The 121,896-nt window shown below is 40.4% G+C and overlaps 4 protein-coding genes, 2 long non-coding RNA genes and 1 other non-coding gene across 8 annotated transcripts in view; 4 read left to right on the top strand and 3 right to left on the bottom strand.

Moving 5' to 3' along the window:
* Positions 1-2,759: 2,759 nt before the first annotated feature.
* Positions 2,760-60,298, bottom strand: LOC109426897 (ADP-ribosylation factor 1). 2 transcript variants are annotated; one of them, XM_062842603.1, is made up of 5 exons: positions 59,822-60,298; positions 18,130-18,540; positions 17,952-18,061; positions 17,749-17,874; positions 2,760-4,668 (listed from the first exon to the last, which is right to left on the bottom strand). In XM_062842603.1, the coding sequence occupies exons 2-5, from the start codon at positions 18,275-18,277 to the stop codon at positions 4,504-4,506; spliced, it is 549 nt and encodes a 182-aa protein (XP_062698587.1). In that variant the 5' UTR covers positions 18,278-18,540; positions 59,822-60,298; the 3' UTR covers positions 2,760-4,503. The 2 variants fall into 2 exon arrangements, with proteins under 2 accessions (XP_062698587.1, XP_062698586.1); XM_062842602.1 differs by lacking the exon at positions 59,822-60,298 and adding an exon at positions 50,368-50,859.
* Trnav-aac (transfer RNA valine (anticodon AAC)) lies at positions 26,848-26,921 on the top strand. Its single transcript has one exon. It is a non-coding gene; the product is annotated as a tRNA-Val (tRNA).
* LOC134284180 (uncharacterized) lies at positions 54,566-59,565 on the top strand. Its single transcript, XR_009995676.1, has 2 exons — positions 54,566-59,304; positions 59,371-59,565. It is a non-coding gene; the product is annotated as an uncharacterized LOC134284180 (long non-coding RNA).
* A 9,463-nt stretch (positions 60,299-69,761) lies between the features above and the next one.
* LOC109426895 (uncharacterized) lies at positions 69,762-89,445 on the bottom strand. The gene is made up of 8 exons (XM_062842668.1): positions 89,118-89,445; positions 85,798-86,186; positions 85,643-85,718; positions 84,681-84,876; positions 83,139-84,555; positions 75,906-76,457; positions 70,411-70,555; positions 69,762-70,342 (listed from the first exon to the last, which is right to left on the bottom strand). The coding sequence occupies exons 2-8, from the start codon at positions 86,167-86,169 to the stop codon at positions 70,245-70,247; spliced, it is 2,856 nt and encodes a 951-aa protein (XP_062698652.1). The 5' UTR covers positions 86,170-86,186; positions 89,118-89,445; the 3' UTR covers positions 69,762-70,244.
* A 2,852-nt stretch (positions 89,446-92,297) lies between these two features.
* Positions 92,298-93,862, top strand: LOC109413631 (general transcription factor IIH subunit 2). Its single transcript, XM_019687345.3, has 3 exons — positions 92,298-92,504; positions 92,571-93,298; positions 93,378-93,862. The coding sequence occupies exons 1-3, from the start codon at positions 92,446-92,448 to the stop codon at positions 93,812-93,814; spliced, it is 1,224 nt and encodes a 407-aa protein (XP_019542890.3). The 5' UTR covers positions 92,298-92,445; the 3' UTR covers positions 93,815-93,862.
* A 7,472-nt stretch (positions 93,863-101,334) lies between these two features.
* LOC134284183 (uncharacterized) overlaps positions 101,335-121,896 on the top strand; it is a 531,430-nt gene continuing 510,868 nt past the window's right edge. Inside the window, exon 1 of the long non-coding RNA XR_009995677.1 lies at positions 101,335-102,638. This is a non-coding gene — a long non-coding RNA (uncharacterized LOC134284183). The remainder of the gene's footprint in view (positions 102,639-121,896) is intronic.
* LOC109413647 (uncharacterized) lies at positions 108,759-109,853 on the bottom strand. The gene is made up of 3 exons (XM_062859305.1): positions 109,620-109,853; positions 109,410-109,540; positions 108,759-109,340 (listed from the first exon to the last, which is right to left on the bottom strand). The coding sequence occupies exons 1-3, from the start codon at positions 109,723-109,725 to the stop codon at positions 108,885-108,887; spliced, it is 693 nt and encodes a 230-aa protein (XP_062715289.1). The 5' UTR covers positions 109,726-109,853; the 3' UTR covers positions 108,759-108,884.

The following is a 121,896-nucleotide window of genomic DNA, read 5'->3' as shown; positions in this document are numbered from 1 at the left end:
TTGTTAATTAAACCATCAAAACAAAGGTATTGGAATCCAATAAAATCACGTTATACTCAGAAAAATTAACTCTTTCGATAAGGCTATAGAAAATAGCAATATCACAGACAAACAGACGTAGCACTTGCGAAATTTCCATCGACCACGCTTTTAACGATCATTTTAAATTTTCATAATTGTGGCTTTCACAACCAGAGGCGCGCGCATCATTTTTCTATGCGTTTGACGCTTCACACTAGCGCCCTCTGTTGACGATATTGCACAACACAGTGATTCGTGCAACTTTTCCACCAGGTGATGGTAGTGTGAACTGGGCGATGGATTTCCATGAAAATTGTTCAAGATGTTACGTCTGTTTGTCTGTGGCAATATTTTATTCACTAAACAACCCAATTGTGGCCAAACGAACTGTCAGTTCGTGTAGCCAAACGAGCATAACGTCACGATTTCAATGGTTTGCGTTACGTCATATTTGCTCGGTACACTCTAAATTCACGGTAAAACACACTGAAATCGCATTGCTCAACCATATGTCTTCGCGAGTCTATGGTATCTATAGGTCTATAACTCGTACAGGCGAGATGATCCTGGAGCTGAAGCGCGATAAGGAGCGCAAGGGCGCCGCCTACGAAAGTTTGGCGAAGAGGTCCTTGGTGAAGGGGTAGAGGTGAGGGCTCTCAGCTCGTCACGGCACTGTATGACGCCTGTGCTAACAAAAGCGAAAGCCGGTGGTAATAGCGGGTGACTTTAATGCCTGAGCCGTGGAATGGGGAAGCCGTTCCACGAACCAGCGGGTCAGATTTTGCTAGAAGTAAATACTGGTTATGCTAGATGATGTCGATCTGGCTAATGTCGGTACAAAAAAATAAATACCTGCCAAAGTCGCGCTGAAGACTGAGATAAGTGCAAGCAGAAAGGCCTGCTTTGAGGCGTTCTGTCAGAGTGCCAATGCGAATCCGTAGAGTGATGCCGAGATGGCAATGGCTCCTACAGAGGGCCTGTCCATAAACAACGTAGACTGGTCAAAGTCTACACTCCATACAAGCTTCGAAAATTTCGTATGGGCAAAAGTCTAGTTTAAGGGCTGAAAGTCTCTTTTAAAAGACAAATCAATCAATCAATTTACCGTCAAACGGAGTGACTTGCAACGGCGGGGTGACTTGCAACACTTGATGTCTTCTGTCTATGTTCATCAACAAAACATAAAAATCGGACGTTTACATACCAAAACTCAGTTGAACTGAGAAGTACACATACTATCTGAGTAGTAGCCACGAATTTTACTTTTATGAAAATAGTTCCAACAAAATATTCATTAATTTAACATTAGTCTAAAAAAGCAACAGAATCGTTACCTGCAAAAGAATGAAAACAAAATTTCCCAAAAATAATATTCTATTTGCGGATTCTATACATAATGAGGTAGGGTGACAATGGGTATTATCGGCAGGTTTGTTCTCTTCGTCATGGGGAGTTTTTGTCAGCCAAATTGCCTGAAACTTGGCTATATAATTTAGCTTAGTTGGGAAGGATTTGAGACCAACTCTGAGTTCAATAGGTTTCAAAAAACCCCCAAAGACGAAGAGAACAAAACGGACGAGAATAGGTAATTTCCCCTATATGATTTTCCATTTTATGCTAGGTATGAACCTCAAACGGAATCGCTCAAGTAATTTTCTTGCGATCTCCGTACTACCCATTACTTTATAAAAATATTACAATATCTTTGTTATATTCATATGTTTTGAAATATTGTATCTAGATATTGTGACTTGCAACACTCATTTTTTTAAACAAAAACGAAATATTGTTGTTTAACTTATAATTTACCAGCAAAAGTCTGAAGAATCATCACATGAACTGAAAAATACATTAAAACTTATGTTAAATTAACAATTAGTAACTTGGTGTTTTTGAGCCCAATATTTCCATATAAAAATTCACAATTCAATTTCCTATGTAAAAACATATGTAAAAATAAGTAAGTCAGCCCAAACGATATCACAATAGTAGCAAGAATACCTATCAAATATGCTTGAAACTAAAAATTAATATCTGCGTGTTTGAAAAGGGATTTAGATTGGGTGTTGCAAGTCACCCCGCACGACGTCTTGTATCAAAAACGACCTTATTTGGCTTTTTCAACATGAAAAAATAAATCAACCTATAACTTGTTCACTCTATTTTATAGAGAAGCCGGCTATTAAAACTATTAAAAATAGTTTGAATTTTAAAATTGAGTTTAATCAACATTTTTTGTTAGTTGAAGCTGAAACGTGTTGCAAGTCGTTTGACGGTACGTAGTTTATGGATAGCGCTAGAGCAGCCTCCAGAGATTTTGGAGAGGACCATCGATGAGCTTTATCGCCGTCATGATCCTAGTCTAGTCATCAAAAATTGAGTTTATGCCATTGCCATCGGTTTTAAAAACCGGGCCTCTGCCTAGTATATCGACCAGTTAGACTGGTTCAAAATGAACGTACCTGATGTATGGTTGCCTAAATAGGGTGCGAGTGCCATCAATAATCTCACGCTCCCATATTCATGCTTGAAAACAAGTGGTTACGACACCGATTCTTTTTGGTTTCATGCGTGCTCACTTCTAACAAAAAAATACAAAAATAAGAAACAGAACAAGCAGCGCTTCAATCCTTTGTTTTTAGTAGGATAAAAATGGAAACCTCATGCTTAATAAGGGAACCAATACCGTAGTTGGACAAAGGATAGTTTCTTTCGTAAAACCAGTTCCCTGGTTGCTCTTCGTCTATATATAGTGTTTTTATTCATCTTAATTAAACGTAACTGTTACACTTGTAGCTGTTCTTTTTGTTTTTTCTTCTTAAACTGATCTGAATGAATGTGTTCGGATGTGTCACTTCCGGGATATCTTTTAGTCTCCTTCGTTTGCTCTTCTGTTCTTTTTTTTTATTCAGCCGTTACGGTTAATCCTTCATTAAACTTTTTTTCAGCGTTTCTCAATCTGGTAGCGTCTTTTATTGGTTTCTGTTTTTAGCAGTTTTTTTCTGTGTCAATCCAGCAGCTGTGTTATTGCAGTCTAAATTCCTCGTTCGGCCTTCGCAAAACACAATCTGATGAGACAGTGATATATCGTTTTTAATGGTTAGCCTTTTTCCTGTTCTCTTGGTTGGTTGCACTTGCGTGTGGTGTGTAAATTGTTATGTTAAGTGTGTGTGTGTGAACCCAAAAAGTCTAATCCATCCTAGACCGGAAAGCCATCCAGACGCACCCACAGCAGCATGGTTTCGCTCGCAAACAATTTGGAACAAACTCATACAACTTTCTCTAAGATCCTTATCCATATGCGAATGTTTAATTTCCTCTTAATAACTGTATCTTAGCCATATCGAGTACTAAAATAAGAAGGAGCGATAATAAATAAAAAAAACTAGCATACTTCATTTCCTCATTATAATCCTGAATCATCAATAGGTGAAACAAAAAAAAAACGTATCCTTTGCACAGTGAAATAAATTTCTCGCTAAACAATAGTTGATTAAGGCAGCCCCTACACAATAATCCTTGAAGGTAGCAGTAGTACACACTAGTAAAATCCACAATCTCGGAGTTGGGGTTCTGGCAGGTCATACCGAGCTTCGGAAAGCGCTACCTAACATCTGGTAAATTTTACCGAAATTTCCTTTAAACCACAACACCGAAGTCGGAGTTTTTCCCAGTGTGTCGTGTCAGCAGGCAAAAGCAGTAGCGACCGAGGAGACAGGAGACGCAAAACATGGAATAATATGGGAGGAATAATCGCGACCGGCCGGTGCATGTACCTACACAGAATGCGTTCACTTTCACCTCGCCCCGCAAATATACACGCGCGTCACGCAACAGGTTGTGATTTCTTCGGTAGCACACTCAATAATAAGCACATGTTTGTTTTGTTTTCAGTATTCCGATAACGCCCATTTTATTTCAGCTCACTTGTATTCCATAATTCTTGCACAGCTTAGCGTATTGTGTTTTATCCTCTCATGCTAAATTATTTAATACGTTTCAGCTTCTGTTTGTTTTCAGTGTGTTTTTACTTTATTTTTATCATTATATTACTTTATATTATTTTCTTCATATTTTCCCAATATAATCATCCACACACACGTTACCTGGCTGGCTTATTCTGCTTATTACTGTGTTTTGTTTGTTTCTTTGTTTTAAAGAGGGAGTTGGTTTTCGGTTTTCCTTATTTTTGCTACTTTTATTTGTTGGTTTCGGTTTTCCTATCTCAATTATCAACGGAGCTCTTCTGTTCTTTCGTCTTTTCCCTTATCGATCTTCTGCTCTCTCTCTAATTGTCTTGTCCCGATCTCGCTCGCTCGCAATTGCTCGTCCGTCTGTTTCCGTTCCCTCTTGTCCCCGTCATCATCAACACATCATGCTGCTTATTCTTCGCCTGCGCTGAGGCTGCTTTCCCCTTACTTTTACATCTAGTTTCTTCTGTCGCCCACCTGCCTGCCACCCTGCGCACACAACATACACAACTTAACGGTTAGCGTTCTTCAGCTGGTTGGATAGCCAGTCGAGACCCTCGTATAAACCGTCGCCGCTTGTTGCACAGGTCGCCTGAATGTACCAGTTGCGGTTTCTCAGCGAATGCAGACCCAGCTTGTCGGTGATTTCTGCGGCGTTCATCGCGTTCGGTAGATCCTAAACAAGGGGGAAGGAAATGCGAAAGTGTAAAGCAATGTTCTGGTGCCAGTAAGGAATCCTGAATAAATACGATAAGATCTTATCCCAAGTAACAGAACTAGTTGAATAACAGTAGAAAAACAGCTAAAGTTTGCTTAAGAGTGGTTTGTTCCACTCTTATACATCAAAAATGTTGGTTAGAATCTTTCCTAATCTGGGTATTGAAAAGTGAATCATTGAACAATAGTGAGTTGGGGCCAGTATAGGGCACTGCATGAAATTCTCTTTTTCTCTTTCACTCCTACAGAAATTTTGTAAACAAGGCCAAGAAACGACAAAATCCCATACAAAATCAAAATAGTGCAGTGCCCTATAACCTAGTGAGGGGTATGTGTCTTTGGAGTCATTTGGTATAAGGTCACTTAGCATAAAGACTTTTGCAATAACGGTTATTTGGCATAATGGACACTTGGCATAACAAAGAAGGGTGCATTAAGGTTATGCTAAATGTCCATTATGCCAAAACTGACCGTTATGCCAAACGTCCCGCTCCTCCTATCGAGGTATCAGTAGGTCGGCTCAAGAGGCACGTTCTCCTCCATTTGGGAAATTTGTGCCATTTCCTATCGAGGTATCTTAGTAGGGCTAACTCATACTAGATTAGCATTCAGAATAACTGGAACTATGGAGGGCACCTGAATAGAGGTTTGTGCCATTTGGCATAAGGTCACTTGGCATAATAAAGAAGGGTGCATTTCGATTATGCAAATGCCCATTATACCAAGTGACTTTCAGGGATTGGCGGCATGCACCGTGCGGTGCGAAAAAAGCGTGTGTTTCACACAATCGCAGGTGCTCGTCTCCCGTTTTGCCGAGAGACAAGAGAAGTATGAGTGAGAGCTTTCGTAATTGTGCGAGAGACAATCGCAGCACTAGCTCTACGGCGCATGGAGTAATGCGCGGTGCTTGGCACTGTGCTCGTCTCCAAACAGAAAAAATCAATTAATAAATTAGTTGAAGAGTTTGTGTTTTCGGCAAAGTTGTTAAGCTTGTCAAGGGCTGACAAGTGATGGGTCGTTTGATTCGAATTTTTTCTAATCATGCGTAGTATCAAGCCAAGTGCAAAGCACGGAGACAAGCACCGAGAGAGTGCATACGACAGAGCGTGAGAGACAGGAGAGCTCCAGCGCGCGGCAAAGTAAGCGAGCAACACACAACCGATTGCGCGTACTCGTCTCCTTCTAGTTTGTTGTGCTGTCTCGTAGCAGAGTGTGCGGCACGCAAAGAGTTTTGAGTCGCACCCTATCCCTGGTGACTTTATGCCAAACGACCTTATGCCAAATGTCCCGCTCCTCCTAAATAGGTACAAGGTACCCTCTATAAGCAACCTTGAGGCAAAGCTCTGTGGCATTGGAATAAGCTTGGACACGAATGCTAACTTATCTGATAGTTCCGTTTTTGTCAACACGATCCACGATTTAGTATTGCCTCGGACTTTGTGATCCGAAATTTTTTGTTCACATACCTAATAAATTTCTTTGTCAAAATAGGGTTGCAATCGGGTTTGGAACTACTTGGGCACCCGCACCAATTCCCGGCACCTCCCAGCAAAACAAATCAAAATATCACTTGCCGCATATTTCCCAAACGCTCTTCCGTAGGTAATCATCTCCCGCAACATTTCCGCAACGGGATCCACAGTCAATGAGCTACACTTTCACTCTGAAGCCGCACAAGTGCTCAAAACAAAAATTACACACAGAAGAGTGCACTTCGCCAGCACAAAGATGGGTGCCGAAGTGATTTCCCATTTGGTTTTGTTGAAAGTTCGGCACTGGTGCCGAGAATCGGCGCTGGACTAGGTGCGTTTACTGATCACACATTTAATTTACACCACAGATAACAGATGTTTATGATAGTACAATTTTTTTGCAGAATCCTGTGTAAATGTTCAAAACGATATACGTTGGCTCACTACCGCCATCTACTCAACTTATTGCGACAATGCAAGAATAGTTCAAAGTTCCAGTTTCATTCAAGATCGAATACAATCTTGAATGTAAAATTGCGTAGTGCATGCAATCTTGAAAGCGATCACTGACTATCGATCACTGCGCCATCTCTAAATGATTGCCACATGAGTTTCAGCTGCTCGTTACATACAAAATGGCTGTTGAGCATTTTTACACACATTGCCAATATAAGCATAAACGTCTGTTATCTGTGATTACACAATTCCGGAAGGCATTACTCCAAGAGTTTCCACTAGTTTTTCCTTCACTAATTCCAATAGGGGGAATCTGTTTCTATGCAGTCACTCGGACCTTCTTCAGAACTTTTTAAAAGTTTTTTTCAAGGAGTGCCCACTGGTAGAGCAATTCCTTATTATTCCGCTTGATTGTCTCTAGAAATTCGATCGATATTTTATTTCCAAAAAAGCAGTTTCTAACATTTGAGATTTCTTCTGGAGTTGCTTCTCGGATCGCTTCGGATGCCACTTTTCAAATTCCTTTTAGTTTCTTCGGGAATTCTTTCAGGAATTCCACCTGGAATCGGAATTCAGTAAGAAAATCAATATGTGATTCAAGCAAGACATTCTCTTGAAGTTGCTCTCTGAGTGTTGCTTCTGAGAATCACCAAGATGTACCGTAATCCGGGGTCAAATTGATCACTTTAAACCAACTTTTGCGGATAACATCAGTGCCTGTTCAAATATTGCCAAAAGAATTTCTGTAAAACCAGTACCCAGAGGATCTTCATGGAACCATGTGACAGAATTTTGTTCAACAAATTTAAACTTTAAGTTAAATAACTTCAAATATCAAAATATTGGAAATGCCACTTTGGGGCGAAATTGATCAGTATACAATTAAGCATCGGTTGGAAAGGAAAATTTCCTTCACCGCTTAATTTTGCTCTTCTAAAACCGAATAACGCGTCTAAAATCTAACAACTAGTGAATTTATTACTATAAATGCAAAATTAAATTTTGAAATTTCCCCTTAAACGCCTAAAGGTAGGCAATCTCATTTAAAATATAAATCACTTATTTATCCCAAAAAATGACTATTTCTTCAAAAAATGAACTTTTTATGACTATTTCATTTTCTGATTAGCTGCATTACATCCCTACGAAGGCTCCACAAAAATGTTAAAACAGAGAATTCACGGGAAGTCCTATTAGCAATAGGAAGCAATCAGTGAAGTACTAGATTGAAAGTAGTGAGCTGGATTTTTGTATGGTGAGATAATCAATTCTCCGTTTCTGCAAAGAAATGCTGCAAACAGCGTGGGTTATATGATTTCTTGCCTAATTTGATGCTGTTTGAGCAAAACTGTGGGTAACTGTGTTGTTGAAGTTGCAAGAAATAAATAATACAACAACACAGTTACCCAAACTTTTGCTCAAACAGCATCAAATTAGGCAAGAAATCATATAACCCACGTCGTTTGCAGCATTTCTTTGCAGAAACGGAGAATTGATCATCTCACCATACAAAAATCCAGCTCACTACTTTCAATCTAGTACTTCACTGATTGCTTCTTATTGGCGATAACTTGAAAATGGTCAAACTTATCGAAGTTTTTTGACCCTTATTAGAAAGATGATTGAATTTTCTATCAAATGGCATCTTTGAATCGATTGGTTTAGTTAAATAACTAAGTTTTCTAGAGCAAAATAGCTAAAAAATAGTGTATTTTTATTGGTTTTTGTCAATTATCTTGGAAACATGCGTAATAAATTAAAATTCTTCTTTAGCAAAGTTGTGACCCCTGTTACACTCTACAATTCGTTCTTTGGCATTAAACCGCTAGCTCTTATCGTTTTCTTGCAATTCTGATTTAAATGTGCGGCACAATGCCCAAAAAATTGCTTTCCATGACAGTTGCAAATTTATGATCTGAAATACGATGTTAAAATCGAAATTCAGGCCAAACATTTCAATAGGTCCTATCTGCATTTTAAAGGTTCTCTTTGTTCATTTTCTCTTTCAATTATTGCAACGTAATGGTACCACTTTTCAACTATTTTTACAGTACAAATCAAAAGACGATTGTTTTGACCATCGTTCAAAACAAATAAACAGCTGAGATTTTAATGAAAGAGAGGGAAACCAAAGAGAGCCTCTCTTCTGCAGATACGACCTTTAGACATGTTTGATGTCAAAGAACTAGGGTAGGGCGGGGCAAGATGAGCACCCTAAGGATCACGTTGAGTTTATTGAAAATGAACACATTTTTTCATAGTACCTCTCAGTAGTTCTTTTCTATATCATGTTTTCTACCCCCCATAAAAATGGCAGAGTTTAAAATTCACAATAAGGATGATTTATTTGACTAAACAAAAAAGATGTTTTATGGTCAGTTCGAACAAGCTACGGGGCAAAACGAGCACCCCTACGGGGCAAGAAGAGCGCATCATTAAAATCTCAATATTTTAACAATAAATTGATTATACAGTGATTGAAACAGTAAACCTTGTTTATAGCTATGGTTTCACGTTCTAAAATTATTATTTTTTTCCGATTATTGAAAAAAAAAAATGCGGTTTTATAATACTTTACACAAAATGACCCGAAAAACAATAAACGATTATTAGATTGCTTATTTTTAGGAATTTACGCAACCAAATAGTTGCAGAGGATACAGAAACCTATATTCGGCACTATTGAGTGGATTACAATAATTTCAAAATATTTTCTATATTCCCATCAGGGGTGCTCATCTTGCCCCGGGTGGCCATCTTGCCCCGTCCTACCCTAATTGTAGAGTGGAACAGGGACCACAACTTTGCCTAAGAAAGAATTTTAAATTATTACCGTCAAGTCGCCATTCACCGTGGGGGCTCCATTCACCGTGGGCCTTCGAATATTTTTTCATTATTTCCATATTACAATGGAATGGTTTGACAATTTTATTTTAATTTCACCAATACAACACTAATGGATTGTTACCATGTCAAAACACGGGTTAGAAACTTTTTATAGTATAATTTAGACACTAAACTGTGTTTATATGAAGCAATATTTAGCTCAGTCACTGCATTCGTAGTAAAAAAACAAAAACTGCGCTTACGTGATTTAAGCGATTAACTAAATGTAGTAACGATATTTTTTCACCAAGAAGCAATTAAATTCACCTATCAGGTATCTATTTTGCATTATCGAAGCAAGTTTACCAAGAAAGTACGATTCCACTCATTTTTTTATTCAAACAAAAGGGCACGGTAAATGGGTACCGTCAAACGGGGTTACTTGCAACAGCGGTGTAACTTGCAACACGATGACATACACTAAATGTGAAGCATTTTCTAATAATAATGAAAACTAGTATACCCTACTATTTCGGTTATAGAGATTATGTGTATCAAAGATCGATTTAGTATAAAAATTAGCTTTGTTTTACCCTTCTTACACCCATAAGAAGGGTATAAATATCGCTCGAAAAACCGACTTTCGATCCGAGGCCCGGAGGGCCGAGTCTCATATACCAATGAACTCAGCTCGACGAACTGAGCAAATGTCTGTATGTGTGTGTGTGTGTGTATGTGTGTATGTGTGTGTGTGTATGTGCGTTACAAAAAAAAGTCACGCACGTTTCTCAGCCGTCTGTCAACCGATTTGAGTTCTCTTGGAAGCAAATGAAAGCTACTACATCCTAGTAGAACGCTATTGAATTTTTTTTTTTGATTGGACGTTTGGTTACCGAGATATCTCTCGAAGAGTACTTATGAGTCATATTTCTAAACTTTTTAAGATTTTTGACCAAGTGTATCATAATAAATATTTCGGCCGTTTGTTAATCGATTTAAGTTCTCTTGGCACCAAATGAAAGCTACAGCATCCTAGTAGATCACCCAGAAATTTTATTTCGATTGGACATTTGGTTACAGAGATATCTTTCGAAGAGTACTTGGGATTTATACAACTAAACTTTTTGAGATTTTTGACCAAATGTGTAATAATAAATATCTTAGCCGTCTGTCAACCGATTTCGGTTACCCTGGCATCAAATGAAAGCTACAACGTTCTAGTAGAACCCTATACAATTTCATTAGGATTGGACATTTGATTATCGAGAAATCTTTCAAAGAGTACTTAGGAGTAATACAGGTTAACTTTTTGAAAGATTTTGGACCAAGGGTACCATAATAAATATCTCAGCCATCTGTCAACCGATTTGGGTTCTCTAAGCACCAAATGAAAGCTACAATATCCTTGTATAAGGCCCTGAAATTTTATTTCGATTCGACATTTGATTACTGAGATATCTTACGAAGAATATTTCAATAAATTCTTTTTTTTATTATTATATTCACTTGTTATCTTGCATTAGTTTTACACCAGTCTATGGGAAATTATTTTTCAATAAATAATGCTGATCTCATACAAAGTGTATTCTAGCAGGGTATTTGTTTTCAACAAAATTATAATTAACAAATTACAAATACAAAGGAATTTTATGAAAACTAACAATATGTTAAATGAAAGCTTTGAATTTATATATTGTGGGAAAAATGCAAGAACCGGATAGCCAAAATAACTAGCTAATGCCAAAACTGATTAACTTAGTAGATATGTCATTTTTGTCCTTTTTACACCATAACCATGAATACCAAGTACTTCGGAGCTAATTTATTCGACTGATTAAGAGATATTAGACAAAGTGCATCTCGCTGATTTTCTTATCCATTTGTTAATCGATTCAAGATTATTTGGCAGTTAACAAAAGATACAATATTCCAGAATATGAAAGCTATTTTTTAACATTCCATATAAGATTCTAGGAGGTGTCTGGTATTTCTGGTAAGTCCATGGTCTGATGCTATTTAGGGAACCAATTCACTAGATGTCAAATCCACAATATTTTCTAGAACTTTTGATCAATCACATAAAATAAATTTGCTTAATACGCATAATACATCAATATTTTTAATAAGTGTAAGAAGGGTTCTGTTCACCATAGGTGGATTAAATCGGGTTTTTTTGTTTATGGTTTAACTACACTGTTAAAACGGATTGCTCATTTTATGCCATAAAAACAAGTATGAAAATCGTGCTTGACCTCTCCCTTATGGTAAGTGCGATAAGTCTGATGACCTTGCTTGCAGTTAGGGTACCTAATAGTAAGCTTAGCTAAACGATAAAGGTTTGATAAACTTATTGACTAAGTAATGCAAAAAATCATTATTATATTCGACAACCACTGTGGGGTAACTTGCAACAGTTGAATTTGACGAAACCTTCTATTATCTATCTTCATTTCACGATATATTTGACAGAAATAACCGAAATGGATCATTTATTGATTACGTAACGCGGTTATTTTCAAATAACAATTCATTTTTTACATTTTTTTGCACGTGACCTTCAAACATTGTTAGGAAATACCACAATTTGAAGTTTCATTCATGTTTCATCATGTTAAAAGTTCAATTTTTGTTTATGAACGCTGTAAAGACATCACCAACATCAATTCTGAATGGATGGAGTAAATTATTTCAGTTATATGCCCAAATTAGCGAGTTTGCCATTTACAAAGTAGAATAGGTGTGTTTCAATCATGTTAATGTAGCTGAAATTGCCAAACACCACTTCAAACTGAAAACTACTTGAAGATGACTTACTCTATCTTTTCAAGAAATGACAATAATCATTGTTGACATTTTGTAATGAATGCTAAGTCACGAGAATCATATATATATATTGTGTTTGAGGGACGTGAGACCTGTTGCTAAACGATATACTCTAGCTTGCAATAACTATCAATCCTTTCATGAAAAATTATATGTCAATTGGTTGGTGTACATCTTTTCATGGTATGTTTCATGCATAACATCAAAAATGTACAATACGACTATATACTAGAATGTTAGTGCTGTTTAATGATAGCTAACTTGGCTTCATGTCCTATGTTGCAAGTTACCCCACAGATGGGGAAACTTGCAACAAGCATGTATTTCGCACCTCCTGATTAAGTGGCAACGTATTTTGGTAAACCAAGTGCTGCATAGTATTCTACTCGGGGTAATTAGCGTACATGATGCTTCACAGGATGTTTCAAATGTTTAACTTTTCAATGATATTGCTTCAAAGTCGAAAAGTGTTGCAAGTTACCCCATTTGACGGTACCCTAAAAATCAATGGTCTCCATTCACCGTGACCCATGTTGCCGCATATAAGTAGAAAAAAATGAAGATTTGAAAATTCGTTTTTCTAAATAAATCTTGCAAATTATTGCTTAAAATGAATACAAGCGAAGAGAATTGACTTTGCTAGGTGGTTTTGATCATTTTAAAACAAAAGAAAAAAAAAAACTTCTGATACACGGTGAATGGGTACCTACTACCACGGTGAATGGTGACCTACCACGGAATTAGGCGACCTTCCCATCATCTACTAAATGTACTATATAATCCATTTTTGTGAAAAATTTTCTACTTTTGTGGTTATTACTTTAATTCTAACCTATAATGAAGGCAATTAACAGCGGTACCAACAATGTTTATAAGATTGGTGTAAAACGACAGCCTTTATTCGCCTCAAATTTTCTTAAATCCACGGTGAATGGTGACTTGACGGTACGCATTTTTCAAAGATAATTGACAAAAATAAATTACACACTACTTTTGAGCTATTTGCTCTAGAAAACTTAGTTTTTTAACTAAACCAATCGATTCAAAGATGCCATTTGATAGAAAATTCATTAATCCTTCGAATAAGGGTAAAAGAACTTCGATAAGTTTGACCATTTTCAAGTTATAGCCAGTTAAGGTAATAAGGGTCAAAAACATGGGAGGTTCAATAACTACGTAACGGTTGAGATTTGACCATATGCGTAGAACATTTTTTTTCTCCATTTATGGTCCTCTAACACCCTTCAAAAAGTTTGCACTCAGGAATCTAACACCCTGTATATTCATTAGCGTGGTTCAAAAAATCGTTTTTGCTCCACACCGCTTATTCGATTCCTAACCAGATTACATGCGTTCTCCCAAAATTTGAACTCATTTGGGTCAAAATTGAGACTGCACAAGCCCTTCAAAGTTTGTATGGGAATTACTATGGGAAAACGATGTTTTTCATTCAATCGACCGTAGCATTCCCCCAAGTGCCTTAGTGGGTTAGTCGACCCTTGGTTATCCTAGGCTACTCTATCAGCTACAACTTTGCCGAAGAACGCATTCAAATCGGACGCCTCATTGATTACCCCACGTCTCCACTAGACAGAAATGTCTTGCCATTTTGCTGGACAGATGTGTCATGACAGAAATGTTCCCTCGATGTTTGCATGGAAAGCAGCGGTGTCCATCATTTCTGTTACGTTTTCTCTTTCTGGCAGCAAAATGGCAAGACATTTCTGTCTAGTGGAGACGTGGGGTTAGTTATCGATTTGTATCCAACTGGACAAACTTTAACAGTGATCCTTCAGCTTTCCAGCAGGCAACATTGCTGCGCATGGCGCCAAAGATAGCACACTGAAATCATGGCTACTATGTTTCACTGCAAAATGCAGTGATGCCCACCGAATAGTTTAATCATCATGAGTAAAGATTTCGATTCTGAATGAAAATCGGTAACTAATTAATGAGGTGTCCGATTTGAATGCGGTCTTCGGCAAAGTTGTAGCTGATAGAGTAGCCTAGCATTACCAAGAGTCGACTAACCCACTAGGGCACTTGGGGGAATGCTACGGTCGATTGAATGAAAAACATCGTTTTTCCATAGTAATTCCCATACAAACTTTGAAGGGCTTGTGCAGTCTTAATTTTCAACCAAATAAGCTCAAATTATGGGAGAAGGCATATAATCTGGTTAAGAATCGAATAAGCGGTGTGGAGCAAAAACGATTTTTTTGAACCACACTAATATTCATCTTTGGAATTGCTGTTCAGATTAATTCTGGAGTTCCTTAAGCAAGTCCTCCAGAGTCCAGAAGTTCCTTCTGGGAGCTCTCCTTTTGTTCCTTATAGAAATCTTCTAGGATTTGTTTATGGAAATCCTCCAGTAGTTCATTCTGAAGATCCTCCAGGAGTTCCTTGTGGTTATCCTTCAGAAGTTCCATCTAGGAATGCTGCAGAAGCTCTTTCAAGAAATCTTTCAAGAGTGCCTTCTGGGACACCTTCTGGATTGATGGGATTCCTTTAAGAGTTTCTCCTGGAAATCCTTAAGGAGTTCCAAGATCGAATTCCTGGATTCCAAACTAAACTCCTGTTCCCTGAAGGAACTGACGCCGTACTAGCACTGACCATCGTTCTTCTCGTCACCGCTAAGTGAAGAAAAAAAAAAGAAATGATCTTCGTTCAAAAGAATAACGTTGACGACTAGCGTTTTCGTCACCGACAAAGAACTAAATGTTGCGTGGCTCTCTAAATCTTGCTTTTCGCCGGTATATACGGCAATGAATATACAGTTTCCGCTCTATAACTGGGCTTTGACGACAGTTCCGTTAGCGAGCGCTACTCTGAGGACTGAGCTGCCGGAGCCGGAGGCTTTTGTTTTATTTTGTTTTGTTTATCGATTTGCAGAACGTGAGCACAGAGAAACAGACGTAACACTTAGAACAAATTTCATTAAAAAGCATCGTCACGGAAACGTAATCGCCCAATGCTAAACCTACTGTGCTTCGCCGGGCCACCACTAGGTGGCGGTAGTGAGCAATCGTCAAACCGGACCAAAAACGATGCCAACGCCGTGAGTGGTCAATTGACCACTTACTGAATTTTTGAATCATTCGTTAAAAAGGTAATCGATTGGAAGTGATCAGAGTGTGACGTCTGTTTCTCTGTGATGTGAGGTTCTATTATGTTTTTTTTTGACAGACAACTGCTTTTTAGCTGGACTTTGGCATAGTTATCGATTAAACAGAAGTCCAGTTATCGAGCGGATGCTGTACTTCATTTTTATTGTGTTATTACAGTGCAAATGACATAAACGCATATTAAATGTATTGTAATAATCATTTCCAACATGTCGTTACCGACAAAATGATTGTTTTTACAAGTTTTGATGAACAAATAAATCCATTGAATCATTTCCGCATGTTCTCCTTCATCGCAGCAAGTGAGAACGAATGGTCTCTAGCAAGTTTTCTTCACCAGCCCACCGACCGATGAGCAACAGCCGTCGCAGTTGGTTCGGTTTCTCTTTGCTCCCTGTGCGTGTTCGTTCGTAGTGGTGGTCGGCGCTGATAACTGATCGTATTTTTCATATTCACTCGGATTCAAGCACTGCCTAACAGACTAAACTTCTAGATTCCCAAACCGAATTTTAACTACTAGTTCTGAGTACAGGTTGTGTACAATATCGTAGTGTTCCAAGAAATTTTGTTAACAACTACGAGGAAAAGCCTGAAACTCTAAAAGAAATCAAGGGAAGAACTTCATGAGAAACATCAGCAATAGTTCTGCAGCAATAGTAAGAAATCAAAGCTTGTTTTTCTCAGAGATGGCGCCACCACATTAAAAGTAAAATCATTTTTCTTGTATGGACAAATCGCTGGCTTTCACTTGTTCCGCTTCACAACGATTTGTACCCTGGGGCAAAAAGTTGCAAATTAGAAACAAAATCATTATACCTACGCGTTTCTTCCGGATTCATTACAGTAACAGAGAATTTATTACATCACCATACAAATGTCAAGCTGTTTACTTCTTTTTTTCTGACTGGCATTTTCCACCCGTGCTGCGCATGATGTTTCCGAGTGGATAGGTGCAGGCGGCGCCGCTGTATATGTGGAAAACACGTGGAACACGAGCGCCATCTATGATTCCGTAGCGCAAACTTTTCTGCTTGTTTACACTGTTATCATGTTTACCGCATTTATCAGAAAAGCGCCTCTACCGGCACTCTAGCTAAAACGCAGCTGATTACTTCCTATTCCAAATGGAACTTGACAAGAAACCCCGGAAAAACTTCACGGGAGGTCCAGGATAAACCTAAAAACTCTAAGGTATCCCAGAAGCAGCACCTGGAGGAATCTCCTAAAAGTAGTCTCAGAAGAAGCTCCGAGAGAACTACAAGAGAAATCTTGCGAGAATATTTAACCCTAAAAGGGATACCTGGGGTCCATTGGATCCCAAGCGCCTTTCAGAGCTCGTCTTTGATGGAACACACTCAGCGAGGTGACGAAACTGAGGCCATGAAGGTATCCCTTTTAGGGTTAGGAAACACCCAAAGCAACTTTAGGAGAAAACCCATGGAAATTTTTTGCAGAAATTGCTGTAGAAATTTCTAAAAAAAATCCCAGGAGGAATTCCTGCAAAAAATCGTGTTAAAATCCCAGGAATAATTCCTGTATGGACTCTTGAAGGATAATCGGAAAGATCTCTCGGGCAAATCTCAAACGGAACATCAGAAAAAAATAGCAGAAAATCATTCAAGAAGGAATTTTGTACAAAATCCTGGAAGGCATTCTAAGAGGTACATATTCCCAAAAAGTTCCAGAAAAAAAGATGACGGAACTTCTGGAGAAATCCTTGTGTAGGGATTCCTAGATGGATTTTCAACTTTTAGACTCATTTGATATTGATCCATATGAATTTGCAACAAACCATAAACAGGGTGAGCAACGCAAACACGTGAACTTAACTATTACGCTTATCATTTGCAGTCGCTTAGTGTTTTGCTCGGCGAAAATACTATAGGTTGATAACGACACATGTCACACACATAGTTGCGCAACCTACAAACGCCCAAATGGAAAACGATAAGAAAGCACCCCTGCTAGCTGATGGTAAAAGTTTTGTATGTGAAAAAAGATACGTCATCAATGGTTGGACATGTATTGAAATCAATCATTTTTCTTGGTTGAATGTGAAAAGTCTCTCAACTGTCTGATAGCCTAGTCATACTCTTATCACCACACAGAATATGCGTGTTTCAGGTCAGCTGAACGATTTCAGTCGTCCGCCAAATGAGTAGGTATCAATTCGTTTATTGGACGACTGTTTTCCGTGTCAAACAAAGAACTGACAATGAATGCTGATAGCTACTGTGGACAATTAGCGCACGATGAGCAGATTGTTCCAATTAGGTACGCGTCTTGTACTTGGTAGGTACAATCGTTAGTATTGTTCTGTTGACCCAAGTCACCTACCTGTTTGTTGGCGAATATAAGTAGAACGGCATCTCTGAGTTCATCTTCCGCCAGCATTCGCATCAGTTCTTCGCGGGCTTCGCCGATACGTTCCCGATCGTTACTGTCCACGACGAAGATAAGTCCCTACAATGGATGATGGGTGATGAAGTAGTGAGTAATCTGCGTCTGGGGAATTATAACCGGTCCCGAGCGAAACTTACTTGTGTGTTCTGGAAGTAATGCCTCCACAGTGGTCGGATCTTGTCTTGACCGCCTACGTCCCATACGGTAAAACTAATGTTTTTGTATTCTACAGTCTCCACGTTGAAACCTGTGTGATCAAACATAAAGAAGCAGCTTAGAATCCATCCTAGATATGCAAACCATTTTCCATCTCACCAATGGTAGGAATCGTTGTAACAATTTCTCCTAATTTTAGTTTATACAGGATTGTGGTTTTACCGGCGGCGTCCAATCCGACCATCAGTATTCTCATCTCCTTCTTGCCGAACAGTCCCTTGAACAAATTTGCGAACACGTTCCCCATGCTGACTGCTTCTGGTTTTACCTTATCTTTTCACTAGTTTCTTGTCGGCGTTAGGGTTTTGGAAGGTGCTTCTCCTTAACAACTTATCCAGAAGCTAATAAAAAAATCCTAACCTAAGGAGAACGGAATTGGGGGGTTGTTTGCCTTTTTGTGTTGAGTCTGCTTTTTTTTCTTCTAATTAAGTAAGAGTGCGTGTGTGGGCGCTACGTTTATGATGCTCTTCTAGTTTTGGTTGGTTTTACACTACAATTAGAATGTTAGACCTGCAAAGAGAAAACGGAGACCACTATTAGGACAGTGCATGAAATGAATAAAATAAACTGGACATGTACGCTGAATGAGAACATTGAGAAAACAACAGTCACTTTTGCTAGTTGAATCACGTATACTCACAATTCATTCAAAATAAACAATTTGAATAGTCTGAACAGATCCATGGCGTAGATAGGTACAAGTTTGTAGAGACACTACTAACCGTCAGAAGCATCAACTCACAACAAAGTAGGGTTTTGGTCGAGGATGAATCAACCTCGGGCTGAATTTCCCCATAATGAAGAGCTAATAATAATAATAGGGTTTTGGTGCTAATAATAGACCCTTTAAAGAACCGAAGTTTATTTCTTCAGCTTTTTAGCAAGTGCACTTGCATGCATATGCTCATAAACTTTGTTTTCGATCGAACGAAAATGAGAGCACTTTGCTTAACCCGGGAGCGGAAGCGTGGTATTGCTGAGGGTGGTCGAAGACGCGACTGCTCGAGGTTGAGTATGGGTTCCATTCCCCTAAATGAAATTGTTCCAAGGTGAAATTTGATTGTCATACCTCGACATAACGGAACTCCATTTTTATTTTCGTTACATTACATTATAGCAAAGACAATTTTTGACAGTTTTTGTTTTAAATCTATTTTTTGAAGATGAAGTTTAAGACAATTAATATGATGCTCGAGCTGTTAAATTACCGAACATGGCGTATCAGCAAAGAAAAAAATAGAAAGAATGCCCTCTCTTGCCTTTTTCTATGTAAACGTCAAGCTGTCAGTGGCGCTCTTTAAGCGTATTAAGGTGGAAGCTATCTTTTTTTTTTTTTTGAAAGGTTCCTAGCGGCACGCCGACGGACGTAGAAACCTCTCCCATCACTGTACGCACAAGCGTCTCGCGTTTGCGCGGACAACGACAGTTCACTAGGCCTTTGGATAGGATAGAGTACGTAATCCTTCAGAAGCAGTTCACCAGCCGTGCACGGAACATGTCGTCCAGTAAGACACTGTTGCGTACTGACTCAGAAGGTTACGGTAAGAAGGTGTGAAAGTTTCGGTTTTGTCATATGGTCAATTTTGTATTTGTTTTTTTTTGTCATGTCAAGCTTTAAAGAATGTTATCTATCTATATATATAAAAATGAGTTTGAAGTTCCTTTGAGGCAATAAAACTCAATAACGGGTGGGCCGATCAGCATGAGTCTTGCATGGTTCGATTCGTATTCGTGGTGGCAGTGTTTATATGTACAAAAAGTTACGAAAATCCACTAGAAAAGTAAAAAAAAAAATGATAAAGTGCTGATTTTGTATGAGCTGGGAAGAAAATCAACACGATCGAAAAGAAACCAATCTAGAGTGCGGTGCCTTGATCAACTCAAAAGCTGTCAAACCACCACAAGTTTGGCAAGACAAAGTTTGCCGGGACAGCTAGTCTATATATAAAAATGAGTTTGAAATTCCTTTGAGGCAACAAAACTCAAGAACGGATGAACCGATCAGCATGACTCTTGCACGATTCGGTTAGTATTCGTGGTGACTGTGTTTATATGTACAAAAAGTTACGAAAATTATTTATAAAAGAAACAAAAATGATAAAGAACTGATTTTCCATGAGCTGGGAAGAAAATCAACACGACCGAAATGAAATCAATCTAAGAGTGCGTTGCTGCGATGACCTCAACAGTTGTCAAACACCACCACATCTTGGCAAGACAAAGTTTGCCGGGACAGCTAGTTGTTCATATTTATGCTGTGCCCTATAATTCAGTAATCTTTGGTGTGCCTGTTAGATAGTCGATGTGTTTGTTATGTCCATTTTCGTTGATCCTCATTTTAGTATTGTTTTTATTATCTTTGAAAGTTGTCTTTCGTCCACATCCCTTTCAACACTATCAGCATCGGTCCAAATCTATATACACTGAAACCTCCATTTAAGTCGCTGCATGGCTGATCGAAAATAATTTTTACCATGCATGCAATGACGAAACTATAGGCTTTTATATTTTTTAACACTTCGCATGACAAAGGAGATTTGTCAAAAAATATAAAACTGTATAGTTTAGTCATTGCCTGTACGGTAAAAATTATTTTTGATCAGCCATGCATCGACTTAAATGGAGGTTTCAGTGTATATAAAAATGCAGTGGCATACGTGAGACCGCGCATAACTTGCGAACGGAAGGTCTGATTTTGGTCGTCTTAGTTTTGTTCTGTTAGTTTTCACCCAAGGAAGGTTTATGAGGCGAAAGACATGGAAAAATCGAGAGTTTTCGAAAATTGATTTTCCATACCTATTTGACCGGGGATTTGGTCTTGGCTAGAAACTTGAAATGTCAAAAAACGCAGTAGGCAAGACAAAGTTTGCCGGGTACAGCTAGTAAGTCCATATTAAAGAAAACCTTTCATACACTCAGTCGAAAAATCTTCATAAATAGTCTACGTTAGTCAAAGTCGAAGTAGTCAGTTTTTGTCGATTTCGTCTTGATCACACGTTAGCTTCGAATCTATAAGCAAGCACTGTTAAATGCTGCACTTCCCACTATTAGTTACTTAGTTATTTTAAATTGATATTGAAAATTATAGAGAAAATTGAATCACGAAAGCACATCAAATGTTGAGAACTATGTATTAGCAAATTGAATACGCGAGATACTACTAATTATTTCATATTTGAATTGAATTTGTATTTGTATAGTGTATTTGTTAAAATTAACCGAATAGTGGGAAGCCCAGGAAACAGTTCAAAGTCTGCTGACTCAAAAAAGATTCCGAGACTCGTCACAAAACACAAAAAATTGCATTATGATTCACAACGACTCTCGAAACCTTCCCAGACTCAATAGACCAGAACTGTTTTCTGGGTATAGAAACTACTAGGCCCCAGCAGGTCCCTCCTGTTTATCGAGCATTTCTGATAAATCAGCCATACTCCATCTGTAGCAGCCGGTTCGCAATGAACCGTTGGAGGCGCATTAAAGTGTTAAAGGTGATATTTTCATTACAAGAATTACAATTAACATCCTTCACTTTAATACCGTCGAACCCTGTGATCTTGGCCAGGGTATTAAGGTGGAAGCTATCTGTAACAGTATTCGTGATTTGTCATAAAAGAAGGTGGTGTGCGTATGTTTTGGTATGCGCATACTATCAGTAACGCACACTACCTCATGAAGGTTGAACTTTCATCCACAGATAGCGCTGCGGTAGTGTCCCCCCGAGCATCAGCGGAGTGGGCATTCTTGATATTCTTATTCTTTGGTAAAGACCGGTCCAGAAAGTATGGACGCAGTAAGAGAATACTGGCATTTCAAAACTGTTGATGACTAGTTCTTTTTGAAAGTTACATCCTGTTAGTCAACCTATTTTCTCAACATTTGTGTAGCGGTTTTTGCGATTCCAACAGTGTGTTTCAAAATACATGAACTTTCAGCGGAACATCATCTAAAAAATGTGCACAAACGATGTACAGAGTTTGAAAGGTCACTTAGGAAATGAACAAAATATGGTGCGAGTAAGTGAGAAAATCGTGCAAGCAGCAATCAGCAATCACGGTGGGGATAACACGTTTAAGCATAGGCAAAAAATGGGTAAAAAATAAAGGTCCTGCTAACCCTCGTTTGGATAAACAAATAATGAAGGTGTTTGAGCACAAGAAAAAACCTTCTAACTTACACAAAGCGGGGAATGGCCAAAAAAGTTATCATTTCGAATTCCAAGGTTCATCGTGGCAAAGAACGTTTGAATTTTCGATCCTATAGTAAGCAGAAACAGCCAAAACGAAGCCCGAAACAAGAACCCTCGGTCAGGCCCAGACAACTGAAGACTAGGTGCGTCCATACTTTCTGGGGCAGTCTTTATCAGCCTATCTTTAAATTCTAAACAGTAATGTATAATCACAGTTTTTTTCAATTTTTTTACTCGATTTTGATAACTTTTTCAACTAGAAAAAATGTGCTTTTCACTCAGTATTACATTTTATAATTCTATCTAGGGTGCGAGCACCGGTTTTGGCCAGTCTAAGGGAAGTCATTTTCTTTAAATAGTCCATAATCCTATGAAATTTTATAGGATTTAAACTACCAATGTGTCTAATGAAAGGTTTCAATCTATATTTTGAAGGAAAAATACAGAAATCAAGCTAATACTTCATTTCTGCATTTTGTCACTATTAATAAGAAGCACAGCATCAGTTTTGGCCATATTGTCAACTTTGATTTCTATTTTGTCCAATCACGTGTATTTCTTATGTGAGTGGCCAAAATAGAAGCACCCTGGCTAAAATAGATATATGGGAGCTGATCTTTTAATGAAAAAAAAAATTCTACCATTTTTTTTATATATAAATTTATGGTTTACAGCTGTAATAATCTGCCTACATTCGCACAACAGTCCCATGAGAATTGAAAACCCAGCAAACATGGGACTGTTATGCGAATAGGGGCAGTAATCATCATATCACATTAGGTTCTACTCGTGAAATAGTTATTTATGTGACGAGTTGCAAAAAGTAGATTTTTTCAGCACAAGTCGTACATTTATCCAACGGGGCTTGCCGAGTTGGATAAATCGATGAGTGCTGAAAAAATCGAGTTTTGCAACGAGTTGCATACAAAATTTTATGCAATGATTTTTTCATTATACAACTCAATGTTCATAATGCAACTCAAATTTCGTCGGAAACTTTTCCAGGAATTCTTCGGAGATTCCATAACAATCCGTTCAGTTGTTTCCCTACAAGATTTTTCCATTTTTGTTGGTATTCCTGCATTACTTTTGCCAAAAATTACTACATGAACTCCTACAGCGATGTATTCAGGAGTTTCTCTAAGGATTTCTCCAATAATACCTCCTAGAATTATTACGTGGATTTATCCAGGGAGTTTTCTAGGGATTTTCCTAGGTATTCTTTCGAGAAATCCTTCTGCGATTTCTCCATGATACGCCAGGGATTCCTCAGAGATTTCTGTAAATATTTCTGCAATAATCTCTTTATGAATTACTTCGTGCATTCATCCATGAATAAATCTACGGATGTCACAAATTTTCCCAAATGGAGGAGAACGTGCTTCTGGAGCCGACCTACTGATGAATAAATATAGGAATTTTCCTAAAGATTTTTGCATGAAATCCTCATGAGACTTCTTCAAGGATCTTTATAGAAATCTTTTGAAAGGTATTCGTCTAGAGATTTCACTAGGATTCCTCTATTAGATTTCCCAAATGGGCATCCTCTACGGATTTCCCAGGGATTCCTCTTGGGATTTCTCTAGGTATTCCTATTTGAAAACCTCGTAGTATTGGGTTTCTTATTAATGTTTAGACTACTGTGATAATTTGAGAATCCACTGAATCATCATTTCCCAGCAAAATTTCACACTAATCAAACTTATTTTGTTTACCTGTTGAGCATCCGACGCCCCTGTCATGAACTCAACCGAACTTGTGTATGCCAGCCGCTGCGAAGTAGTGTGCGAAATTCGACTGTGATGATAATGAATTTCGGCCGAGTCTAAATGGGTGCAAATGTCGCAATATTGCTTCTGAAATTCTTGTAGAAAATTCTCCTGAAATTCATGCCTGAGTTTATCAACCTAATTCTGCTGTGATTCCTACTGGAACTGCTGCAGATATTTCCCCAGTATTTTGGTTTTGTTTGAAATTCCTCCATGGATTTCTCAACTAATTTTCTCCAGAGATTTTCTAGAGCTTTAAGCTCTAGACAGACGAGAATATCTAAATCATATCTCAAATCGAACAAACAATTTTTGCTGTCATAGCTCGATGTGATTTTGATGTGTTATTCAAAATATGCTAAATATTCTATTCATTAGATGTTTTCACCTACTCGGGTGAAAATTAAAGTGGAAAGGCAGCGAAACGTAGACAATTATTCAGGTAATATGAGTTATGACATACTTGTCAATCAGATGTTGGTTCATTTTCATTCGTTGACCATACGTTCTTCTGTAGACTACAATAGCTTACAGCAAGGCGATTTCTCCCAAGATTCCTTCAAAAAATGCTTTCAGAGATTTTCCTAGGAATCCAAAGATTTTTTGTATAATTTCTCAAGGAATACCTGCTGATATTTACCCAGTACTTCTTGACGGAAACTCCTTCTCAGATTCATTAGAAGGGTGTTATGACGGTTTTCGTCTCAGAAATAGTTATTGAAACTGGCAACACTGAAAATAATCTTCCGGTGGATTTATATTAGGTTCTCTACTATTTGAGTTTGAGGATCTGTTGTCAATAAGTGTTTTATTCCGAACTGTCCCAACAAAGGGATTCCTTGAGAAACTGTTACTGCAATTTTCAAAGGGATTTCCGAAAGAATTTTTTATGAAATTCATCCTGAGTTTTTTTATTTTCTGTTAGAAATCTAGCACTCGCTGACTACTAAGGTTTGCACATCACAGCAACCGAAGCATATGTAGTTTTGTAATTTTTGTTCATTCCAACTTTTACCGTCATCCTGACAAGTCACTAATAAATTAGTTTAACTGTTCAAACTGCGTTTTCAATTTTCGCCCTCAAGAAGTTCCACCATATTCAAGAGGTTATGGGCGACAGCAAGAAGGAAGTGGCCGTTCACGGAATCCCGCAGTTTTCCGGAACCGGTTATGACACCTGGAAGTTCCGCGTGCAAGTCTACCTGGAAGCATCGAAGGTGTGGGACGCAGTCGTGAAGGATGTTCCACCAGAAGCCGGAGAAGCAGCCAAGTTCAAGGACATGGACTGTAAGGCGAAGTCCCTGCTGGTGAGCCTTATCTCGGACGAGTATCTGGGATGTATCCGGGAGAAGTCTACAACGAAGGAAATGTGGAAGGTTCTCGAAGATACGTTCGCCAGGAAGTCTGCCGGTAAGCAAACGGTAATTCGGAAGCAAATCGCTCGTCTGCAGCTGAAGGAAGGGACATCGTTGCGCGCCCACCTGCTGAAGTTTGAGGACCTCGTTCGGCAACTCAGAGTGGCCGGTTCAAACCTGGAAGAGAGCGACGTGTGTGCGGCACTCAGTTTGACCCTCCCGGAATCTTTCGACCCCCTGATGACAGCTTTAGAAAACCTACCGGAAAACGAGTTGACGTACGAGTTGATGAAAACCCGGTTGCTAAGCGACGAGTCGAAGCGTTTGGACAGGATACATAGCAACGAAGAAAAACCAACTGCGTTTGCCGGGGATCAACGGAAGAAGCAAGGAGGTGAGAAGTTTAACGGGAAGTGCCATGGCTGTGGCAAACGTGGCCATATGAAGAAGACGTAAAAACTTGAAGTATTTTTAGGCAAAGTACGTTTAATTGGCAAATTGAGAGATAAATTTGTGAAAAAATTACCACTTGTTTTGGTGGGATTCGAACCCACGACTCCGTTATCGCTAGTCCGGCGCTTTAACCAACTAAGCTACAGAACAAGTTACAACTCTGCAGAATAGAAAGTCAAACTGGATTCGAAGCACCACCCTAAACCGGGTCCGTCTTTCACAACTTTATCTCTCTTTCGGCTCTTAGATGCCAATCTCCCGCACTCTCGCGGCCTACGAACGACAAGTGTGCGCGTATTGTTTTTAGAATGTTGATATTGAAGCTCGACTGACACATACTTCGTCACCAACCATATGATCGGTGCAAACTCAGTATGCGTTGAGCGCTCAACGTGGACGGACGCACGGCCGTCGTTCGTAGGCCGCGAGAGTGCGGGAGATTGGCATCTAAGAGCCGAAAGAGAGATAAAGTTGTGAAAGACGGACCCGGTTTAGGGTGGTGCTTCGAATCCAGTTTGACTTTCTATTCTGCAGAGTTGTAACTTGTTCTGTAGCTTAGTTGGTTAAAGCGCCGGACTAGCGATAACGGAGTCGTGGGTTCGAATCCCACCAAAACAAGTGGTAATTTTTTCACAAATTTATCTCTCAATTTGCCAATTAAACGTACTTTGCCTAAAAATACTTCAAGTTTTTACGTCTATTTCAGACATACTAGCCGACTGGTATAGCCGGAAAAGGGCAATAAAATCATTGTCATACATGAGTTGCGTTCTCTCTAGCGCAGTTTGGACGGCCGTGCGTCCGTCCACGTTGAGCGCTCAACGCATACTGAGTTTGCACCGATCATATGGTTGGTGACGAAGTATGTGTCAGTCGAGCTTCAATATCAACATTCTAAAAACAATACGCGCACACTTGTCGTTCGTAGGCCGCGAGAGTGCGGGAGATTGGCATCTAAGAGCCGAAAGAGAGATAAAGTTGTGAAAGACGGACCCGGTTTAGGGTGGTGCTTCGAATCCAGTTTGACTTTCTATTCTGCAGAGTTGTAACTTGTTCTGTAGCTTAGTTGGTTAAAGCGCCGGACTAACGATAACGGAGTCGTGGGTTCGAATCCCACCAAAACAAGTGGTAATTTTATCACAAATTTATCTCTCAATTTGCCAATTAAACGTACTTTGCCTAAAAATACTTCAAGTTTTTACGTCTATTTCAGACATACTAGCCGACTGGTATAGCCGGAAAAGGGCAATAAAATCATTGTCATATGAAGAAGGATTGCCGGAAGAAGACGAACGCTCACGTTGCCACCGAACCAAGATCGGTTGTGTACATGGCGGGCGGCCGTGCGGACGAATGTGCAGGTAAGCAGCAATGCGGTAAGAAGGTCGAATTCCTGCTGGACTCGGGGGCCAGTGACCACATGGTCAACACGAAGCAGCATTTCTCGTCCGTCGAAGTTTTGAAGCAACCCGTGCATATCGATGTAGCGAAAAGCGGAGAATCCCTGGTGGCCAAGGAATCAGGTGTCGTCAGTGGCATGAGCAACCGTGGCGTAATGATGCATGCGAAGGATGTCCTGTATGTTCCGTCTCTCAGGGACAATCTCATGTCCGTGAAGAAGCTAACGAAGGCTGGTGTGGAAGTCATCTTCAACGAAAGGTACGTAACACTGAAGAAGGACGGAGAGACGATTGGGACGGCGCATATGCGGGGCAACCTCTACGTCATGGAGATTGCAGTGCAACGAGCCAATGCAAGCTTGGCTGAAGCGGATAGTGCGGATCTCTGGCACCGACGTCTCGGCCACATCAGTGAAACTGGAATGGCCGCTCTAATGCGTGAGAAGCTGGTCCTTGGTGTGTCCTTCAAGCCGGAGAAGATCAAGTTCTGCGATGTGTGCGTCCTGGGAAAACAAAGCCGGGACCCGTTCAATGGTGCACGAGACAGGGCGACGCGACCGTTGGAGCGTATCCACTCGGATGTGTGTGGGCCGATCGAGCCTGCATCATGGGAAAGACATCGCTACCTCGTCTCCTTCATTGATGACTACTCGCATTTCGCTGTGGTGTACCTGATTAGGAAGAAATCGGAAGTGTTTGAAAAATTCAAGGAGTTTGAAGCGATGGCAACAGCGGCGTGTGGCACGAAGATTTCGAAGCTTACTATCGACCAGGGACGTGAGTATTTCTCCAACAGTCAGAAGACCTACTACAAGGAGAAGGGCATTCAAGTCGAGCCAACTGTAGCCTACTCACCGCAGCAAAACGGAGTGGCGGAAAGGTTTAACAGGACCCTCATCGAGAAAGTACGTACCATGCTGATCCAGTCCCATGCTCCAAAATTGTTCTGGTGTGAAGCTGTGCTTTCGGCCGTGTTCCTGATTAACCGAAGCCCAACCTCGGCGGTTCCAAGAAACGTTACCCCTGCTGAACTATGGTATGGTAGGAAGCCAAATTTGGAGAAGGCTCGTGTTTTTGGATGTCAAGCCTTTGCCTGGATACCGAGTCAACGGAGGAAGAAGCTCGACGCGAAGAGTCGACAGCTGGTCATGGTCGGTTACGCGCCAAATGGCTACCGACTGTGGGACAAGGACGAAAGGAGAATCGTAATTGCTCGTGACGTCAAGTTCGAAGAAAACTCGTTTCCGTGGGCCAACGATGCAAGAGATCGTGTGGAAGAAAGACTGGTGGTACCCCTAATCTACGAGCAAGAGGGGGAAGAACAAACCTTTCCACATCCAGAGGAAGGTGTCCAATCTGACGATGAATCTGTTCCGGAAAATGAAGATGAAGTTTTAACCGATGATGTCACCGACGAAGAAGATGCAGCGGAACCAGCCCACCCCGCGCTCCCTTCGCAATCAGATCTGGACTTGTCTTCCGGCCGTGCAGGCGAGCAGTCCGAGAGGCGCAGCGAACGGGAGCGCCGATTTCCGGGTAAGTTCCTTGACTATCTTACTGGATTTAGAGCAAGTACTGTTGGCCCTCATTCTCCTCCAGACATTCCTGAGACGTTTGATGAAATTAGTACCCGTGATGACCGTGACCTCTGGAACCAGGCGGTACAGGATGAGCTCCGCTCTATGAAGGCCAATGATGTGTGGAAGCTGATGGCGTGTCCCGCCGGCGTGAAGCTGCTCAAAACGAAATGGGTTTTCCGACTCAAGGAGGATGAGACCGGTCGATTGGTTCGGCGTAAGGCGCGACTGATCGTTAAAGGTTTCCTGCAACGTCCTGGAGTCGACTTCGAGGATACGTTCGCACCAGTAGCCAAGCTGTCTACCGTGCGGGTGGTGCTGGCTGTTGCGATACATCATGGTTTTCGAGTACATCATATGGACGTTAAGACGGCATTCCTCCACGGAGTGCTGAAGGAAGATTTGTACATGGAAGTACCTCAAGGCGTAAGGGCGAAACCAGGCAGCGTGTGCAAGCTGCAGAGATCTCTATACGGGTTAAAACAAGCACCACGTTGCTGGAACGAGAGGTTTAACGCAACTCTACTGAAGCTGGGATTCCGAAGGTCGAACCGCGACTACTGTCTCTACGTGTGCAACACTGAAGGCGATGAAGTTTATCTGGTGCTGTACGTGGATGACCTCCTGATAGTCGGACGAAACATCCGAACAATCGAGAAGCTGAAAGCCCGTCTTTCCGATGAGTTCGAGATGACTGATTGCGGCGAAGCGAAGTTTTTCCTGGGGATGCGACTCGTTTACAATCCGGAGCGTGGAGACCTGAAATTGACTCAAGAGACCGCTGTTAATAAAATCCTGGAGAAGTTCGGCATGGCCGAGTGCAATCCCACCAAGAACCCGATGGAGAAAGGACTCCAGCTGTGCCAAGAAGGATGTCGTACTTCCCAGCCGTATCGGAAGTTGTTGGGCAGCCTGATGTATCAGATGCTCTGCGTTCGCCCGCATTTGTGCTACCCCGTCAGCTACCTTGGCAGATTCCAGCAATCCCCAACGGAAAATCATTGGCAGGCACTGAAGCGGGTTGTAAGATACCTCAAAGGAACCGCTACCATGGGACTACAGTTCAAGCGAAATGCAGACAGCAGACCACTCGTGGGATTTGTAGACGCCGACTGGGCATCCGACACGGAAGATCGCAAGTCGGTAACGGGTTACCTGTTCAAAGTTTACGGCTCAACAGTGTCCTGGGCAAGTCGGAAGCAACCAACAGTCTCCATGTCTTCAAGCGAGGCCGAATATGTTGCGCTAGCTGCAGCCGTATCCGAAGCCATCTGGTTGGCTGGAATTTTGGAAGACCTCAACTGCAAGAAACCGACGGATCCTGTGCCAATCTACGAGGATAACCGAGGGTGTATAGGGCTGGCCAAGAATGCTGAATCGAAGCGTATCAAGCACCTCGACATTAAACACCATTTCATCAAGGACCATGTGGCTGCCGGGACCGTCAAGATCGAACCGATCAGTACCACCGAGCAGCAAGCAGATCTTTTTACGAAGGCGTTAGATGTTACCCGATTCCAGTCCCTCAGGAGCAAGATCGGAGTCATCGATTGAGAGGGGGTGTTAGAAATCTAGCACTCGCTGACTGCTAAGGTTTGCACATCACAGCAACCGAAGCATATGTAGTTTTGTAATTTTTGTTCATTCCAACTTTTACCGTCATCCTGACAAGTCACTAATAAATTAGTTTAACTGTTCAAGCTGCGTTTTCAATTTTCGCCCTCAAGAAGTTCCACCATATTCAAGATTTTCATTTGTTTCTGAAACTCTTCAGAAATTCCGTTCTTTAGAAATCATTCTCGGGATGGTTTCGGGAAATTGACACATCCTCAATTCCTCGATTTTATCAGCCCAAAATACAACTAGAGGTGGGCAAATCGCGCATTCACTGTGCTGCATGAAACATACAGGCAGTATGCTGCCGTTCTACGCATAATTGTCCCATGTTATATGGGACTTTGGATAATTGGTTTTAGAACGGCAGTATGTACAATACACAACTATCTGTGTGCCTTCTGTGGAGCTAAGAAAGAAAGATATGCACGCCTCAACGCAACGCTATAATAAGTGAGTTTATGTGATCCATGACACGGTACAAGATTGCTTGATTCTTGACGAATTGCTGTAGAAAGTCCCAGGCGAATGCTTATCTGAGGGTGAGGAGTAGTAAATTAAACTGCATATCTGATCCTTCTGAGTTATCTTTTTTCAAAAATCAAAATGCAATTTTGTAAGCACATGGACGTTCACCTCGTGTGATAAGATAGCCGTGACCGTGAAATCAGGTGAGTAATATTTGCCGCATGGTAGCCAATCTGCCATTCGATGAACTTTTCGCGTACGGAAGTTCTACACAGCTACGCTACAAAATTACCTCTGAAAGGTATACAATCAATACTTGATGATTTTATAAAGTCACGATAGATAGCAAAACCTGTCTAGTTTTAACGGCATATGTACAGCTCGATAACTCTTCTAATCCTCAAACAGCATATTGACTGACAGCTCACGCGGTTATCAAGAAATGCTCTTCTTATGTTTGACCGCGCTTTCATCAAAACCCACTGCAACGGCAGGCATAATTATTATTATTGCCCCTTGTACGTACACAACAGCACAACACAGAAGTTAACTTAATTAAGCCGCGGATCGCGACGTCGTGTCCATAGTGAACATCGGTTTTAAAAGAAAGCACATCTTTCGTATTACTTGTCTGTCGGTGGTCCTCTTCCACCCCACCACAGCACTACGTGTGCAATGTGGTTTCCGGGCACGAAATGAAAAGAAGGAAACGTCTCGTTTGACTCTCGTTTTCTTACTTGGATAGATGGAAGCTAGAAGTGATGTGAGTGAAACAATGGAAAATGCTTGATTTTTTAGTTTTTCTAATTGGTCAAACTCAAATCTTAGTCCAATAATTATAGATTCAGATGAACAAGGAGAATTTTGAAAATCCTCCGAGATAATCATCGGATCTAATAAGCAAAGAAAATTGATCGAGAAATAATCAACCTAATGGGGCACGTTCGGTGAGGTACTAGATTTGTAGTAATGAGCTGAATTTTAGTATGGCGAGAAGGTCAATTCTCCGTTACTGCAAGGAAATGGTGCAAAAAGCGTGGGTATTATGATTCCTTGCCTAATTTGATGCTGTTTGAGCAAAACTTTCTATAACTATGTTGTTTATGTTGCAAGAAATGGAGAAAACAACAACACTGTTGCCCAAAGTTTTGCTCAAACAGCATCAAATTAGGCAAGGAATCATAATACCCACGCTTTTTGCACCATTTCCTTGCAGTAACGGCGAATTGACCTTCTCGCCATACATAAATTGAGCTCATTACTACAAATCTAGTACTTCACCGATCTGTCCTATTCAGTGGATATAACTCCGGAATGGGGCACGTTCGACGTAGTACTAGATTTGTAGTAATGAGCTGAACTTTAGTATGGTGAGAAGGTCAGTTCTCTGTTTCTGCAATGAAATGATACAGAAAGCGTGGGTATTGTAATGGGGCACGTTCGGTGTAGTACTAGATTTGTAGTAATGAGCTGAATTTTAGTATGGTGAGAAGGTCAATTCTCCGTTTCTGCAATGAAATGGTGCAAAAAGCGTGGGTATTATGATTCCTTGCCTAATTTGATGCTGTTTGAGCAAAACTTTCTATAACTATGTTGTTTATGTTGCAAGAAATGGAGAAAACAACAACACTGTTGCCCAAAGTTTTGCTCAAACAGCATCAAATTAGGCAAGGAATCATAATACCCACGCTTTTTGCACCATTTCATTGCAGAAACGGAGAATTGACCTTCTCACCATACTAAAATTCAGCTCATTACTACAAATCTAGTACTTCACCGACCTGTCCTATTCCTTGCCTAATTTGATGCTGTTTGAGCAAAACTTTGGATAACTATGTTATTTATGTTGCATGAAATGGGAAAAACAACAACATTGTTGCCCGAAGTTTTGCTCATACAGCATCGAATAGGAAGCAATCAGTGAAGTACTAGATTGAAAGTAGTGAGCTGGATTTTTGTATGGTGAGATGATTAATTCTCCGTTTCTGCAATGAAATGCTGCGAACAGCGTGGGTTATATGATTTCTTGCCAAATTTGATGCTGTTTGAGCAAAACTTTGGGTAACTGTGTTGTTGAAGTTGCAAGAAATAAATAATACAGCAACACAGTTACCCAAACTTTTGCTCAAACAGCATCAAATTAGGCAAGAAATCAAATAACCAAAGCTGTTTGCACCATTTCATTGCAGAAACGGAGAATTGATCATCTCACCATACAAAAATCCAGCTCACTACTTTCAATCTAGTACTTCACTGATTGCTTCCTATTAGGCAAGGAATCATAATATCCACGCTTTTTGCACCATTTCACTGTAGAAACGGGGAATTGACCTTCTCACCATACTAAAATTGAGCTCATTACTAAAAATCTAGTACTTCACCGATCTGTCCTTGCTTTCTTTTGTCAGTGACAAAACAAAAGGAGAATTTGTTGCGTTCGGTTCAATTCGTGATTAAACAATCATGAATAATATAAATCAGAACAGTTTGGTATTAGTTTTTCAACTATGGTAGAATGTTATTAATTTGACATTCAGGCCGCAACAAGTGCAAATTGCTACATCATCGATATTGTTGTACAATGTTCGGAAATTTATTCACTGATCTAGTTACTATGAATAGGATGCAATCAATGAAGTACTAGATTGAAAGTAGTGAGCTGGATTTTTGTATGATGAGATGATCAGTTCTCCATTTCTGCAATGAAAGCGTGGGTTATATGGTTTCTTGCCTAATTTGATGCTGTTTGAGCAAAACTTTGGGTAACTGTGTTGTTGAAGTTGCAAGAAATAAATAATACAACATCGCAGTTACCCAAACTTTTGCTCAAATAGCATCAAATTAGTCTAGAAATCATATAACCCACGCTGTTTGGACCATTTCATTACAGAAATGGAGAACTGGTCATCTCACCATACAAAAATCCAGCTCACTACTTTCAATCTAGTACTTCACTGATTGCTTCCTATTAAGATACAAGCTCGCATACCTTTCTAGAAGTTCAAAGAAAGAACTGTACTCGTTTTCAAACGTGCAAGTAGTGTTTGTTCTGTAACTTGGTTATTGCCAGTTTGAGTCAGCCCAAGAAAGGCAATTAATTGATTACAGTTTTACTATTCCTGCTTCAATTATAGACACCAAATCAGTTATTCGATAAGAGTCCCATGGAAAAAGCAGGATAACAACTTGAAAACGGCGCAGATCCACTTGAACTGCTGAAGACAGCGTCTCATACCATCGTGTAAAACTCAAGTTAACCCGTTGGACCCCAGGTAAAAAATAAAAGTTCAAAAAATCGCCAACAGTTCATTTCTCAACAGAATTTAACCAAATTTTGCACACAAACTCGCACAACACTATAGTTTTGGAAATATACGGGATCAACATTTTCTTGGACTTCTGGACGGAGTAAGGCCGGTGGGTCACTGGGTCAAGTCAGGCCAAGTACGATTTGCACCCCCATAACTTTCTTCTTTATGCATTTTTTCAATGGAAAATTGCACATTCCGTTGCCTAACGATAGTTGATGTTGCTACAGGTTCGAATTTGAGATTTTCCTATGGGTTTCTTTTGAGTTCTTGAGATATTCAACATTTCTGAACCATCCAAGTCTTCATTTACGTTTGTTGTTTTCAAAGGAAATTAAACACGAGATATTATTCCCTTATTGACCCCATAGGCCATCAGAGACATCTTTAGAACATGTGTTGCCCTTGTAGTACTATTAATATTTCCTGAATATCTCGATGGATTGTTCGAATCCGTCCTTACAAAATATGAACACTCGAAATAATCACCAAGGATTATTTACAATTATTGTTATCGCTTTTATTTGCACCAATATTTGAACATCTGTATAATATTTGTTATATCAACGAACAGTAGAAACTTTGGACGATCTGATTGAAGTCATGCCTTGATTACAGAGAACCGTAGATCGACTACAATTTGACCTATTTGCATGCGGAAAACAACGGTTAGCTCCATAAATCAATACTACATCGAACAGGAGTAAGTAAAAGCCTCAACTAGATTCCTGAGTACCTGGGAAGGCGTGGCTGAAATCAGGCCTTGAGTTCATTGAGCTGTAGATAAACTGTAATCACATGTTTTACCTATGTAAAACCTCTGTGCACTACACAAATTCATATTCTATCATGTGTCAGGAACAAAAGGTTTCGCACAACTATTCCAAGGAAAATTTGATGACCTAAGCGAAGTCATGCCTTGACTTCAGAGAACCATAGACGGACAACAATGAGAGTTTTTTACACGCGGAAACAATGGTTAGCTCCAGAAACCAATAGTTCATCAAACTGGAGTAAGTCAATCCCTCCCTGAGATGAGTACTCAGGATATCTTGATTGAAGTCAGGCCTTGAGCTGTTCATGAATTGTAATCACATGTTTTACCTGTGTGGAACCTCTTTGGACTACATAAACTCATAATCTATCATGTGTCAATGAGCAGGTCTCTTAAAACTATTCCTAGGGAAATTTGATAAACTAAGCGAATTCATGCCTTGACTACAAAGAACCGTAGATGGATTACAATTAGACCTGTTTGCATGCTGAAAACAATGATTGCCTCCAGAAACCAATACTACATCGAATAGCAGTAGGAAAAGTGAAGGCATGAGGGAATTGAGGCATGAGCGAATGAGTTTATCAAATATTCCTAGAAATAGTTTTGAGAGACCTACTCATTGACACATGGTGGAATATGCGTTTATGAAGTGCACAGAGATTCCACACAGGTAAAACATGTGATAACAGTTTAACTACAGCTCAATGAACTCAAAGCCTAACTTTTGCCAGGCCATCCCGAGTACTCAGGAATCTAGTTGAGAAATTAACTTACTCCTGTTCGATGTAGTGTTGGTTTCTGGAGCTAACCATTGTTTTCCGCGTGCAAATAACTCTCATTGTTGTCCATCCACGGTTCTCTGAAGTCAAGGCATGACTTCGCTTAGGTCATGACATTTTCCTAGGAATAGTTGTGCGAGACCTTCTCATTGACACATGATAGAATATGAATTTATGTAGTGAACAAAAGTTACACATAGTTAAAACATGTGATTACAGATTATCTACAGCTCAATGAACTCAAGGCCTGACTTCAGCCAGGCCATCCCGTGTACTCAGGAATCTAGTCGAGGCTTTTACTTACTCTTGTTCGATGTAGTATTGGTTTCTGGAGGCAATCATGTTTTCCGCATGCAAATAGGTTTAATTGTAGTCCATCTACGGTTCTCTGTAGTTAAGGCATGACTTCGCTTAGCTTATCAAATTTCCCTAGGAATTGTTGTGCGAGACCTTTTCCCTGACGGAATGATGGAATGTGAGTTTATGTAGTCAATAGAGATTCTACACTGGCAAAACATGTGATTACAGTTCATCAGCAGCTCATAGAACTCAAGGCCTGACTTCAATAAAAATGTCCGGTGTATTCAGGAATCTACTCGAGGAATTCACTTATTCCAGTTCTCAGTTATTCAGTTATTTCCAGTTCTGGTTTCTGGAGCTAACCATTGCTTTCCGCGTGCATAAAACTCTAATTGTTTTCCGTCTATAGTTCCCTGAAGTCAAAGCATGCAGGCTTATTCTGCGCGGCGTGTGAGGTGAGACGAGTCTAATGAGGTGACAAAAGTCGACTCGCCCCATTTGATTTACATTAGTCGTCTCACGTCACGTGAGACGAAACCGTCCGTCTCACCTCACACGCCGCGCAGAATAAGCCTGATGAAATCGCTTAGCTCATCATATTTTCCTAGGAATAGTTGTGCGAGACCTTTTTTGATACATGATAGAATATGAGTTAATGTAGTGCACAGAGGTTCCACATAGGTAAAACATGTGATTACAGTTTATCTACAGCTCAATGAACTCAAGGCCTGATTTCAGCCACACCATCCCAGGTACTCAGGAATCTAGTCGAGGCTTATACTTACTCCTGTTCGATGTAGTATTGATTTCTGGAGCTAACCGTTGTTTTCCGCATGCAAATAGGTCAAATTGTAGTCGATCTACGGTTCTCTGTAATCAAGGCATGACTTCAATCAGATTGTCCAAAATTTCTACTGTTCGTTGATATAACAAATATTATACAGATGTTCAAATATTGGTGCAAATACAAGCGATAACAATAATTGAAAATAATCCTTAGTGGTTATTTCGAGTGTTCATGTTTTGTAAGGACGGATTCGGACAATCCACCGAGATATTCAGGAAATATTAATAGTACTACAAGGGCAACACATGTTCTAATGATGTCTCTGATGACCTATGGGGTCAATAAGGGAATAATATCTCGTGTTTAATTTCATTTGAAAACAACAAACGTAGATGAAAACTTGAATGGTTCAGAAATGTTGAATATCTCAAGAACTCAAAAGAAACCTATCGGAAAATCTCAAATTCGAACCTGTAGAAACATCAACTATCGTTAGGCAACGGAATGTGCAAATTCCCATTGAAAAACTTCATAAAGAAGAAAGTTATGGGGGTGCAAATCGTACTTGGTCTTAATTTTGCCCGACTTGACCCAGTAACCCACCGGCCTTACTCCGTCCAGAAGTCCAAGAAAATGTTGATCCCGTATATTTCCAAAACTATAGTGTTGTGCAAGTTTGTGTGCAAAATTTGGTTGAATTCTGTTGAGAAATGTGCTGTTGGCGATTTTTTGAACTTTTATATTTTACCTGGGGTTCAACGGGTTAACGTAATGGGTAACTCTCGCTGAGACCGTCCCACTATTTACACCATGTCTTCAAAAATGTTTAAGGTGGCGATTTTCTGAAAGTCCTCCCCAAAAAAGTAAGGAAAATGCATTTGGTTAATCAAATTGGTGGACCCGCCGATAGTTAGAGCCACAAGCATTTTGGTGAACCCCTCGATTTTGGTCAATTGTTGACTCATTTAAACCGTTATAACTCGAAAATTTCGCCAGAAACCACTTAAAATCTATAGGTTGTTGGAAAGAGAAAAGATAGAGGTACTCTTTGCAGTAATAAAAAGTTTGGTCGGCCATATTGATTTCGGCCGCCATCTTGAATTTATCTACCAAAACTTTTTTTTCACCATGTTGGCAACCACCGATTTTCAAATTTCTTGCGTCAATCGAAAGCTGGGACATTTTTACACAACATATCCAAAATTTAGAGATGTATCTTTTTCCTATCAAAAGTTATCTGCACTTTTGTAAATCATGACACGTTTTCTCCATACATTTCCATGCGCACCGGCAATGACACCCAACAGCATCAAAGTTGGCGCCTGTTTGTATACACAAACGCACCTACAGCAAAATTAGGGCAAATCGGAGGTTCGTTCTCATTTTTAACTCTTTATCAACGATGCGGGCATTGCTTTTTAAACTTTTTTGGTGTTTTGATAAGCTGAAACTTTCAACTTTTCATTAGTGGATTCAGATTTAGAATAAATGTTCATAAACACTGTGAAATAACGCTGCATTTATGTAAACAATCGGCACCTGGCCCAGTGCGCAAAAGTGGCATGATTCACAAAAGTGCAGATAGCTTTTGATAGAAAAAAGATACATCTCTAAATTTTTGATATGTTGTGTAAAAATGTCCCCGCTTTCGATTGACGCAAAAATTTTGAAAATCGGTGGTTGCCAACATGGTGAAAAAACAGTTTGGGTATAAAAATCCAAGATGGCGGCCAAAATCAATATGGCCGACCAAACTTTTTATAACTGTAAATAGTAGCCCTATCTTCTCTCTTTTCAACAGCCTATAGTTTTTAGGTGGTTTCTGGCGAAACTTTCGAGTTATAACGGTTTAAATGAACCAAAAATTGACAAAAATCGAGGGGTCCGCCAAAATGCTTGTGGCTCTAACTAACCGGGGGTCCACCAATTTGATTAACCAAATGCATTTTCCTTGCTTTTTTGGGGAGGACTTTCAGAAAATCGCAACCTTAAACATTTTTGAAGACATGGTGTAAATAGTGGGACGGTCTCAGCGAGAGTTACCCTAATGTCAATTCCGGAGTTTCTCAACCTGATGCACTGAATCAATTTCCAACGATCGCGTAACAACAATGACAATATTATAATCTGCATTTTTGTTGTGACAATCAACTCAAAGTGACATGAGTTTGTCCCAACTTGAACAAAAAATGGTAAAGATCGCGATCTCATTCTTTTTCATGGCGTAAGGTTTCCATTGGGACAAAGCCTGCTTCTCAGTTTAATGTTCTATGAGCATTTCCACAGTTATTCAATGAGAGCTTCCTCTACCAATGAACATTTTGCATGCTTAGGAAATGTCCTCTACGACTTTGAACACGCAAGAAATTTATTTATTCTCAGGCAAACATTTTCGCGATTAATAAGGCATTCGATGGGATTCTAGTGAAGTATGACGTCTGTTTCTCTGTGGTTCTGCTAGCTATTGCGAGATGTAATGTACTGCAACTTGGTTAGTACCAACTTGAAAGATTTCAAAGAAGGTAGTTAATTGATTGCAGATTTTGCTCTTCCTGTTCTAATAATAGACCTCGGATCTCTTATCGAATCCGTGTCCCATGGAAAACAGGGTGACTTGAGTCATGAACTTGTATGTGTTGATTCTCCTATGACGTTCGAGGACAGCCGAATGGAATATGAACTCGTGAACAAGGCCCGTGGATACGTGTTGAACTCTGAACTGAGTTGCAGCGAAGACGACTAATAACAAGACAGACATCTACCTTCTTGCTCCATATACTTTGGGAGCTACAAGCACACTAGCGCCGCGAACGACTTCAGGGAACAACACCATGAATGAGTGTGCGTGCGATGCTACAATTTCCATGTGCGTATTGGCATGCACACGCACACAATCATGTTTTAAGGACAGACTTGTTAGAATCCCAAAATGGCCGCCACAATGGCCGACTTTGGTATCTACACAGGATTTTGAGGGCACAAATCTCTTCGTAAACAAAACCAGCGCACCTGATCTTCTTATTTTAAGCTTATTACGAGTGAGCAAGAACAGAATAATGAAATGCACTGTTGTGTGAAGCTTGCTTCTTGAGATTTGTGCGTTTGAAGTTCTGATGCACTGTTGAAGCGGGATTTCGAGACGTTTGTCCTTAATGTTCCTGTGAATCGTTGAGGGCGTTTCAACCATGTCGCCTGCTACGGGGTGGGAGCTGTCTGTCTTGCTATTAGCCGTCTTCGGTTGCAGGTTCTTTGCAGTGCCAAGAAAAGAATTTACGCTTTGTTTGGACGCGAGGTAAGTGCTTCATTGCATAGTGTCACTGCTGAAGTGATACTGTACTGCAACTTGGTTAGTGCCTACCTTGAGGATTTCAGAGAAGGCATTTAATTGATTGCAGGCTTTAGTCTTCCTGTTCTAATAATAGACCAGCAATTAGTTACACAATCGAGGTCCCATGGAAAAACAGGTACAACATTTGACAGTTAACAGCTATGCAATAAGGATCAATCAGTAAAGCACTAGATTGAAAGTAGTGAGCTGGATTTTTGTATGGTGAGATGATCAATTCTCCGTTTCTGCCATGAAATGGAGCAAATAGCGCGTGCATTAGATTTTCTTGCCTAATTGATGCAATTTGTACCATTTCATCCATGATTATTCAAAAAGTTAGGAAGTACGCAGCAAGTTTATCCTTAGGCAAGCGAAAGTGTTTCGATGGGAAGTGAGATGTAATGTACTGCAACTTGGTTAGTACCAACTTGAAAAATTTCAAAGAAGGTACTTAATTGATTGCAGATTTTGCTCTTCCTGTTCTAATAATAGACTTCGGATCACTTATCAAATCCGTGTCCCATGGAAAACAGGGTCACTCGAGTCATGAACTTCTTTGTGTTCACTCTTATGACGTTCGAGGGCTGCCAAATGAACTATGAACTCCTGAACAAGACCCATGGAAACGTGTAAAGCTCTGAACTGAATGGCATTCTTTTCAGTCGAGTTACAGTACCAATAAAAGGAGTTAGGTACGCTTTGTTTGGACGCATGTTTCATTGCAAAGTGTCACTGCTGAAGTGGTGCTGTACTGCAACTTGGTTAGTGCCTACCTTGAAGATTTCACAGAAGGCATTTAATTGATTGCAGGCTTTAGTCTTCCTGTCCTAATAATAGACCAGCGATTAGTTACACAATCGAGGTCCCATGGAAAAACAGGTGCAAAACTTGACAGTGACTGGTAACCATACAAAAAATCAGCTCATTACAGTGACACAACACCGATGAATCACCTTAATTTTTGTACACTATTTATGAATCACCATGTTGATCAAATGGAGTGATCCATAAACTGTGGTCATTTTTGCCGATTCATAAATTGTGGGGTCACTGTACTACACATCTAGTACTACGCCGAACGTGTCCTATAGGAAGCAATCAGTGAAGCACTAGATTGAAAGTAGTGAGCTGGATTTTATATGGTGAGATGATTAATTCTCCATTTCTGCAATGAAATGGTGCAAACAGCATAGGTATTATGATTTCTTGGATTTGTACGTCTGTTTCTCTGTGGTTCTGCTATTGCGAGATGTAATGTACTGCAACTTGGTTAGTACCAACTTGCAAGATTTCAAAGAAGGTACTTAATTGATTGCAGATTTTACTGTTCCTGTTCAAATAATAGACCTCGGATCACTTATCAAATCCGTGTCCCATGGAAAACAGGGTGATTTTAGTCATGAACTTCTTTGTGTTCACTCGTATGACGAACTATGAACTCGTGAACGAGCCCCATGGATACGTATCGAACTCTGAACTGAGTTGCAAATTTTTTATGTAGAGTTGCACTGCCAAGAAAAGGATTTGGACGCGAGATATGTATTTCATTGCATATAGTGTCACTGCTGAAGCAGTACTGTACTGCAACTTGGTTAGTGCCTACCTTGAGGATTTCAGAGAAGGCATTTAATTGATTGCAGGCTTTAGTCTTCCTGTTCTAATAATAGACCAGCGATTAGTTACGCAATCGAGGTCCCATGAAAAAACAGGTACTAGACTTCACAGTGACTGGTCATACAATTATTTATACCTACTCCAATCATAAGTTGTACAATTTTATTCAATTCATATTTTGTTCTGGTTAAAAATGTAAAGTATTCAAACATAATATTAAACCATTTTTTTCCTTTTTTTGGCATTACATTCCGAAGGGGGATCGATTTGGCTGCTTAGACTAAAATATATAGGGAGGTTTTAGAAGTCTTCTTTACTTTATTCTACGTATGTCATATTTCAAGCAAAAAGAATCAAATTACTAGGAGAACGTGAAAATTTTCAAAATTTAATTGATCTTCAAACGAACTTCGCTTTCCGGCGAGCTTTGCGCAGAGTTGCCAGACAATTATAAACGTAAGGTGCATCACTTTAACGTAGTACATTTTCTATAAGCCTTTTTCTTTCTGTTGTTACGTCTAAATTGGGATATAGAAGTTGTTCCTCAGAGTGAGCATGTCCACAGTTATCAACTGAGAGTTTTCTCTACCACATGATCACTTTTCATTCGTGAATCGGTTAGCAAGGGAATTCCCATTATGTTTAAGTTCCTGCAACTTAAATAGCACAGTTTCGCAAAGTTTTGCTCAAATAGCATCAAATCAAGCAAGGAATCATAATTCCCACGCTTTTTGAACCAATCAATTGTAGAAACGGAGAATTGACCTTCTCGTTTTCATCATACAAAACATCAGCTCATTACTTCAATTCTAGTACTTCAGCGATTGTGTCATATTGGGATTCGAACCTCAACACTCATAGGTTTGGTTTGTAATAATCCGCTATTCATCTTAATTAATATATTTAAGGTTCCACAGAAAAATCATCAAAGTGTTCTACTAAACTTGACTGATCCAGATTGGCATTGCAAAGTCTCATCACCTGCGACATATTAAAAAAAAAATCCTCCAACGAAATGAGCAATCAATTATCGCACAACTTTCGAAACAAAGCCACAAACCATACCCCGTCCCAACTTTTACCCCACAGCCAGCCGTTAGGTTATCGCTGGCAGCACTGATTGACCAGGTTCCTCATTCGCTTCATTCATGGATTGAATCCTACCCTACGAAGCAAGCGAAGCCGGCAGCAGCACAAGCACGCAAACGACGATGATGGCGGACGGACGGACGAGAGCTTTTGCGTCACCACTGTTACTCTACCCATGGCTATAAACTTATGCCCATTCCTCTCTCTGGCCTGATCGTCGGCCGGCGTGATTCTGTCTGTCGGTCGATGACGAACTCAAGACGACAGGTATGATTCAGCGCCGGTAGAAATATCAAGACCAACAATTGAAAAGGCCGCATCAACATTTTGTAAACAAACATGTTTCTGTCGACTTGAGGCCTTTCGAACTCCACCCACACACCTCACCACCACTAACAGAAAGCGCAAACATCAAGCTTTCTGTTAACCCACGAGCGATCGTGCTGTTGTATTTTGTACAACACGCTGAAAAAATCTCGCTTTTTGTACTCAGCATTAGCGTGGTGCTGACGCAGGTAGTCAACCGCGCGAGTTACGGAAGGTTAATGGTGGTGAAATGCGTGGGTGGATCCCAGAAGGCCCGTAGTCGACTGAAACGTGTTTGTTTACACAATGTTGATGCGGCCTTTTCAATTGTTGGTCTTGAATATAGGTCTAACCTAGCAAAATCGTAACATTAATATGATAGCAAAGCTTTAGAATACACTCAGGCAAATAAACCTAAGATTATCATAAGGTCTAACTTATGAAATGGCCTTTAAACAATTTATAACGGCTAGAACGATTTTCATAAGGTCGGTCTATGACGCAGAATCGACTTACAGTTTGGCTTTTATACACATTTAGCAACACGATATTCTCAAGCGTCGATAGCCGCGTGGGTTGGGCACGAGCTCAGTGATCTCGACGTTCATGGATCGATTTCAGTCTGCATCCATTTTGTGATTTTTCTGCTCTTTTCATAAGTTTATCTTATGTAATTAGGTCATAATAAGTATGTTCAATTTTCATAAGCCATAAGGTATTCTTATGGCATCCATACTTTACAATTATGGCTAAATTTCATAAGGTATTTTGATGAATTTCGGTAGTTTACTTCCCTGAGTGTATGTGTAATAGGGTATTGGTTCCCTAAGGGAACTTCCCTTATTAAGCATGTGGCTCCCATTTTCATCCTATGAAAAACAAAGGGTTGAAGCGCTGTTTGTTTTGTCTCTTATTTTTGTATTTTTTGTTAGAAGTGAGCACTCATGTAAACAAAAAAAAAACGGAATCAATCGGTGCCGTAATCGCTTGTTTTCGAATAGGATGGATATGGAAGCATGAGATTAATGATGGCACTCGTATCCTACATGAAGTTATGAACCCTAATAGCTATGTTTGTAAGAGAACAAGTGTAAGTGTACAATTTTGTTTGCAATGGGGCACGTTCGGTGTAGTACTAGATTTGTAGTAATGAGTTGAATTTTTGTATGGTGAGAAGGTCAATTCTCCGTTTCTGCAATGAAATGGTGCAAAAAGTGTTGGTATTATGATTCCTTGCCTAATTTGATGCTGTTTGAGCAAAACTTTGGATAACTATGTTGTTTATGTTGCAAGAAATGGAGAAAACTACAATACTGTTACCCAAAGTTTTGCTCAAACAGCATCAATTTAGGCAAGGAATCATAATACCCACGCTTTTTGCACCATTTCATTGCAGAAACGGAGAATGGGGCACGTTCGGTGTAGTACTAGATTTGTAGTGTTGAGCTGAATTTTTGTATGGTGAGAAGGTCAATTCTCCGTTTCTGCAAAGAAATGGTGCAAAAAGCGTGGGTATTATGATTCCTTGTCTAATTTGATGCTGTTTGAGCAAAACTTTGTTCAACAGTGTTGTTGTTTTCTCCATTTCTTGCAACATAAACAACATAGTTATCCAAAGTTTTGCTCAAACAGCATCAAATTAGGCAAGGAATCATAATACCTACGCTTTTCGCATCATTTCATTGCAGAAACGGAGAATTGACCTTCTCACCATACAAAAATTCAGCTCATTACTACAAATCTAGTACTTTGCCGATCTGTCCTATTGACCTTCTCACCATACTAAAATTCAGCTCATTACTACAAATCTAGTACTTCACCGATCTGTCCTATTGTATGTAATGATTTTCCATTATATGAACAATTCATTTGAGTTGGTATAATTAAACGTTACGAAAAAGTTGATTATGAGATACCGAAATGAATGGGGCACGTTCGGTGTAGTACTAGATTTGTAGTAATGAGCTGAATTTTAGTATGGTGAGAAGGTAAATTCTCCATTTCTGCAATGAAATAGTGCAAAAAGCGTGGGCATTATGATTCCTTGCCTAATTTAATGCTGTTTGAGCAAAACTTTTGTTAACAATGTTGTTTATGTTGCAAGAAATGGAGAAAACAACAACACTGTTGTCCAAAGTTTTGCTCAAACAGCATCAAATTAGGCAAGGAATCATAATACCCACGTTTTTTGCACCATTTCATTGCAGAAACGGAGAATTGACCTTCTCACCATACTAAAATTCAGCTCATTACTACAAATCTAGTACTTCACTGATCTGTCCTATTATATAAAATATAAAGTAAGATGCTCGTCCACGGAGAGGGAGGTACACTCAGAAAAAAAAAAAATATTGAAAATCATCAAAATACCTTATGAATTTGAGTTATAACTTAAAATTATGGATGCCATAAACATAGCTTACAAAAATAAAATCACAGACAAACAGACGTAACACTTCGAACATTGTTCGATTCAAATTATAGTCACGGAAGCATATTCGCTCAATGCTAAAAGGACTGAGTTTGGCCCACTACCAACTAGATGGCGGTAGTGGGCAAATGTCAAACTCGAACAAAAACGATGTGAGCGCTACGGGTGGTTTGTTGGCTAACTAATCAGGAGGTGCTAGCTTTGTAGTAATGAGCTTAATATTTGCAATGATGAGAAGGTGAATTCTCCGTTTCTGTAATTATAGTGCAAAAAGCGTGAATATTATGATTCGTTGCCTAATTTGATGTATTTTGAGCAAAAGTTTGGGCAATAATGTTGTTGTTGTCTTTATTTCTTGCAATTTGACAAAACAATTACCCATAGTTTTGCTCAAACAGCATCAAATTAGACAGGGAATCATAATGTCCACTCTATAAGCACCATTTTATTGCAGAAACGGAGGAATAACCTTCTCACCATACCAAAATTCTGCTCATTATTTACTACAATAGGACACGATCGGTGAAGTACTAGATATGTAGTAATGAGCTGAATTGTTGTATGGTGAAAAGGTGAATTCTCCGTTTCTGCAAGGAAATCGTGCAAAAAGCGTGGGTATTCTGATTCCGTGCCAAATTTGATGCTGTTTGAGCAAAACTTTGGAAAACTGTACTGTTCAAGGGACAGGAAATAGCCAAAACAACAACACAGTTTTCTAAAGTTTTGCTCAAACAGCATCAAATTAGGCAAGGAACCATAATACCCACGCTTTTTGGGCGATTTCCTTGCAGAAACGGAGAATTCACCTTCTCACCATACAAAAATTCAGCTCATTACTACAAATCTAGTACTTCACCGATCGTGTCCTATTAGTGAAGCCTCGTGGCCGTGTGGTTAGCGTCACCAAGCGCATAAACGTACCATGTCATGGGGTAAGGGTTCGATTCTTGCTCCGAGTGATGAAGCTTTTCGCGAGAAATGCTACTTCCTCGTATCCACTGGTGCTCGTAATATTTGTCGTGTCCGTTGTCTAGTTTTAAGTTTCGTTCAGTCTGTACAGCCTCTGGCTGAAGACGGTGTCCGTGTCTTTAAATCTAGTACTACACCGAACTACATAAGAGAACATTGAAATTTGTGTCAGCCTAATATCATTCGATGGCCTACATTTAGGTAATTTTGGGCAATGAAAATACCTGAAAGACATGTATAGACCCTTCCCTAAAAGGGTCATCAAAGTGTAGGTTGACGTCTCACATTAAAATCTGATTCAGGATGCCGGCAGGATGCGGGGCCCCCTTAGGATTATAAATTCCTAGACAGAACTCAAGCTATGAAAGCAACTAATGCTGCGAACGAAAGGCAACCTGCCAGAGAAAATGCGATTACCGGATTGACTGATGGACCAACGACATTAAGAGGAAACAAACCATCATCGTTTAGCAAAAATTCAAAAGCAGTTTTCTCGCTGAATTCTCAACCAATGTTAATAAAAATTTATCACTGCACTCTGGCCACCATCTGGATGACAGTGAAATAATTTTCAATTACGGTTTTGTGACTTAGAGGAAGAAAACTGCTTTTGAATATTTGATGATTGCTGATGACTGAATGATGGTTATTTGAACCTTAATGAAACCTCGTCATCTTGTGATAGGAAATGGTTATCCATTAATTTATGTTCTGTGTTGTATACAGTCAGTTTTTTTATGCGGTTTTCATTTACGCGGCCGCATAAATGAAAACTCCATACAAAAAAAAAATCATCATCTTATTTATGTATGATTCGTCGAGAAATAGTTAAACTTTTTTTACGCGGTTTTTTTTTTGAATTTTGAACTGAGATTTTTTTTACGCGGTACGTATCCCCCGCGTAAAAAAAACCTAACTGTATGTCCATATGTGTTGTCCTGTCCTAGCTTATTACGCATTTCTAGACGAAGATTTGAAAAGGGCCTATCTGCTTTGCGTAAACAAACATGTGTTTGTCTCTGTAGGGTCCATCTGCATCCACCCACGCACATCAACAACCTTATCAGAAAGAGTGTTCTTCAAGCTATCTGTTAAGGATGTTGATGTGCGTGGGTGGATGCAGATGGGCCCTACAGAGACAGAAACATGTTTGTTTACAAGCAGATAGGCCCTTTTCAAATGTTCATCTAGATTTGTTAGTGTTCCACTGCAAAATATTAATATGCATTAGTAGTAGTGCTTTATTATTTTTCGTAATAAAGTGCGGTTCACACCAAGGAGTATTGCCGCAAGCTGTCCGGAAAGAACATGGAGAAATCTTGGCGGAAGTTAGGACGAGGCGAAAGTTGCAGCAGTGGAAGAGAAATTCATTTGTTTTGCGGTACGCAACGACCGACTCATATGCTGATGATGAAAGCCAACGAGTGTCGGGTTGGATTCCCAATCGGTCCAGGAACTTTTCATAATTGAAATTTCTCGGACATTGAGTAACTTCGTGCCTGCTACACATGGAAAACGGTCATTGACAGAGGAAGCTCTCACTTAATTATACTTGTGAAAGTGCTCATGCTCATAGAACACAGAAGCATAGAAGTTGGCTTTGTCCCAGTTGCAAGGTGACGCCAAGAAAAAGACTAATAACGAAAGACATACGGATGCTGTCTGGGTCGTCGATTCCGGACCAGAGACATGTGCAAATAAGAGTTTTTTTCAAGCACTACAAAAACAGTCAGGACATGGCCAGCACAGTTTCCGGAAGTTAACGAAGTCACGTTTTTTTCAGTTCTACACGTCCCGAATACGACGAACCTGATGTCCGTTGTCTCTTCAAAACGGCTTGGCACATGCATTTAACGATCAATTCAAATTTCATTTCATTTGCGCGATCCTTCCATCAGATGCGCTAGTGTTCGATCGCTTTGACGTTTGCCAGTGTACATGTTGCTGAATGATGCAAATGACAATTACAGGCAATTTGTGTAGTGGTGTGCGTGTTAGACACACGACAAATCGTAATCCATCATGGCCGACATATCTCGCGCGGTTCTACCGAAGGGTGGCCGTATGCTCATGAAAAAGACACCGGGCAAAAGCTTTTGATGAATTTCCTCTAAGAGTTACATCTGTTTGTCTGTGGTTAGAGTGTACTGGTTTTGGCTACTAGAAATCGCAGAGTACTCTGCGTCCCCACAACCCGCACGGACTGGGGTATATTTGTAGTGTTCGTAAAAGTTGATAGATTGTGTGGTTAATACTTTGAAGGTCAAGCGGCACAGTTCGCTTTTATTGCATAACTTGTAGGCGTTATATACACTACCCCCCATAAATATGGAATCGCATATTGCAACACTCATACTAAATATTGCAGCACCCAAAAAAGTTTGGCGTCACCCTAAAATGTGATTATTTCAGGTCTTTGAGGCACAAATCACTTATGACCCCCCTAATTCTCTTTCAAAATGAAACTCGTACTCACAACCTAATTGGTTCTAGGTTTACTCTATTTTTCCTCCTTATATTGGGTGATGCCAAACTTCTTGGGTGCTGCAATACTGAGTATTGCAACGATTCCATATTATTGGCGGGTAGTGTACACTGCTGTGGAAGTGGGAAGGAAGGTAAGGACTTTTTCAATTCGTTTCTGGTTCTAGCGATGGCTATTGACATATGAATATGAATACAGCTTCCGCTCGATAACTGGGCTTTGACGACAGTTCAGTTAGCGAGCGTCGCTCGATAACTGGACTGAGCTCCCGAAGCCGGAGGCTATTGTTATATCTTTTGTTTACTGGTTTGCAAAATGTGAGGTTAAATTTCGTTTATTTTTGACAGACAATTGCTTTTTGACTGGACTTTGGCCCAGTTATCGAGCGCCCAATTAAAAAGCAGTCCAGTTAAACAGCAGTCAGTAACTGACTGTTATCGAGCGGAGGGGGCGGGGGGTCTAAGATGACAAAATTTTGGTCTACGTGGTTTATGAACAGCCCCTTTATCATTATGAGAAATAAATAGAACATTATAAATGCACAATAAAATATAACAGCACGAACCAACCCCCAACCCAAAGCATAAACATGCCAGGTTACAGTAATAATATACTATCACAGGATGACGAGGTTTCATTTATTGGTTCGGGTTCATCAGTCAATCCTGGGTTGTTCGCTTATTATACTATAGTTGAATCGCTGCTCCTTTCATAGCTGGATTTTGTCTAGAAATACTTTCTTGCAGTTTTTCATCAGAAATAAATTAAAATATGCAACCATTGCCGTTGTTGGGGAATGCATATATTCCACCTGAGCGCTAAAGGAGCCTTATAAATGCTTATTAAGTTATGAAAATATTTACAACTTAAAATAGAACATACAACACAGAAATAAAACTACTAACAACTATCATTTCAGAGAACAAATCGCAGCCAGGACTTGAAAATCCTGATTTGGCCTATTTTGACCCACTCTTTCTGCTGTTCGCCGTTCTCCATGGTCCATCTTGCTCCCAGAAGCACTGTTACACTTTTTTTTAGTCATAGCTACGATAAAGCCTGCTTTATCACGAGCATTGCCAACATATTTCACTTGATCTGCTACGACAAGCCAATCCACTTTATTCTGGATTCTTCCCGTAAATACGGATGCCTCATCGCTTAAAAAAATGAAATTTACCACCCAACAGTAACACGTACTTCTAGCTCGCTGAGACATGACGTCTTCTCTCCCTTTCTCTCATTCAGCACCTGTCACCACGAAGAAGAAAAAAAAAAACCTTCCGGGTGGATTCCAGTCCGGAAAATCCTCCCGGCTGCAATCTGCGTCACACTTACACAGCTTTTCTTTTTCCTGCGAAGAAATCGTACTTTTCTGCAGGACGTCTTCGGCTGATTCATTCACCAGGGTCCACACCGAACCAATCCAGGGAGAACAACGAACGGATACGCCGAACAAAACCGGGACCCGGACAGAGTAGTGCTTCTCTGCCGCAATCCTTTGCTGGGGGAAAAACAGTTTTGGTCCAGGTCACACTCTCTACAGCAGCGCCACCACACTCTAGGCTGGAACAGCACAACACAGGACACTCCGCGCGACGGAACCGAACCGAACCCAAAACGGCCGACCGACAAAAGATCCGGAGTTTTTTCAGTCAAGAACGCACGGAACGACGACGAACTTCACACACGTCAAGATGGCGGCGAAATTTTCTTCCGAGCTTTTTTTCTTCCCTTGGCCGCTGCTCTCACCGCACCTTCGGCTGATGGCTCTGCTTCGGACGGAACGGAGCTACACGTAGGCGAAAAGAAAGACGAAAGCGAAAGAGACCAACGAACGAACTGTCAAAATTGTGTGGGAGTGTGCGTTTCGGGCGAAATCTCACAGGCGCACTAGCACAGTCTGGTGATGCAAATAGAAAACAATCTCAAGATTGTGCAACCGAAAACTTGCAACAAAATGACTACAAAAGATTCAGCAACATGCAAAATTGAAGTACAATCAAATTGACATAGAACATTATTCAACCACCGTAAACCATAATGAAATGGATTGATAATGAATCATGGGACGCGACTTTCAAGTGAGTCACAGCAAAACGCGTAAAATTTGCGTGTTTTGCTTCTTTCCCGTTCTCTCGTTGTGCCACGTCTTCCGCGCAGCGAAATCTGACCAAATTTCGCCGGTCGAATTCGATGTACTAAAAAAAAAATGGCATTCCGTTGTTGTCGACTGCAGGGGTGTGCAATATGTTTGATGGGATCAGCAATTGACTGCGTGCTTGAAAGGAATCTAACATCTCGCGTTACATTTGAAAAGGCCTTTCCCTAAAATGTAAACAAATCGATTTTGATACCATTCCATAGCATCCCCCAACAGTAACCTACTGTGCAAAGATCACCTAGCTAATCGTTAATTTTATCAGAATAAACTCACTACCAAGGATGTTTTCGATCATCTGGCAATCATTTGACTCATTTGAGATATTTGAGATATAGTTCTCACTTGAGATATAGTTCTGAAGCCTAATATTAAAATGTGATGTTCGACAAACTTGTAGATTATTGTTTTTCCTACAATTATTACCAAGGAAGCCATATTCTAATTCTTATATTTACGGCGTAAAAATGTTAGTATCACGAATTTTTCGATCGTATAGGGCACTGCACTGTTTTGAATTTGTATGGGATTTTGACGTTTCTTGGCCTTGTTGTTTACAAAATTTCTGTAAGAGTAAAAGAGAAGGAGAGAATTTCATGCAGTGCCCTATATATGAGAGTTAGGATATGGCGTTCTTGGTGATAATGGGGCACGTTCGGTGTAGTACTAGATTTGTAGTAATGAGCTGAATTTTTGTATGGTGAGAAGGTCCATTCTCCGTTTCTGCAATGAAATGGTGCAAAAAGCGTGGGTATTATGATTCCTTGCCTAATTTGATGCTGCTTGAGCGAAAATTTGGATAACTATGTTGTTTATGTTGCAAGAAATGGAGAAAACAACAACACTATTGCCCAAAGTTTTGCTCAAACAGCATCAAATTAGGCAAGGAATCATAATACCCACGCTTTTTGCACCTTTTCACTGCAGAAACGGAAAATTGACCTTCTCACCATACTAAAATTCAGCTCATTACTACAAATCTAGTACTACACCGAACGTGTCCCATAGGACAGATCGGCGAAGTACTAGATTTGTAGTATTATATTTCCAGTTCAAAACCGAATTAGCGACATTTTTTCTTTGACTTCCGCTGCTTTTGCCTTGCGTTAAACACAATGTCGGAAGTGGGGCGCTGTATTGTACACCTGGTGCTCTATACAGCGCCCCACTTCCGACATTGTGTTTAACGCAAGGCAAAAGCAGCGGAAGTCAAAGAAAAAATGTCGCTAATTCGGTTTTGAACTGGAAACATAATAATGAGCTGAATTTTAGTATGGTGAGAAGGTCAATCCTCCGTTTCTGCAATAAAATGGTGCAAAAAGCGTGGGTGTTATGATTCCTTGCCTAATTTGATGCTGTTTGAGCAAAACTTTGGATAACTACAGTGCGGATTCGTTGGTTGGGAGCTCGTTTGTTGGGTTGGCCCGATGGTTGGGTGCTCGCTAGTTGGGTCAAATCCAGGCCCCTGGCATCAATGAAATTTATCGTAGCCAACATCTAACTGCCTTATACTCATATTCGTGCAAATTTAAACGAGCGTGTAATCAACAAACGCAACTTTTGTTTGATGTTGTGAGCTACAAACGAAATCACATTCACAATGCGTGTTTGTTGGGTTACTTTATTCAACCAATCGCATGTTCCTCTTACCGTACATTAATATTAAAGCGAGTTTGAAGTGTTTTGTGATCATAAGAGGTGGAAAAAATGATTCCAAAAACTGATCAATAAACCAAAACAAACGTTAAACAAAAATTTGTTGATGTTTTCGCATTTGACAGTGGGCGCTATTTATTAGCGCCCAGGGCATCCTGTCTACCATGATTCCAATGCATTGATATAGGCCGTGTCAGGGGCCTGGTCAAATCCCAACTAAAAAGCACTCTAATGTCATAATGTTATGTCAAAATGATTTTGACATTTCAAGGACGCAGCCGTTTTAGTACATTTATGCTTGTGTGCACTGATTTATAAGTAACTGATGTGCATGTGTGCAATGTTAGCACAATTTGGACAGCTGTCATTTGCACCAACTAACGAATACGATTCGGTAATCGGGGCGCAATCGTGGCCCAACTAACGAATCCCCACTGTATTTTGTTTATGTTGCAAGAAATGGAGAAAACAATAACACTGTTGCCCAAAGTAATGCTCAAACAGCATCAAATTAGGCAAGGAATCATAATACCCACGCTTTTTGCACCATTTCATTGCAGAAATAGAGAATTAACCTTCTCACCATACAAACATTCAGCTCATTACTACAAATCTAGTACTTTACCGTGTTTCGCGGTAACACGAAGTTAACTAGGTGAACTTACGTATTTTCGGCAGTTTTGTTCTCTTCGCATGGGGGGTTTTTTGAAACCTGTTGGTTTCAGAGTTGGCCTCAAGTCCTTCCCAACCAAGCTGAGTTGTATGCCCAAATTTCAAGCGATTCGGCCCACAAAAACCCCCCATGACGAAGAGAACAAACCTGCCGACAATACCCTTTCTCACCCTATATACAAAACGCTGATTAGACCGGTAGTTCTCTATGGGCACGAAACATGGACCCTACGTGTAGAGGACCAACGCGCCCTTGGAGTTTTCGAACGGAAGGTGTTGCGTACCATCTACGGCGGAGTGCAGATGGAAGACGGGACTTGGAGAAGGCGAATGAACCACAAGCTGCATCAGCTGCTGAGAGAACCAACCATTGTCCAAACCGCGAAAATTGGGAGGCTACGGTGGGCGGGTCATGTCGCCAGGATATCGGATAGCAACACGATTAAAATGGTTCTCGAGAGTCATCCGGCCGGTACAAGAAGACGTGGAGCGCAGCAAGCTAGGTGGGTCGACCAAGTGGAGGACGATCTGCGGACCCTACGCAGAGTGCGGAACCAGAGACAAACAGCTATGGACCGAGTGGAATGGAGACGGCTACTATGTACAGTAGTATGGGACAAACATCAAATTCTCGCTCCAGTCGACTTTTTAGATCCCATTTAAGTCCCATATGAACTGTGCAAAATTTCAGCGCAATCGGTGAAACTATAATTTAGCGCAAGCGGTTCAAAGTTTTCATAGGATTTACTATGGGAAAAGTTACACTTTCAGATAAAAAATCCCAGAGGTCGCCTCTTGTCTCCTTAATTCAAATCAATTAACGCTTCTTGTAGGAAAATCATTTATGAAACTTTCCTTCGAAGACCGCAAAACAATTGGATGCTTGTGGAAAAAGTTATTGATTTATTACCGATTACTAATCCAACGAACGGCTTTTTGTTTTATTTTATCAGCAGCACTGCTGCTGCCGTTGTTGCATGGGGTGGCGGGAGGCATCACCACCCCCTGAAATAGCAGCAGCCAAGGCAGCACCTACAGTGCTGCTGATAAAATAAAACAGAAAGCCGTTCGTTGGATCAGTATTTAATCGGTAATAAATCAATAACTTTTTCCACAAGCATCCAATTGTTTTGCGGTCTTCGAAGGAAAGTTTCATAAATGATTTTCCTACAAGGAGCAATGATCGATGTGAATTAAGGAGACAGAGGGCGCCCTCTGGGATTTTTTGTTTAAAAGTGTAACTTTTTCCATAGTAAATCCTATGGAAACTTTGAACCACTTGCGCTAAATTATAGTTTCACCGATTGCGCTGAAATTTTGTGCAGTTCATATGGGACCTAAATGGGATCTGAAAAGTCGACTGGAGCGAGGATTTATTTTTTTCCATACAAGCGTGTCCCATACTAATGTACAGCAGAGGCCACCCCGGCTTTAGCCTGATCAGTTAGGTTCATCGATTTCAAATCGGCGTATGTTACAATCGATCGAGAACAGCTATGGCAGATTATGCACGATGGATTCCCGGATAAACTGATACGATTGATCAAGGCGACGATGGATCGTATGATGTTCGAGTATCAGGGACACTCTCGAGTCCCTTTGAATCTCGCAGAGGGTTACGGCAAGGTGATGGTCTTTTGTGCTTGCTGTTCAACGTAGCGTTAGAATGTGTAATAAGGAGAGCGGGGATAAACTCGAGTGGGACGATTTTCATGAAGTCCGTTCAGCTGCTTGATTTTGCTGATGATTTTGATATTATCTCGTAAATTTGAGACGATGGCGGAAACGTACATTCGAATTAAGAGTGAAGCCAGGTGAATCGGGTTAGTCGTTAATGTGTCGAAGACAAAGTACATGATGGCAAAGGGCTCCAGGGAAGAATCACCGCGCCCGCCACCCCGAATTTATATCGACGGTGATGAAATCCAGACGGTTGAAGAATTCGTGTACTTGGGCTCACTGATGACCGCCGACAACGACACCAGCAGAGAAATTCAGAGGCGCATTGTGATAGGAAATCGTGCTTACTTTGGATTCTACAGAATTCTACGATCGAATAAGTTTCGCGGTAACACGAAGTTAACTATATACAAAACGCTGATTAGACCGGTAGTTCTCTATGGGCACGAAACATGGACCCTACGTGCAGAGGACCAACGCGCCCTTGAAGTATTCGAACGGAAGGTGTTGCGTACCATCTACGGCGGAGTGCAGATGGAAGACGGGACATGAAGAAGGCGAATAAACCACGAGCTGCACCAGCTGCTAAGAGAATCAACCATCGTCCATACCGCGAAAATCGGGAGGCTCGGTGTGCGGTTCACGTCATCAGAATGACGGATAGCAACCCGACTAAAATGGTTCTCGATAGTCATCCGACCGGTACAAGAAGACGTGAAGCGTAGCGAGTTAGGTGGGTCGACCAAGTGGAGGACGATCTGCGGACCCTACGCAGAGTGCGGAACTGGAGACAAATAGCCATGGACCGAGTGGAATGGAGACGGCTACTATGTACAGCAGAAGGCACCCGGCCTTAGCCTGATCGGTTAGGTAGGTATTAGGAATTTTATCAGGCGTTCCTTCTAAAAATTCTCCAAGAAGTATATCGAGAATTCCCCCAGAAAATGCTTCAGGCTTTCTGTCGGGAGGAATGCCCGAAGGAAATGCAGAAAGAACTCCTGAAGTAACGCCTGGAGTAATTTTCGAAGGAAGGCCTGGAGGAATTCCCAAAGGAACTTTTTGAAGAATTTCCGAAGGAACTTCGGGAAGGATTCCAGAAGGAGAAATTTCCGAAGGAACTACTGAAGGAATTCCCGGAGGAACTCCTAGAGATATTTCCGAAGAATCGCCTTGAGGAACTCCAGATGGAATGCCTAAAAGAATTACAGACGAAGTGCGTGATGGAACTTCCGATGGAGTTGTTGGAGAAATTCCCGATCCGTCGGAATACCTGAACTCTCAAAGGAAACCCTAATGGCATTCTCGAAGGAACATCTCAAAAAATTCTCGCAGAGATTCCCGGAGGAGTTCCCGATGGAATACCTGGAGGAATTCCTGAAAAAAAAACTCCTGGAGGGATGCCCGAAGGAATTAATTGCAGGAAGAATTCCTAATTGGAAATTAGTACAGAAATTATACATTAAATTGGACTCTGAAAACACATTACAATAAATTTGCATGAAAACTTTCCCAAAATACTCATGACATCTGATTTTCGAGTCAAGTACAAGACACTGAAGACGACCTTACAGATGAGGTCGAAATACGTATCTGTCAAAGGATGCAAATTCTTAGTGGAATTAAAAGGAACAGTACTTAACGCGATTTTCTTTTTATTTACAGATATTCCCCTAACAAGCCCAGGTTAATCATCATCTGATTTTACGTTGGGCATCAAATGATATTCTTAGAAAAACACGTCAATAGAAATTCTAGTAAAATATCTGAAGAGATTCTCAACGGAACTTCTAGAGGAATTCATTATGCTGCTCCTGGAGAGTTTATCGAAAGAAATCCTGGTAGAATTCTCAGAAAAACTTTTGGAGAAATCCACGAAGGAACTCATGTGAAAATTCTCGATGGAACTCCTGAAGAAATTTTCGAAGGATCTCCTGGTAAAAAAGAGACAATTACACCGTCTTCGACCTTGCGGCCTCTACAGACTGAACAATACTAACATTTGACAACAGACAACACATACAGAGCGTTAGGTTCCTGAGTGCAAACTTTTTAAAGGGTGATAGAGGACCATAAATGGAGAAAAAAATTGTTCTACGCATATGGTCAAATCTTAACCGTTACGTAGTTTGACTCTTATTGCCTTAACTGGCTATAACTTGAAAATGGTCAAACTTATCGAAGTTTTTTGACCCTTATTCAATAGATTATTGAATTTTCTATTAAATGGCATCTTTGAATCGATTGGTTTAGTTAAATAACTAAGTTTTCTAGAGCAAAATAGCTAAAAATAGTGTATTTTTATTAGTTTTTGACAATTATCTTTGGAACATGCGTAATAAATTAAAATTAATTCTTAGGCAAAGTTGTGGTCCCTGTTTCACTTTACAATTCGTACTTTGACATTAAACTTCTATCTCTTATCGTTTTGTTGAAATTTCGATTTGAACATCGCATTTCAGATTATAAATTTGCAACTGCCATGCAAAGCACTTTTTGCGCATTGTGCCGCACATTTAAATCAAAACTGCAAGAAAACGATAAGAGCTAGAAGTTTAGTGTCAAAGAAAGAATTGTAGAGTGTAACAGGGGCCACAACTTTGCCTAAGAAAGAATTTATTACGCATGTTTCAAAGATAATTGACAAAAACCAATAAAAATACACTATTTTCAGCTATTTTGCTCTAAAAAACTAAGCTATTTAACTAAACCAATCGATTCAAAGACGCTATTTGATAGAAAATTCACTAGTCTCTTGAATAAGGGTAAAAAAACTTCGAAAAGTTTGACCATTTTCAAGTTATTACCAGTTAAGGCAATAAGAGTCAAAAACATGGGAAGTTCAATAACGACGTAACGGTTGAGATTTGACCATATGCGCAGAACAATTTTTTTTCACCATTTATGGTCCTCTATCACCCTTTAAAAAGTTTGCGCTCAGGAACCTAACACCCTGTATAACACCCAGTGGCCCAGTGAAGAATTTTTCGTCCGACGAAAAGTTTTCCCCGACTGGAGCGGGAATCGAACCCACACTCCGAGGCTTACGAGACACCTAAACGACTGACGCCGCTAACCGCTCGGCCACGAAGCCCACAATCTCCTGGTAAGATTCCCAAAACAACTCCTGCAGGAATCCTCGAAGAGGATTTTCAAGAAACTTCTAGAGTAATTATTGAAGGGACTCCTCAAGAAATTCTTAAGAAAGCTCCTAAAGAAATTTCTGAAATAGTTCTCTAAAGAATTTATGACATGACTTATGAAGAATTTGAATTTCTGGAGAAATTCCCGCAGGAAGTCCTGGAGGAATTCTCGAAGGAAATCCAAGAGAAATTTCCAAATGATGTCCTTGAGGAGTTCCCAAAAAAAAATCCTACAGCAATTTTCAAGGGAACTTCCGAAAGAATTTCCGAAAGAGCTATTGAAGGAATTCTTGATGGAACTTCGGAAAAAATTCCCGAAGGATCACCTGATGAATTCTCAAAGGAACTCCTTTAGTAAATGAAATGGGACTCCTCAAGGAATTCTAGAAGAAACTCCTGGAAGAAATCTCGAAAGAACTCCGGAGAGGGAAATTTCCGGGGGAATTCCTGGAGGAATTTCCGGAGGATCTACTGATGGAATTTCTAAAGGCATTTATAACGGAGCACCTGGAGGAATTTCCGATTGAACTTCTGGAGGTACTCCTGATGCAATACCTAGCGGGATTTCCGATAAAACACCTAATGGAATTCTCGAAGGAACTCCTGGATAAATTGCTGAAAGAATACCACCCGATGGAATACCTAGCGGAGTTTTTAAACACCTGAAAGAATTTCCAATGAAATACCTGGAGGAATTCCCGAAGGAATATCTGATGGAATTCACGACGGAATTCTTTTAGTATACCGTCTACCCCCGTTGGTTTGAACGACACCTAATGCAAACCAGCGAGGTTCATTTTTAATTTGAACATCTAGTAACACCGAAAATACACTGCTAGCAACCATATTTGCTGTTTTATTTTGATTCTGCGTTCCGTTTTATTAGCAGGATGACGTTTGGACCATTTTAAGTTTGAACGATGTGCAGAGCATGGGTCAAATTAAAAAATTATCAGATTATGTGAGGTCATTTTAAGTTTGAACGATGTGCAGAGCATGAGTCAAATTAAAAAAATGATCAGATTATGTGAGGTCAAACCAACGGGGGTAGGGTAGGCGGATTGTTGGCTGAAACGCGACTATGATGCAGTTGTTAAAAACCATACATATAAGTCTCCGAGAAACGTGCGGCTAAATTCAGATAAATCCTCGAAAATCGCGACCAAATTTTAAGGATCCGCGAAATCCACGTTGTGTGTGGCACATAAAACCGCGAAAATCGTGATATTTGCATGTAAAAGCTGAGGAGAAGCAGGTTTAGCCCCAGCATGGACGTTACGCCAAGAAAAAAATCATTGCAAATAGTGATGTTGTTTTGCTTTTAATGTGTTTTTGTTTCACCCTAATCATTGAAACGAAACTAGTCGCGAGGAATCGCAAACAGTGAGCTATCAATCGTCCCATGATGAGACGTGAGAAGCGAACCCAACATACCATATTGTACTTTGACCCAAAGATGAAAATGTTTATTTTTTCCACTTACCAATGCAAATCTGGATTTCAACAGCCAATCCAAAAGTTTACCACAATCACTACACTTTCCTGCAGTTTCCGCAACCCACGGATAATGCACAAACGTGAGTTAGGATATCACTAATTTTCCGACTGCTTTCCGCACAAAATAACCTGTCCAGGTCCACCCTTTTCCACTGTAGGCCAAATCACTAGCTCACACACACGCACTTGCACTCCTCTGGACGTGGATCAATCCGCAATGACGTGAACGCCTTTTCTCGGCGGTGGCGACGAGGCACTACAAAACGACGGAATTCCCGACGAAGCACTAACCTCCGGTCCTGGATCGAACGCGCTTTTGTAGCCAAATCACCGTTCAATCACTTTGAATCACAGTGGATTAGCGAACGGAATGTTTCACGGCGTAAATTTACCAAAAATCACCCTGCACGACAAACAGCGCGATGGTGATGATGCGAGTGAAAAACTGACAAGTGGACGACATCGCACGAAGTCGCGGTGCGGTTGGTGTTCGATGACGGACGATGATGATTATCGGGCGAACGAGGGAGAGTTTGACGTTTTCGCGGCTGCGTGCTGATGTTTTGGTAAAGGCGAAAACGAGGGATACAATACGCGAGTTGTACTAAAATGTCGAGTCTCCGGATTTTTTTTAACACGCATTCAATGAAGTATTATGAATTCGATTGGAAATCAAAAAACTTTTTTATAGAAAAATATTTTTGCTAATTTTGAGTTGTTTACAACATACATCGGAAGTGACGTATATGATAGTGCATCATTGAACGCACACAGCGCACCCCACCCGGTACTGAAAAAAAGTGTCGCTAGTCGAAAAGTGTCGCTAGTTAAAACGTCGCTATTCGGTTTGGTGCTGGCGCCATAATACTATATTATGGCGCCAGCACCAAACCGAATAGCGACGTTTTGACTAGCGACACTTTTCGACTAGCGACACTTTTTTTCAGTACCGGGTGGGGTGCGCTGTGTGCGTTCAATGATGCACTATCATATCCACTTATCCGCGAGCGGTAATGGCGGCGGCGGGCATAACCAACCGATTCGAATTTTGACGTTTCGTGGGGATCGCAACCGGTTGGCGCCACCGATCGGTGGGTGAAGGGGTGAGGAGGAGTATGAAACTGTTTTGACTTTCCCCCAAGAAACGTCAAAATCCGAACCGGTTGTACATGCCCGCCGCCGCCATTACCGCTCGCGGATAAGTGGATACGTCACTTCCGATGTATGTTGTAAACAACCCAAAATTAGCAAAAATATTTTTTCTCAAAAAAGTTATTTGATTTCCAATCGAACTCATAATATATGATTTATATTTTCAGTTCAAAACCGATAGGAAACAATCGGTGAAGTACTAGAATTGAAGTAATGAGCTGGATTTTTGGGTTCTGCTACTTTTCCCCGAACGCCGATTCCCCGAATGTCGTTTCCCCGAATGGCACTTTTCCCCGAATCACTCCCTTCTTTATTTTATAGGCGGTTCTTTCAAGTTCTATTACACCTCGGACCCGCTGAAACACTTCTGAATGAAGAATGGTAATATGCATCCTTCTTTTCATTGCTGCTCGTTCTTTCTAGAACCAATAGGAAGCAATCAGTGAAGTACTAGATTGAAAGTAGTGAGCTGGATTTTTGTATGGTGAGATGATCAGTTCTTCGTTTCTGCAATAAAATGGTGCAAACAGCTTGGGTTATATGATTTTTTGCCTAATTTGATGCTGTTTGAGCAAAAGTTTGGGTAACTGCGTTGTTGTATTATTTATTTCTTGTAACTTCAACAACACAGTTACCCAAACTTTTGCTCAAACAGCATCAAATCAGGCAATGAATCATATAACCCACGCTGTTTACACCATTTCATTGCAGAAACGGAGAACTGATCATCTCACCATACAAAAATCCAGCTCACTACTTTCAATCTAGTACTTCACTGATTGCTTCCTATAGGAGGCAATCAGTGAAGTACTAGATTGAAAGTAGTGAGCTGGATTTTTGTATGATGAGATGATCAATTCTCCATTTCTACAATGAAATGGTGCAAACAGCGTAGGTCATATGATTTATTGGCTAATGGGGCACGTTCGGTGTCGTAGTAGATTTGTAGTAATGAGCTGAATTTTTGTATGGTGAGAAGGTCAATTCTCCGTTTCTGCAAAGAAATGGTACAAAAAGCGTGGGTATTATGATTCCTTGCCTAATTTGATGCTGTTTGAGCAAAACTTTGAATAACTATGTTGCTTATGTTGCAAGAAATGGAGAAAACAACAACACTGTTGCCCAAAGTTTTGCTCAAACGGCATCAAATTAGGCAAGGAATCATAATACCCCCGCTTTTTGCACCATTTTATTGCAGAAACGGAGAATAGGAGGCAATCAGTGAAGTACTAGATTGAAAGTAATGAGCTGGATTTTTGTATGGTGAGATGATCGATTCTCCATTTCTGCAATGAAATGGTGCAAACAGCGTGGGTTATATGACTTCTTGCCTAATTTAATGCTATTTGAGCAAAAGTTTGGATAACTGTGTGGTTGAATTTGCAAGAAATAAATAATACAACAACACAGTTACCCAAACTTTTGCTCAACCAGCATCAAATTAGGCAAGATATCATATAACCCACGCTGTTTGCACCATTTCATTGCAGAAATGGAGAATCGATCATCTCACCATACAAAAATCCAGCTCACTACTTTCAATCCAGTACTACACTGATTGCCTCCTATTGACCTTCTCACCATACTAAAATTCAGCGCATTACTAGAAATCTAGTACTACATCGAACGTGCCCCATTTGATGCTATTTGAGCAAAAGTTTGAATAACTGTGTTGTTGTATAATTTTTTCCTGCAACTTCATCAACACAGTTATCCAAACTTTTGCTCAAACAGCATCAAATTAGTCAATAAATCATATAACCCACGCTGTTTGCACCATTTCATTGCAGAAATGGAGAATTGATCATCTCGCCATACAAAAATCCAGCTCACTACTTTCAATTTAGTACTTCACTGATTGCCTCCTATTAACCCTAACGACTTGTCAAATTGTGATCGGTTAATATTTTTGGGCAACCTAGTCAACCGGAGACGAACATTTTGTGGCAAGTGATCATTTAGAACAAGAATGTAATGTATATTATTTTCGGGGAAACGGGTCATTCGGGGAACTGGCTGTCGGGGAAAAGGACCATTCGGGGACCTGGCATTCGGGGAAAAGTAGCACAATCGGATTTTTGTATGGTGAGAAGGTCCATTCTCCGTTTCTGCCATGAAATGGTTCAAAAAGCGTGCGTATTATTGCGCATTTAGTTCACCACTGCAGTGGTGGACCGCGCACTCAGTCCAGTTGATGTCTTCGGCGCACTATTTCTTTGATTTTTGCTGAATATGTGCTCTGAACACACCGAGTTGAATGTTGCAATCGCGCACTTTTATTTACGTTTTCGCACTCTTGAAAACTCATGCGATAGTCCAGTGGTAAACTTAATGCGCTATATGATTCCTTGCCTAATTTGATGCTGTTTGAACAAAACTTTGGGTAACTATGTTGTTTATGTTACAAGAAATGGAGATTAAAACAACAACACGGTTACCCAAAGTTTTGCTCAAACAGCATCAAATTAGACAAAGAATCATAATACCAACATTTTTTGAAACATTTCATTGCAGAAACGGAGAATAGGATGCAATGAGTGAAGTACTAGATTGGAAGCAGTGAGCTGGATTTTTGTATGGTGAGATGATCAGTTCTCCATTTCTGTAATGAAATGGTGTGAACAGCGTGGGTGTTATGATTGCTTGTCTAATTTGATGCTGTTTGAGCAAAAGTTTGGGTAACTGCGATATTAAAGTGACAATAAATATGTAATTCAATAACACGGTTACCCAAACTTTTGCTCAAACAGCATCAAATTAGTCGAGAAATCATAATGTGGCACGTTCGGTGTAGTACTAGATTTGTAGTAATGAGCTGAATTTTTGTATGGTGAGAAGGTCAAGTTTCTGCAAAGAAATGGTGCAAAAAGCGTGGGTATTATGATTCCTTGCCTAATTTGATGCTGTTTGAGTAAAACTTTGGATAACTATGTTGTTTATGTTGCAAGAAATGGTGAAAATAACAACACTGTTGCCCAAAGTTTTGCTCAAACAACATCAAATTAGACAAGGAATCATAATTCCCACGCTTTTTGCACCATTTTATTGTAGAAACGGAGAATTGACCTTCTCACCATACTGACATTCAGCTCATTACTACAAATCTAGTACTTCACCGATCTGTCCTATTGATGCTGTTTGAGCAAAACTTTGGACAACAGTGTTATGGGACACGCTCGGTGTAGTACTAGATTTGTAGTAATGAGCTAAATTTTGCTCAAACAGCATCAAATTAGGCAAGGAATCATAATACCCACGCTTTTTGTACCATTTTATTACAGAACCGAAGAATTGACCTTCTCACCATACTAAAATTCAGCTCATTACTACAAATCTAGTACTACACCGAACGTGCCCCATTGGGACATCCAACAGTTAGAATGACATAAGTCGTCGAACTAAATACACCTAGCTGCCTGACAATAAGTGACCCTGATAAAAATTTCCCATAAAATCACAATAAACTACCATTGGATATTGATTGACTGTATCAACAACAAATTAGGTAGGGTGGGGCGGGGCAAGATGGGTCACCAAATGATGGATCACCATAACTTTGTAAATACAAATTGTATTGGTTTGTATTGGCGATTAAAATTAGAGGTTGTCGTGAAAATTTGGAAGTTTGAGAGGGAAATACCAGTTCCCCATCAGTTTTATCATCAATTTTTTTGGTAAATTTATCAATAGGAAGCAATCAGTGAAGTACTAGATTGAAAGTAGTGAGCTGGATTTTTGTATGGTGAGATGATCAGTTCTCCGTTTCTGCAATGAAATGGTGCAAACAGCGTGGGTTATATGATTCCTTACCTAATTTGATGCTGTTTGAGCAAAAGTTTGGGTAACTGTGTTGTTGAAGTTACAAGAAATAAATAATACAACAACACAGTTACCCAAACTTTTGCTCAAACAGCATCAAATTAGGCAAGGAATCATATAACCCACGCTGTTTGCACCATTTCATTGCAGAAACGGAGAACTGATCATCTCACCATACAAAAATCCAGCTCACTACTTTCAATCTAGTACTTCACTGATTGCTTCCTATAGGACATATCGGTGAAGTACTAGATTTGTAGTAATGAGCTGAATTTTAGTATGGTGAGAAGGTGAATTCTCCGTTTCTGCAATGAAATGGTGCAAAAAGCGTGGGTATTATGATTCCTTGCCTAATTTGATGCTGTTTGAGCAAAACTTTGGGCAACAGTGTTGTCGTTTTCTCCATTTCTTGCAACATAAACAATATAGTTATCCAAAGTTTTGCTCAAACAGCTTCAAATTAGGCAAGGAATCATAATACCCACGCTTTTTGTACCATTTCATTGCAGAAACAGAGAACTGACCTTCTCACCATACTAAAATTCAGCTCATTACTACAAATCTAGTACTACACCGAACGTGCCCCATTTTCTACCCCGATCCCACATTAAATTTTATCTGGAACGACTCAATCACTAAAATACGAAATGGGATTTCACAAAACTTAACCTCACTTTAGGAGGCCAATTCGTCCGCTACTCTTTAATACACTAGTTTGCTATGCTAAAAATCGATAAAAAGTTCATTAAATACAAAATATGATAAATAAAAAGAAAATCGGGTTAAGTACGGTTCCTTTGAATTCCACTAAGAATTTGCATCCTTTGACAGATACGTATTTCGACCTCAACTGTAAGGTCGTATTCAGTGTCTTGTACTTGACTCGACTCGAGGTCGAAATACGTATCTGTCAAAGGATGCAAATTCTTAGTGGAATAGGGCACTGCACTGTTTTGATTTTGTATGGGATTTTGACGTTTCGTGGCCTTGTTGTTTACAAAATTTCTGTAAGAGTGAAAGAGAAGGAGATAATTTCATGCACTGCCCTATTCAAAGGAACCGTACTTAACCCGATTTTCATTTTATTTACAGATATTCGCCTAACAAGCCCAGGTTAATCATCATTACAAAATATGATGTTAAACAAGCCCTCTCAGTTAAAAACTGTGGAAGTACTCATAGAACACTAAGCTGAGAAGCAGGCTTTGTCCCAGTGAGGACGTTACGCCAAGAAGAAGAGGAGAGGAGGATGTTAAACAAGCAGTTTTGAAAAGTGATCGATTTTGCGCCGTGAAAAAAGTGCGGGGCAAGATGGGTCACCTTTTAAGTAATTCACATTTTCTCAACGAAAAACGTCAACATATAAGATTTGTTCCGCATTCATATATGCTCCATATCCATACTGAGTAAACAAGAGCTAGTTACTAGTAAACATTTCATAAATTTATTTGGAATATAAACAACTTTACGATTTGAGTGGTCCTAAGGCGGCTTGAAAATCGACGTTTTCACCAAAAAATTATCATAATTTTATGTTAGAATTTTGAGCGTCCATTCCGCTTGATTGAAGTCATTTCGGCACCAACATTTCAAAAGGGCGTAACTGCATTTGGAAGTACAGTGAGGATTCGCTCGTTGGGTCACGACTGCGCCCCGATTAGCGAATCGTGTTCGTTCGTTGGGGCAACTGACAACTGATCAAAATGCTGTAGACACACGCAAGTGACGAAAAATATGTCACGAAACACTCACATACTTGCAAAAACGTTCTGTATATAGGAGCTGCGATGCGACGGCGGTCAGACGTCAAACTCTTTTTGACATCGATTTTGACATTGACAGTGCTTTTTAGTTGGGGTTTGCCCCAACCAGTGAACATTCAACTATCGAGACAACCCATCTAACGAGCCGCCAACGAACGAATCGGGACTGTAATACCTTCTTTCAAAGCTGTAGGTCGTACTGCCTCCCTTACACTCAAACCACCGTGGTTGTCGGAAAGAGGAGAGTTTTTCCCATCTGGTACTTGTTGTGAAAAACATGGAAATCATAACACATGATCCACAGCTTTAAAAGAAGGTGATGATTTCAAAAGCAGTTACGCCCTTTTGAAATGTTGGTGTCGATTTATGAGATAGTCTTGTAATAAAAAATAAATAACTTATGAATGCTCCAAAAATACGTTCAAAATGGGGCACATTCGGTGTAGTACTAGATTTGTAGTAATGAGCTGAATTTTAGTATGGTGAGAAGGTCAATGGGGCACGTTCGGTGTAGTAGTAGATTTGTAGTAATGAGCTGAATTTTTGTATGGTGAGAAGGTCAATTCTCCGTTTCTGCAATGAAATGGTGCAAAAAGCGTGGGTATTATGATTCCTTGCCTAATTTGATGCTGTTTGAGCAAAACTTTGGATAACTATGTTGTTTATGTTGCAAGAAATGGAGAAAACAACAACACTGTTGCCCAAAATTTTGTTCAAACAGCATAAAATTAGACAAGGAATCATAATACCCACGCTTTTTGCGCCATTTCATTGCAGAAACGGAGAATTGACCTTCTCACCATACAACAATTCAGCTCATTACTACAAATCTAGTACTTCATCGATTTGCCTTATTCTCCGTTTCTGCAATGAAGTGGTGCAAAAAGCATGGGTATTAGAGTGGGTCAACGTTGTATGGAGAAACTTTTAATTTGATCGTATCAACCCGGAACAAAGCTTTTTCAATCTATATTAGCGCCCAAAACAACTGTGTAAAATTTGGGATCGATTGGTTGCGTCTCCGTATTCCGCATTGCGATTGAAATTTGTATGGAAATTAGTATGGGAAAACGTACTTTTTTGCATTTTACTCATAAGTTGTATTCTTTTGTCTAATACCGTATAACTAATGACGTTAAAAAGCATAACCTAGGATATGCCGAAAAACTTTGTCGAAGACCGCGAAGTGATCCGACGCTTGTGAAAAAAGTTATTTGCCTGGTAACTTGGGCCAAAATTTGAGATTTTATTATTGATGTTATTCCTTTACATGTTAAACGTTAAGCACCACCGAGCAATCTGTACGTTATAACTTTTTTCACAAGTGTCGGATCACTTTGCAGTCTTCGGCAAAGTTGTTCGGCATATTCTAGGCTATACTTCAACATCATTAGTTAGATTGTTTTAGACGAAAAATTTCAATTTATGAGAAAAATGCAAAAAAGTACGTATTCCCATACTAAATTCCATACAAATTTCAATCGCAATGCGGAATACGGGGAAGCAATCAATCGCTCCCAAATTTTGCACAGTTGTTTAGGATGCTAAAAGGAATCGAAAAAGCTTTGTTCCAAAAAATCGACTTTGTTGACCCAGTCTAATGGGTATTATGATTCCTTGCCTAATTTGATGCTGTTTGAGCAAAACTTTGGGTAATTATGTTGTCTATGTTGCAAAAAGTGGAGAAAACAATAATGCTGTAGCCCAAATTTTTGCACAAACAGCATCAAATTAAGCAAGGACTCATAATACCCACGCTTTTTGCACCATTTCATTACAGAAACGGAGAATTGACCTTCTCACCATACTAAAATTCAGCCCATTACTACAAATCTAGTACTACACCGAACGTGCCCCATAGGACAGATCGGTGAATTACTAGATTTGTAGTAATGAGCTGAATTTTAGTATAGTGAGAAGGTCAATTCTAGGTTTCTGCAATGAAATGGTGTAAAAAGCGTAGGTATTATGATTCCTTGCCTAATTTCATGCTGTTTGAGCAAAACTTTGGGCAACAGTGTTGTTTTCTCCATTTCTTGCAACATAAACAACATAGTTATTCAAAGAAACGGAGAACTGACCTTCTCACCATACTAAAATTCAGCTCATTGCTTCAAATCTAGTACTTCACCGATCTGTTCTATTGACCTTCTCACCATACAAAAATTCAGCTCATTACTACAAATCTAGTACTACGCCGAACGTTCCCCATTGATCTTCTCACCATACAAAAATGCAGCTCATTACTACAAATCTAGTACTACACTGATCGTATTCTATAGGAAGCAATCAGTGAAGTACTAGATTGAAAGTAGTGAGCTGGATTTTTGTATGGTGAGATGATCAATTCTCCGTTTCTGCAATGAAATGGTGCAAACAGCTTGGGTTATATGATTTCTTGCCTAATTTGATGCTGTTTGAGCAAAACTTTGGGTAACTGTGTTGTTGAAGTTGCAAGAAATAAATAATACAACAACACAGTTACCCAAACTTTTGCTCAAACAGCATCAAATTAGGCAAGAAATCATATAACCCAAGCTGTTTGCACCATTTCATTGCAGAAACGGAGAATTGATCATCTCACCATACAAAAATCCAGCTCACTACTTTCAATCTAGTACTTCACTGATTGCTGCCTATTGTATGGTAGTTGACTGGGACACGTTCGGTGTAGTACTAGATTTGTAATAATGAGCTGAATTTTAGTATGGTGAGAAGGTCAATAGGACAGATCGGTGAAGTACTAGATTTGTAGTAATGAGCTGAATTTTTGTATGGTGAGAAGGTCAATTCTCCGTTTATGCAATGAAATGGTGCAAAAAGCGTGGGTATTATGATTCCTTGCCTAATTTGATGCTGTTTGAGCAAAACTTTGGGCAACAGTGTTGTTGTTTTCTCCATTTCTTGCAAAATAAACAACATAGTTATCCAAAGTTTTACTCAAACAGCATCAAATTAGGCAAGGAATCATAATACCCACGCTTTCTGCACCATTTCATTGCAGAAACGGAGAACTGACCTTCTCACCATACTAAAATTCAGCTCATTACTACAAATCTAGTACTACACCGAACGTGCCCCATTGAATCAATGTTAGCTACCATTCGTTTCAGCGTGTTGTAACAATATATTTTGTTGTATCTCTATGATCTTTTTTCAGAGGAATTTCGGACAACAAAAATAAACGTTAAATAAACTTTATGTAAGCTTTAATTTAACTTGATTATATTCACTGTTCTATTTTGACACTATCTCATAAATCAAACAATCTAATATCCTTAATTTAAAATTTAGTAGTTGTTGCTTAGGTATATTCGAACTTTTCGGGCAGCAGTTTCATAATAAATGTTTCTCAACATTCTAGAACGTCATAATAAGGTTCATTGCCGTAATATTATCCAGTGAGTTCACAGTCTACAACTAAACGAGCATATATGTATAATAGTAGACAGAAAGCAAGTGGTATGCCATTCTAAGCATCTGTACACTAGTCAATAAGGGGACTTTGTATTGTTAAATAAAGATCAAAAATTAATACACGCAATCTTAACTTAAAACTACACGGTCTGACAAAATAAATTCTAGCGTGTATACCTAAATCGACATACGCAGCGGCGTAAGAAGAAATAATTTATCCCTAGTTAACATTCTAAGAGCCACAACACATTCGCACCTTTAGTTTACCAAATTCAGCGATTGGTACTGTTCCTCGTTTACCTCGGTCATCATGAAACTGCCATCGGGTAGCAGTAGAACCACTCGCCGGGTGCCACCTGTTTGGAAATTGAAATCTATCGTTAGAACATCGTTTGCCAATTTTCGTTGTTGTGTGCCAACTTACCGGGCGATGGCTGATCGGCTTGCACCACTTCGGCCGTAATTTGACCGTCTTGAGAATCTTCCGTTTGGATTGTCAGCTGCTGGTTGGGGTCGACGCCTTCCTGCATTTTGTACTGGGCAGCTTGCTCTTCGGTCATCTGTTGTCCCTTTGGATTTTGGAAAGAGATAGATGATCATTAGTGCCATTTACACCTATCAATAAGTTGATTCAACCAAGAGGTTCAATCTTTCCTTCAACTTCATCAAGAAACATAATTTGATGGAAATATTGCTAAATGTATTGCTTGCATTTTTATTGCGGAGAAGATGGATGATAATGTTGAATCTTGATATAAATACTGATCAACCTGCAAAAGCGAGGATTGAGGTTGATGTTCATATCCTCAATATTTCCCCTCCGAAAGATTGATCCAACCACCACTATCATCCAGTCCATCAAGATCATCCAAGTCCGTCAAACTTTCCCCTCAAGTTGTTTCATTCGATCAATCCAGCAGGGTAAAAGAGTCAGCAGATTGAACGAAGACCATTCCATCAGTGAGGAAGAGATAGCAATTCACCAACGTTCAGCGCGTGGTTCACGGCGTTCATGGTGGCCAGTTCAATTGAATTTTATGGAATGCTTTGAAAACAAATTTCTAGAAATAAAGTGTCACGTTTTTTGCATTGTAAATATTATAAAGACTTGATCATTGAGAAAGTGCCAATTTCGATGCTTATTCAGTTCCATTAATTATTATGAAAAAATAATATTTTGATAATTTTGGTCATTTACCAAGCCATATTCGATTGTTTTTGTAAGCATTCATAAACTCTTATTTATTGAACCCAATATTTCGGATAAATATGATGAATTGGTAAATAGTGGATCTATTTACTAATTCATCATGCTATTTTTCCTAATGTCTTGAGAAGGTTTATGTGTCTTAATTTCTAACACAAGTTATGAACTTCTACCGTTGAACCAAAATATTTCATACAAAATGTAGCTTAAACAATAAGTATAACAGTTACGTTCGAACAAGATTTAATTTTTGCTAATGTCATAGTGAATATGTAAAGGAGTATAGGTTTGGAAAACAAAGACTGATAAGAGGTTATCCATATTGATTTGTTTGTTTCGCTCATTATTGAAAATGTTTGCTTTATCCGTTATTATTAAAACAGGTTTCTCTATAGCTAGATTGATTACTGAACGATAATTAAATTATATGATTTGAGAGTGACTGAGGGTATTTTTGGCAGTTTTTCTCTCTTTGCCATAAGTTTTTTTTGTCTTCCAAATTCCTTGAAACCTATTTGTGTACAGTTTGATTGGCAAAGATGTGACGCCAACTTTAAGTTTATCAGGCTTTAGATAACACCCCATGACGAAGAGAAAAAGCTGTCGAAAATATACAGAGTTTCCCATGGAGTTTCCCTATATCGTTCTAGCATTTTATGCTGAAGGCACTAGAAAATCGCATATGCGCATAAATTAAAGATGTGATATAAAACATCATAAACCAATGTTAAATATTAAACATCATTTCTAAATAATCTAATGAAAATTTACGATACGCCACTTACTTGTACTTGAAAATGTTTATTTGGCAACGCTTTCTTGTTTCCTTTATTCCACCATTCCATCAATTATTTCTTTCTCAAGGATTATTGATGGAATCACGAGGATCAAACCAAGTATCAATCCAATATCTTCAACATTACCCCTTTGCAGAGAGATGGATCTAGCCGAGGTTCGAGCAGAGAGAAAATCTCCCGGCAGTATGAGAGAAGTTAATGCATAAAGAGAGAAAAAAACAAGTGTCCGTGCATGCTTAACATTCGTACACAGCTCGCAAAGCAAAGCCTTTTATTGAATCAATGCGTCGTCGTCGGTGGGTGCGGGGTTGGTTTTCAGTCCTACCGATCCCAATAGGACAGATCGGTGAAGTACTAGATTTGTAGTAATGAGCTGAATTTTAGTATGGTGAGAAGGTCAATTCTCCGTTTCTGCAATGAAATGGTGCAAAAAGCGTGGGTATTATGATTCCTTGCCTAATTTGATGCTGCTTGAGCAACACTTTGAGCAACAGTGTTGTTGTTTTCTCCATTTCTTGCAACATAAACAACATAGTTATCCAAAGTTTTGCTCAAACAGCATCAAATTAGGCAAGAAATCATAATACCCACGCTTTTTGCACCATTTCATTGCAGAAACGGAGAATTGACCTTCTCACCATACTAAAATTCAGCTCATTACTACAAATCTAGTACTACACCGAACGTGCCCCATTCCAATAATGCGGAAGATAATGTATACACCGCATTTCTGTCAAAATTGTATTTTTTTTAATAAAATTTCTATTCACATTAATTCTTCTTCTAAGCTTGAACATTATTACATATTCAAACACTCCCGAATAAAAGTTTAGGGTCACTCTCTCAAATACATGTCATTTTTTTAGGATCATATCTCCGCCTATTTGCGTCCGATTTCAAAAAACTAGATCTCATTCAAAAGATAATATGTCAAAGAAACTTTGGATTTAAATGGAAAAAATACAAAAATGTTTGTATGTAAACTTAAGTTTTCTAAAAAAATGAATAAAAACTTATGGCAGCGTCGCTGGAAATTGGGTCAACATAATTTTATGATGAGAGCGGTAATATAACCTATTTTCTATCAGCTTTCAATCGCTTTTTACCGAACTTAACTAAAAAATCTTGAAAAAAAGTTTTAAGTAAATTAAATCTTGATGTCATTGACCAAAAGTTTGTGGTCACCCCTCAAAATGATGTATCGGCCAAAAGTTTGCGATCACTTTCGTAAAACATAAAACAGTGATTTGTTGATATCTTTGCCATCTTTCGTTCATTTTTAATTCTGCTTGGCTTATTTGAAACATAACAAATGGTACTTACTACATAGACATTGAACCACACATATTTTTTTAAATTTAGATTCTAAAACATAATGTAAAATTGCTTTATTTTTTGCAATTTGGTGAAATGTGTTAACTTCACATAAAATTTTTATATATAAAAATCGTTGAATACGTTAATTTAGTTATTTTCTTTGAAATGATCCAAAATAAATTGAAATTGAACTAAAGATAACGAAGATATCACCAAATCACTTGTTTTACGACTCCAAACTTTTGGCTGATACATCATCTTGAGGAGTGGTGACCCCAAACTTTTGGTCAATAGCATCAAGAAGTAATTTATTTAATAACTTTTTTTTCTGGATTTTTAGCCAAGTTTGGCAAAAATCAGTTGAAAGCTTATAGAAAATAGGTTATATTATGTACCGCTCTCATCATAAAATTTGTGGACCCATTTTCCAGCGACACTGCCGTAAGTTCATGCTTATTTATTAGGTAGAACATTTGGCAACTTTGGGTTATGTTTACATACAAACATTTTTGTGAAAGTTTCACCTGAATCATGTTCAAAGTTACTTTGACTTATTATCTTTTGAATGAGACCTATGGTTTTGAAATCGGGCGCAAATTGGCGGAGATATGGGCCTAAAAAATGACATGTTTTTGAGGGGGTGGCCCTAAACTTTTGATCAGGAGTGTATTGTACATATGTTTTTTTTTGACGAAAAGTTTTTGGACAGCCCATGGGAAAATTACAAAATTACTACTGAAAGGTGTTTTTATTCGGTGAATTCAATGCAGCTTATATTTACATCTGAAAAACTTCGGTGAAGTCACCAGACAGACAAACAGGCTATCTGTGTTATTTCCAGCAACTTCTGCATTCGGTTGTCCTAGAGGGACACATTTTTTTTTCTACATTCTAAAAAATCAAAATTTTCAACGTCTGTTGTCTGTGATTTTTTTCATAAAATGCTGTGTCTGGTTGTTTAAGGTTGTCACTGGTTTTTATTTCCAGTAACTGCTGCATTCGGTTGCCTAAGAGTAAGAGTGACAGATTTTTTTCTGCGATAAAAGAATCAATTTTTTCAACGTCTATGATTTTTTTTCATCAAATGCTGAGTCTGGTTATCTAAGGTTATCACTGGTTTTGTTTTCTGCATCTGATAGTAAAAGAGAATTGAGGTGTCAAATATTTAAAAAGATCAAAATTTTCAACGTCTGTTGTCTGTGGTTTTTTTTTTCATGAAATGCTGCGTCTGGTTGTCTAATGTTGTCATTGGTTTTGTTATCTGCATCTGATAGTAAAAAAGAATTGAAGTGTCAAATATCTAAAAAAAAATCAAAATTTTCAACGTCTGTTGTCTGTGATTTTTTGCATAAAATGCTGTGTCTAGTTGTCTAAGGTTGTCACTGATTTTGTTTTCTGCATCTGCAAAAAAAAAAATCAACGGCTGTTGTCTGTGATTTTTTTTTCATCAAATGCTGTGTCTGGTTATCTAAGAATGTCACTGATTTTATTTTCTGCATCTGACGAATTGAAGCGTCAAATATAAAAAAATATAAATTTTCAACGTCTATTGTCTGTGATTTTTTTTCATCAAATACTGTGTCTGGTTGTCTAAGGTTGTCGCTGATTTTGTTCTGTGAATCTGATAGTGAAAAGGAATTGAAATGTCAATTTTTTTTGTGAGAATTTCCCCGCGTGCTGCGTCTGGTTGACTAGTCACCGGACAGACAAACAGGGCTATTATATATATGTGTGATGTGATTTAAAAAAAAAATGGCAACACGGCAGAATGTTCTGCAATAATGATGCTCTCGTTCACGCGCTGCTGCATTGAAAGGTTGATATGGAGGGGAAATATTGAACCAATCATTTGATCCATGGAATAATTTGACCCATGGTTTGAGCAATCTTCGAGAGGATTGATGAAACAATTTTGAAGGTGGGGAAATATTGTAGAGAAAATTGAAGTAAAATGCGCTATGGAGGGGAAATATTGCTGCGTGGTTGATCAAACGGAAGATAGGGGAAAAGTTGAATGATTGATATCAATCTATTTTCGAACAATAATATACATTCAATGTTTCCATAAAACGGTCAACTATTGATCAATATATGCATCGTGTGACTGGCGCTATTAACGTGATATACTGCCATGAATCGCATACTTGTCCCATTTGCATAGGAAATCCAGCAAAGGTGGGACTGATATGCGATTCACGGCAATATAGTTCTGTATGTTTTTTTAGATAGGGTTTTAGACTAATGGTCTAATGACTTTTGTCTGTACAACTAAAACAGGAACAGGAACAGGAGATCCTAGACAAATTCTGGAAGCTCGTTCAGCGGTTCATGCAGAATACACGAATGCAAAAATGGTAAATTGCAAAGGAAACCATCAGAAGTACTAATAGAGCTGAGACGCATGACAGTAGTCTGCAAGTGGGATCGTTACGCCAAGAAGAAGGCCTCTAGATTCACCATCTGATTTTGTTTTTAGCTAGAAGCAGCGTATTCACGATTCAGTGAAAATAAAATAATCTGTGACATATAATGTCATGAGCATGGTTTTCCGGCAAAACTAATTAGGCAGATCAAATATTCGAATCACAAACGACTTACCTCCTGTGGAACTCCAATCTGGGCGACGGCCTCGGAAACGGCCGCATCCAGTGTTAGCACGCCACCGGCGCCACCTTCCTCGCCTTCGCCTTCCTGCGAGGCCACCAGGACGCACTGCTGCTCTCCGTCGGCACCCTGAGCGATCAGGATGGTTTGACCTTCGGCGTTCTTGCCGGCCACTTGGTACAGTGTGCCGTCCTCTCCGGCCACAATGATCGGCGACCCATCCTCGTTGGTCAGAATCTGCTGGACCTGGGTGTCCTGCTCCTGCTGCTGCTGAGCGTCATGCTGCTCTTGCTGGGATAGTAACTGATGGTGCTGCTGCTGCTGCTGTTGATGACCTGGGAGTTTCTTCAGTTTGGTTTTGTCGTCTTCCGGAACCGGTGCCGGTTCTCCTTCGGCTTGACCGAGCACTTTTCCTGTGACGGGGCAGAGGGTCATGGCTCGCGGAGGCGACTGTGGAACCGGATTGGCAAAGTTGGACGGGAATGGATCCGCGATGCCGTCGTCTTCGTCTTCTTCGTGACCTCCGATCGCGGGTTTCTGTTCCACCTGTATGCCATTGGAAGAGAAGTTTTCTCTTTAGGTTGGTTGTGGATGGATGAATCCTAATAGGACGCAATCAGTGAAGTACTAGATTGAAAGTAGTGAGCTGGGTTTTTGTATGGTGAGATGATCAATTCTCCATTTCTGCAGTGAAATGGTGCAAACGGCGTGGGTATTATGATTTCTTGACTTATTTGATGCTGTTTGAGCAAAAGTTTGGGTAACTGTATTGTTGTATTGCTTATCCAGAGAAATCTTCCAACCTGGCGGAGTGAAGAAGACAAAGAAGACCTGTTCCGCAAACGTCAAACTGCTGCACACTTCAAAAATTATGCACACAACCTTGAAACAAAAATAAATAGTTGAGAATCTAAATTATGTTTAATGGCGTAAAGCTGCATACTAAAGTGCTAAAACTACACCTAATATAGTTTAGAAATAAGTTACATGTTGTGGCAGCAATTGCGATTACATAAACCATAAATGAAACAATTTTCATTATTTTTGAATTTTATGGCAACCAAGTAAGTGAGAGCTTTTTAGCGTGAACCGAGCACTTTTGACGTTTGCGGAATGACTGCGGCGGTCGAAACCACCGCAACCCCGTTGGATTTTTTCTATTTTACCGCAATATTATTTATTTCTCGCAACTTCAACAACACAGTTATCCAAACTTTTGCTCAAACAGCATCAAATTAGGCAAGAAATCATAATACCCACGCTGTTTGCACCATTTCACTGCAGAAATTGAGAATTGATCATCTCACTATACAAAAATCCAGCTCACTACTTTCAATCTAGTACTTCACTGATTGCGTCCTAATCATAATAGGACAGATCGGCGAAGTACTAGATGTGTAGTAATGAGCTGAATTTCAGTATGGTGAGAAGGTCATAGGACGCAATCAGTGAAGTACTAGACTGAAAGTAGTGAGCTGATTTTTTGTATGTTGAGATGATCAATAGGAAGCAATCAGTGAAGTACTAGATTGAAAGTAGTGAGCTGGATTTTTGTATGGTGAGATGATCAATTCTCCGTTTCTGCAATAAAATGGTGCAAACAGCTTGGGTTATATGATTTCTTGCCTAATTTGATGCTGTTTCAGCAAAAGTTTGGGTAACTGTGTTGTTGTATTATTAATTTCTTGCAATTTCAACAACATAGTTACCCAAAGTTTTGCTCAAACAGCATCAAATTGGGCAAGAAATCATATAACCCACGCTGTTTGCAGCATTTCTTTGCAGAAACGGAGAATTGATCATCTCACCATACAAAAATCCAGCTCACTACTTGCAATCTAGTACTTCACTGATTGCTTCCTATTCTCCATTTCTGCAATGAAATGGTGCTAACAACGTATGTATTACGATTTCTTGACTAATTTGATGTTGTTTGAGCAAAAGTTTGGGTAACTGTGTTGTTGAAGTTGCAAGAAATAAATAATATGTAATCAAGTAGCCAACCAGTAAGTTGTGTAACAACGCTACCCTAGAAACCCCCTAGTTACTTAAGTTATAAATGTTCATTAGTCAATTTGCTATCGCCAAGCTCAGACGTTTTCTTCAAACCCTCCGGAGTTTTCCCAACAAGTAGCACCACTACTCTACAGGTTATGGGCTCGACCAAGGATTCGGCGCACGGAATACCCCAGTTCAGCGGAGGTCCTGGATTCCACAACTGGAGATTTCGGGTGCGGATGTTCCTGGACGCAAGCGGAGTGGTCAACACTTTAACGGAAGATCCCCCGGCGGTGGCCGCCGAGAAAATCAAGTTCGATGAAGCGGACAGGTTGATCGGTTTCCTGGGAGACGACTGTTTGGAGATCGTACGGGACAAGACTACAGCGAAGCAAATGTGGCGAGCTCTGGAGAATTCTTTTGCCAAGAAGTCTCTGGTAACGCAAAACCTAGTGCGGAAGCAGCTGGGACGGTTAAGAATGAAGGAAGGCCATTCCATGCGAAGTCATTTGGTGGTGTTCGAAGACCTGATTCGGCAACTCAAACTGCCGTCGCGGTACTGGCGGAAGCGGACTTGATCGTGACGCTGTTCGGAACCCTTCCGGAAACTTATGATCCGTTGATCACGGCGCTTGAAAATCTGGGTGATGACGAGTTAACGCTGGATACCGTGAAGCAAAGGCTCCTAGGAGAAGAAGTGAAGCAGCGAGACCGGCAGCAGGATATGACGGAGAAATCGACAGCGTTCGCCGGCGAGAAGGGCAAGATGAAACCCAAGACAACGTTCAACGGAAAGTGCCATAAATGCGGTCGGAAGGGCCACATGAAGAAAGACTGTCGCCAGAAGGACGGTAGTGAAGCCAACGTTGCTGCGGGAAACAAAGCCGTAAGTTTTATGGTCAACCGTGAGGAGAAGATTCCGACCCGAGGTGAGAAGTTAATTTTCAAGCTGGACTCAGGATCAAGCGACCATTTGGTTAACGACATCAGGGTGTTCTCGCGGTCATCAAGATTATCCAGTCCGATCGTCATTCAAGTGGCAAAGGATGGGGAAAGTCTCGTTGCGAAGACCAAGGGAGTGATAAATGGATGCAGCAACAAAGGAGTTCCGGTCAACATCAACGACGTACTGTACATCCCTGATTTGAGGGACAATCTAATGTCGGTCAAGCGATTGGCGAGTGCTGGAATTTCCGTGCTGTTCGATGGACGTCAAGCTGTGATGCGGAAGGAAGGCCAAGCTATTGCTACAGCTCACCTGAACGGCAGTTTGTATGAACTAGCGGTTAGCGTCGACTCATCTACGGCGAACGTGTGCCAAGCGGAGACCAGCGGATTGTGGCATCGTCGACTCGGCCACCTCAACGAGCAAGCTATGACGAAATTGGTCCAACAGAACATGGTTGAAGGAATCAACATGAAGCCAAGACCCCTCGAATTCTGCGATCCCTGCGTACAAGGTGAGCAATGCCGTGAACCCTTCTGCGGAACCAGGCAACGAGCGACACGGGTGCTGGAGCGAATTCACTCGGACGTCTGTGGTCCGATTGATCCACCGGCGTGGGACGGTTCGCGATATTTTGTATCATTCATAGATGACTACACCCACTTTTCGGTCATCTACTTGATGAACAAGAAGTCCTAAGTTTTCGAGAAGTTTCGCGAGTTTGAAGCCATGGCAACCGCAGCGACTGGAAAATCAATATCAAGGCTCACAGTGGATCAAGGAAGAGAATATTGTTCCAACGTGCAGAAGATGTGGTACAAGGCCAAAGGTATTCAAGTCGAGCCGACGATTGCATATACTCCTCAACAAAACGGCGTGGCCGAACGCTTCAATAGGACGCTCATTGAGAAGGTTCGTGCCATGATGTTGGACTCCCAAACACCGAAAAACTTGTGGTCGGAAGCAGCCTACACAGGTGTGTACCTTCTTAACCGGAGCCCTACGACGAGTTTGTCGTGCAAGATGACACCAGCGGAGCTGTGGTTCGGTACGAAGCCAAACTTAGAGAAGGTACGTATATTCGGCTGTAAAGCTTTTGCGTGGATACCAAGCCAATCAAGAAAGAAGCTCGATCCGAAAAGCGTAGAAGTGATCATGATGGGCTATGCACCGAATGGCTACAGACTCTGGGACCGCAAACACCGAAGAATCATCGTAGCCCGCGATGTCAAGTTTGACGAGACAAGGTTCCCTTATGCTGCTGAACCGGACGAAACGTCGCAGAAACCATTGGTGGTAGTATTCCCGGTCGAACAAGAGGAGGAAGATGGAAGTGTTCAACCTGCCGAAGTCGAGGCCGGTGACGATTTTGAAGATGCAGATGATCAACTCTACCACGATGAAGCTCGAACCGATGATCCAACACCGTCAGCGCTCCCTTCGCATCTAGAACACTGCGAGTCCGGCGGACAAACGTTAGTGAGGCGCAGCGAACGGGAGCGCACGCTCCCCGGTAAGTTTTTGGATTACTTTGTTGGCTACGGAGCAACTTCTGGCAGTTCACTTTACACAGATATCCCCCAAACCTATGACGAGATTGCCGGACGAGAAGACAGCGAGGACTGGTTACGAGCGGTGGACAGCGAGCTCAAATCCCTAAAGGCGAACAACGTGTAGCAGCTAACGACGTGTCCAGCAGGCGTTAAACCTCTCAAGTCAAAATGGGTGTTCCGGTTGAAGGAGGACGAGAACGGAAGGCCGGTCCGGTACAAAGCCAGATTAGTGGCGAAAGGCTATCTCCAAAAACCAGGACGAGATTTCGAGGAAACCTACGCACCAGTGGTAAGGCTGGCCACGATTCGAGCTGTTCTAGCCGTCGGAGTACACCGCAAGTTCTACTTTCATCAAATGGACGTACGGACTACGTTCCTGCATGGCCGTCTCAAGGAAACCATCTACATGGATGTTCCGGCCGGTGTTCAAGCAAAGCCTGGTCAAGCGTGCCGGTTGATCAAGTCCTTATACGGTTTGAAACAATCACCTCGATGCTGGAATGAGCGGTTCAACGAGGAGCTTCTCAAAATGGGATTTACCAGATCGAAGCATGATTATTGCCTTTACGTCAAGCTGAACCCCAATGATGAGCTGATCCTTATCCTGTACGTGGACGATCTGATGGTTGCAGGACGGAATCTATCTTCGATTGAGAAGCTGAAGCAAGACCTGGCCAAGATTTTCGAGATGTCCGACTGTGGAGAACTTCGTCACTTCTTAGGAATCAAGATTGCCTACGATTATGAGGCTGGAGTGATGCAGCTATCGCAAGCCACAAGCATTGACCGACTGATGAATCGTTTCGGAATGAGTGACTGCAATCCGGTTCGAACACCGATGGAGAAAGGGTTATCACTGGAGCTGACGGGGCAACGTACCGATGAACCATACCGAGAGCTGTTAGGATCGTTGATGTACCTCATGTTGTGCGTACGGCCAGATGTTTGCTTTCCGGTTGGATACCTGGGCCGTTTCCAGCAAAACCCTGCTACTCAACATTGGCAAGCCCTGAAGCGCGTAGTTCGGTACATGCAAGGAACAAAGGACACGAAGCAACTATTTCGACGGGATGCATCAAGTTCACCGTTAACCGGGTATGCGGATGCAGATTGGGCGTCGGACACGAATGACCGGAAATCGGTAAGCGGTTATCTGTTCCAAGTGTTTGGATGTTCCGTATCCTGGTGCAGTAAAAAACAGCCTACCGTAGCAACGTCATCCAGCGAGGCCGAGTATGTTGCTTTAAGCATGGCTGCAACTGAAGCAATTTGGCTGCAAGGGATTTTGGAGGATCTACAAGAAACTGCCAAGCCTGTTACCATCTACGAAGACAACAGGGGCTGTATCTGCATGGCGAAAAATTTCGAAACAAAGCGGACAAAACACATTGATATCAAGTATCATTTTCTGCGTGACCATGTGGCTTCTGGATCTCTGAATATAGAACCCATCAGGACCCAGGACCAATTAGCCGACATTTTTACGAAGCCGTTGGAGTTCTCAAGATTCAAGACTCTTCGGACTAACCTAGGATTAACTGTTTGAGAGGGGGTGTAATCAAGTAGCCAACCAGTAAGTTGTGTAACAACGCTACCCTAGAAACCCCCTAGTTACTTAAGTTGTTTATACCAAATGAATGTTCATTAGTCAATTTGCTATCGCCAAGCTCAGACGTTTTCTTCAAACCCTCCGGAGTTTTCCCAACAAGTAGCACCACTACTCTACATAATACAATAACACAGTTAACCAAACTTCTTCTCAAACAGCATCAAATTAGTCAAGAAATCATAATACCTACGCAATTTCCACCATTTCATTGCAGAAATGGAGAATTGAGCATTTCACCATACAATTGGGCACGCTCGGTGTAGTACTAGATTTGAAGTAATGAGCTAAATTTTAGTATGGTGAGAAGGTGAATTCTCCGTTTCTGCAATGAAATGATACAAAAATCGTGGGTATTATCATTTCTTGCCTAATAGGAGGCAATCAGTGAAGTACTAGATTGAAAGTAGTGAGCTGGATTTTTGTATGGTGAGATGATCCATTTCCGCAATGTAATGGTGCAAACAGCGTGGGTTATATGATTTCTTGCCTAATTTGATGCTGGTTGAGCAAAAGTTTGGGTATCTTTGTTGTTGTATTATTTTTTCTTGCAACTTCAACAACACAGTTACCCAAACTTTTGCTCAAACAGCATCAAATTAGGCAAGAAATCATATAACCCACGCTGTTTGCACCATTTCATTGCAGAAATGGAGAATCGATCATCTCACTATACAAAAATCCAGCTCACTACTTTCAATCTAGTACTTCACTGATTGCCTCCTATTTGATGCTGTTTGAGCAACATTTTGGGCAACAGTGTTGTTGTTTTCTCCATTTCTTGCAACATAAACAACATAGTTATCCAAAGTTTTGCTCAAACAGAATCAAATTAGGCAAGGAATCATAATACCCTAGCTTTTTGCACCATTTCATTGCAGAAACGGAGAATTGACCTCCGACATACTAAAATTCAGCTCATAACTACAAATCTAGTACTATACCGAACGTGCCCCATTGCATTTGGTACCCTACCGGCCACACTAGAGTTAATCGCTACAAGAAGCGTTCCAGTTACTTAGATACTTGCTGTATGGCACCGCGTGCAAGGACTTTGTGTGCATGCAACGCATACAAATGACCCCCATGTGAGATCACGCTAGTAAATTTCCCCGGTTACGTACCTGTGTAGCAGGAGACACCACTCGCTTGACAACGTTGAGACCCTGCTTGCGGAGCGCGTTGATCTTCTGCTCCGGCGTTGTGGTCTTGGAAGCGGGAGCACTTCGAATGTTGCGATTGATTGGCGGCTTGCCGGTTTGAACGTTGGGTGAAAGAGAGCTCCGTTGAACGATGTTGGTGGTAACCTTGGGAATGGGAGCGCCACCAACCGGACTGCTGTTGTTGACCACCTTCTGCAATGGTTGTCGTTGCTGTGCGGCCTGAGCTTGAGCTTGTTGCTGTGCTTGCTGGATGGGCACGGTAGTTCGGACTACCTGTTTCACGAGCTGTTGAGTTCCACCGATGTTCTTCCGAACGATTCGTGTAGTCGTGGTCGTGGTCATACCTGGTGGGGTTGGCCTCAGCGGAGGAACTGGCGATGGCTGTGGGGAAGGAGTATTGGCGTTAACCTTGAAGACTCCTTGCTTCGAAACCTCACCGCGATTCACAATTTGAATCTGAGCCTCCCCGGCAACATTCTTGGCGCCAGTGAATCCAGGCTTCTTCACCACTCCGCTGGCTGTTCCATCTTTCACTGTTTTAACGATGACTTCCGCCGCATTGCCTTCGTCCTTCTTGACCACTCCGCCGACACCGTTAACAATCTTCACTGGGGACTTCGCCCCAACAGAGACGATTTTCACATTACCACTCTGTTGAGCCTTGGCCAGTGCCTGGTTCACCGCTCCGCTATCGGCTCTCACTCTCTTGATGGTCACTTCCTCTTCTTCCTCGGGTTCGTAGTCACTGTCAAGCTTCCGCTTGCCGTACGTTTCTTCGTTGCCAGAACTCCCCGCTGTGGTCAATGGGTTGCTCCCGACCCACTGTTTGACCTTATCCATGGCATTGACCTTCGAATTACGGGACGGCCTTCCCCCTAGTGGTGAGGTTAGTGCTACCGGAACGGTTGTGGGAGTTGGCAAGGCTTGGGTCGTCGTTACACCCGTAGGAGCCGGAGAAGCGGTTTTGGTTACGGTGACCGTTAAATTTGGAGCTGGCGAGATTGTAACGGTTATTGGACCCGAAGTAGGGGCCGTGCTAACCGGGGTGGACACAGTAGTCACACCGGGAGCGGCCGTCACTGGCGTTACCGTCTTGGCTTTCTCCGCCTGTTGTTGCTGCAGAGTTCGAGCGGCGGCCGCTGCCCGTTGTTCCTTCTGCTTGGCCAGCTGTACTTCGAAGTACTCCAGTACGCTCTGGCACGTCTGCAGATGGATCAGCGGTTCCCAGGTGTTCTGGTCGTGAGCAAACTTGGTCCACTTGACCAGGTATTCGTGCTCCTTGCGTCGAGGGTTGAAGCGCTTGGCCAAAATCTTTTCGACTTCCTCCTCGACGACCTCGCCGCTACCAGGAGTAGTCCGTTTGGCAACGGAGCGTTTGCTGTGGAAGAGGATATTCTGCTTAGAGTGTTCGAAAGGTTGATATCAAGTATAAATCAGTATCAAGCAGATCCACCAAGAATGCTTAGAGCTTAGTCTACCAGAAGTTGTCCATACTTCACTTACCCCGCTGGTTTGTTGACGAGATTTGGTTCCGGTTTCTTGACCTGGGTGGAGATCGGCGGTTTCTTTACCTCCGGTTCGACGGGCCTGGCCGGTGTCGAAGTGGCCACCGGAGACGAACCGACTTTAATTTCCGGCTTGCGGTTCGGCGTGAACCGATTTGGCTGAGCCGGCGGAGAAGCAATGGCATTGATGGGTTCTGAAAAAAAAGAAAACTCATCTTATGAAGACGCCATAAACTGTTGTACCAATGTTTTATTGTCCATCTCGCTAAACGGATTTCTGAGAATTCTCAGCTCAACAGTTGAAACTTAAATCACAGGCAAACAGACGTCATACATAACTCGCTTTTCGTCGTTCAGCTTTTCAAATACTCTGACGTTCTACTCACAATCGCTCAGCGCGTTTTTGCTTTTCTTTGACGATTGCCCAATAAGGATTTGAAAACAAGGCGTAATAGGACGCAATCAGTGAAGTACTAGATTAAAAGTCAGAAAAGAAGGCAAGAAATCATAACTCACGCTGTTTGCAGCGTTTTATTGCAAAAATGGAGAATAGGACAGATCGGTGTAGTACTAGATTTGTAGTAATAAGCTGAATTTCAGTATGGTGAGAAGGTCAATTCTCCGTTTCTGCAATGAAATGGTGCAAAAAGAGTGGGTATTATGATTGCTTGCCTAGTTTGATGCTGTTTGAGCAAAACTTTGGGTAACAATGTTGTTGTTTTCTCAATTTCTTGCAACATAAACAACATTGTTATCCAAAGTTTTGCTCAAACAGCATCAAATTAGGCAAGGAATCATAATACCCACGCTTTTTCCACCATTTTATTGCAGAGACGGAGAATTGACCTTCTCACCATACTAAAATTCTGTCCTATTGGCGAGATTAAGGTGTGCAATATTAGCGATCTACCCTAGCAGAAATCGAAGAAATTTCCCAAGTCTGTTAGCCCAGACACCTACTTTTTTCTTCCGGTCCACTTTCGATGATGGTTTTAGTGATCTTTACAGGCATTTCCTGTAGGTTTCCTTGTCCCATCTGCGAAAGAAAAGCAACAAAACCGTTGAATTCAGATAAATCATTCGTCCGTTTATTTCTCATTCATGCGATGCCATACCCGGGCGAACGATTGGATGGTGCGGCCCGCTACGATCCAGGTCTCCCGAACCGATTCCTCCAGCTTGACCCACGTCTGGTACAGCTTCCAGGAGTTGACGTTGCCGGTGCCCGCTTCCGCCCCATCGCTGTTCAGCTGGGCAGCCTTCCAGAGCAAGAACGCCCAAACCTTGGCCTTAGTTTCGCGGCAGTCCTTCAGGGTGGACTCCTTGCGGCACTCTTGCTCTTTGTGCTCCTTGAACAGCTCGATGAAGTGGAACACGCTGTGGCACCGGCCGCACACCAGCACGTCGCTTTGCGTCATTTCCGCTTGAGCCTTGCGGATCAGATCCGGATGCTTACCGATATCGGCCGGGTCGATTTCCTTGCCCATAGTTCAATGAGATTTGCCTGTGGGAAAACGTATACACATTAGCATTAATAGAGAAGTATTTGTTAGTGCAATGGGCACGATCGGTGTAGTACTAGATTTGTAGTAATGAGCGGAATTTTACTATGGTGAGAAGGTTAGTTCACTGTTTTTGCAATGAAATGGGACAAATAGCGTGGGTATTATGATTCCTTGCCTAATTTGATGCTGTTTGAGCAAAACTTTGGATAACTATGTTGTTTGTGTTGCAAGAAATGGAGAAACCAACAACACTGTTGCCCAAAGTTATGCTCAAACAGCATCAAATTAGGCAAGGAATCGTAATACCCACGTTTTTTGTTTCATTTCACTGCAGAAACTGAGAATAGGACAGATCGGTGAAGTACTAGATTTGTAGTAATGGTAAAAAACGAGGATATTATGATTCCTTGTCTAACTTGATGCTGTTTGAGCAAAACTTTAGGTAACTGTATTGTTTAAGTTGCAAGAAATCGAGAAATCAACGACGCAGTTTCCCAAAGTTTTACTGAAACAGCACCAAATTAGACAAAGAATGGGGAACGTTCGGTGTGGTACTAGATTTGTAGTAATGAGCTTAATTTTTGTATGGTGAGAAGGTAAATTCTCCGTTTCTGCAATAACATTGTGCAAAAAGTGTGGGTATTATGATTCCTTGCCTAATTTGATGCTGTATGAGCAAAACTTTGGATAACTATGTTGTTTATGTTGCAAGAAATGAAGAAAACAACAACACTGTTGCCCAAAGTTTTGCTCAAACAGCATCAAATTAGGCAAGGAATCATAATACCCACGCTTATTGCACCATTTCATTGCAGAAACGGAGCGTTGACCTTCTCACCATACTAAAATTCAGCTCATTACTACAAATCTAGTACTTCACCGATCTGTCCTATTATAATACCCATACTGTTTGTACCATTTCCTTGCAGGAGCGGAGGATTCACCTTCTCACCATACAAAAATTCAGCTCATTACTACATTCTAGTACTACACCGTCCGTTCCTATTTTTGTATAGTAAGGCAAATTCTCCGTTCTTTGCCTAATAGGACAGGTCGGTGAAGTACTAGATTTGTAGTAATGAGCTGAATTTTAGTATGGTGAGAAGGTCAATGGGGCACGTTCGGTGTAGTAATAGATTTGTAGTAATGAGCTAAATTTTAGTATGGTGAGAAGGTCAATGGGGCGCGTTCGGTGTAGTACTAGATTTGAAGTAATGAGCTGAATTTTAGTATGGTGAGAAGGTCAATTCTCCGTTTCTGCAATGAAATGGTCCAAAAAGCGTGGGTATTATGATTCCTTGCCTAATTTGATGCTGTTTGAGCAAAACTTTGGATAACCATGTTCTTTATGTTGCAAGAAATGGAGAAAACAACAACACTGTTGTCCAAAGTTTTGCTCAAACAGCATCAAATAAGGCAAGGAATCATAATATCCACGCTTTTTGCACCATTTCATTGCAGAAACGAAGAATTGACCTTCTCACCATACTCAAATTCAGCTCATTACTACAAATCTAGTACTTCATCGATCTGTCCTATTCTCCGTTTCTGCAATAAAATGGTGCAAAAAGCATGGGTATTATGATTCCTTACCTAATTTGATGCTGTTTAGGTAAAACTTTGGATAACTATGTTGTTTATGTTGCAAAAAGTGGAGAAAACAACAATGAGCCTCTGCACGAATTTGCCCTGTCCTGCTCACTCCCACAGAACATTTGAAAACAGCGCGCACAGTAAAAGTCAAATTTGACTTTTACTGTGCGCGCTGTTTTCAAATTTCCTGTGGGAGTGAGCAGTAGGCGAGATTCGTGCAAAGGCTCATACTGTAGCCCAAATTTTTGCTCAAACAGCATCAAATTAGGCAAGGAATCATAATACCCACACTTTTTGTCCCATTTCATTGCAGAAACGGAGAATTTACCTTCTCACCATACAAAAATTTAGCTCATTACTACCTGAGAGAGAGGAGACAGCTGGCTTCGATTGTGTGCTACTTAATGTCAAGGAGGACCTGTCACAAACTGTCACCGCGAACCCATCTGAAAACCGCACATTAATGGTGTAAGGTGGTCAAATTTCCAAAATTTCTTTTTAAAATACGGCTCCGTTCTTTGTAATTAAAAAAGATAAAATAATGATGGTCAGTTTTCCCAAACCAGCGCAACGAATCCATTAATTGTTCATGGTTTGTAGCAGCGAACTCAATATGAAAATCATTTTTGACCAATTTTATATTTTCAAACCATTGTGCGGCGCCTAAAGTTGTGCAAACAAGTAAGAAGAAGAAATGTAAACATCGTGACTGTCAGTGAGCTGTCTCCTCTCTCTCAGATTACTACAAATCTACTACTTCACGGATTGCGTCTTTTTTTCTCTTGGACGGGCTAAAACAGGTACACGTACCCTATACAATAGCTATAGGACAGATCGGTGAAGTACTAGATTTGTGGTAATGAGCTGAATTTTAGTATGGTGAGAAGGTCAATAGGACAGATTGGTGAAGTACTAGATTTGTAGTAATGAGCTAAATTTTAGTATGGTGAGAAGGTCAATTCTCCGTTTGTGCAATGAAATGGCGCAAAAAGCGCGGGTATTATGATTCCTTGCCTAATTTGATGCTGTTTGAGCAAAACTTTGGGCAACAGTGTTGTTGTTTTCTCCATTTCTTGCAACATAAACAACATAGTTATCCAAAGTTTTGCTCAAACGGCATCAAATTAGGCAACGAATCATAATACCCACGCTTTTTGTACCATTTCATTGTAGAAACAGAGAACTGACCTTCTCACCATACTAAAATTCAGCTCATTACTACAAATCTAGTACTACACCGAACGTGCCCCATTGGAGTCTGGTTTTAGCAGCATTTTCAAAATAGTAAATGATCCGTGTTTATGTTAAAACATCCCACAAACCCCCCTTTTTCTTACCGATAAAGTCGCCGCCTCTGGCTTGGGGGGGAAATCCGCTGATGGTTGAGAGAAATCGCTTTCGGACAAGCTTCACTGTTTAGTGCTGTGCGCCCAAAGTTCCGAAAACAAGCGCAGCTTTCACGCACGATAACTACGCCAACGGAAGCAAATTTCACCTGCACTTCACTACACGACACTGCCGGGCACTTGGTACGACACTTACAACCCGTTCGGGTGGGATTTTTCACTAATTTTCACGGAAAAATACGGTCCGAAAACGGAGGGAGATTTGCCTTTTGCTTGGGATTTTGGCTCGTCGCTTGATGGTTCGTTCGCTAATTTTGTACCGCGTACAAATGGTGCCCGAATCGGAACCCCTGTGGCGAAGCCGAATGAGGCCGAAATGCGTCGACCCAGGTGGCATTTTTTGGCACTTTGAAAAGACGGTTTCAAGATCTAGGGGAATGACACTGAGCCATTTAACGAGATGACATTGATGAACCAAGTGAAAAGAAAAAAACAGTTTTGACATCCAAGCTGTGTGCCGTTTACATCCATCGACCAATCAGCAACTCCGATCACATCGACGGCACATCGCTCGGATGTCAAAACTGTTTCTTCTTTTTCCTTTAAGCATCGATCAATTAGCCTGTGCACTTTTTGATGCTACAGTGCCGATTCGTTCGTTGGAGGCTCGTTAGATGGACTGTCTCGATGGTTGAATGTTCACTGGTTGGGGCAAAACCCAACTAAAATGTCCAATTTCACTCATCATTCAAGTTCAATCATTTATGCATTTTCTACCCGCATCTCTCTGACTATCTCTCTGTATTCATGCTATTATCAATCCAGCTGGAACCCGGTATTTTCGACTAGCGAAGTTGATTTTTTCTCCAAATCCGTGCGTCGGACCCAAGGTCGGACCTAACTTCGGAAGTGGTGCGCTGTATAGAGTTTTGCATCGAAATTTAACTTCAATTTTCTCCCCGAGAGAGAGAGAAAAGAACGGCAACGAATGAGAATCAAAACAAACCACCAGAAAATGTCAAAATTCGTGTGGGAGAGAAAAGGAAGGGACGAACGAGAATGAACCAAACGTTCATTCGTGACGTCATCTTGCAGTATCCTACCCAGGTAACCACTAAGCATTTAAACAAGCCGTATTTCTGCATTATATCTTCATTCCACCTGCTTTCTGCTCTATCATAGCAGTTCAACTGCTAAACTGTACTAAATTAGCAACTGAACTGCTACTGAAAATGTGACAGCTGTTGCGTAGCATTTCAAATGCACGATCTTTTGGGGTCTTCTAGCATGAAAATACTGCCCAGCAAATTCGAAATTGCATGAATTACCTCTTTTGGAAGCGCAAAGTGAAGAAAAGAGAAATGGGAGAGAGATAGAAAATACGGCGAGATGAGAAATGTGGAATTATACACATATTTTTGTTTTCATTTTCGATAGTCTGAGAGATAAGCATTAAATCAGCCGTATATTGGGCCAAAACCTGCATTTAAGCAGCACTTATGGCGCATATACGACTTATTTCCATTTTTTGACCTGCTGTAAAGGCGCATTTCAACTGCTTACTGGTTACCTGGGTATATATAGTGGAATACAGCGCCCCACTTCCGAAGTTAAGCTTGGAACACATAGCGTCCGTTCCGTCGAGGTTTGCGTTTTTTTACAGTTTTCCCATGAGAAATGTGTCAAACTACTGTCACGCACACGCATGCATTGTGTGGCGCACTTTAGGTCCGACGCACTAGACTGTTGTATATATAGAGACATGCAAAGACGACTTCGTTTGATTGTTGTTCTTCTTCTTCGCCAGACTTTGTTTTCATAATTTTGCTGGCGTGCTCGATAGGTAGCCGATTTGACAGTTCGATAGGTAGATTTCAGGGTAGATTTGGTTTCATTTTTTTAAATTTCTTTGTATTTGTGGATTTTAACATAATGCTAATTCTTCACACAGATTTGGTTTCACTCTTTGCGGGACTGTATTATAAACAGACTGTACGACGCACGAGTTTGGAGAAAAATCCAACTTCGCTGGTTTGCTCTCTCCAGGATGGGCATAATCAATTGAAGCATAATTTTTCAATCCGACGTAACTCGAGAATGTAAACAAATCCGGGTTAACTGCTGCATGCATGATTCATAAAGCAAATTGAAGAACCCACATCACTGTTTGATGATTTATTGCTTAATTTGTTTAACTAAGCATATTTTTCGAAACGACGTATCTAACTATTTTGATGTTTACAACTTTACTGATAGATACACCGTTTTGATATATGAGAAAACCAAACGACGTATCTAGCCAAAATCAAAAGTAACAGATACACCAAACTGGCACCATACAAAAGCGACGTATCTGGCATGACGTATCTCTGACCAACCCGGTGTATGTGTATTTTTGTCAAAATTCATTGTGAAAATGATATGGAATGAGTAGGTTTTGTTTCTTACCTAGTGCGTGCTATATCCCTGGTGATGTTAAGCACGAAAAAACTTATGAAAAGTCTTTTTATAAAAAACTATTTTAGTGAAATGGTCGTCAACATTGACCATGAATTTACTCAGATCAGTGAAAAAGTTAGATACGTCGATTTGAAAAATTATGCTTGAATTTTACTAACGACAACAGTTGATGTTGTCACGCTCACGGGCTACGCGACCTCCTGTTAATTTTTCAAAATGGCTCATACACGGAGAAATCAAACTACCTAATTTTTGGGTCGATTTTACTCAAAGCTGAGTATATCGAATAAACTAGTTACCCAAAATTAGGTTGTTTTCCCTCTTTCCCCCACCGATGTTGTCAAAAACAAACAGAGATGCATCTACCCAATGGGGGTCCTTGAGCCCAATAAGCCAATTTTGAGTAAATGTAGGTATACTCAAATTTGGGTTGAATGAGGGGGGGTCTTGGGTTGAATTTACCTACTCTTTAGTATATTTTTTTGCTGGAGGTAAAGGCAATTTACCTAGTGCGAGTTTAATCGATTTACTCAAATTTGGCTTATTGGGCGGAACTATGGGATTGCGTCAAAAGAACTTAATTTTGGGTAGTTTGGCGGTTCCGTGTAGATGTTAATATTGGGTCTGGCCCTTTTAAAAAAATCCATCCATATTTTACAGAATCCGTCTCAACATCAGATTTACCACAAGGGTCAGCTGTCAATTCACAAATCACAACAAAAACACGCATTCCGCGGGCCGGACAGTCGAATTTTATTAAAAACCGAATAATTTTCAGTTATAAACAGCTTAAAAATATCTAAAAATTGCTTTTTAGTATTTAATAGGTCATTAAATTATCCTTGAAGCTTCCAGAACAATGGCGGAGGAAGATGAAATCAAAGAATACCGCTGGGAAACCGGCTACGAGAAAACATGGTAAGAGCACTCGGTCGGGAGAAAAAGCTGGCGCGTAGATTGTAATTTTTGGTTCTTGTCCCACAGGGAAGCAATCAAGGAGGACGACGATGGCTTGGTGGAGGGTTCGGTGGCCGACATAATCCAAAAGGCCAAACGAAAACGCCAGGCCATGAAGAAAGGCTTCAGCAAACTGGGGATGATGCGTCATTTGTATGTGCTGTTGGATTGCTCCGAGGCGATGACCGTTCCGGATTTGAAGCCAACCCGGTTTTTGTGCACGCTGAAGCTGCTGGAAATTTTCATCGAGGAATTCTTTGACCAGAACCCCATCTCGCAGCTGGGCGTGATCGCCATGAAGGCCAAGCGGGCGGAGAAAATTTCCGAGCTGGGGGGAAGCTGCCGGAAGCACGTGAAGGCCGTGGCCGGTTTGAACAAGCTCAATTTGACGGGGGAACCGTCGCTGCAGAATGGGTTGGACCTGGCACTGAAGACGTTGAAAATGGTTCCGGCCCATGCCAGTCGAGAAGTGCTGGTAGTGATGGGCAGCTTGACCACCTGCGATCCGACCGATATTCACATCACGATTGAGGCGCTCAAAGCCGAGGGGATTCGCTGCTCGGTGGTCAGCCTGTCGGCGGAGATTCGGGTGTGCAAGTTTTTGTGCACCGAAACGGGCGGAGTGTACGGGGCAGTGCTGGATGATGCCCATTTTAAGGATCAACTGTTGCAGCATATCGATCCACCGCAGGCCGGCAGTCAGCAGGAGTTTTCGTTGATCAAAATGGGATTCCCGCATGGGAAAACGGAAGAAGGTGATTGCTATTGCATTATCTGAAACTTTGGATATAATTTACCTGTCGTCATATTCATCTCTTATTTATCCGCCCACAGGTAAAGATCCGCCGCTGACGATGTGCATGTGCCACATCGACAGCACAGACGAACCGTCCAAGTTGACATCCGGTGGATACCACTGCCCCCAGTGCTACAGCAAATACTGCGATCTGCCGGTGGAATGCGCATCGTGTGGTCTAACCTTAGCATCTGCGCCGCATTTGGCCCGGTCCTATCATCACCTGTTTCCGGTGCCACACTTCCAGGAGATGCCTTTCGAGAATCAGGCTAGCATTTGCTATGGCTGTCAGAAACCGTTTGCCGACAGTACGGACAAAACGGTGTACCAGTGCGGAACCTGCCAGCAGGTGTTCTGTATAGATTGTGACATTTTCATACACGAAACGATGCACTCGTGTGTGGGCTGTACGACGATACCGGCCTCGGTGCAGGCTTTACACGCACGGAAACCCGTTGCTCCGCCGATTCCGTAAAACGTGAGATGTGCATTGTGATTGTCAAAATATAGGTTGTAAACCTAATGCTGGAAGTGAAATTTACTGTTTTCCGAAATAATCCCTTATCAGTCTGGATCCTAAACAGCGCAGGCGGTAGACGCAGCGCATTCGGTTGAGGATACTTCACCAGCTCTGGCGATGGCCTTGTACAATACAAATTTGTTTGACGACATGACTCCAAACTATTCCAGTATTGCTTGTGTTGAGTGGCAGCCCAGGTATCTTAATTGATTGATTGATTTGTCTTTATTAAAGAGACTTTCCCCCCAGGTATCTTAGCTTTATTCAACACTGGCTTATGTCCAATGAATAGTTATGTACGAGCTAACTCATCAGCCAATTATTCATTTCCAGCGATTGAAGAATGGCCAATACATGGTGAACAACGTTTACTGAATTCAGTTCCTCGATTTGAGTTGGACAAGCGATAACTAACTTCGACCTAGACTTGGTCGAAGTAATGCAGTGTCAACAAAGTGAGTAGGACTGGTGTAGCCTTAGTTCACGAGAGTGTACATCGTCATCACTGTAGGAATGAGAAGTCTTGACTGCTTGGTGGTTGAAACAAGAATGAATATTTTATTGTCTGTCATCATTAGTACTACTTCTACATGGCTACCTAGATTGTTCCAGCATACTGAGATCCTACATTCTCTCCCTTTTTTCAATAATGAAAACTTATGTCTAATTTTTCTAAGTAAGTATAACAACTGCCAGAATATTTTTTTTTATATTCGTTTGGAAGGATTAGTTCGGCGTTCTGATGACTAATTCCGGCGATTCACATATTCGTTTGCGGTGCGTAGTATAATAATATTCTTGAAGTTCTCTTGTCTATCTTATGCATCTGAAATGATATTGCTTGAAGATTTGAAAAGAAAAATAAAATTACTGAGAGACACACCGCATTATAACATTTTGACAAATGTTATTTTAATAATCAAAAGTATTTTTTCTCTTATATTTTTTATAACTTTCTGAAAACAATTGTATTTTCTCTATATTTTCTTTTCCTTTACCTGAGTTTTTTTTTCTAACACAATTTGACCTACATTTAAATTTCTTCGATTGTTTTCTTTTTCTATTGAATGATTAAATGATTGTTAATAGTAATATATGTAGCTTTTACACGAAGCTCCGAAGGATATATACACTGTTTATTCTGTTAGTTGCAAAATTCACGTCAATAAAACACAATATGTATTTCGACGGTCTACTGAACAAGTGAAAATATAAAATACTAGTTTTATAGATATTAATGAACCTTCTTAAACAGAATGCCTAACTTCGTAGATAAATTCTTTGGTACTTATTACCTATCACAATATATTTCCATTGCAGTATACCACTTGATTAAATTTACAGGAAAAATTTGTACACATCGACTGAAGTGGTTCATAATAATAATGATACTTCTCCAGTTGTAAAGCGTGATTCACATTGTTCCAAACGCGGGCCAAATAATCATTGAAACAAAAATTCAATGATTCCTATAAAAATTCAGTTATGTATAGGTTTTTCTTAATTTTTTTTTCTTCCGTATTTTAACATTGTTTTCGCATACATGTTTTAATTATTTTATTCATTACAAGTAAACAAATGGATTGATCCATTTTTTTTTAATACTGGTTCCTCACATATAAGCTTAAGATATAAAAATTTTAATCTACAAAATATCTGTCCTGTCAGTTGAGTGATACTTATAGCACCATTTTATTTATTTTTACGTGAGAACGATCAATATTGAAACAGTAATGTCATCCAATGACTCAATATTGGTTCACGCAATTAGTTTGACATATTGCTTTAGCTGTTTAATCATATATATTTCTTTTCAGACAGCCTTCAATATTATTGTTTAAGTTAGTTTTCCAGCGATATAAATGCAAAACTAATAATAGTATATATTACTGATATGATGTATGAAACGATGATGAATCCAAGAAGATGCCCTTTAAAATCATCCTCGAGATAGTATCGAAGATATAAAGCGAGTAATAATGACTTTCATACTTAAAGATTGGTGCACTAGATAACATCAGTGACTAGATCCACATACAACATCTGATGCAATTGTTCTTGCATTGTTTGTCCTTTTATTAATAATATGGGCTAGAATTTTCAAGACTCTTATAACCTTTCTGTAAATAATAAGTAGTGGACCGAAAGAATACAAATCCATATACAATACTCTAAGTACTACGAGCTTTGAAACTACTCATTCGATTGTACATTCATTCGTTAGATTTGTTGTCGTTATGGTTATCAAATATGTGAAGTGACGTTGAACTTTCACACCACGAACACCACGGTGTGTTTATAGAGCAACTTTAAAACAAAAAAATAAGTAAGTCTGAAATTTTGCCCAGTGATACTTTGGACCATTCCCTTCAATTTGCTGGGTCGGTTGAAAACATCCATCGGGGGGTCTAGAACAAAAATTTTTTTTGAAGGTTTTTCATGCAAAAACTGTTAAAAGCGCATATTGTAAATTATTGCATCTCCTACAAATAGTCACAACTTTTTTGTCTTTGAAGATAGAACCATACAATTTTTAGACGTTTCGAAGTAGTATGCGTAGATGACTGTGTAAAAATTTCATTGAAATATGTTGAATGGTTTTCAAGTAATAGCAAAACTATCAAACGCATTCTAAAATACTAAGCTTAGTAGCAAACGATCAACAAAATATCTATATTTTTTTATACAATAATACATGAAAAATATTTTATTCTAAACACCTTGAGTCATTATAATGGCGGTACTGTGAAAACTTGTTTTTTTAAATGATGACCAGAAACATAGAAAAAAAAAACATGAAAGGAAAACACACACTGTCATTATGTAGCTTTTCACTAAAGTATTAATTATTTATTTCAAGAACGTGGTTTTGCGTATACATGTTCACAAGTACAAGTATGCCTCTATTACGAATCCTATAATAAACACAATTATCATGATTGCTGAGCATGTCGGCCTTCCCTAAAGAAAATATTTGAATGTTATTTGGTAAGCCAACAAAAGCACTCGAGGATTGGGAACATCTCTGTTTCGAAGAAAAAGTATAGAAACTTAATTATTTTGGAATTAATGTTTACAAGCTCAAAATTAAATATTATTTAACCTTAGTCAATGAATAAAAACAAATTAACTCTGTTAAAGACCTCATAATAACATTGAAGTTGTGGGTATGAGTCCACATTAAACCAAGACAGGACACAATAACGAGAACTGAAATCAAAACAGAATTCAGTTGGGCAATATTCGATCAAGGGCAACTTTACGGTACTAAACATAGTTTTCGAATTATTCCACGATATTTGACATAGCTGTTGGACCTAAACTTAGGTTTGTCTTTGAATTTAATAGCAATATGATGCTTATTACTTATGCCACCATTTATTAACAAATAACTGATAATAAGTTCTGAAAGAAGAGTTAAAAGAACGGAATACTTATTGAAAATGTTTCTACATTAGGCATGAAAATTAGGCTGTTCAGCATAAAGCCAAGGAAAAACAATTTGATAACAATGGTTTAAATAGTCTTATCGATTTGCATATGATATCTCAAAAATATTTTCTGTGGTTTCCTCCAAGCATGAGGAAGAGTGATTGATCATTGTTAGGGCGTCGTTGACTAGTAGAATATTTTCAACATAAATCTATATCTTTCGAAAAAATAACAAACCGTTTTTTTGTAATCCAAATTATTGCGCCACGCTTTCCTAAAGCCTTTCGCTTTCAATCTGATACTTAGATAAGACCTTAATCATTAGAAAAAAATGGAAAAAAATGAACATGTATACGCAAAACCGCGTTCTTGAGATAAATAGGGGATACTGAGGAGACTTGATCCCTGGGGAGACTTGTTCCCCCCATATTTTCTCGGAATCAAAAACAGTTTTCTTCTAGCATAATTTTTCCAAAACAACATCTGGACAGACGACAATGTTTTGGCTACAATTGATTTTAATTGTGTATTGCATTATTTTTTAATGGCTGATGGTTTGTTTTCAGTCCTTCAGAAATCTTTTAGGCGATTCCGAAAAATCTCAATAACTTTGTGAAAATTGAACCAAATCGTGTCAAAATTTCACTGCACATAGTATAAATAAAGTACTATCAAACGTATTTATCCAAATAAGGTTGTTATATAAATATTTCAATTATTGTAGCTTAGTGTATACAGCAGTGACATGGGGAGACTTGATCCCTCGAGGATTACACACACATTATACATGTGAAAAATAAAATTCTATTTGGAAGCTTCTATTTACTCGGAATTCTAGTATATTCAATGAAAAAACGTGTCAGATAATTATTATTTTATTACACACCATTAAAAGGGCGATTAAGTCTCCCCATTTTCAAAATACGGCATATCCTTAAGAATTTAAGGAAATCTTATAATTTCAAATACACCATATTCATCAAAAATGCAAGAAAACTTGAAAAGAAAATGAACAGGAAGCTTCTGGAGTTATTTTCCCTTTAAATTAAACATGTGCTCAAAAGGGGATCAATTGTGACCCATTTTTGAAAAATACATCATAAGACATGCTTCCATAAAAACACAGTTTTGAAAACTTTGTCCTTAACTAAAGTCCTTATGTTGTGTATAAGCTTGCAATAGATGTTTGCCTGCCATTCTGTACGAAAAATGGATCTAGTTTTGTGTTTTTTCTTAATGTTACAGGCAAATTAAGAAAAAGGGATCAAGTCTCCCCAGTCTCCCCTAATCAATACTTTAGTCAAAAGCTACATAATGGCAATGTGTGTGTTTTCCTTTCATGTATTTGACTATGTAATTGTTCATTATTTGAAAAACAAGTTTTCACAGTATCGTAAACCGGGGTCAAATTGATCTTCGGGTCGAAATTGATCAGAAGTTTTTCCGTTAGAAAAATAATATTTTCAATAATTTCCTTTTAAGTATCGTGCTGTTGGAATCTGATACTTAGTGCTATTTGTAAGGAAACTCTTCAAAAAATTCTTTATCTATTTGAAAAACGGCTGATCAATTTCAACCCGGAGATAAATTTGACCCTGGTTTACGGTACATACCGCCATCATGACTCAAGGTCCTAAGAATTAAATTTTTTTCATGTATTATTATATAAAAAATATAGATATTTTGTTGGATTTTTGCTACTAAGCTTAGTATTTTAGAATGCGTTTGATAGTTTTGCTATTATTTGAAAACCATTCAACATATTTTAATGAAATTTTCACACAGTCATCTACGCATACTACTTCGAAACGCCTGAAAATTTTATGGTTCTATCCAGACAAAAAAGTTGTGAATATTTGTAGGAGATGCAATAATTTACAATATGCGCTTTTAACTGTTTTTGCATGAAAAACCTTCAAAAAAAATTTTTGTTCTAGACCCCCCGATGGATGTTTTCAACCGACCCAGCAAATTGAAGGGAATGGCCCAAAGTATCACTGGGCAAAATTTCAGACTTACTTATTTTTTTTATTATAAAGTTGTTCTACACAACACACCGTGACACATGTTGAACTTGTCGATAACACATACTTAGTGTCTCAGAGTTTAATAATTGTGAACTACATTTTCCAATGGGGTATGTAGCATATCAACGACGTTCTGCATTAGAAGCCTTAATAAATGAAGCATTTTCCTCAGCAATAGATTAAAGATGCAAAGTACTATGTTCAAAATGTCATCAAACAGAAATCGTACGAAAAATTTTCAGTACTTCTGTTAGATTAGAATTTCTAAAGGCTCAATTTATTATAATTAAATCCAAGGACTTATTTCTTGCGGCTTCGAGATGGAAGCTTTCACAAACACATTTCATTTTGTTAGAAAAAATAATGAATCACTTTTACAATAGTTATGGAATCAATATGGAAATATTTACTATCATGACGAAACACGAAAATAGCCTATAACACTTTCACGTTAAGATTGGAGGATTGCTTTCCAATGGCCAATGCCAAAGGACGGTTAATACAGCTAAGTGTTAGTTTTCGGCATGAGTTCGTTATTACAATCATCAAAAGCATGCTTAAGATTGGGGGTATTTATCTCCATCATCATTTGATAACCTAAGTACCGCTCTTACCTTAGCCACAGATAACAGACGTTTATGCTTATATTGGCAATGTGTGTAAAATTGCTCAACAGCCATTTTGTATGTAACGAGCAGCTGAAACTCATGTGGCAATCATTTAGAGATGGCGCAGTGATCGATAGTCAGTGATCGCTTTCAAGATTGCATGCACTACGCAATTTTACATTCAAGATTGTATTCGATCTTGAATGAAAGTGGAACTTTGAACTATTCTTGGATTCAAGTTAGATGTAATGTCGCAATCAGTTGAGTAGATGGCGGTAGTGAGCCAACGTATATCGATTCGAACATTTACACAGGATTCTGCGAAAAATTTGTACTAGCATAAACATCTGTTATCTGTGCCTTAGCATTTCCAGAAGTGTAGTCGATGACGTTCAGATTTTTCAATCACACGCTTTGTCATCATGACTTGCCGAAATCGCAGTAGCTCTTGTATTCTTGTTGAGTGACATTTGGTATAAAATCTCCCGTTGCACTCAATTCAATATTACCTCATGGCAGCTCCATTTACCTTGAACAGGACACGCATTTTCAAGCATGTATACTAATACAGGCACTAAGGATCACGAACATGAAAATTATATTCGAATCTCTACTGACCACTGCTCATTTTGCTCAACCGTTAGGTACCGTGAGGTGCCCATATTTCGTGCACTTAAGAATTCTCAAAGTTTGATAAACGACTGAAATTTTACCATAAAGTATATCAGATTAATTTCTTCGATAATATTTCGTGCTGGCACTGTAGCTCCTAAGAAAAATATAAATTAGGCAACTTCACATTATACAAGATAGTTACAGCATTAGTTTTGATTTGTTAGAAAGTGCCAAATTTCGTGCACGGGTTCCAAATTTCGTTCAAAATGGGTCCAAATTTCGCTCACTCTAAAAGACGTACAATTCGCCTAAATATGTTAATTTGCAAAACGTAGCATACTCGTACAATACCAATGAAACCATAACGTGTAGATAAAATCGATCGTCACAGAAATATGAGTGAATATTTGATGTTTCCGGATCCGTCCCGGATGTTAACATTAAGATTTTCAAAATCCTTCTGTAGTTTTAAGGGTTATTATTTTTGACGTTTGTTTTGCTGTTTTATTGAAATCTTAATAAAACAATATATTGTTTGCTATTTGAATTAAATGTTCACTAACTTTACTGATGGTCAGTAATGTGAATTAATTCTTTTTTTTTAATTGTAGCTTTTTACCTTTCTATTATGTGCCATTAATAGGTAATTAATAGGAATTCCTCGGGAGGTTAGTTCTAGTAAAGTGTCGTCTTCCAAATTTGTGTTCTGGCAATAAAACTTACGTCAATAATTTGCTTGAATAAAACTAGCGGCTGTGAGCTACTACTCCCAATGTTTTGGTAAATAAAATCATCCCGAGCTTACTAAGTATTCCCACATTAATAAATTTGTTTATTTTTTTTCTACGTAGTGTATGAGCAGTCCCTAGCTAATTTTAAACCAATTAAAATAGTTATTAGAACTATTATTAATAACCGAATCATGCGATGGATTTGTAGCCATTTGTGTCCACATGAACCTCTAAAACAAAGTTATGAAAAAGAGTGCACGAAATTAGGGACCCATACAAATTGTGGGTTCCTAATTTCGCCAACAACAAAAATGTTGAAACAAAATAAGAAAATTACATTTTTAAGTAATATTATTGCGTATTACAATAAAACATATTGAATTGAAATAATCATACATAAATTGGAATATTTACCTTTGATAGAGATCGAAATATTTGTTCACTTCCGTGAGTGTTGATTTTCTCGTATCTCTGAATATGGCATATGCTATTTGAATACATTTGCAATTTATTTTTCAATCTTTGACATAAATCAAATTTTTCATATCTTTTTTTGTGAATTGTATTGAGATTAAATGCAGTTTTGAGGTTAAAACAAATTTTGGATGATTCCGCTGTTAATTAGATAATAATGCTCTCAGATGTCAGAAGTTAACGAAGTTTGGGCCCGCACGAAATTAGGGCACCACACGGTAGTTTCCCCTGGTGTCTTGCAAACATTTTCCTCAAATGTCTGTTTTAGCTCAACCTTGTGTTATGCATTCATGCATTCTTGCCGAGATCCATAACCGTGGTATCTTGCTTTAAGCAGAACTATTGTCTTGGAATGTTCAATCTCCGCTCAACCTTCCATTATGGACTACCGTCAGTGTACCAGTAGCCGCTCATGACCCAATAGCCGCTCACTGTTGCAAAAATCAAGTTTACACGCCTAAATACACTCTTTTCGGTGCTGATATTCTTGGACAATATCAATTAGACGAGAGCAAAGCCATTTTATGAAATATTTACCGGATAACATAAATTTTAAAAACAAAACAATGAATTTTTTTGAGCGGCTATTGGGCCCAAAAAATCTGTAGCTAATTTTATGTGTTCCAATAACCGCTCACGCAAGAAAATACATCAAAATCGTAAAATCTGCCGATTTTAGTACACAGTTTGTTTAACCCCTATTATACACTCCTACGGAACAGGAAAAAATAATTGTAAAAACATAGAGTTGCAAAAATAATGCACTTTTCCGCAAAAGTCTATTTAAAAGATGGCATAAATTTGTTCGTGAGCGGAATTAGGACCACTTTGGTCTCACACCAAATGTAATAAAATCATACTTTTATGAAAAGTTTTACATAAGTCTTGATTTGTATCTGTTTGTACTTAGATTGAACTAACATAAAATGGAAAAACATTACAAATTGGCTTAACAGTCATTCAACAGATGATGTTTTTCTCTGAAACTGGCCTTAGATGAGCGGAATCTGGTACCCTGATGGTACATCCTGCATATTTGCCAGGATCCATAATTCTCGGTATCTTGCTCAGATTTCCTCAAATTTCCTCTCCCTTTGCTCAACCAGCGTTGGTGTCTTGCATGGAGTAGAAACATTATCTTGGATTTCTATAGCTTCCGCTCAACCTTCCATTATGGACACCAATCGAGGTTCCATAACTCTCGGTGTCTTGCCAGAAGCTTCCTACTCTCTGCTCAACCTTTCCATTATGAAAATCACCCTGCAAAATTGCCAGTTTTCACAATTCTAGGTATCTTGCCAGGCGTACTTATACCATCGGTCCAGAAAGGTCCTCCTCTTCTTGGCGTAACGTCCTCACTGGGACAAAGCCTGCTTCTCAGCTTAGTGTTCTATGAGCACTTCCACAGTTATTAACTGAGAGCTTTCTCTGCCAATGACCATTTTGCATGTGTATATCGTGTGGCAGGCACGAAGATACTCTATGCCCAAGGAAGTCAAGGAAATTTCCAGTCCAGAAAGGTGTTATTGAAATAAAAGTATCTTGACTAGACCTCTTCAATTTCAATATTTGCCAACCTCTTCTGTGGACATGGTTTCATTTCCTTTGAGACATTCAATGAATTGGTCTCGGACCTGTATTCCGGGTTCTAGTGTTACGGAATGTCGCATTGCATGGATTTAGAATTGATCAAAACTCCGGGTTCTGCGACGCATACTTCATCCCTAAGAGCCAAATCTCTAAACATCCATCACAATGACATTCAAACTAGAATTCATCCCTAAGAATACCAGAAATCCAAGGAGAAGAAAGCTATCGGAAATTTCTTGAAGAAATCACAGGAAAGACTTCGGAAGAAATCCCGGAAGGAGTTCCCGCAGAAAATTAGTGAAAAACTTCTTAAACCGTTGGAGGACCTTTAGTAGAAATCCCAGGAATAACTCCTTCAAGAGGAATTCCGAGAGAAACTCTAACAGAAATTCCGCAATAATATCTGCGGTATATCCTGAGAGAAACTGTTGTGGAGATCTCGGGATGAATCCTGGTAGAACCCACGAGATCAATACTAGGAAAATCTAGAGAAATTTTGTCTGATCTTCGTAAAAATTCCAGAAGAAATCAATCGGACTTCCGGAAGATTCTCATGGAAGAATCCAGAAAGAAATGTTTGAATCTAGGGAAAATGCTGGTAGGAATCCGGAAGAATTTCCGGAGGAATTCAAAAAGGAATACGCAGACAAATGGCGTGAAAAAAATACGGTAGAAAACCTGTAAGAAAAACTCTGGGAGGAATACCAAGAGATATTTCCAAAGAAATTCCAGAAAGAAACGCTGACAGAATTTCCGTTGTAGCCGATTTTTTAGATGGATACACTAACCCTAAATAATCGAAAACTTTTTTATTCAGACCCATGATGTAGTAAACTCTGTGAACTCCATTTTTAAGTAGATCTACAAGTAGGGGACCCCGGGGCAAGAAGGACACCCTTTAATTTCCCTATGAAACGTAATAATATAGGCATAATCGATTACTGCTGTATCTTCTCCGCAGTCTTACAATGTAATATTCATCATATTTTGTATCGAAAGTCTTGAATTAAGCTAAAAATTGCTGAATAGATTGCTGCATCTTGGATCTGGTCAAATATTATAATAGTAACATCGCACAAAATAAGGATTTTCAAAGGGTATTTCATATTTCATTAGGGTAGGTAATAAAATTCGCTGCTTTTTATTCATGCGACCCAATGTTTTATTGTTTTTTATTGGTCCAAAATTTCCCTGAGTTTTCACGATATTCCCTGAGTATCCCAGGTTTTTCCCTGTTAAATAAAATTCCCTGAGGATTCCCGGTTTTCCAGGTTTTTTCAGGTAGTAGAGACCCTGTTGAAGAGAACGCTCCAGCAATGGCCATTAAGCACACTCTTTGGAGATGGCCTAACTTTGATTGGATCGTTCTCACTTCGCCCTTTTGCTACCACACAAGATATCCATAGGCCAATATTGGGCGAACAATAGTTGTGTAAATCCACTTGATATAGGGTAAATGTACCAATAGTGGTGCTATTAGTAGCTCCTTGTAGTAAAATAATTAAACAAAATTGATATTACCATACAATAAAAAGTCTAAAAACGCTAATCGGTAGTTTTTCATTTAAATTTGCTAGAAAAAATGTAAAAACAATCGTTTATTTCAGTTTTAACTAATAATTCACTTGCACCAACTATAGGTACATGGTTCCTATTGTGGTGGTAAAATTTAACATTGGTTCCTATAGTGGCGCATCCCATTGAATTCTTATGGGACCCACCACTATAGGAACACTACCACCACTATAGGTGCAAGGGAGTAAAAAATGTAAGGAAAATATTTTTTTAAAATAGGTTTTTCGATATTTCCTGAACACGAAACTGAATTAATGTCATTAATTATGTATGTATGTATGTATGTATCTATTAAAAATGTTATTTGCGAGCTTTTCGGTCAAAAACGTGCTAAATTGCCACTACCATCACTAAGGGAGCGTTTACCCTACTTAGGTTGTAGACCCCAAGTTGTACCAAAGGTTCGCCGGCATTGCCCGAAGGCCATACAAGCTTTTGTTGATTCTGAACTCAATGTGAGGCCTTGAGGAAAGCTTGGAATCAAGAATAACTCCAACATACTTTACCTGTTCAGTCACATCGATTTCAAAGTCAAAGAGATGCAAAGGTCGAACGCCATTACGGTTTCGCCTTTCCATAAAAAGAACAATAGATGTTTTACTCGGATTAACCGAAAGCTCATATTGGCGACACCAACCCTCAACTACCTGAAGAGCGCTTTGCATCAGGTCGAAAAGGGTGCTGATGCACATACCAACTAACAATGTTAGATAGTTCGCTATTATTGAATTGTCTCAATAGGAAGCAATCAGTGAAGTACTAGATTGAAAGTAGTGAGCTGGATTTTTGTATGGTGAGATGATCAATTCTCCGTTTCTGCAAAGAAATGCTGCAAACAGCGTGGGTTATATTTCTTGCCTAATTTGATGCTGTTTGAGCAAAACTTTGGGTAACTGTGTTGTTGTATTATTTATTTCTTGCAACTTCAACAACACACCCATGTAACAAAACTAGCTGAATAACAGTTTTTTAAGCTAAAGTATGCTTAAGAGTTGTTTGTTCCACTCTTGTACAGCAAAAATGTTTGTTGGGCAGTTACCCAAAGTTTTGCTCAAACAGCATCAAATTAGGCAAGAAATCATATAACCCACGCTGTTTGCAGCATTTCTTTGCAGAAACGGAGAATTGATCATCTCACCATACAAAAATCCAGCTCACTACTTTCAATCTAGTACTTCACTGATTGCCTCCTATAGCGTATCTGCTACGAGATTCCACAAAGGCGGTGACTAGGCTCCCCCTTGGGGGAATCCACAAACACTCAATTTGAAATCATTGGAGATATGTGATCCAATATGGCATCGAAAGGCACGTTGTCAAAGGCACCCTCGATATCTAAGAAAACACCCAAGCAGGATTGCTTTTGAGCGAATGTCTTCTCGATATCGTGAACAATCTTGTGTAAAAGAGTCACAGTGAACTTTTCACATGAAGAGGCGCGTTGGCCAGATGAACATCACGGATGTGATGATCCGCAATGCGTTCTAAGCATTTCAGAAGAAAAGAGGTCAAACTGATAGGTCTGAAACTCTTTGCTTCTTCATACGACGCACGGCTCACTTTTGGAATAAACTTTACAGTAATATACCGCCAGGATTTGGGAATATTCCCTGTAGCAAAACTGCAAAATAGTTTTCAAAACGAAATGATCAAACCCCTTCTGAAGCAGGATAGGATATATCAAATCTGCTTCAGGTGATTTGAAAGGAGCAAAGCTATTTAGTGCCCACTCAGTCGATTCTATAGTTATGATACTCCGAGCCGAGGCCAGAGAATCATAACTACAAGAAAAGACATCATGTTCATCCGGAGATGTAATATCCAAACATCCGGGGAAGTGTGTGCGGAGATCGTTCACACGAAAATCCTTAGATTTTGCAAGGATTTTATGTTCAACCGACTGACTTCGCTCAAGCTGGAAACATTTGTACAAAGGTTTTTCCAACCGGATCGGAGCAGCTTTCTTGTAGGCCTTACGAGCCGACCTGAAAGCTTCCGAGCTAGCCGAACGTCGTCTGTTCCAACTCTTTCTACATTGTTTCCTGAGCTTCGCCAGATCAGAGTTCCACCAAGGGGTTCCTCTTGTGATCTTCACAGACCGTAGACGGCATGCTTCTTCAAAAGCTTCCATGATGAAGGTCGTTGTAGTATCAACGGAATCATCTGAATCCCTTGGAGTGTCAATGGATGGTGAGTAACCATGAAATTTTGCCGCAACCAAATCAGTAAAAAGATCCCAGTTTGTTGACCGGGGATTCCTGAAACGCACGCAATGTTTGCGAAGTTACATTTAAATGTTCAAAAAAGATGTAGCGATGGTCAGATAAAGATTCTTCATCTGACACATGCCAATTGGTCAGCTCGTCACTAATTCGCGTTATATCTAACACTTCCTCTCTAGCAGATACATACCATGAAAGATGGGCGGTTGCCTATGTTAAGTAATGCAAGATCTGTACTACTTAAGTACTCCATCAAACTGGACCCTTTAAGGACAGACTTGTTAGAATCCCAACATGGCCGCTACAATGGCCGACTTTGGCACCTACTCACGATTTCGAGGGCACAAATCTCTTCGTAAACAAAACCAGCGCACCTGATCTTCTTATTTTAGACTTATTACAAGTGAGCAAGAACAGAATAATAGAATACTTTGTTGTGTGAAGCTTGCTTCTTGAGATTTGTGCGTTTGAAGTTTTGATGCACTGTTAAAGCGGGATGTTAAGAAGTTTGTCCTTAAAGTTAATGTCTGAGCTGCCCCAGATGATATGGTGAGCATTAGCATCACAGCCAACAATTAGCGGAAGGCATTTTGAAATACAGTATGCGATGACCTATTTGAAAGCATCCGTTTAACGGTAGGGGATGGTTCATCATGCGGTAAATAAATAAACCGAACAATAGACGTATTTCCTGTTGAGGTTTCCAATAGATTCATCAATTGTGATAGCACATGCACCTCTGGTGGTTAGTTCAGAGATGAGTGTAGCCAAGAGTGTAGCAACTATTGCGTTGTTGACAAGTACACAGGCTCGAGGCATTACACGCGAGTTTGCCATTTCATGTTTACTGAAAGTAGCAAACACCGGGTTCACAAGGTTTCCTAGATAGAAATTTCCCTTACGAAAGTAAGGTTCTTGGACCAAGGCCACTTGGGCTGTACATTTTTGCATAAGTCTGCAAAGATTGATTGTTGCCGTTCTTTTGTGCTAAAGATTGATCAGAGCTAACCGTAGCCACTACCCAAACTAGGTAAGATTAAACTCTTCGCAATAACAGCACAACAAAGAACAGCAGCAACAAAACCAGATCGGTATCGATTGGAAAACGCCAAAGGCGAGGAAGCACAGAATACACTGTGTAAATCGCAAAATGCGAAACCATGTAGGTGAAAATTTAAACTAATTAACAAAATCTTCATAATCCCGCCCTTATTTAGCCTCAAGTGAGACTAAAGAAGGGCAGCTGATTGTCTCGGAGAAACACAAGGTCTACTGCACCATTGCTCCGGTTAGCGCAGTAAGGGCAACATACTGTGGGAGGGCGCCCTGGTACTCCACAGGCGCCGTTTGCGGTTAGGTTTTTATTAGACCCCCCCCTAGCCATTCATTCCTAGGCACGGTAAGCATAAAGCCGCATCAATTAGAGGTCACCTGTTGGTGGACTCTTACCACCGGAACAGGCGGTCCGTAGTGTTATTCTTAGTCAATTGAGACCATCGCTATCGATTCTACACAGGTATCTATGCTGATCTTTTAAAGAAGTTAATATTGATGATCAACTTCATACGGGCTCGAACAGCCCGAAGTGTCAGCCTAACTGTACGTAAAAAATGCAAACCAGTGAGTACTTGAGTTACATATAATAAATTCGAATTCAATGCAGCCAAATGACTGATAACACCTGGCTCGTTGTCTAAAACTCTTTCGATTACGATTACCAAAAACAATAACGACGCAATTTCGGGTATGATTCAGTCGACTTCGTTAATGGCGTCCCACGCATTCGACGGCAATTTTACTTGCTTCCGCGGGGACCTTATTCCTTGCGACGACGAGTCAGCTTGACACTCTCCATCGTCTTCATCTCCCCCACGGCCGTGTGGTTCCGGATGAATTTCGACTGTCACCACATGCTTTACGAGGCAGCATCGGCCTGGAAATTCCACCGAATAGAATTCCCCATCGCTGTCGCTGTCCGGTGCATCGTAGGACGGCTTTGCGGTGCCAATTTCCCTCGCTGGCGCGGGTGATGTCAGCGGGGAAAATTCCGGTACCAATCCGGGCGATTGACCACGTCCGAAGAACTTCTTCGGTGGCGGAGATGCATCCGTCGGCGGGATGGACGGATCGCTGATAACGTTGACCTTGGTCGATGACGCTGGATTATCCAGAAGGGAGAAGTCACGCAGAATCGGATTGAGTGAATCCTGAGGAAGCAAGAAATTATTTATGCTTCACTCATCAGAATTTTTCAGTGTCTTGATCCTTGTCCTTACCTCATCTAAATAGGTTCCATTGTACTGGTTGATTCTCTGATGTACTTCATGGTCCAACATTGACTGTTCAATTACCGAGCACAGCTCTCGCATTTCTTGGATTTTCATCCCCGGACGGAACAGATCTCGTTCTGTAATTCAACAGGAAGTCATTAGTAATTAGTAAGCTTACGGGTTTTTATATGGAAAATAATCAACTACTAAACGTACCCTCCAGCATCTCCTTGAGCTGCTTCTTTTCGGCGGAACGCACTGCGGTCTCCTGGCTCTGTTGCTTCATTTTCTTGGAATTTTTACGATGGCCCTTTTTCGGCATTCTTTGAAGAAAATCTGGTTCTAGTATTGAAACACACGCGATAATATATAATAATCGGACACTTTTTCAGTAAAATAAATATTAAATATTAATAATAATTAAATTTTATATATTTCCACGGTTTTGTCTTGGTAAAATCAACAATAAAAGCCCCAGTGGGTTTGATATGTCAAACCTAAAGATGACAAACGGCTACCAGTGTTGCCATACCAACACTGAACGAAAACCCCATCCCGAAATCGACTGATTTGTCCGACCATCCAGTCCAAATTAGCAAAATCGTGTTTTCGAATGACGAATCAGTCATACGGCAATCATCCTAAAAAGCGGATGACGATCATCTTATTCGCGTATGAGTCGACGCACGCTATGTGAATGAATATTAGTTGCAGAGCGAAGGCCACACAGATGCACCGAATTTATACATCGATAGCGTAACAAGTTCCTTGATCGTGACACCCGGGTCGTTGACGATTTTGCGTCGCATGTCTTGGACATGACAACTTTTTTGAAAAGGATGCCCGCGAGGGCATCCTGATCACACTAAGTACATCATTTTTTGAGAAAGATAGCGGTGACATTATTTTTATCTATCGCTAAAAAACAAGGTTGCTCGACCATATGGTCGACTTTCTGTTTTCATATCACTGTCATCCGGTTTTAGGATGACATCATTCGGTCGGTGGACCATACGGTTTCCGACCGAATGTCGTTAAGGGGCGTGATCGTATCGCCTCTCAGTCGATCTTGGGCGGGGGGTTTCGTTCAGTGAAGGCGTTTCGCAAGCGTTTTTTTTTGGTTCCAAAGAATACAAACGGTAAATATGTGATACCGTCTACCCCCGTTGGTTTGATCTCATCTAATCTGAACACTTCTAGATTGAGTTTAAATAAGGGCGAAAGTAAAGGTCCATTTACACTATCTGATTTTTTGGTTCGACTTTGGTTGCTGTCATTATGACATATCTGCTCGAATTTGCTTTCGACTGATATTGTCGAAACTCTTTGTTGTGTGGTGTTCACACTTGTCATCCGTGTTGAACATACGAACTGCCAAAAATCTCAGTCCAGAATGAGCCATTTTACGAAGTGACAACAATGTTGATGATGATATTGACTTTTACGGGTTATTGGACGCTACCTCCTGTCAAAATTCATTCATAAAATTGGCTCGTAAAATGGACTATTCAAAACAAAACATCCAAAATGAAATTCCGAAAAATTAGAAAAATTGCTGTCGCTGCGGCTGCTGTTTTTGGATTTATTGCATTATATAAAGCTGGCAAAAGAAGGAGTTTGTGGAGCAGGCAGTGGTTGCTGCGGAGAAGTACTGGAAGGGATCTGGCGCATCTTGTGTTGCACGAATTACGGTATGAAGACGTGAAAGCATTCCAAAACTTTGTGAGGATGTCAGTATCATCCTTTGATAAACTTGTGGTGAAAGTGCGTCCCTACATCGCAAAACAAGATACAATTTTGCGGGAAGCTATCCCCGCAGAAACAAGGTAAGGTGTATAAAAAGTGATCATCTACCTACGAATGTTCAGAATGGTGTAAGGGCTTGTTCACAAATGTCATAACGCTGGAGGGGGTAGGTGGGTGTCCTTCATGGTGTTACAGACCGAACAAATTATGGCGTTATGAAATTTGTGAATGAACCCTAAAGAGAATTTTACTCAAAAAACTATAGAAATCTTTACCATAATAAGTTTATATCTATGGAATGCTTGAGACAATAATCTCCTCTCACCTACACAACTTTTATTTATCTTCTAGATTATTAGTGACATTAAGGTTCCTCGCAACTGGAGAAACATACCATAATCTATCATATGGGTTCAGAATTTCCGTTCCGGCACTATCACAAATTATTCCAGAAACCCTTGAAGCTATATACGCCGTGCTGAAAGATGATTACATGAAGGTATTTTTTTTTTATTTCGTTCTCTTGTCACAACCGTTGTACATTCACTTATATAATTATTTTATTTTTAGATGCCTCAAACAAAAGAAGAATGGGTGAAAATTGCGAATGATTTTCACAAAAAATGGAATTTTCCATTTTGTCTTGGTGCATTGGGTAAGAAAATATATTGAGCTTTTATTATGGCGCCAGCACCAAACCGAATAGCGACGTTTTGACTAGCGACACTTTTCGACTAGCGACACTTTTTTTCAGTACCGGGTGTAGTGCGCTGTATGCGTTCAATGATGCACTATCATACTCGTCACTTCCGATGTATGTTGTAAACAATCCACAATTAGCAAAAATATTTTTCTCAAAAAAAGTTTTTCGATTTCCAACCGAATTCATAATATTATTCTTAATACCAGTACATTTTCTTTATTTTTATTTTAGATGGAAAGCACTTTGCTATTGAGGCCAAAAAGGAATATGGATCTTATTTTTATAATTATAAGTGCTTTCATAGTGTTATATTATTAGCTTTGGTGGACGCTAATTATCGTTTCATTTATGTTTATGTTGGAGCAAATGGAAGAGCTAATGATGCAGCAGTTTTTCACGAATCATCTCTTTGCAAGGGTATCGAGATGAACTTATTCGATTTTCCAGAAGACGAAGCCATTCCTGGAATCGAAGGCAAGCTTCCCTACGTTATGGTGGGTGATGACGCATTCAGGCTCGGAAGAAGAATTATGAAACCTTTTGGTCAACGATCAACAATAGAACAGAAAATATTCAACTATCGTTTGAGCAGAGCACGACGCGTATCTGAAAATGCATTTGGGCTGCTTTCAAACAAATTTCAAATTTTCCAAAAAGAGATCAATTTACCACTTGACAAGGTTGAACAGGTAGTTATGGCAGCATGCGCTCTCCATAATTATATTCGCGATGAAGTCGGCTTCGATAGTGCCAGTGTGGAGATAATGAGAACATACAAACTATTTCTATAACACCCGGGTCATGGCGACAGAAAACTTTCATCACAAAACTGGAAAAATCAAAAGTAAACCGTTCGTGCGATGCAGGTCTTGAAATACGACAGCGCTACATGGAATATTTTAATACAGTTGGATGTTTACCTTGGCAATGGAACGCTGTGAAAAAGTTTAACTTCTAAGAAAAAATCTAATAATATGATTAATGATCGAGAATTTTATATTTCTAACCAATATGATGACAAAGTGATTTCATTCCTCCCTACCGTGGACATATTAGACGGTATTAGAGTGAAGGTGTTGCATTTTAATTTATGGCTGCTACAGATGGAGTAGGATCTAGGACCCTTTGGACAGGAGCACCTATTTTGGGCACTAGCTGCTATAACTTCGTCAATATTAAACCGATTGACTAGATTTTTGAGACACAATCAGATATTCATCAGAAGTTAGTTCATGGGCATAGTATCTAACCATGTTCAAAAATTCATGTCAATCGGTTTGAAATTGACTTATAGTTATAGCAACAAGTGCCCAAAACAGGTGCTCCTGCCCAAACGGTCCCAGACCCTATGTTTTGGCCGAGGTTTTTGGCATATTCAGCAGAAATGCTCGATAAACACGGCACAATAACAATTTTTAAGCCCCTTATATCCTATGTGGTAAGCGCACGGGTATTTAGCGCGACCATGCTGAGGGTGACGGATTCGATTCCCGGTCGATCACATGAAAAATGGTCTTTGGCAGAGGAAGCTCTCAGTTCATAACTGTGGATGAGAAGCAGACTTTACCACAGTAGGGACGGGACGTTAACCCGAAAAAAAGTTATCAAAACTAACAACAAAGGGAATCACTATGACCATAACTGGTACACTTACCCTCAATGTATTCTTGACGAAATCCTAGAAGTGTTTCTGAAAAAAATATCTAGATGTATTCCCTATACTGAGTAATAGATAGAGTGGCTAAACCTCTGAATCAACCATTGAAATAGTGCTTTGGAGCTCAATTTGGACATCACAAACGTTTTTATCATAATTTCCCAAAATAATCGTCCATATTAATAATGCTGAAGATAATTCGTGCAGTTGAAAATCGGAATTTTTGACACGCGAAAATCGTTGTTTCTCTTAAACCGTGTGTCGGACGTATGTCGAGCACAGTGCGCTGGATGGAGGGCCAGGTCCGCTGTCCAGCGCACTACGTCCGACGTTAGGTTTCACGTATGGATTTTGAGGAAATTCGATTGGCGGGTGTGGGGAAACTTCGGGTTTCAACCGCGACGACAATATCATTGAGAATTCCTACTTGCCGAAATTTCTTCAGAATCATTGCTACCATGAATAAATCTGCATTAATTTTCACAGAAATTTGAGTGAAGATTATTTGCTATGAGTATCAGGGGCCGTTCATAAACCAAGTAGACTTTTTGGGGAGAGGGGGGGCCTGGCCAAAGTCCGATTAAACATTTTTGTGTGGACGAAAGTCTAACCAGGGGGGGTGGTCTGGAATTTCAAAATTTCCTTTTATGGCCTCACAGAAAAAACTGTTGTGTAATATTACATCTGAGCTGCTGCGACCCGATCAATACGTCGGTTGCATGATACACAGGACGATGTACACATAAGAACAAAAGATTTTACTTCAAAAGGATGTAATCGTACATAGTAATCGTGATTACATTGATTATTTAGTACATCCGAATGAGTTACATCGGGCGGGTTGCATTTATTTTTCGCTGTGCATGTGGACGATTATTTTGGGAAATTAAGATGGAAACGCTTTTGAAACCCAAACAAGGGGGAGACGACACTAGTTTTGCCTAGTCGAAGTAGGGGAACTTCGTATTTCGGCAGTTTTGTTCTCTTCGTCATGGGGGATTTTATGGAACCTGTTGAACTCGCTGAGTTGTACAACCAAGTTTCAGGCAATTCGGCCTACTAAACCTCCCCCCTTCCCCATGACGAAGAGAACAAATCTGCCATAATACCCATTGTCAGCCTATTTAAAAAAAAGCCGAAAAAACCAGCAAACCCGCAAAAGTTTTGCGGGTTTCACCGGTTTTTTTGGGGATATTTCGGCTTGGGAAAACTTCGGGGAACACTTGTGTCGTCCCCAAGATCCAAGGGACTATTTAAATAGTTGGATCAAAGGTTTGGTCAGTAATAAATATCCCAAAAGTATAGCTGAAAGAATTTTGTATAGTTATAGGTATTCCAAAAACTACATTTTTCATATATGCTCTAGAGTGATTGCATATTGTTGTTTATTTCATTTTAAGTTCTCGCCATTTTAAATTCATAGATGAGTTTGTTAATCTGAAATTTGAGTTCTTCCCTCTCTTTGGGATGTAGTGCATACAATTCGGCTTTGATATGCTCGCCAAACGTATGGACATCATCCATCAGGTTCTCCTTTTCTGTGTTCAAGACTTCAGCGATTGATTGTAAAGCCGCAGCCGCCTGATTAAGCATAGTGTCGTCCGATCCTCTTTTTCGTTTCGGTGCTTGTTTAGCATCAGATTCGGTTTCAGTGTTTGATCCTTCATTAACCACTTCAGAGGAATTACCATCATCTGGATCAGATTGGAGATACTGTGAAATCAATAAATGTTAGTATTATACATTATGATTTATGTGTTTCAGGTACCTCCAAATCGTCAAGGTTTGACTTTCCTTTTCTTGTTGAAACAAAGTCTTTCAAGAATGTCATGTGCGGGTACCAATATGCAGACGACTCGTACATCTCATCCGTGCCTGTGCCACTCCTTGCGCTGGTACGGTGCTTTGTTAGTTCCCGCGAATATTGACTGCGTAGATTGTTGATTTTGTTTTTCACATCGTCGATATTGATACCCGGCATTATGGCCTGAAGAGATTCGCAGATTTCGCTCAACGCATGCTGTCTAGCATGCTTGTTTTTGTACAAATCATGCTTTGTATTGTATAAATGTTCTTTCGATGACCATGACGTGATCAGTGCCATCACGGCATCTTTCGACCAAACGCACTAAAAAACAATAAATTAACTAATGATCCCATAGGCCGTAACTAAATATTACATACCTTGCTGTTAGACTCATTGGACTCCATGAAAGCTGGTTGTGATCCTTTTCCACTATTAAAAATTTTTGAAAGCGCCGAAAACATACAGATTTTGCGACCCGAAATGCATCTGTCTTTAGTATCCAGTCGAACGAAAAATACAAACAATCCTATTTCGTTTGACATGTCGAAACATTTAGTCGAATGAGCATGTCGAAGCAGTGTAAACAGAACCAAACATTGCATACAACAAAATTGTCGAGCATTCTACTCGAATCGAACCAAAAAATCAGATAGTGTAAATGGACCTTAACATGAGAGAGTTCTCTTCATCGACTCTCTCTTCTTCAAATTAAAGTGACAAGATGCAAGTATGGTTGCATTTTTTGGTCATAAATCGCTAGGTTGCGACGCAATCTAGCGTCTAAGTGTATAAAAGTTTGATTGAATATGCATCTTGTCACTTTAATTTGCAGAAGAGAGAGTCGATGAAGAGAACTCTCTCATGTTACTTTCGCCCTTATTTAAACTCAATCTAGACTTTTTAATTTGACCCCCTCTAATCTGCACATCGTTCAAACTAAAAATGGTTCAAACGTCATTCTTCTCATGGAACGGGGTGAAACAGAACGCAGAATCAAAACAAAACAGCAAAAACGGTTACCATCAGTGTGTTTTTTGAAGAGGTTTTCGGATGAGCCAGAGGCAGAAATAATGATAAACGCGGTTTAATAAACGAGAGAACTAATAAAAACGTGTATTCACTTTACTTTGTTTGTGTTATGATAAACAGGAAATGCCAAATGTCAATATGTTCATGGGCGCACCTTGCGCAGTGGGGTCGAACTAAGTGGGGGCAATTAGAGTGCAGTGGTTGCCTTCTTAACACCCCTGCTCAAGCACAGCACACCTCCAGTCCCAACTTGGAGCGAAGACCCTTGAAGACAGCCGCCGGCAGACCCTTGGTCATCAGGTCCGCCTGTTGCTCTGCAGAACGCACAAACCTGATGTCTATCTTGCCTTGCTGCACCAACTCTCGAAGAAAGTGGAACTTGGTATCCACATGCTTCAGCCTCTTGTAGTCACGGCCATCCTCAGCAATTCTAATCGTTGACTGGTTGTCCTCGTATATTGGAACACCACCGTCCAACCGCATTCCAAGATCTTCCAGTATGCGCACCATCCACAACGTGTGGCACGCAGCAGTGCACAATGCCGCTAGTTCCGCTTCCGTAGACGACAATGATACGGTCTGTTGCTTTCTCGTAATCCAACCAACAGTACTTCCATACAGCTTCACCACGTAGCCAGAAACCGAACGACGATCGGTAAGATCGTTTGCCCAGTCCGCGTCACAGAATACCTGCAGCAACGGTTCATTCTCCTCCACCTTATACACCAGACCGACGTCCAATGTCCCCTTGATATAACGGAGAATCCGCTTCAGATGATTCCAGTGCTCTTCATTCGGACACGACTGAAACTGACTGAAAAAGTTTACAGCCGCAGCCAGATCCGGCCTCGTCGTGATAGACGCGTATGTTAAACACCCGACCAGCTCACGGTAAGGTTTCGATGTCCTTTGCTTCTCGTCACCCTTCTGCAGCTTCAGCCGGTTCTCCATCGGCGTCGAAATTAGTTTGCAGTCCATCATTCCGAAACGCCTCAGCAGCCCATCAAAGTAGTCACGTTGACTGATTTTCAAAACACCTGCGTTCCTGTCACGATCAATCCGCATACCTAGGAACTGTTTGATCTCGCCCTCATCCGTCATTTCGAACTCTGCAGCTAATTTCCGCTTTACCGCTTCCAGGATTTGCAGAGACGAACTGGCCAGCAAAATGTCGTCGACATAGATGACCAGAATCATCATCTCCTTCCCAGCTCCTCGCGTATACAAGCAGAAATCATTTGAACTCCGAACGAATCCCAACTTGCTGATGAAACGATGGAATCTGTCGTTCCACGCCCGCGATGCCTGTTTCAAGCCGTAAATTGATCGATGCAGCCGACAGACCAATCCGTTCCCCTGCTGAAACTCCTCCGGCTGGGTCATATAGATCTCCTCAGCTAACTCACCGTTCAAAAATGCGGTCTTCACGTCCATGGTGTGAACGAACATTCGATTCTCGTTGGCCAACGCTAGCACCGTGCGAAGCGTATCCAGTTTCGCCACTGGGGAGTACGTATCGGTGTAATCAAAACCTTGCTTCTGCGTGAAACCTCTCGCCACGAGTCTCGCCTTGAACCGATCTTCCTTCTCCGCTCCGCCGCGCTTCACTTTGAAGACCCACTTGCTTGTGATCGCCTTCCGCCCTGGAGGAAGCTTGACCAGCGTCCAGGTGTTGTTCCGCGCCATGGAGCTCATCTCTTCGTCCATCGCGGCCTTCCATTTCTGCCAGTCATCACGCTTCTTCAGCTCAGCAATCGAATTCGGGATGTCCTCTACAAAGTTCATGGCATTCAGCGCGAAGCTAGCGTACTCCACGTCAAAATCCTTGTGCCATGCAGGTGCCGATCGTGTTCGCTGTGGCCGCCCATCTCTAGCTTGAGCATCGGACGGGGCCTGGACTTCTTCCTCATCTTCAACGAAGCTATTGAACTCGTCGTCCGATTGATCCTCTCCAGCCACGTCTTCAACACAGCGCTCTTCGTCTTCCGCTTCTCGGATGCTCGACGGAACTTCCATCAACTGCTCGCTGCTGACAGGTACGTTCTTCTCCAGCTTCTGATGTCCGCCTTCTGCAAAGTCTACATCCCGCGCTGTAACGATCGTTCTCTTTACAGGATCCCAGACGCGATACCCGTTGTGCGAGTATCCGACGAAAGTGCCCTTCCACGCTTTAGCATCAAGCTTTCGCCGAAGCTCTTTCGGAACGTGGACATATGCATCGCAGCCAAAAACACGAATGTTCGATACATCCGGCTTTTTCGATTCCCACAACTCATAGGGAGTTTGGTTCGCCTCAAGCGCCGACGTTGGACTCCTGTTTGTCAAGTACGCCGCCGTCAGTACAGCTTGTCCCCAGAACTTCCGGTCGATAGCCGAATCATCCAGCATCGCCCGCGCCTTCTCGACAAGCGTCCGGTTCATACGCTCGCTCAGCCCGTTCTGTTCTGGCGTGTATGGAACCGTCCACTCAATCTGGATCCCCTTGCTTTACAGAACTTCTTGAAGCGCTTTGCCCGATATTCGCCACCGTTATCGCACTTCAACCGGGAGATCGGTCTCTCGAATTTCGCGGTGACGAACGCCTCGTACTCCTCGAAACACTCCGCGACTTCGTCTTTCGATTCCAATAGATAGACCACCGTGAAGTGGCTCCAGTCGTCGATGAACGTCACAAAGTATTTCTTTCCGTCAAGTCCGACCGGGGTCACCGGACCACACACGTCAGTGTGTACAAGTTCCAACACTCGCGACGACTTGCGGCCTTCACGCGACGAGAAAGGCTTCCGCGTTTGCTTGCCCACGACGCACGATTCGCAAACGACTCTTTCACTTGCCGCGCCCGTAATGTTCAGTTTGAGTCCCGTCGCCATTTCGTTCCGCACTAGACACTTCAGGCTTTGTTCGTTCAAATGTCCGAACCGGCGGTGCCAAATTTCGAAGTCTTTTCGCATTCGACCGCACGACAACATCGAGGCATTTCCCGCACTATGCCTTTCGGAATAAAAGTTCAGTCCGTACAACTTGTTCTGCAGCGAACCGCACGCGACTATTTCGGAACCACTGTAGATGTTCACTTTGCCCGCCTCGAACACAACGCGCATGCCGGCCTGCTCAACTCGTAGCACCGAGGACAAATTGCAACGTAGTTGTGGCACATACAGTGCATCCCTTATCGTACAGTCAATTTGCTTACCTTGCACGTCGGATACTACCTTTACTGTACCGGAGTATTCCGCTCGGATCGTTTCCCCATCCTTTGCCACCGCAATCTCGATGGGCTTCTTCAAACGATGCAGCTCCGAAAATAACTCCTTCTTGCGCACCAGATGATCCGTAGCTCCAGAGTCGATGAACCACTGTGTTCGGTTCTCCTCCGGCAGGTTCGCACCACGGACGCTGACGAAACAAACGCTCTTCCGTTCGCCAGATTCCGCCACATTCGCCTTCGGGTTTTGCTTCTGCTTCCGATCCTGCTTGTGTTTCTTCTCCGGGCAGTCCGCCAGCTTGTGGCCCTCCTTCTTGCATCCGAAACATTTCAGCTTCCTGGCCGGCTTCGTCCCGTAAAACGCTGCATCCGATTCCGAAGGAGTCGACAGTTCCATCCCTTTCCTCTTCGTCTCCTCGTCGAGGAGCCGACACTTGACGAATTCGAGGGACAGGTTCTCCTCCGGCATGGTCTCCAGTGCCGTCACATCACCGGAATATGACGATCCCAGTGTGAGCAGCAGATGGCACACAACATCCAAGTCGTCCAAAGCCGCTCCCGTAGCACGGTACTCCCGGACCAACTTGTCAAACAGCAGAAAGTGCTGCTGTAGCTTTCCTCCTTCAAACCGCATCGATAGCATTTGCCGCTTTAGGTGCATCCGGCTGGCGATACTCCGGCGCTCAAACACCCGGTGGAGAGCGTCCCAGATGTCCTTCGGCGATTCCTTGTCGTGGATGTACTCCAGCTGCGAGTCGTGTATCCTCGACACCAGCAACGATTTGCAGCGGCGATCCTTCTTGACCCGCTTCTCCAAGGCTATACCCTTCGCTTGCTTCTCCTCTGGCCGGTCGTTCGGTTGCTCCTGCAGCTCCATCACATCCGCGACGTTTGTTTGCACGCACTCCAGGAGCTCGTGCTCCTCCAGGAGAATCTGCATGCGAAACTTCCACGCCGAGAAGTTTGAGCCGTCGAACAGCGGCAACAACAACACCGATTTTTCCTCCTGCATCACGCCCGACGAAACCGATTACTACTTCGGACGAACGCGACTTGAGCCCACAACCTGAAGAGGTTTTCGGATGAGCCAGAGGCAGAAATAATGATAAACGCGGTTTAATAAACGAGAGAACTAATAAAAACGTGTATTCACTTTACTTTGTTTGTGTTATGATAAACAGGAAATGCCAAATGTCAATATGTTCATGGGCGCACCTTGCGCAGTGGGGTCGAACTAAGTGGGGGCAATTAGAGTGCAGTGGTTGCCATCTTAACATTTTTCAATGTCAACAGGGTTACTAGAAGTTCAAATTAAAAAAACGAACACCGTTGGTTTGCAAGAGGTGTCGTTCAAACCAACGGGGGTAGACGGTACAATGTGGTACTATACTCAAAAATTCCCAATTTTAGACCCCCTTCATCCCTCACGCTCACGTAACAAACAACTTTTGTATGGAGAATTTTGAATTTTTGTTGGTTTACATTCAGTTTCGTTCTCGAGAAAAGCGTAGGGGCATTTGATTATAAAATATGAATATGAATGAAGAAATATATAAAGAAATACCGTCTATACTCGTTGGTTTGAACAAGGGCTTGAACGACATCTCATGCAAACCAACGGCCAACGGGGTTCTTTTTTAGTTTGAACTTCTGGCAACCGTATGAACGACGGCAAAAAACAAACTGCTGGCAGCCTTATTTGATGTTTTGTTTTGATTCTCTGTTCCGTTTCACCCACGTATGTGGCAGCCCTAATCCCACCTAATGCATCTGACAGGCGCCAACATCTATCGTGTATCCACAATGGATTCCTTTGTGGATACACAAATGTTTACATACAATAGGCCTTTTCATGTGACAGATCCGTACATGCATTTGTTTACAAAGCTTGAACAACAGCTGCTAACAAGAACGTGTCATTTTCATAGAAGAACTGTCAAACGCCCGAACAATCAGCTGATTTAAGACGTCGAATGAAAAGGCCCATATGTTGGATTCTTAAGAATGGCGGCCTCGCACCCTGGTGGTTTCACCCCGTTCCATTAGCAAAATGACGTTTGAACCATTTTTAATTTGAAAGATGTGCATATTAGAGGGGGTCAAATTAAAATTTGTACAGATTAAACGCGATCAAACCAACAGGGGTAGACGGTAAAAAAATAAAGATATAAAGAAATAAAAGAAATAAAGAAATAAAGAAATAAAGAAATAAAGAAATAAAGAAATAAAGAAATAAAGAAATAAAGAAATAAAGAAATAAAGAAATAAAGAAATAAAGAAATAAAGAAATAAAGAAATAAAGAAATAAAGAAATAAAGAAATAAAGAAATAAAGAAATAAAGAAAT

The sequence above is a fragment of the Aedes albopictus genome, chromosome 3 (genome assembly GCF_035046485.1).
Source record: "Aedes albopictus strain Foshan chromosome 3, AalbF5, whole genome shotgun sequence".
NCBI lineage: Eukaryota > Metazoa > Arthropoda > Insecta > Diptera > Culicidae > Aedes > Aedes albopictus.
The sequence above is the reverse complement of the archived record's forward strand: the minus strand, read 5'-3'. Positions and strand labels throughout refer to the sequence as shown.

Coding starts and splice junctions, on each gene's coding strand:
- LOC109413647 (XM_062859305.1), bottom strand. CDS start 109,725: ATGCCGAAAAAGGGCCATCGTAAAAATTCCAAGAAAATGAAGCAACAG. Junction 109,541..109,619: donor GCTCAAGGAGATGCTGGAGG/GTACGTTTAGTA, acceptor GTTGAATTACAG/AACGAGATCTGTTCCGTCCG. Junction 109,341..109,409: donor ATGGAACCTATTTAGATGAG/GTAAGGACAAGG, acceptor TTGCTTCCTCAG/GATTCACTCAATCCGATTCT.
- LOC109413631 (XM_019687345.3), top strand. CDS start 92,446: ATGGCGGAGGAAGATGAAATCAAAGAATACCGCTGGGAAACCGGCTAC. Junction 92,505..92,570: donor ACCGGCTACGAGAAAACATG/GTAAGAGCACTC, acceptor CTTGTCCCACAG/GGAAGCAATCAAGGAGGACG. Junction 93,299..93,377: donor GCATGGGAAAACGGAAGAAG/GTGATTGCTATT, acceptor ATCCGCCCACAG/GTAAAGATCCGCCGCTGACG.
- LOC109426897 (XM_062842603.1), bottom strand. CDS start 18,277: ATGGGGAACGTGTTCGCAAATTTGTTCAAGGGACTGTTCGGCAAGAAG. Junction 18,062..18,129: donor TACAACGATTCCTACCATTG/GTGAGATGGAAA, acceptor TTGATCACACAG/GTTTCAACGTGGAGACTGTA. Junction 17,875..17,951: donor ATTACTTCCAGAACACACAA/GTAAGTTTCGCT, acceptor CATCCATTGTAG/GGACTTATCTTCGTCGTGGA.
- LOC109426895 (XM_062842668.1), bottom strand. CDS start 86,169: ATGGGCAAGGAAATCGACCCGGCCGATATCGGTAAGCATCCGGATCTG. Junction 84,556..84,680: donor CTCGTCAACAAACCAGCGGG/GTAAGTGAAGTA, acceptor CCTCTTCCACAG/CAAACGCTCCGTTGCCAAAC. Junction 70,343..70,410: donor AGCCGATCAGCCATCGCCCG/GTAAGTTGGCAC, acceptor ATTTCCAAACAG/GTGGCACCCGGCGAGTGGTT.